This window comes from Pavona decussata, unplaced genomic scaffold (assembly GCF_977016875.1).
Source record: "Pavona decussata unplaced genomic scaffold, jaPavDecu1.1 SCAFFOLD_38, whole genome shotgun sequence".
NCBI lineage: Eukaryota > Metazoa > Cnidaria > Anthozoa > Scleractinia > Agariciidae > Pavona > Pavona decussata.
The window spans coordinates 6,048,789-6,182,500 of NW_028145460.1; the positions used below are offsets into that span (position 1 = coordinate 6,048,789).

Here is a 133,712-nt window from a genome sequence, read left to right on the forward strand (position 1 = left end):
GTATTAGCAGGCACCACCCATAGGAAACCCGAGCATCTCCAGATGCGCAGTAGAAAAAGTGGGAAGTTGGTACGATCAGGTAACTCACGGTAGGTGAGGTGCTCCCGGCAAGTGAATATGTTCTTAGATAGATGAGACAGATTATAGTTTATTCACATTTTTACAAATGAGCCCAGTACCGCGTGTAAAAGGTTTGCAGACGTCGCTCTTGGTACATGCATGTAGATTGCCCACCTCTTATGTCTGATCGTGAAACATTGAATAATATGGTTTGGACTCAAAATTTATCTTCGGAAACCTGTGGACTTCGAACCTGGATATGCACACTGAGTCCTCGAAATAAGGCGTCCTAATCTGAAGCTTTTTCTTACAGTTATCTTAATTAGTAGTGAATATAGACTATCATAAGTCCCCTATTTTTCTTAGGTCGGAATAGCAAAGCGATCAAAATACGCTTAAATTGTCTTCTGCGTGTACGCGTGTGTCGTCTCCTCGCGGAATACGATTCCGGTTCGGGCGCGCTCGTGTGTTTCGCTTGCTTCACTATCACTGTTCCCTGCCGAAATGGAGCTCTGGGGTGCTTACCATTTACATGGAAAACCCGGAAATTCCAGTTGGAAAATCAAATAGTACCATTTGGAGTACTTCTGAAATTATGGGCTTCTGGTCAAAGTGATGCATTTTTCTTAGCATGAACTGCAGAATTATGGAGCGTTTTTCTTTTCTTTTTTCCGATACCGATATTTTTATTACCTTTCTGTGTTTGTTGTTTGTTTTTCTACTAATAAAGTATTTATTATTATTATTATTATTATTATTATTATTATTATTATTATTATTATTATTATTATTATTATTTAAATGGGGTATAGACTCAGCGACCGGACTTGAAGGAATGAAACAAGACGATTAAGGATTTTCTCAGCACCGAAAGGAGAAAATATATTTTTAATATAGTGTTATTTTTTGTACTGTGTGTGTTTAGTATGTATTTGTTCGTTTCTCCAATCCATCATACCAAAGAAACTCAGTATACTGACAGAAACAAATAAATCATGGTACAAATCAGCACATATGTGCATATTGCAAACCAAAGATTAAAAACGTCTAGGAGAAGGGCGTCTAGTATAATTAATCTGCATGTTTTAACTAAATTTAATTAGTTGTTACGACAATATGAGAAAGCATTATTGTTTAATATTTTAATAACAAATTAAGGAGAGTTGTTATTACACAACGCATATAATTACAGTTCAAAAAGAATCCGAGACAAAGAGTTTAGTTGTATGTACTTTTTAGTATTAGGTAAAATTAGCTTGTTGCTTAAATGAGCACCTTTTAAACTGGCTTTTGGTGGGTTGGGTTTTTATGCTCACTGTCAGATTTTCTAATCTGATATACTCTAACCAGGCTCTTATACATATGCAATGTTGATTAATCAACTCAATTTAATTCCTACACGATCCACAATGGTCATTGATGGCGGATGAATTCATGTTGAGGTACCTTTTTTTATATGACTTATGAGGTCGACTTGTAGTAAGTCTAAGCTACATAGAGCCCTCTTTTGGCGGATCCGACGGTTGACCAACATCCTTGAATGGTTGTTGGGGCGACTGGAAAATAAGTCAGGCATTTACACACCACCGGGCTTACATTCGACAGCACCGTAATATGACGAAACCTTCTGCGTAGTTAGCAATGCAAAGTAAATACAGCCGCCTTTTCCTATTCCGTGAGTAGTTAAATGCTCTTTTTTAGTTTGATGCATCTTTCAAGTTATTTTAAATCTGCCATTTTTGGTTTTGTGTGACTTGATCTTAAAGTTAACGTAACTCACACTAAACTCATTATACAATAATAAAACAAAAACGAGATCAATATGAAATGAAACAAAGCAAAATAAAAAAAGATGAAATTACATTAAAAAACATGTTTTTTGTTAAAAAAAATAGTGACAGATCAAAGTGATCTCATCAGATATTCAAACAATGATTAGATACAGATACAAGTGCATGACTTCTGCTCTGTGGCGTAAACAGTCCCACATTAGAACGCTAGTGACACGATATAACACTAACAATGAAGAAAGGACAACACTTTAATGGAATCTCTGAGGAGGACTTGGCTCAGGGTAAGGCAAAGCGACATGGTACAAGTTGCAACCCATTCAAGCTAACGAAAGACAAGAAAGATGCTGATGAGATGCGCCTCGAGACTAAAGTCGAGTTCGAGCCAGAGATAGCCAGGGACCCAAAGCCACGACCATCACTTGGTTTTGAAGAAACCGAGGTTCCAGCCCCTTTATCACCTCATGCTCTGAAGCTTTTTCAAGCTATTCGAGAAGATGAAATGGATCTAGTAGAAGAGGAGCTCGCCTCCCTGACAGATGAACGCAAGATCGATAAACTTGGCGGACATGGCTTCGCCCCGATTCACGTAGCAGCTCGATACAATTTTGGGAGAATCGTAAACTCTCTTTTAGATCACGGAGCGGACATTAACGTAGGAACGAGTGAATACCAATGGACACCCCTTCATCTAGCAGCCAGGTGGGTAAAATCTTCTTCAGCGTGAAATTTTTTTCTCCTTGGACATTTTGGTTAAACCACCATTACACTCCAAATTTACATATCAGTTTCTTTACCAAATTAAAAAAAAATAGAAAGAAAATATATCTTATACATTGTTATATGTTTATCTTATGCATTGTTATATGTTTGGTTTGATTAAGTAGAAAGGATAAGTTTCTAGCAGAGAATTTCTTTTTTGTGTTTTTTTTTTTTTGTTCGTTTTTTTTTTTTTTCTATTTGCTTTTATGTGAGGAGACAGGCATTTTGGAAAGGTATCTTATAATGATATCTTATAATGCGTATATCTTTGTCCCTCTACGCATTTTAAAATATAAATTGATTGAATGTATGCGCATGTCAAATATTTTAATCGAGCTCTTGATCCGTCTATAGCATAGTCTTTTATGCTAAAACGGAGAAAAGTCTTTGAGAAGGAGTATTTCGAATATCTGCAATTCTACAGTGACCCAAAATGATGACAGATAAATTTCAAACAACCTGACCCAACCTCGTTCCCAGCTGCAGGTTCTCTCCTCTTCCCATTCCTTGGAGGGTGTAGGCGGATGGTGTAGTCTCGGATGATTACAACCTTTAACAATGTGCGCTTTCCAGTCCCATCCTGGGTAATTAAAATCCCCCGCGAGGAGGACCTGGTGAATTTCATTTATCTTTGAGAGGGATTTCTTTAGCTATATTAATGCAAATTCATCATCTTCATGAGGTCTATTATATAAATATGCGCCAATGTGCAAATGGTCAGACCTGTTCCTAGAAGAACACCCTCTAGTTCGACTCTTGTAATTAAGCGGACATTCTCCAGCAAAGGATCATTAAATCTTGGCATTTTAGGTGGTCGCTTACGAGAGGTTCGTCTGTACTTTCCTTTAATTTCTATTTGTGATTGTATAGCCGTTTTGCAAAAGTGTTTATTAAAGAAACAAGGAGAAGTAGATAGGGAGGGGGGGACGTAAATCCTTGGGAACGTAGCTGTGAGTCGACGTGACGATAGCCTGCATTTGGAAAATCGTTCTAAATGGCCTCAGTAACTCATCTACTTGTTCCTTCGTTTGCTGTCACATGGCCGTACTCATAGAAATTGGTCTCCATGGGCGTCCACTAAACTATACGGATGCATTATAACCAGATGAATAGAGAAGATTTTCACAAGTTGTAAGCTGAGAAATTAAAAACACTGAACTTATAATTGCAATCATATCTTTCAAGTTCACATTGGTTCCAGCAAGACCTATTAAGTGGCGGCAGATTTGGTGCAACCGAGATACTAGTACTCTAGTATTCATTGGAAAAGCACGATTGCAGTCCCCTCGACACGTCAAACAATGCCCTTCTAGATTGCACTATCAACTCGTCCGTCAGGATGAATCAAGAACCAGCCCAGGCCGCCAGGATGTAGGCCAGAATGCCATTTGCGGTGGCCATTCAATCTGGTTGTACCTCACTGAATATATATGTATTGGCCTATTCAATTTGTGTTAGTTTACATTGCGAGTAATTTTAACCATTCAGTTTGGTCAGTTGGCCCGGCCACTTAATCTGAACATGTTCCATTCGTTACGGTTAAACTTCATTCGAATCTGGGTAAGCCACTCGGTTTGAAAGTGTGCCACCACTCAACTGACGCTGATACCGTCAAACGTGATGCATTCTTCACGATAATTCAGTTCGATATTGTTAATTTTGACCTCATCCATCCGCCATAGAATTCGAAAGTATGCTTTTGCACATTATGCTTTTGATTCCCCAGCAAAAGTGCAACTCCCAGATTCCCAAGTGATGTCCTACGGCTAAAGAAAACAGTCACCGCAAAAGGAGCAGCCTGACTAAATAGACATTAACTGCCCAAAAATCTTGAGTATTCTTGTGAGAGATTTTTCCGATTTACTCTTTGGCATGCTTAGCGGTGTTAAACTTTTTGTAATAAAACCTCGCTGTTTTGTCGTAGGTTTAATGGCCTGTCCACTGTTGTTGATGTTCTTTTACCACGAGGCGCCGATCCAACACTCCGTGCCAAGAACGGAAGTATGCCACTGCATCTTGCAGCCCGTAGAGGGAATGGGGAGATTGTCAACGTTCTATTGGATCATGCCTCGGTTCATGTTGACGCCAAAGATAGCTCTGGAAATACTGCGCTGCATCTGGCCTGCAGTGGAGGACACAGAAACGTGTGCCAAATCCTGCTCAATTTTGGAGCGGACATAACTGAAATTTCAGCGGACAAGATGACTCCTCTCCATTGTGCTATTCAAAATGGGCATTCAGAAGTCGCGAAAATGTTATTGAACCGAGGTAAAAACTTTGGTATAAATAAAGCTTAAAGTGGAAGTGTCACGTGTCTTGTAACATAAACTGTCGTGATTTTCTCTAGCCATAGATCAGATCATTTTTATGTTTGGCCATCCTTATTTATTAGAGCTAAACAAAAATGTCGGCACACTAGTTGTGAATTTCGGACAGTAAGCAAATGTCGCAGCATTCTGGATGATGAGGTTGTACGTGCCAGACAGAAAATTAAACTACTGTAATGAAAATATTAACTGGGTGTAAGTGAAATCATTTACTGTAAATTTTTTTGTTACCAAGCCGGCGACAGGGATGTTGGTACCAACAAGAAGAGACTTGTTGGGGAAGAGGATTTGCAGAGTAACACAGTTTTGCATTTGGCTGCCTGGAATAATGACGTCAAGACGGCCGAACTTCTCCTCGACAATGGCGCTGATGTCAACACTTTGAATTGCAACTCGGCCACAGCGCTTCATTTGGCGGCCATTAAAGGGAACATTGAGATGGCACATTTACTGATATCACGAGGGGCCGATGTCAACACGAAAGACGGAGACTCCAAAACACCCCTTCACAAGTAAGTTTACTATCCTATTTACTCCAGAAATCACCGCGGTGCTGATGAACGTTTTCGACATTTTGAAGCGGTGCTTATTGAAAGGTAGCGTTTTTCGGGGAGAAGCTTATTAAAAAGGGTACCATGGAAGACATCTGATGGTTTTTGCAGTTCTTTGTTATAGCTTAATTCATTTTAATGATACCCGTTTGTAAATGGTAAAAAAAAAAGTGCCTCACGCGTCCTTCTTCCTTCACAAAAGGCACTGATATAATCGATAGTAAGTCACATGCACTAACACTGTCTTGTTTATCTATCTATTTATTTATTTTATTAATGTATCTATTTCCTGTACATAGGGCCGCCCTTTTTAACCAGACAAAACTTGTTGAATTTCTCTTGGAAAAAGAAGCCAGATTGAATGCACGTGACGGCGAAGGTCGTTCTCCATTTTTGAACGCTGTTGCTGCTGGTCACGTGGAATCGGCCCGTATTCTCCTCAAACGTGGAGCTGATATAAGTGCCGCCGACTTGCTCATGAAAACCTGTGTTCACATTGCGGTGGAAAACGAACATTTGAAGATGCTCGCCATGCTTCTGGAGACTCGCCCGGGTGCAAAAAATTTAAACAAAAAAGATTTGTTGGATAGAGTTCCTCTACACTACGCTGCTAAGACTAAAGATAATAAGGTAACAAAATAGTCTTGCTTTTATGCTCAAAATATTCCCAGCTTTAGCCAGTCAATAAACTGAACTGGCGAATCAATGGAGCAAAACAAAACAGATACTTTTATTTATTTAAGTCAGGGTGATCCCTTTAGCACTTAAAAACAAAGTACTGTTATCAATGGGAGCCCTGGCTGTAAATTTAAGGCACAATTACATCTATAGCAATGAAAAATAAAAGTCTAACAAGTTAAAAATCATCAATTTACAAACACTAATGAAATTAAAAAGTATTCTATAAAATAGCTAGTTTAAGGAATTATTAAAAACGACGCTACCATTGTAATAAAATGGCTTCGTAGCCTATTCAGTCCTTACTGAAGGTACGCACAAGAAATTTCTCTGCCGGCAGACGTTAGGAGTCCTCCCAGTTAGATTTAAATTCACTAAAGACTGTGCACTTCATTAACAATATATTCCCTCACTAATTTGAGAATGTGTTTGTTTCGGCGAAATTCTAGCTAGAGTGTCCCATTAGAGGTCTTGTAATGCGGCGTCACTAGCGTCTGTTCTAACAAAAATTCTTGTGTTCTTGTACAAAAATTGTATGCGGTCCATTGCCAGATGTCAAAATGATGACCACTTGGCCTTCGCTCACAGATAAAACTCCGCTTTTGTCAAGCAATCATAGAATGCTCGATTACCAGACTGCATTGTCATTCTTTGTAACCGCCGATGGGATAATTTTCTCACTTTGATTTTAAGACAACTGGCCTCTGGAGCCAGCGTAGATGAACCGCCGAAGAAGAGCCAAACTTCCAACATTTCGAGTTCCACACAGGAGTGAGGAAAAACACTGTGACAAAACTTTTTTCTCAGAAATATTTCAACATAAAGGAGCTTTAAATTAGCGAAAAACAATAAGGGGTTAGGGGGTTAGGGGTTGATATTCGGCTTAGTTTGAATTAGGCCCCATTTGAGGCCAACGTTAAATTGGTATAGACCACCGGGGTTTTTTCGCCTCTTGGTCAAGACTGTACAACCTAGAACCTTCCCTCAAACATGGCAGACATAATTCCCAGTTATTCAACCCAAGGACTTGAACTAGCCAGCAAGCTCGTGAACAACTTCATGGGACGCTAGAACATTGCTTTTCCATAGCAGTTTTTCTATATTATTATTCATTCACTGTGTCACTGTAAACTGTGATGGCAGAGAACTCTTTGCTTTACTATTACACGTCTACTATAATCGCGGTGGCAGGTAAATCCTCTTTACTCCTTGATTCCTTTTTTGTAGTCATTCTCTGCGAGACCTCGCACCATCTTATTTACTTAACATTTTCAGTGGTCCTGAATTGTAAATATTGCTTCGCCTTTTCACTGACAATGAAACTCGTTTAACAATGCTATGGCTAATTTCGTTTTTGTTATAAAATATTTCTTCTGTAGATTTTGCTGTTCGTTTTATCCAAACAGAGGCGTCACGGTAATTGTTTCCAAGACGAGCATCACAAGACACCCCTTCACCTTGCAGCAAAGGAGGCCTCGTCCAAACATGTTGAAGCACTTGCAAAGTGGATGTCCGATGTCAACGCGCGAGATGAGCTGGGACGAACACCTTTGCATAGTGCTGCAAGGAAAGGGCAGAGGTAACAACCAAGCATTTTATATGTTAAGCCTTACATTTTAATCCAGGATTGTCAAGTTTTTGTCTCCTATTTTAAGCTTCAAATTAATCAAATGTTGCCGCTGGTTTTCAGTTTTTGAGTGATTCTTTTTTTTAGTTAAGTTCATGAACGGCAGGCATGTGCCACCCGCTGACGCTTCGGGGCAAAAGAAGCAGCTCTTTTAGACTATTAGTCAACTAAATAAAAACTCGCATAGGTAAACTGGCAGCCATGGAATAAACAGGTGGATTCAAGATCATCAATCATTCTTCAATTGGTAATTAAAGCATAAAACTATGCTTGAAGGGTCGTGTGTGAACACCAACTAAAATTACTTATAAGTACGAGTTACTTATAATAACGTAAAATCAGTACTTCAAGGTGCAATCAACATACATCTGTAAAAGTAGAATTTGTATATACCAAAATAGAAGAACAGATAGACGAACAGAAGGCCGGTCAGAGGAGTGGAATGTCCTTTTAGATATTTAGCATGTCACGAGCGTTAAACACTCAGAGAAAAAATTGTGAATCTTCGAGAGAAGTACAGTTTGGCCGACCGCTTCATGGAACACCGCCATGACGTCAGATATTAACAAGAAAAGACAGTTTCCTGTCGTACAGCATGTTAACAGATCAAGTCACTTGCTCGAGGACCTGGTTTAAGCGGGTTTACCAGTGAAAGAGCCCCGACATCGCGAAGGAATGCGTAACACTTTCCAATAGACCTTTATCACTCGGTGGCCATGTTGAGTCTCGGGGGAGTAAAGAGCTTTGTTTTTTGCACGGTAAGCCTCGCACTGAGTTCGCGTCTGGCCGAGGCGTGCCATGCAAAAACAAAGTTTTATTCCCCCGAGACTCAACATGGTCGCCGAGTGATAAGGGTCCATTTTCCACTCCTACACCTCTCGGGAACATTTGGGTTTCTCTAGTTCAGAGGTCGACCTCCACGCACGCGCACTTTAATTTTAATTAGTATGTCGGCACCCACACGTATTATTATTTGTATACCACTGCAAATAACGAACTCAACTGTGCTAGTTGTTTTGTACCCTGAAGAAGACAGTATTGTCGAAACGTCGGGATTTTTTTCCCCATGTTCCAGCGCTTAATTTATCAACTCCTACTTATCTCAAACTACAGTCGAACCCGAATAATTGACCTCATAGTGATTATAGAACTCAGGGCATCCAAACAATTTTGAAATGATTGCTAATGGTTAAGGGTTGGACTTTTGTCGCATCATATTCCTGCACGTGATATGATAAATACTACATGGCAATAGGTAACAGAGTATTAAAGTCTTTTTTTTCTCGTTTTTTGGACACAGCAAATCTTGTCTGATACTTCTGAATATGGGAGCAGACGTTGACAGTAGAGACAACAACCACCGAACACCTCTCATGTGGGCTGCAAAGAGAAACCAGCTAAAATGTGCTGAGATTCTGTTTGACTTCAAAGCATCTCCTGGCCTGCAAGACATTGGTGGCTACTCTGCCTTACATGTTGCGTGTGTCCAAGGTCACGCAGCTTTTGTCAGTTTACTGTTGGACCGCGGAGCAAGTTTAATGCTTTGTAACAAACAAGAGTTTGCCTGTTTGGAAGTGGCAGCCAAAGCGGGATCTGATGATGTTGCCATAACAATTGTCAAGCACAAAAGGTTAAGTGGCGTTATAAATTGCTTTTTTACGAGTTACTTTGGTTGGACTACAAATCCAAGTAAAACAGAGTTTGTTTTCAATTACAGCCTCCGAATACATAGTTTCACTCTATAGGCTGCCCCGCGTAAACATTGGTACACGAAATTGTCACACAAAAGTATTGAAATTACAAATTTCGATTCAGGAAGTATTCAGTAAAATAAAAATTACCAATGGAGCACATTATACAGCTGAATAGCTTTCATTTAAATAGCCAAATCGTTTAGGATTTCGTTAGAGACTTTTTTGACAGGAGTTGAGTGTACTTGCGATAGTAAATAGTTTCTTGAGCTTGCACCAAACCGGCAAAGCGAAAAATTCGTTTCACGGTTAAAACTTCGGCATACATCACACGTACAACACCTTTATTCAAACCTCAGATTTACAGAGTCGCTGTAAAAGCCAGTATCTCCAAGAAAAGATTGGTTTCATTGGTTTGGCCACAAAGGCTGAACAAGATCGCATCCATCACAAGTTTGTACACAAATAAGTACGGCATTTGGAAGCTTGGGATGACTTGCAACACCGTTTGGCCTGGCCGTGATCTTCAGAATCACACAGACTTACTTATGGTTTTACTTTGTGAGCTGAGTGATCGCGTAAATTAAAGCATTTTTGGTCAGAGCGATTTTAAGTCACCGGTTCATAATTATCTTACCTCCTCGTTTGTATATAAATGACTTTGTACTTAAGACTCGCTTTGAAACAAAGGCAAAGGTAACCAAATGGCCATTTCAGTTCCACCTTTTCAGGGGCAGGAGGTACTGATTATTTGTCTTTGGACGACGTTTTTACGATTGGACGTCAAATATGGATTGCTGCGAATGTTATTTGTATGTTGATTCCCAGTTTTCATATTTAATTTTCTTATTCTTTCTACTGAGAGATAAACATTTTGCGAGATACAGTTGTACCCTCGTGAAACTACTAAGTGATGATGCTTAGTTAATAGTTAATGCCTCAATGCGTTTTTTTCATGAAACGTTCTTCGCTACGAACGATGAATGTAAAATAACAAACTAAACTTTTGACATATACAGACCGTAAAATAGCTCACTCACTCTTATAACATGAATTCCTCCTCCAGTTAATCATTCTGCTTCTATCTTAAGGTGGAAAGAACTTGAAGACTACAAAACATCAAATGGTCAAACTGCGATCTCACTTCTGATAGAAAACATCCCAGAAGCTGCTGAGCTCGTTCTGGATCAATGCGTGCATCATTCTGAACACCTTAACCCGACCGACCCAGAATATAAAGTTACATACAACTTCAAGTATCTGGATCAAGGTGTGGAAATGCCAAGTGGAAGGTTCTCCGCTGTCCAGGCGATGATCAAGCACAGGCGTGAACGACTTCTTCTCCATCCTCTCACGCTGAAATTCAACGAATTCAAGTGGGTCAAGCTGGGGAGAAGTGTTTTCATGTTCGATTTTGTCACATATCTCATACTGATGATACTCTTCACCATATTCATAGTCGATCAGAGGGCAGGCCAAGACTTCAGAAAGGTCGATAACCAGTCGAATAACTCAGCCCAAGGGGTTCCCAAGCGTAAACCTTCAGACTTTTATAGGAAGGATACTCTCACCTTAATAGTACCACCAATGATCGTGCTATTTGCCGTGGTGCACATGTGTAAAGAATTTTTGCAAATTTACGTGCAACGTTGGAACTATTTTAAGGACCTGTCCAATTACCTCGACTGGACTTTGCATATCTGTGCCGCCTTGTTTATGATTCCCTACGTCATGACACAACAAAACCTTGACGATTGGTTAGAGGGTATGAAAGACCCACGTTCCTTGTGGATTATTGGAATTGTAGCCATCTTCGTGTGCTACACGAACATGATACTGTTTCTCAGAAGATATCATTTGTTTGGCACTTACATTGCAATGTATATTGAAGTTACCAAGACCGTTTTTCAAGTGATGGTTGTGTTCACTTTCCTTGTCTTGGGATTTGCGCTCGTGTTTTACATCCTTTTTTAAGAGCAGGTTGGGAATACAGTATATATGAAAGCAATGTTACGTAATGTTTAAAACACTAGCAGGAGTTTCTTGTCGGGATTTAAAACCACGAGGCGCAGTCGAGTGGTTTTAGACCCGATAAAGCACGTGCTGCGAGTTTTTTGAACGACTTCAAAAAAGATACCCTCCATAAGTAATATCAATGCCGACCCACCAAGAGAATGACTCAGTGTGCAAAAAGTCAGTGTGATGTTACCAGGTCTTTTCTTTCAACGCTCCTGAAATGTTCTGAAAATTCGTTATAAGTTGACCTTTTTGGTTATATTACATAAATTAAAACTGCGTTGGGTAAATAGATCAGATAAGTCGTTGCTGGTACATCTCTACTTGAAGACTGGTACATTCTAGTTTGTTCACTATCTTACGTTGGGACAGTCGGATAAGTGTTTTACCGAAAGTTTAAAAGATAATAATAGTTGCAATTGCTGTTATGAGGTACAAACACTATCCAGGTTTTTTGAAGTTGAGTTCGGATGCTTCTTATATTGCAGACTGGATTCCATACGGTGTGCCATTCTCTACTCCGTGTGTTGATGATGATGATTGGGGAGCTGGACTTTGGACCAATCTTTATAAAAAAAATGGACAAAGACAACGAGACAACCGGAAACCCATTGAATCCATTTCCTCATGTGGGTTTTTTGTTCCTCTTTGTTTGTTTGTTTTTGCTGATCATCGCGCTGATGAACCTGTTGGTAAGAAATGGTCTTCATTCCCAATCAGGAGCACCCAGCAACCCAACGAGATCATTAAAGCAAAAATAACTCTAAGGTTTCTCTTGTATATTTAAGTCATATTTGAGTACTCTAAAACAGTATGATCTGTTCGGATGTTTTAGCTGAAAATTCAGGTCGCCGAAAGTTTTAAGAAACGGATCTTTTTTCCCAAATTTACGAACTATTGTTGGCTGTACGAAAATGCCAGCTGACCTCATTTCACTTTTTTTTATCGAGATATTTGCTTTTCCGAAAATGAAAGGAATGAGTTTTCCAGTGTTACCAAAGTTGGAGGTAACATTTTGCCGTAGAAACTTTACATTTTCTTCAAAACATAATACGAATTTCGGAGGCAATTAAGGCCTTCCGGACATATACCCACCTAAGTGAACCGTTGGGTGCCCCCGCCTTATTTAAACAATATTTATACCTTGACCAATCTTATTTCATAAAGCGAATATAATAACGTGTATTTTAACATTTTCCATGGTGCGATAAACGTGCGACAACGGAGTTTGACAGAAATTGCTAAACTTTGAAATATTGGGTATCGTCGAACTTTTAATATCCCATCCCATCTCTTTCTTTTCGAGATTTATTCTGTCCGTAAGCGTTCAAAATGTGAACTGGCGTATTTAAACATTTTGCATCGTGCGATAAGAGTGCAACAACCGTGTTTGACAGAAATCGCTAAACTTTGAAATTGGGCATCGTCGAACTTTTATGGAAACGCAATGGTCTAACATCCTATCTAGTTGTTTAATTCTAGTGTAGAAAACAAATCGAAATTTCTACCCACTTCTTGACTTCTTCAGGTCTTTGGATTGAATATAGCATGAATCTTCAATGAGGTAAAAGGGTTTGTTTTTCTTACAGGTCGGTCTGGCCGTTGGAAACACTGAGAAGATAAAGAAGTATGCTGCTATTAAGAGACTGGGAACGCAGCTAGAGTATCAAATCGAAATAGAAGAAGCGTATCCTATGTTCATAATCCGGAGGGCTTACCAAATGGTATACGTTGAAGAGCCCAACAAGTTGTCCAGGTCGTACAGGTGAGGAGTCAGTTTAAGTGTATCTATTTCCGTATTTCGTATCTGCCAGACTAGAATCGTTTCTTATCTTTCACTGTACCCAATTTTGGACCAGTTTTGTTGAATGATATTACTTTGTCTAGTGCATTGAAACTATGTATACTGAAGTGTCTTTGGACACAGTTGGCGCGGATGAAATTTCATTACAATTTGAAATATCGTTCGTTCTCCCTTTGAGAACATCCGGCTAATGTCTTTCTTTTTGCATCTTGTGAAAGAGGAAAAGCGTCCCTTTCTTGTTGATCAAAGAAGGCAACACTGATAAAAACTCAATACAGTCAACTCTCGCCTTGCGGAAACCTCGCTATTACGGACAGCAGCTAAATCCCTGGCAAATATAAATTACAGACGTTTGACTAAAAAAAAAATTTCCTCTATTACGGACTCTCGCTATTAAGGACACTAACTGCGGTCCCGATGGTGTCCGCAATCAAGGGAGTTGACTGTATAGCATTTTTTTAAAAATACAGAAGAACGACAGACGTGAAATCAAACTACCGTAAACGAACGAATAACATTATACAGTCAACTCCCTTTATTGCGGACACCATCGGGACCGCGAGTTAGTGTCCTTAATAGCGAGAGTCCCTAATAGCGGGAATTTATTTCAGTCAAACGTCTGTAATTTATTTTTGCCGGGGACTTAGATGCTGTCCGTATTATCGGGGTGTCCGTAATAGCGAGGTGTCCGCAAGGCGAGAATTGACTGTATATTGGTTGAGATCACACTCGAGATTTTTTCGTTGTAAAACAGAAGTTAAGGCAGACTTTGCCATGGTCAAAGGCTTTTGTTGACTTTATTCCTTCTTTGGATCTCAAGCTGTCAACTATTTAGACAGAATTTAGACGAACCCGCGCCAAACCATATTGAATCAGGTCGCCTCGCCATCCTCCATGCTTTTATCCTAGCGCCTTTGTCATCTCAACTATGGTAAAATTAACGTTATTATAATAAAAATGCTCAAGTTCCTAGCTAGTGTTATCTCAGCTGTCAGCAACCTTTACATCGCGAAGGTACGAATATAACTTTAAGTACTTAGTGAAAAGTCGACTGGTGCTATGCGTCGTACACAGAGGCGTATTAAAGCCGCAGGAGTTCCTCTGAACGCATTATCATTCGTGCTCTCGTCTTGACGATCGAACTAACCAGAGGAGCTTAACTTTGTATCTTCGAGTTCCTCCAAGATCATGGATGAGGCGTCCATCTTTTAGTGTTAAGACTGATGATTGTCACCTACAACTTGCAATTGCTTTTTTTTTTATTTTGTTTGTTTGTTTGTTTGTTTGTTTGTTTGTTTGACGGCGAGCACTGGATTCGATCATGCTTGTTGTGATGGTGAATCAGAGAATTACAGTATCATAGCACTTAAATTTTCACCAATTGCTGATTCACCATTTGTGTCTTTAGTACTCTGTGCTGCAACAGTTATTGTACTCTTCACATTGTCGTTGTCTCGAATTTCCATCTTTATCATTCGCGACTTGCTCCCGAGGTTCAGTTGGTAGAGTAACCGTTGATCTAACCCGGAACTGGTTCGATTACCACTGAGGACTAAGAATTTTTTTTTTTTTTTTTTTTGCCTCGTGGACTGCCCCGTTAATCACTTTCACTGATTTATCATTTCTGTCATACCAGTGTTTGTTCTGCCCTTACTGCGTCCTCTGACTCTCCGCTATTTTCCTAATCTAAGCTTGCTGCTTAAATTTGGAGGGGATTTTTCAGCCCTCGCCAAGAATGGATTTTCTTTTGAATGATATGCTGAAAAATACTGCAAGAGAACGTGGCCCTGAGCTCTCCTTCGTTTTCCCATCTTTAACTTGGGCTTGGCTGAAATAACTTTAGAGCAAAAGATGTATGTTCGACCTTATTGCCCTTTGTTTGTATGATGAAGTAATCTGTTGGAGCTTCCCGTTCTCTTCAATAGTAAGTTTATTGGATATAATTGTCTCGTCATGTCTTATGTGCTAGATTGACGGAGTGGCTGCATGCAAGATTTGCCGATGTCAGCCCAGAACCAGCTAAAGACAATCCTCCATCTGAACTCGCTGATGTGAAAGCCGAAATAATGAAGAACAAGAAGAAGATCAAGTCAATGATGGCCACGTTAGAGTCGCTGAACAAGCTCCTCAGAACCCTTGCAATAACAATTGACCCTAAGTTTCAGGTACCGGATGATCCTGAGGGCAACAGCACCGGTAGTGAAATAAGAGCGTCATTTGAAACAGAACAGGAAAGTAAAGAACCAACGCCGGGATCCCACGGGAAAGGAGCTGGCCACTCTGCATTCTACAAGTGATGCTCTCTTTGAATCTGGATTGTACGATCGAACAACGATCGAACAACGAGCTTGACGGAAGTGCTGCAAGACCTACAGTGGGATAACAAGCAGAGAAAGGAAGACTCGTGGAAGCCATGATTTAACATTTATTGTACCGAAAGGACATAAAGATATTTTAGATTTTCTTTCTTTCCCAGGACGATAACTGAATGGAACAAACTTCCAGAGGAAACTGTTTCCAGCCAATCTCTCTGTATTTTTGAAAGTAAACTAATTCAATTTAATTCTTATCGGTAGAATAACTTTTATTGTTATTTTGTATATTTTAGTACAGTTTTATTTATTTATTATTATTATTATTCTAGAGTTGACAAGATGTCCAATACGACTTTGCCGACATAATGATATTTAGATTTAGATTTAGTCTTCCTTTGGATCAATAGGCAGTCTATGATGCAGCTTTTTCGGGTATTTCAGCGTCGGGTGATTTCCAGGTGATTTTTTTCGATTGAGATGACTGCTACATGGTCATCTTCTACCCGACCTTTTAACTGCAATAAAATCGCCACTGATGGTAGCCATCAGTAAAGTAATCAAAAGACGATGTAGGTGAATATTTGCACTTATGACGCATGCGCCTTTCTTCAAAAGTACAGTGTACTTCAGTAAAAACTGAAAATCACATTTTGAATTCATTTTCGTAATCTGGCCTGGAAAACTGGTCACTAGATGGGCGTAGTTCACGACATACCCGATTTTTCTTTTTATTACTTTAATGGCTTTGTTAAAGTTAACTTCGTTTATCCGTTTATCTGGTGCAACGAATCTTATTTCAAACTTAAGGAAAATAGTCACGTTTTAGAATGGAAGGGAGCTGCGAAGGAGTTTTAACATTCGCGATTTAAGTATTTATTTTTCCTTTTTTTGATTTAAGGATGGTACCAAGAATGGGAGTAAGCACGCTTTTTCAGTAATCCAGTGCCTAAATAGGACCTTTTAAAAATAGCAAAAATCAATAGTCTTTGAAGATTGCATGTAGCGATGAATTATTTAAAGCAAATAAATGATTAAATTATTGGTAGAGTTCTTTTCAGAAGAAGACGTAAGGTTAATTAAATACGCCCGCAAAAAGCTGAGTACTCTGTTGATGTTGTTGTTGTTGTTGTTTTTTCCCTGTGGTTTGGTAACAGAGCATCATAAAAACAAATTACAGAAAGATGGGAATTTGCCCAAGTTTGTTTACGTAAGTCAAGTCCGTGAGGGGGGTCGGGAAGGTAAATAGAAAATGAGCCTGGAACCGAAAAGCGATGCGCTCACAATATAGAGTACACAGAAACAAGGGTGGAGTGAGTATTGTCCTTTTTTTACCACAGCGTGGGTGCATCCACGGTGTGGTAAAAAAGGACAATACTCACTCCTCCCTTGTTTCTGTGTATTCTGTATTCCTCAGCACACAAAACTTACAACAAAAATACTGTATATTTCGCTTTTCTTGAATACTTGACAAATTTTGTACACAAAAATATATGTTTTTTAACTGAATTGGTAAGGTAATTTAGATACAGTTAAGAGATTCAATCAATTGATTTTGATCATTAGCTCTTTGTCAACACAAATCAAGGAATTGTTAGTTGTGTGTGGTTTCACTATACTGGGCAGTAGGGCTACGCAACCGTTCTTTCGCCAAAACGCTCAAAATGTCAGCTCTTGAATCTCTTTACCATAGCCAATTTACATTATCAACTTATTCTATGAAACCAAATATTCGTCTTCACTACCCCACTGACGCTGTAACGCAGATTCTTAAGAAACTAAACCCTTTTACCCATTTGGAATTAATTAGTTCGGGAAAGCTACTGGGAGGGATAAGACAATGTCATTCTCTAAGTAAAATTCCCTAATATTTAGTACATTCAGTGGCTTCTCACTATCTTGAATCATAAGCCGATTTTTCGAATAGGTTGATTGCATTGCCGCCATGTTTGTGCCAAAACAAACGAAACTTTGCTCACATAGTTTGCATAAAAATGGCAGTTAACTCCCAGAGAAGAAAAAAGTTATTGTTCCTAACTACCAACATGGCCGCTATGACGTAACATGCAATCAGCCTATACTAGTCTGCGGTAATTTACTACAGGTTATACCGAACTTATCCTATCTCAACAGAAACCCGTCTCCCAAGTTTTACAATATTCTACTACCGTGTCAGTATCCCATAGTCTAAATATTAAATAGCGTTCACAAAAAAACTACTCAGTGCCATTTGGCTGTCACTCTATCTGGTTAATTCTCAATATTTTTCAAACATTTTCATGGACCGAGGCAAGCCACCTGTCTGACAAGTGCACCTGCAAGCCTATGATTTGTAGCTAAAAGAGGCGCCCCTTCTCCAGTACGCGCTCCCTCACTACATTAGATAAAACTTCTCACGATGTCGTGATCGCAAGTCAACATTCTACCTTCTTGTCAATCACAAGGAAATCTCTCTTGTCATCGACATCTTGGTATGGAGATCGAAGATGACAGAAAATGGACTGTAACTAAAATTAACGTTTACAGTTGACCTAGTGACCAAACTAGTCCAATTCTACCGGTTAACTGTCATCAAAAATCTGTCACTCGATTTTCTTATGTTTATAGTTTTCTAAATACAACACAGAGGCCCTGACAGAAGCTGTTGGTTTATCCCTCACTCCTATAATCTTTAGGACATTATCCCTAAATCTTTAAATTATTGAGATCACCGAGCTTCTAGTTTTCCCTAAGACCATTGAACTACTGAAACCTGGGTTATCCCCCATCTGTGTGATAATTGTCCCAGAGTTATTTTGTAAGTTGTCTATATTATCCCTAAGATACCTAACAGCGCCTCCATACATAAAAATATATAGCGCGAATTAACCTCATCTAGACCGGAAGGGGAAAGAGTGAAGGGACGGATTATTCCGACGGCGACTTTGAACCAGAAATACTTTTTTTAATATTTTGGGAAACGCCATGAAACTTGGTGACTTTTTCACACATTTATCTGGAAGCAATGTGGTGTGGTTGGTTAGTGGTCATTGACTTTGATGTTACCATGGTAATCAATTTTTGTCAGGCCATTTTTTTTTTGAGAACATGGAAAACCTTTATTTTTTAGCTCATGTTAGTGTTGTTTTAGTGGTTTTAATTATTTTTTGTTCAATTTTGGCGCTTTCCTGAAGTTTTGGAAAAAACTCCAAGATGTCAAAGATGGCGAATCCAAGATGGCTGCCATTTGGCAGTTATGACGTAATTACCAAATAATGTGACGTCATCACTGTTCGCTATATACTCCATGAGTCATCGTCATAGCTTCAATAGTCGCGAAGTATACAGAGGGTGGGGGAAGAGGGGACGGAATCCGTCGAGCCCCAGTAGACGAAAACCCGGTCTAGATGGCTGGGTCAAGATATGGTTAGGGACGGTGGCTTCTTTTGCTGCTGCGCATTCGTTCTGTGCATTTCGGGATGGTCCACGGAACTCCTATTATTTTAAGAAGGTGCCCACTAATTCAAAGCTATTTTGCACGGTTTGTAACTGTATGGGAAACAGAGAGCTTAGTAAGTGTTATTGAAATCCAAAAATTGGTGGTAACCAGGTATTTTTCAGAGATAATTAAGCTTTAATTTGGAAAAAAATATATATATTCCATACATTGTTTTATATTTTAAAGGTTTTTTGAATCATTGCTACTAAATTATCTTTAAAAAATGCGTGGTTACCAATAGTCTTTTTAGACCTGTTTTTTTTTACATAGTCACAAGCTGACAAAAAATACATCTGTGTTAGGAGGTACCGTCCTTAACTGGGACATGAACAGAGCGACAACTGCTGAGTTATCGCTTACTAGGGAGACCGAGCTTGAGCTAACTGCTCAGTGTAAATTGTTAGGATATCGATCACTATCCTATCAGGAATGAAAGCCGGCTAATGGCTCCAAACTCATTATGACAAAAATTCTAATATTCGCAATAAACATTGAAAATTTGAGCCCCCTCAATTATAATTAGATTGGTGGGAAAGTCTTCCAACTAACACGATGTTGTCTGAATACCAGACGTTTTGTCGCCAGTTTCCTGCGGCAACATTCCATCGAGGAAGTCTGGCGCTACAGCAGCTTGCCCCTCTTCCATAGCCGGTCTAATGTCGTCAAGGCTGCACGAGCCAATCTCCGCCTCGGGATCAATCTTTCTGGCCAGTCTTCTCAACAATTTGTTCTGAGCATCGATGACATTTACTAGCGTTTTGATGCGCTTTTTAGTTTTATCGAGTTGCTTTCTAACCTCGGTGAATTCAGATGAATTGGAATCTTGCTCGTCAGACGGAAGACCGAAGTCGTGTTGGGAAGACTTCTTGATTCCAAGCCTGGCCATCACCCTTGACAAAAGAAACAGAAAAATGAGAAAAGTACTTATTCACCACCCACGATCGTTTAAAAAATAATGGCTTTATAAAACCCGTTTCTAGTAGAAGTACTGGCTTCACATGCCTGCAAAACAATAGCTGCTGGCTCTTTTTCAATGACTATACATTCCTATTCCCCTGCTGGTAAATATTTTTTCCCACACATGCTCCAGTTCATAGTTTCATTGTTGACGGATTATTTTCCCAAACGAAAACACCCATCATTAAAAGCCAGGGTAGAGTTTTCTTCTCTTCCTAAATGGCTCCTGCCGCTTAGAACTGCAAAAACAAAGAAATAAGAAAAAAGACGAACGGGGAGAAATCCATACCAAACTGGCAGGAATTAACTGGAGGAAATTCCAAAAGATTATGCGATATTGCCGATTAAAATCCCGTGTGCATGTTTTGCTCAGTTATTTTTAAATATTTTTTTAAAAAAAAGGTGGCTAGAATGTTTTTGTGATAAGGTAATCATATATGCCCGACATAACAGCGATGAATCAACTGGACATCAGCCTATTCTACATTGATTTTTAATTCACTTCTTTCATCAAGCACCAAGCATGTTACCTGTTCCATCTGCTTGGTCGATTGGGCCTGAATACCAGCGTTGGGTGGTAAAGTCTCCTCGTGATGAATCTTGGGTAGCCTTCTTCGATCTCGGCAACAAACTCAACCTGCATTGCTAACCGCTTTAGAGTTGCATTATTCTGAATAGAATCGATGTCTCCCACAGCAAGGCCAACCTATGAATGTTTAGAAGTGGTTTTAGCTTGCGCACTCCTTAAGTTACCCTGAGGAGGCTTAATAAGTTAAACGTTTTAAGAAACAAAATGGAATTTAAGAAACAAAGCATGGGGGAATGACAAGTGAACACAGGCATGAACAAGTTCCAAACTGGACTGCTTGATGTACGAGATCATCGCTAATTATCAGCTTAATTCATATTTTATTTTCAAACCAATTCAAAATATTGCCCATCGGTTTAACAGTCAAAAACACTTGCTTGACATTAATTTATTAGAAAGTGTCCTCACTTAGTGGTACGCTTTTCTTCTGGAAACATACTGATTCGCATAGAGATGGTAAACGAACGTCAGGCAAAACAGAGATGAGACAATGTTTAACTGCTGAATTTATGGCCGAAGCAAACAAAACAAAAGGAAAGTCAAACAAATCAGTGAAATCTAAGAACAGGAGCTTTAATTCTCCCAACACTTTACTATCTTTTTTAGCCCATGAGCATGCGTACTTCATTCGCTACCAGACTTAATCTGTGAGGTGGGATAAGACGAGATGAGATGATATGATCTCCCAAATCTCTTTACGGTAGCCAATCAAAACATTCGTTTTTGTGGGGGACTGGGCACGGACAAGATGGCTGAACAGACGTGTCCGTAAGAGCTCCGCACTTGTTAGCTGATTGTAAACTAAATGTTGCCCGTCTATGGATGATATTGCTGTCACTCTAAAGCTACCAACGAAATCTGTTACTCAAAAACGTACATTAACCCAACAAGGTGATTCTAGCGGGTCGGAATCAAGCTCTCCGTTAGATAAGCGGCTCAAGAACTCGACGCACGCTGAACACGAAGGCGAAGTCCAAGAAGTTTTGGAAGGAGCGCCCGAATCACCGCTTGCCGTAGATATGTCGGAGAAGTGGACAGAGAAGCTCGACGAAATACTAGTTAAGCTGAATAAGCTAGACAGCATTGAAACCACCTTAAACAATCTTTGTGCAAAGATGACTATAGTGGAAAGCGACGTATCGAAGCTGAAAGATGGCGCACGTGTTACTGAGAAGAATCTGAAGGAGATGGATGACGGTTTACAATGGATGAATACAGAATTGGAAGGCTTAAAATTGCAAATAAAGTTTCTCGAAACAGCTAAAGACGACCTGCATACGCAGCAACTCTATGCAGAAGCCTACAGTCGTAGAGAAAATTTGAAATTCTTTGGTCTGGCTGAAAGGGAAACAAAGAGTAATCAAGAAGGCAGCGAAGCGATTAACACACGTAACATTTTATTTGAATTTCTGGAGAATGGCCTTGGACTTGAAAACCCAGAAAAGAAGATAGAATTGCAGAGAGTACATCGTCTGGGGAAACCTACCGCTAAAAAGGCAAGACCGATTATAGCAAGATTTCTCCGCTACCAGGATCGCGAGATGGTATTGAGAGCTTCTTTTCACCTGCAAGATTCCGAGATTAAAGTTCTGGAAGATTATCCTCAGGAGATTATTGAGCGCCGACGTAAACAAATCAAGAAGTTAAAGGAGGCCAAAAAGAACGGTATGAAGGCATCTTTTAGCAAAGCAGAACCGGACAAGCTCTATATAAATGGTAAATTTGTCCCAATGTAAATTTCCGTTTGGCTAGAGAATGCGCTTTTGATTGCGCTCTGTCGGTTGCGATTTCTAATGTTTACATAAAATGATGTTAAGAGAATTCTGATTTGGCGGGCCTAAAGTGTTTCAATTGGAATAAGGGGCTAACAAGTTCGACGGAGTTCTGAATGTTGGATGGAGTTTATATTATTCCATCTTGCATTCTTAGAGAGGAGTAATGTGTGTGTTCCTTTATACGTCATTTGCGGTTGTATTTTAGTCAGTCTTAGTTTAGTGGGATGTTTGTTTGCAAAGTTCACACTGTTGAGTATTAAGCGAAGAATGATTTCTTTTGTATTTACTTCAAAACAATCAGGAATATATTTTTTACGGAAGTTCGTAAGTCCTTCAACCCTCAGCTGTTTATTCGGAATTTCAGTTCTTATATATGGAATTCATTGTTTACGCAGGTAGAACATGTCAGCTACTTTAAAAATAATGTCTCTGAATGTAAGGGGAATAAGCAACTTCAAAAAAAGACGTACAATTTTCACCTGGTGTCGCAGAAAGAGCGCAGATGTGATTTTTTTTACAAGAAACGCACTCAAACAAAACAACAGAAATACAATGGAAAAATGAATGGGGCGGAAAAATGCTTTTTTCACACGGTAGCCCAAATTCATGTGGAACTGCAATACTGATCAACAACAAGGCAAATTGTTCAGTGCTTCACACAATTCCCGATCCCCTCGGGCGTTTTGTTATTTCTAAAATTAAAGTTGACGACAAAGTGTATGTACTCGTCAATATTTATGCACCAAACAAAGATAAAGAATCTGTCCAATTCTTCAGGAAGTTGCATACTTTGCTTCAAATTAAAAACTTAGATTCTGAGGAGAATATAATTTTAGGTGGAGATTTTAACTGCCCTTTAAACCCAAATCTAGATAAACGAGGTGGAATAATGATACCAAGGAAATCGGTTGTGAATAGCATAGAATGTGTGCAAAATGAATTGGATTTGGTTGATATCTGGAGAGTCAAAAATCACCTACTATATTATGTCGTCTGGATTTTTGGCTTATTTCTAATAATCTGTGTGGTTTCGTCAATTCTACGGACATTATCCCTGCGATAAGAACGGACCATGCGGCAATTAGTTTAATCCTCGGTGAAATTGGAGAGGCAAAAGGACCTGGCATGTGGAAAATGAACGTTTCTCTCTTGGATGATGAGGAATATTTAAATTATCTGAGTGTTAATATTTCTAAATGGAAATTGGAGGGGGAAAAAGAGTTATCGGACAAACGCGCAGTTTGGGATTGGATTAAATACAATATCAGAAAGCATGCTATTAAGTACTCTAAAGAAAAAACTAAACAGAGAAATGATGTAGAAAAGATAATTCAAGAGGAATACAAAGAAGCAACCAGACGGTTTGAAAATGACCCAAATGATTTAAACAAATCTCGTTTAAATGAAGTCAAAGAGAAGCTGGAATTATTTTATGAAGAGAAAACGAATGGAATTATTGTACGTGCAAGGGCTCGCTGGCATGAGCATGGAGAAAGAAGCACTAAGTACTTTTTGAATTTGGAAAAGAGAAATCATGTGAAGAAACATATCAGAAAGCTGTTAATAAGTGGCGCTATAACAACTGATCCTTACCGGATACTCTCCGAACAAAAGGATTTTTGTTACAACTTGTACAAATCAAAAGCGACAGATACGGATTCCATCACGTCTTTTTTGAACAATTTAAATGTTCCGCAACTATCTGAAGAACAGAAACAATCGTGTGAAGGCCAAATTACCATCGACGAATGTAAAAGCATTTTAGAAACTTTTCAAAACAATAAGTCTCCCGGAAATGACGGAATCCCAATTGAATTTTACAAAAAATGTTGGAATTTTACTTGTGAGCCGTTCATTAATTGCATAAATGAGTCTTTTGTAAAGGAAGAATTGTCCAATTCCCAAAAGCAAGCTGTCATCACTTTAATAGAAAAACAAGGAAAAGATCGCACGTTAATAGAAAATTGGAGACCTATTTCTCTAGTCAATGTTGATGCCAAAATAATCTCGAAGGTAATTGCTTCTAGACTTAAAAATGTCCTGCCTAATATTATACACTGTAATCAATCCGTTACGTTAAAGATCGCTATATCGGTGAAACGGTAAGGTCAATTCTTGATATTATGGATTTTACAGAAAAAGAAAATATACCTGGTCTGATGATATTTATTGATTTTCGAAAAGCTTTTGATACTTTAGAGTGGAACTTTCTGTTTAACTGTCTGGATGCCTTCAATTTTGGCCCTGAATTTAAGCGTTGGATGAAAACTTTTTATAAGAATATTCAAAGCTGTGTGATAAATAATGGCTTGTCATCAGAATACTTTAACCTTTCAAGAGGAGTCAGGCAGGGTGACCCTTTGTCTCCTTATCTTTTTCTTTTAGCTGTTGAGACTTTGGCAATTTCCGTCAGAGAAAATGTTGAAATAAAGGGAATTGTAATTGAACAACAAGAGACCAAATTATTACAATATGCTGATGATACAACTGCGGTTCTCGCTGACATAGAGTCGGCCCACATACTCTTTCAGTTGCTAGAGAATTTTAAAAATATATCAGGTTTAAAGGTCAATAGCTCAAAGACAGAGGGAATGTGGCTGGGATCGCTGAAAGGAAATGAAATGAAGCCGCTCGGAATCAAATGGCCGAGCGATCCAATAAAAGCCCTTGGAGTTTTCTTTTCATATGATAAAAAACTTCTCTTTCAAAAAAACTTCTCAGAAAGGCTTGACAAGATAAAAAAATTAATTAATATCTGGTCCTCCAGGGGGTTATCCCTTTACGGGAAGGTTACTATTATCAAAACTCTGCTCTTGCCGAAAGTTGTTTACATATCTTCTTTGCTACCTACCCCTGAACATATAGTGAAAGAATTAAACTATTTGATATACAATTTCCTATGGAAAGGTAAAGACAAAGTAACTAGAGTATCTGCAATAAATAATTATGAGGGAGGTGGCCTCAAAATGGTTGATATTGAAAGCATGATCAAATCTCTCCGCCTCTCCTGGCTGAAAAGAATCTTTGGTGATAATTCAGGCGTATGGAAAAGCTATTTAGAATATCTTCTCAAAGAAACAGGTGGTCTGGTTCTTTTTAATTGCAATTATAATATTAAAGACTTAAATATTAATTCTCAATTCTATGCAGAGTTATTGAAATGGTGGTCTGAGTTTCGCAAAGACAATGCAAATGATACTAACTGGCATTACTTTATCTGGAATAATCAAGAAATACGAATAAACAATAAACCAGTTTTCTATAAAAGGTACTTCAATAATGGGATTCGAACTGTGGGCGACTTACGCTTTGATCTTAATAATATCGACTCTTATGAATTACAGGCAAAATACATAGAGAAGACGAATTTTCTGGAATGGACTGGTCTACGCCACTCCATACCGCTCAATTTAAGAAATGCTAATTATAAACCGGATCCCATAGTCCTAAATCCATCCTTCAAAACTGACAGTGGTCTTTTCGATGTAACTAAAAAGAAATCTAAAGATTACTATTCCCTTTTTGTCCGTAAAAAGGCACGCTTCCCTAATCATGCGCAAAAACTAAAGTGTGAATTTAATTTATCTGATGAGGCGTTGAAAAAAGCTTTCTGTCTTCCCCATTCAGTTGCTTTTGAGCCATACGTTCAGGCCTTTCAGTTTAAGGTATTAAACTCTATACTTTACACTAATTCAAAATTACATAAAATCGGCTATATTTCAGATAATCTGTGCTCTTTTTGCAAACGGGAATCAGAAACTATACAGCATCTCTTTTATAATTGTTCTTACTCAATTACTTTTTGGAAAAACTTTGAATTATATTACTTATCCCTGACAAAACAACAAATACATCTTGAGTTGAGAGATATTTTAATCGGTGGTCTAACACCAGAATGCCCCTTACTAAATTACCTGTTACTTATAGGAAAAATTTATTTATGGGGGTGTAGAAGAAATAACGAACTTCCGAATATAGGTGGTTACAAATTTAAAGTATCGTTAAAGTATGACACAGAGAAATTTATTTGTACGAAAAATAATACATTAGACATATTTAAAAAGAAATGGACAATATTTAGACCTATTTAATATATATGACTTGTACGGGTGTGACTTTGAATTTTTTGTGAGTGAGTGCATGAGAGCATGAGATGAGTGAGTGAGTGTTGTGAATGGTGTGTTAGCGGGCCAGCGAGTGAGTAAGCTAATTGTAATATTGTACAAAGTGTAAGTGCGTACTAAGTACTGTCTAGTTTATTATTGTATGTAACTGTGTGTTTTCTTGCAAATAAAAATTAAAAAAAAAAAAAAAACATTCGTTTGTACTCCCTCACCGACACAGCACCAAATAAAGGTCCTTGTCTATTTGAGTTCGAAATTAAGATGACATGAGATGAGACAAGGCAAGACGAAACGAGGCGAGACTAGATTGGATGAAATGGGCAGCATGGGAAAGGTTTCAAGTGGTTGCAGAAATACAGTTTTCACCAAGAGGGTACCAGCTAAATTTAAGCATTATAAGAGGTAGCAAAAACTGAGCAAAAATTCGTTGAAGAAATTAGAATGCTAAAATCTAGCTTTTCCGTCGGAAAAATGGGGTACCACAGTTTTCTCATGTTCCTGTTTCACAGCGATTATTTGTATGAAAGGGCTAACAACTCGTTCGAAATTATTATGTGAAAGGATAGGAGCTTGAGTGTCAAGGCGGAGCTTCACCGTGTGAAAGCTTCCGTAGCTTACGTACTCCCGGGATTATTTAACCTTACCTTACTCTTAAAAAGGCCTAGTCAACGCTACACACGTTTTACACTGACCACATAAAAGAGAAGCAAATCAAAGCAACATACCAGTAAGTTCATTAGAATGATGGCCATGAGAAGCAGGAAGAAGGTGAGAAACACAAACGAGGCTTCTGGGAATGGGTTGAGTGGTTTGCGAGTAGAAGTACTGTTCTTGCCAATGGTATCGACAAAGGTATTTTCAAATTCAAATTCTCCAATCATCATCACCATTACCTTGATAAATGCTCGGCCTGGGTCATTAAATGCATCCTTTGAAAAATGAGCAATTAATTGTTAAAATGTCCTCACTCTGTACTGATGCAAATAATGACAAAGTCCTTATTTTATTTATCTTATTAATTAATTAATTAATTTATTTATTTATTTATCTATTTATTTTTATTCGGTACCTTTTATCAACGTTCTGATGCCTTCTGGTTCAACTTGTCAATCAAATGCAAGAACTGTACTGTGGAAGGCGAAGTCGCGAGCGCCAATATATTGAAAGCGGAAACTTCCCCTCATACTTCTTACATCTCTTTGGACATCCACAGTTTAAACAGAAGCCATCAGAACGTTTTGACAAAGATATGAAAACATTTGAGAATAATACCATTGGCCCATACCACAGGAGATTTATACGCTATTCATAACATGAAGTAGATAGCAGTATTGCTACTCTCCAGCAGTATGTCGCATGAGTACGCATTTATACACCTGGGTAACTATAGAGAGACAATATGGAGGTAAATTTATTGTCTGAGGAAAAGTCACATCAATCTAAAGACCAATCTAGCCTGGAACAACCGAGCGTCCGATTTTCTGCCCCAATGTGCGATCGATGATTCGACACGCAAACCAGTACACTGGCACAGCGCCTCTGCTGAGAACTAATACAATACTTTTCAGTTGATGTAAATGAAAACGGTTCGGGGAGCAGCACTCTTCTACAAATGGTATATTTATCATAAATCCAACGGTTTAACTTTTTTGTTTTTTCCTTTACTTGCATGTATAAAACAAAATGATAAGAAAAATATGTGGGAATTACCTCGGTGATTTTTGAAGAAAACTAAGTGGAAATTTAAAGCCGTGACCATGTAAATCTCTCACAAAACAGAAAACTTTTTCCAAAACGTTCCAAACCGTATTGTTATTTTACAAAAAAAAAAAGACGAAAGTCTAATTGAGCTTCGATGACTCAATTTCCTTTTTCACTCTACAAGACGGATAATAGGCGGACAACTTTCTGAACAGACAGGTTGTAGATCAGAAGGGCAAATTATCTTCTTAGTGAAAACACCTTTCCTGGTATCGTCTTTTTAGCTCGAAAACGGGAGGGACGCAATGTTTGCTTATCATCTCCATATAACGAATCGAAAAATCAATAGACAAAATCAGACGACTTTAACGTCCGAAATAGCGTCTCTATCCTTTTCATACTAAGACGACTTGTTCATCCAATAAGCCGTCCACCTGTTATCCGAATTGTAATGTGAAAATGTCAAAATGTCAAACAGTGAATGATAGTCAATGATAGTTTATACTCGCGCGCTCGTTTAACCACCAACTATCATGGGCTATCATTGATTATCATCAACTGTCATTCACTTTAAGCGTTTTCAAATTCTTCATGATAGTTGAAGATAGTTTTTCATGCATGCGAGTTTTGTTTGCGATTTTCAGCACACTTGGCAGGTACCTACACAAGAAGCTTGCGGCCAATTATCGTCAGCTATCACGAGATACTTTGAGTCGTTTGACCACCTGCTTGATAGTTGATAATAGTTGATGATAGTGTTGATGATCATCAGCTATCATCGACTATCATGCGCCGTTTGACCAGGGCTTAAAAGGGTTAATCTCCATGGAAGGAACCGAAACTAAACCGAAGTACATCTCACCTGCTCTTTGAAGAGAATGAAGAAAACGATGGAAAAGCCAATGATGAAGACGAAGAAAACAATAAGGACCTTGAGTACTGTCTTGGTGACCTCCACGAACATGGTTACATAAATCCCAAACAGACGAAATCGACGAAGAAACAGAACCAAGTTCGCGTAACAAAGGAAAATCGATGTCACACCCACCACCCAAAGAAGGTATGGATCTGTCATTTTCTGGAACAAGTCGTTAGTGACGTCACCTGGCATGACGTATGGAATCATGAAAGCGAACGCAGTCCCATAGAGCAGCCACTCCAGCAAGTTGCTGATTTCCGTAAAGTACCTAAATCGTTGTATTATTAATTGAAGTATCTCCTTTACGAGATGGATAACTGCAAATGTAAACACTATAAACGAAAGTCCGTGGGTGAACTTCGTCTGGCCCTCGTAGATTTGTGACACTGGGTAGCACACGGTTTCAAAACCTTCTACCCAGGTTCCATTTTCATCGTAATAAAAGAAGTCATCATCGTAGCATTCCTGTCCTTGTACCTCGTAGGTTGTCGTGAAGTTCAGTTTTTTCCTTTCAATGATGATGAAAGCCGAATAGAGACCCACAAAAACCAGGTATGACAGAAAATTGAAGTAGTAAATAATGCGTCCAAACGTAGACCACTTTTGACTCAACAGAACTTGTGTTAGTGGATGCAGGAGGAGCTTCTTTCTTTGGTGTTTCACCATAGTACTGGGTCCAAAGAAGCGTCTTCCAAGCACGAAAGCTTGGTCATCAGGTCCTGGGTCTAAGAGGTGGAAGTCATAAGTAATTGAGAAGCTAGGATCATTTGAGCCTATCATCTCCGAGCGTTTAACACATCGGTCCATCAGCAGTTCCGCGCTCTCCGGAAAGAATTCTATTAGTAGTTTCATTGGAGTGTGACCATTTTTGTCTTTGTGGTCCATTACTTCAGGCCATCTACAAGGTTGCAAAACAAATATTAATAATAAATAAATCTGTAGTATAATAACCTACCTTCGAAGCACTTGATAAGTTATAAGTAATTCAGAAAAGTATAAACAGCAACAAAGAGCATGTGATGTAACAATCAAGCGTGTTCAACTAATTTAGCAGGCGGTTTCTTCGCAAGCTTCATTTTCAGAAGTCTGCCATTCACTCTCGGGTAGCTCTGCAACTGAAAGATCCAGAATCTCCTTTGGTGCGACCTGTGTGGGTCATTAAGATCAGTGATGATGTGAGCATATGCCAGTCAGCTGTGTGCTATGGATGAGGTAAAATTTCTTCCACAGCGAGCGAGGTCTTCGTTGGTGCAATATTAATTTGACCAAAGCACGTATCTTAAATCAATTCAGGTAGTTACGTTTGACGTGGTCAACTTCAAACTGGCTAGTACTCTCTGGGATCTTTCCCATCGGGACTTACTCCGTTCGGTGTGACGACACTGAAAACATAAGGACTATCTTTATATCAGGAGCAAGAGACCATGAAAATAATAGTCTAATAATTATCGACCGACCTCAGTTCTTCCTTTAGTATCAAAGATCATGGAGCGTGCCATTTAAGTTCAATTGTTGGCTTTTTTTAACAGAAAATGACTTACTCTCAGACTACTAGTCGGGTTTTTGGTAGAAGCACTGCAGTAGTTTATCTCACTGATTATGGAATACATGTGGATAGGCAAATGATTGGCGCCGTGTTTATTGATTTGAAAAATCTTTCTACCTTGAAGACCATGAATGCTTGCTTCATAAGCTAGAACCGGCTACGGAGTAAGAGGGAGTAGTCTGGATTGGTTTAGGAACTATCTTACAACACGGACTCAAAGAATTCAATTTGGAAATGACCTTTCTTCAGGCCGAGCCATCCGATTTGGTGTTCCGCAGGGCTCAATATTAGGGTTTCTACATTTTGTCTCGTACGTTAATGACCTTCCTCTGTGTTTAGTTAATTGTTCTATTTCAAAATAAGTTTGCTGACGATACTGTACTACACTTTCCGAGTCCTTTGCACTTTGGTAATCTGAACTAAGTCGACACAAATTTTACATTGACCTTCGTTGTACATTTTTGTTTGTTTTTTAATCTTCTATATACCTATTCAGGACTTCTTTTCATTTCTTCTTTTACTCTAAGAAATTTTGCACATATCTTTATGTCTCAGGGCCCCTATGGGTACCAGCCTCGTAGCGGAATGGGCTACCCTGGTTAAATAACGTTATTTACTTACCTTGGATGTTTGATCATAGCCATGGCCACGTCGCTGTTTCCTACCCGGACTGCAACCTCTAAAGACGTCAAACTCTGCGTGTTGCAAACATTCAAGCTTGCCCCGACATCCAACAGCAAGTTTATGATGTTTACGTGTCCCTGCCTGCAGGCGATGTGTAATGCGGTGTCCCCCTCCATGTTGACGTCATCCAGGGAAGTTTGCGTTGCCAGCAGTTCTTGGCAGCACTTTGCATAGCCAAGCTTGGCGGCCCACATCAGCGGAGTCCACTGGTTATTGTCTGTGCTACATGCGTCGGCTCCGAGTTTTAACAAAGTGTAACAAACTTTCCTGAAAGGTAAGAGACACCATATTAGTGAGTGAGTTCCCCATTGACGCCAATAAAGGCACGTAAAAAATGTTGGTTTAAGTGTTTTGTTGTTGTTGTCGTTTGTTTTGTTTTTGTTTTTCTTTTTTTGCTCTTTACTTTGCGAAAATACGTTCTTCGGGAAGGATTCCTTGTAAACAATTTCCATTTCCGAGTATAACAAGCCGTGGTGCTATTTTTCAGTTCTCTACACTTTTGCAAAGTGGTTGAATTCTAAACAAATGTGGCGGCAGGTCATTGCAGAAAAACCTAAATTAAAGGAACATTTGATGCTGGTACTGAAGCGAGAGTTTAGCCACAGTCAACCCGTTCTTTGCATAGGTAGAATAGAGCAAAGTATGCCCTTCATCAAAAATAGATACAATTATTACGGAACTTAGCAGAAAAAACCCCTTCAGTTTTCAGAAGCCGGTCTAATAGTGCCTTGTTTTACTGTTCTTTACAGACACTTTTTAGAGCACGGGGAAAGCAATTACTCGACATCACACCATGCAAAATACAACACACTCGAGTCTGGACTTTTCCAGTTCTAGAGACACAACGTAAAACTCGTGACGTCATTAATCTACAACCTAATAGTTCTCAATTGCAAAAGAACAGTGACAGACCCCACCCATCCCCTGTTCAACTGACAAAACTTCCATTTAACGATGCAAAAACTGTACAGTTAAGGAGTGTCAAGGAGTGTTTACCTATGTCCATTCATGACGGCATTATGGAGTGGGGTTCTTCCTTGATCATCTCGTTCATTCAAGCCAGAGGCAACTCGTCGCGCCAACACTTCAACGTGTGCAAACATTCCATACTGGGCAGCAAGATGCAGGGGAGTTTGCTGTGTCTCATCTTGGAAGGTGAACCGTGTTTGCTTTTCCAAAAGTGCATCCATTATCTAGTTTAATCAAAAGACAATAAAACCGGATACAAGAAATGAGCCAAATGACTTGGATAACCGTATCGAGGAAATTTGCTTTGTTAGAAGACTACTTTGTGCCTTTTTTTTTTTTTTTCAGAAACCATGTTCTGGGCCCTCTAACATCCATAATTTGGTTTAATCTAAATCTAAAATCTAAATCTAAATCTAAAAATGGTAGTCGCTAGTCTTTCTTGAGAAAATTTGAATATTACAATGTAATGAATTATACGAATTATAAAATTTTACTCAAAGGAATCAATGTTCACCTCAGGGGAAAATGCTTCATCATGCGAGGGATCCAAACAGGAGAAAGTAACCACGATATGTGGAGTGCAAGATGTTTAATATACCATTATATTAAGGGTTCAATTATACTAGCAAGTTCAAAGGAACACCAACGACTTTCCAGTTGTCCTTGTTACAGACATATTTGAAATACTGACGTCGGTTGACTCCAAATAATGCATATCAAATGCGAAGTAGCAGTGTCTTTTTACTGGCCGTATTTAATAAACTCCAAGCTTTAGCAATGCAAAAAATGTACAGTACGCACCCTAACATCATTAACCATGGCAGCATAGAACAGTGGAACCCTCTCGTTGACATCAGGGCTGTAGAGGTTCCATAGAACAGATTTCTGTTCCAAGAGCATATGCAATGTCTCTAGGTGATCATTCTGAACCGCCATGTGAACGCAATTTTTCATGTAGATATCACTGGCTTTGAAGTCAGCGCCTCTCTGAAGAAGAAGTCGAGCACATTTAGTTTGGCCAGCGGCTACAGCGTCTAGAAAAGGAGTGATGCTATGGGAGTCACGAGTGTCGATGGGTACACCATGGTCCAGGAAAAACGAGATGATGTCATCGCGATTAAACACGGCTGCTCTGTGAAAGAAAATAGCAGAATTCATTTTATTGAGAATTTTCAGTGTAGTAATTGTTGGCCATTTTATGGCGCATTCGTTAGGAAAGTTGCTTTTGAATATAACTGAATGTATGAGAAAAAATCATCCTTCTCGATGCAGCTTTTATTTGCTCTTTTGTTAATCTGCATAATAGCAATGGAACCGTGAATGGGACGATGACAAAGAGTATAGTCAAGGGGGAGAGGAGGGGAGGAAAAAAGTGTTTTCCACATTCGAGCAAACACCTGCAAAGTTTGCGACATTTCCCATAATTTATCTAGCAACAATTTGGTGCATCATTGCATTGTTCACGTCACTTGATGTTTTCTATGACAACAACATTCTCACCGCCATGACTTTTTTTTATTTTGGATTTTTTTATCTTTGCATTCTGTTTTTTTTTTTTTTTTTTTTTTTTTGCAATTAGATTATTCAATGTCAAGAGGGGATGACAATATGTAAAACTTTAAACAGTTAGATGTAAGTAAGTGTTGCCATCTGTGCCCGACCACTCGATTGGATAAATAGTTTTAGGCGCAATACTTACTTAAAGAGTGCACTTACATTTGAAGCACTACCGGGACATTAGTTTAGATCCTAACGATAAATTTAGCAAATGAGTATTTACCTATGAAGAACCGTTTTAGAGTCAGAATTCCTGAGAAAAACATTAGCTCCTTTCCTGATCAACAACTCTACCATCCTTAGGTTTCCTTTAACTGTTGCCACGTAAAGTGGCGTTTCGTTGTTTGATGTAAGCGCATCGATGTCCGCACCATTCCGAAGACACACCTCTGCGGTGTTAAGGTCGTTTGTTCCGGCAGCGAGGTGAAGGACAGTGTTGTTGTGCAAGTCCCTTTCTCCTACGAGAGCCTTTATGTTCCGGCCTGTTTCATTGACTGCAAAACAGAATGAGAATAATGTGAGTGGCTGTGACTTTCTGTTTTGTTGTTACGCTACTGTTATTGGTAGACAGAGAGTTAGGATTGGTGTGCAACTGCTGAGAGTGTGAATAGATTAAGCAATGCAAGCATTCCTTTGAGGGCAAAAGCAAAGAAACACACAATCAAACTATAAGAAGGGGCAGGGATTTTCTGAGGCTGATAACGGAAAGTAATCAAATGTAACAATCGTAGTCATTTATCTTGAGAAGGTTGTTGGCACATTTGACTTATCTCCTTATACCATCGCTATCCTTCACCACCCCTACCCCCTCCTTCCCTTTTCAGTGTTGGTTTTGAAAGAGATTTGTCATGCATTTTTTGTTCATGGTCAAACCGTCCACGAAAAAAAGGACTTTGGATTATGGGCTTTTCGTAGCCGGGTAAATGAACGGGAGTTAGTCACTGAGATGACAATGCCAGAGTATCATGTCGTCAAACGATTCAAAAGAGCAGCAGTGTTCTCTCTCCAATAATCCTTTTTGCATCAGTAGTCAAACAGTCCCTCGGTCCAGATCGATCAATCGCTCGACGTCAGTGTAACATCTTAGAGACAGCAATAGAAGCATCGACCACTTACCCGTTCCCAAAATCAAAGCAGCGACTTCAGTGTTCCCGTGATACACTGCAGTGTGAAGAGGAGTCATAAGCTCGGTGGACTTTGCTCGTATATCAGCTCCTCTATCCATCAGCATTTTTGAAATCGTTACGTTTCCACTGACGCAAGCCAGATGAAGCGCAGTCATGTGGGAGAGGTCTTGGGCGTTGACGTCAACTTTTGCATGATGCACGAGACATTCCGCTACTTTGTCATTCCCGCGACGGGCGGCAAAGTGTAAAGCTGTGCTGCCATTGGATGACACCAAGGTAGGGTTTGCGCCTCTTTGGATCAGCAACTTGACGGTTTCGACGCAGTTGAATCTAAAAAAGGGACGAAAGCGCTTATTGTATGAAACCACATTTAATTGAGGGACTGGTTATGAAATGTTGCCATCTTTAAAGTTGATAACAATAATGGTAGTGCAATTTATGTTGGAAGGGCCGCGACCCTGCATAAATCCTTTGTTTTAACGTTCACACCACAACTGAATGTCTTCATAGTAGGCACGTTTTTATTGGTAAGCTGCTCCAACACAGCTCAATATCTATCGCGGTTTCTGATTGGTCAAGGCGAAAATGCTGACAAAGTCATGTTTGTTTCGCTTCATAACCATTTCCTTTTATTAACTATGATGAAACAAGCTAGGTTTAGTATAGTTAGTAATTATGTTATTTTCAAGCATTATACACTGACTCTTTGTGAATGTAGCTAAGGCGACAATCAAGAAAATGCGTGAATGGTGTGATTTGTTTAATAAGTGTAGTATTATCAAAGGTCTTAAGTATGGACCCCACAGTGTCAGAGTTGAATGTCAGTGTTGTGTAGGGGCCTGCGCATTTAATAATGAAACACAATTGATTAGTTTCAGTTACATGGTATCTGTGGGAGCACGATCAATTGAACCTCTCAGCGAAACGTACATTTGGGCACGCTGTACAACGGACATATGTGTCCAGCAGTTGTAGACAGATGTCATCTATCCTTAGAACGGCTAGTAGATCCATGTGGGGACGAAGAAAGCTCTAAACTTTTTTTTTTTGAAAGGCAAATGTTTTACAATCGTTTGACCAGTAGCAAGACCCAAGGGTACAAACTACAAAACCACGTTGGCAACACTAAAATGGCAAATTCTTCGAAAGATGTCATCCATCCTTAGAATGGCTGGTAAGGTCCATGTGGGGCCGTTGGAGAAATGATTTAAACCATTTTTTAAAGGAAAATGTATTACAATGGTTCAGAAAAAATGTTTGAAACGCTACATTAGTGAGCAGCACTTTCCGAACTGATTTTGTGGCTTGTTTCAGTAGTGGCGTGCTAAGTACATCGTTGACAAATCTTGAATATGAAGATATGAAACATATATTTGAACTGCAGGTGAACGATTAAGTAGAAGAAAGGCCCTCGCAGCTAGCTATTTAAGCAACCTTAGCAGTTAGGAAAAAAAAAACATTCCGGCTTGAACGGGATTGGAATCCATGACCTCCAAGATCAATCTGGGCCAATGATTAAATTCATATTGCATGCCAATTGTTTAGTTAAATTAATTCCTAGCCGTTATTGTCAAATACTGTTTTTAATGAGATTATATGTATTATTATGATTGTATTATCAGTTATATTAATTATAATACTAAGATTATATTTTGTTATTATAAATTATAATTATGCTATTTTAATAATTAAATATCTTAAGATTATGTTATTAAATGTTATTAATTAATCTTTTTATTTTTACCACTCACAACCTCCCCAGACACACTCCTCTCTCTTTTGTTCAGTAAAAATCTTCTAAGGGTGCGTTCGATTGACCCTATTTCGGAAAAGGAATACATTCAATGATGACAAGAAATCCCCCATGAGAGGTTTTTAGGAGTTACTGGAGTACCAAGTCGCTCTTAAATTATCATCTGTCAGCGAAAGTTTGCAGGAATATCTTCCCAAATTTACTTTAAAAGAGAAATCTAACAACCATTCCCTTTATTCTCATTCCGGAATACGATCAATCGAACGCAACCTAAATTCATGACAACATTCTGAAAGGGTGAATGGAGCATGGACTGTAAACCAGCAATAGCATTGTGAATTGCGTGCAGCTGGGAACAAATTAATAATGCATTGCACGAACATAACAAAGCGTATACATCTATCCTGATCCCTCGATAATCCTGTAACATTCAATTAAAAAGAATGATATTCGCAACATGTCGTCGGGCAAAATCATTTTCTTGGGTATTTTGAAATTCTTCAAAGCGTCTTCGGTCGGAAGTGGCCGGAGAATCTTGGGAAATCCTGGCATTCCCTGGTTGGAAATCGCATGTCTGTGTTTCAGAAAAAGTTGGCAGGCATACTTAATAGATAGATACTTCATTAATGCACTTTGCAGCCAGAGGCTGAAGTACTTTATTTTTATGAAAGAGGTCTTGTTGTGAGAATAATATTTTAGAGTGACTGCATGTGATGAACTCTGAATCTGGCCGTTGGTGAACGCATAATATCCAATCTGTGAATATAATACTCTTTATCCCTACTTATAATAACATTTTTCCATTTTAGAGCCCATCGTTAAGTAATGTTTAGACATCTAGCTTTTGTGTGGCACTGCACGAAATTAACATAAGTAAATTACACAGCATTCATCTATAATCCACTTGATCGAAATAATTCTGTAACATTCACACGGAAACTGATGAGATTTGAATTTTTTCATAGACTTCTTCTTCTCCTTTTATTTTTCTCGTTTGTAACTAAATCTTAATCTTTCGAATTGTTATTATCATTTTTTTCATTTTATAGACTAGAATTTTCGGCAAAACAATCAGCTAGACACTGGTTGACCCGCCGAAAGACGCTGGATTATTTTCTTTAGGATCACTGACTTGTAAAATGCAAATTGCACTAATTCTTACAGACTGATCAGTTCCATTAACGAAAGTAATGCGGGCCTAATTGCTGACTGTCAATGAAAACGAAGCGTCCAAATTTTCAACCATGGTTTTGTTGCTCAGTTTTATTTTCTAGACAGCATCAGTCTGAGATCAATAATTTCCAATGTGTTGACTTCATAATGGTGATATGTACATTTAATAGTTGTATCAGTATTCAGTTCTCGATGTCTCTAAGCCTCTTCCCTGGGGCTAATTTCACTCAACACAATTCAATAACCTGGCAGTAGTAATTTTAGGTTCTGTCGATATGAAGATTATATTAAATATCCTGAAGCTTCTCGAAATATGCCTTAAAAAGTGGGAATCAGTTTCAGTATTGTTAGATTTCTTGAAATATTGCACGGAACTTGCTGCATCAGAGAAGTATTTTTTGATCAGAGCAGGACTTATTGCTTATTGTTTCAACTGGCACATGCATATAAATTTTTTCGTTAGTAATTAACAATAATGACCAATAATAGTGATGCGTCTTGTGCACGCAATCATTACTTTTCAAGATTGCGCACTTTAAGCTTCTCATCAGTCAACTGAGTTTGTAGTATTTCAAAATCATGCAGGTTGCATGTTTTGCTGCCACAAGTTACGCAGTGATACCTATTCCGCCAGGCTTTGGCAAAGTTTAGTGAACTTTGTGAAATAAACAGTAGAGGTGCTCATAGTAGCCGGATTCATAAAGATAAAACGTCACTTTAACAACTACCGGTACTCTAATTAAACTCATCGCGAACAGTACTTGTCAATACTTCATAAAACACGAAGACAACTCCGGAGTTGCGGTATCATATTAGAGTTTTGACATGTGCAATGTAGTCAAGCATGGAATAATATTGCTCCACAAATTCAAGCGCCGGGGAGTTTGATGCATAGCCGTAATCCAAGGCCAGCGTGTCAGTCTGCGTGCACGACAAAGCGGGAGCCTCAAAATAACTAAAATAGCAAGTGTTCTAAATGTAACGTCCCGGAAGACTACGGTTACGTCAGTTATTAAAAGACAGTTTAGACGGTGTTTAACAAAACCACGTTCTAAGCCATTTTCAATTTTGCCAACAGCCAATTATCTAAACATTTCTACTACTGACGCAAGAAGGCTTGCATCCCAGACTAGAAAACTAGTTATCTACTTAAAATAAACCACTTATAAACAGATTTGGAGGCCTGACTGTCTTAAGCCGCGGCCTAAGTTAGACTCTAATAACTGGCCCCTAAATGTTTCCCAAACTAAACGCTGTCTTGCGTGACAAGGCAACTTACCTCGCTGCAATCTGTAGCGGTGTAAGATTGTCTTCTCTAGTCCGGACATCAATCAGTGCGCCATGATCCAACAAAGTTTGAGCTACGCTACTTCGGTTATACCTTGCCGCTTGATGAAGCAGTGCTAGCCCAGACTGGTCTAACTTGTCGATTTCTTTTGTATTTTCTCTTTTCAACAGTCGTTCCTTCACAAGATCGACTATTCCGTCCCGTACAGCTTCGAACAAGCCGCCGGTTGCTCGCGACATGATGGGCTTTGCAAGTTCGCTCATTTCCACAATTAATCTTTCTTTGCTGACAGAAAATTTCTTTTGACCTTCGCCGAGGTTGGCGTTTCCATCGATTTTGTCGTCCATTGGAGAAAGTAAATGATCTCCCCGATTGTTTTTATCCGACATCAGGGCCTCTTTTTCAGCTGCTCTAGAGCGTTTGGTCGCCAGGGTTGCTGGGAGTAGTGGGTGAAAATATTGGCTGGTTCTAACGGGCTCTTGAGATGAGCTTGTCTTGTGGTTTGCAATTCGTCGGTTTGTTTGTGATGAAACGCGAATTACATTGTTATCATGTTTTACATAACAATTAAAATGAATTAAAAATGCCCCCGCAGCGCTAAACTTTGCACAGTCAAGTGCACCATTTAGAAACGAGGTCAGTCTTGGAATTTTGGCAAGAAGCCCTTTGAACAGAGGAAATTTGAATATTTATGATTTAACAAGCGTAGCAAAAATATAGTATATAGTGAGCTCTGTCTTCATCGAAGATAGCTTCTAGAGTAAAAACAATATCATTCACCGTGATCACATAGTCTTTCGGAAAACGGAGGTATATACGTACTGTGATAGTCTATTTTTTTAGTTGTATAGTTATGTGCAGCACCATGGGGTATAGATTTTTACCATTAGGCCTGAAAACCTGAAAATGAGTAGGATTTCACAAAAGAGTTCTCGGAAATGAGTAAGAATTCAGGAGTAGTTTTTAAACAAGCCTGGCATCATTCCGACTTAGAATGAGCACCATGCAATAATTTAATCAGTTTTTTTGACGATTAAAAAATTGTAGATACTAGGCGGCCCAGCACGTGAAGGATGATTGCAGACAAAGCTGAGTTGATCAATGTAGGGCTACTGAAATTCTTTCATCTCGGGTTTTGGCCAGATTGTTAAAAGGAGTGTAAAGCTAGAACCAGGGATCGGTTAATGATCATCCTTGCATGAAATCTGTTCATCAGTTAAAAAACAAATCCAATTCTCTCTGCCCTACATATTTTAAAATCAGTCAGTAGTGACTCCGGCTTCTGTTAGGGAAAGACCGCAGTGTTTCTCAGAGAATTTTCAGCTTTCAGACCTGAATTTACATTTTTTAATGGTTAAAATCTATACCCACTTTCAGACCAAAAAAAGGCTCAAAAACCATACTTCTCGGCTCGGGACGCCACATACCCGTCGTTATTGATACAGTAAATAAACTCCTTCAGGTGACTTGTATATCGGATGATAACGCCCAAGGCTGAAAGATTGTTCGAAAAATGAACAGTTGGCCGAGAAATGAAACTTCGAAGACAACTGTGAAATTTTGAGGACTCATCTTTAAGCAGCCGGAAAGCACTTCCGTCCTTAATACATTAACAAGCTGGAAAGGGGTTACAGTATAGGTTTTCGACGCCATTTTGACGAGTAGGCAAACAGGCTTGAAATAACAGTGTTTGTATGGAAATCCGATGTCAAACAATTTTTATAAAACATCGCTTCTGAAAAATTCATGAATTGAAAACTTTTGGCACTAGGAAAAGGATTTTAAGAAAAAAAGTTGGAGGGATGTAGCTGTGCCAGAAAGCGTCCAGTCGTGTTTTGAACTTACCATCTGGCATTTTCCTGTACTTTTTTCCTGCGAACTATTTTTGGTATCAATTCACGGATGGTTCGCTAAACTTTTTCTAGTGCCAAAAGTTTCCAATTCATGAATTTTTCAGAAGCAATGTTTTATGAACATTATTTGACATCGGATTTCCACACAAACACTGTTATTTCAAGCCTGTTTTCCTACTCGTCAAAATTGGGTCGAAAACCGTGATAAGGCCTATAATTTGTAACCCTTTGATCCATTTCTGAAACGTGCGCGCTTTACTGCAGAAAAGACAAAACATCCATTGATGGCCACGGCGGCGTAATTGCAACTACATAAATGCAAACTTACTAGTCTACTAGATTTGTTTTTTCTCGTTGAACTAAAGTCCACCGACTGTTATCAGATCGTCTGGTCTTTTGCCACGTGATGTGTTTTGTCCAATGAGAACGGGTGGAAATTTATCGCTGAGTTATAAAAAAATTGTACCCACATGCACGGAGTTTAAAACTGGCTTCCTACAACTCGTCGCGCAAGGGAATAACGCACTTTTGTTAGCCGTTGCGACTGACATTTGAACAAAACATTGCATGCCATTGAACACCGTGGCCACCTGAACGCGGGAAAAATACTTGCACGTATCCGAATTGTAACGATCCAGTTCTGCATGCTTTCGTCACAAGCAGAATTGACTATTGCAATGGACTTCTTTATGGACTTCCAGATTGTGAAATAACTAAACTGCAGAGAGTAAAGAACGCAGCAGCTAGGTTACTAACTTTGAGCCGCAAATATGACCATTTTACGCCCGTTTTGCAAGAATTACACTGGTTGCCAGTTAGGTATAGAATACATTTAAAAATTTTACAACAGCATCAGCTTATATTAGCGATTTAATCAATGTAAGAAAGCACGCACGCTATTCACTGCGCTCGAATTCAGGCACTATTCTATAATTACGATCCAGCAGGGAAAAGGAAGAAATCCTTTGGTGACAGATCTTTTAGTGTAGCTGTGCCTACACTGTGGAACGCGCTCCCAACAAGCCTGTGCAGTGTTGATTCTAATATTGTAACGTGCTTTTGATCATTGCATGTTAAAAAGCGCAATATAAATTATTATTATTATTATTATTATTATTATTATTATTATTATTATTATTATTATTATTATTATTATTGATTCAGACAAACTTTCCACTTTTAAGCCATACTTTAACCTCGTTCCCAGGGCTTCATTCCTTAAACATTGGGAGGGCCTGGAATCGAGTTAGACTGACTCCAAAATCCAGCGAGGCCCGTGTTCAAGTCGTTCCAGGACGGATTTCAAGACCGCTAAAAGCTATTTGATAATTAAACAGGTATTTTGGGATTCAACATTGTACCGGCTTCTGGACCATGTCCAATAAGCCGGATAACAGGTGCAATATGATCAATTAAAGCCTATCCGTGACGAGTTTTCTTACGCCGGAATCTAAAATGGATGGATCCAATCTGTACAAAGCTGCAGTGTGAACGTCAGCTAACCTGTGGAGAGAATCTGTTAAAATGCTACGCTGGGGCTTGCACGTAATGCTATCTGGATATAGTTTCGTATGCATGAATTTTACGATTGGAGTATTATCCAGTAAAACACTCGTGTCTAGATCAATAGCAATGTCACGGGAATAAATAAGGTCCCACCCATTTTTCGCAAACGAAAGCACGAAACTACAGAGAGAAAATCAGTTACCCAGCGGATATTCAACTGAGCCTCAAGGTGAGAAAAAACGCGAAGCAATCGAAACTATCCACAATCATAAAAAGCAATTACAGCCGTAAAATTTCCCCATGCTCATCGCTTTGTCCGATACAACGAGCTTCTGTGGGGGGTAAAATAACAAATAAACAACTGAAGAATCGTCATAACAACTAAAATAATTTCTTTACTTGTACAGCATGTGCAAACCTTGTAGATTTAGTTTTGATGATGACAGAAAGGAGTCGTTGAAAAGTCATGTTCTTATATCTCTCATCTTTATCTTAAAATGTTTACCAAAATCTACTCGTTGTTATTACAACATTAGCTGTGTCAGTTTAAAGCCGAGTACGCAAATCTTGAAAGTTTCGTTCTCGTCGATAGAACAGCGTCAATTTATGTCGCCAGGATCTGCGGATTCAAATTTTGCTGAGATCTCTTTTGCAAGCTTAGGTATCGACGCGAAAAAACCCAAGTCTGTTTTCTGAGGATGCCTTGTAGGGAATGAAAAACAAACACAGCAAGGTACAAGAAAAATTTGCATGTCAGTGTTGATATATAAGAATAACCTGCGTTGTTTACGATACCAAATAACCTGTAGTCGTATCCCAATGCATCCTGTTAGCTCTAGAAATTAGTAGTTAAACTGATTCGTCTGTTTTTGACAGGTTTTGATGTGATGCGTTGTGGCCAACGGTCGACTTGGTAGTTTCACGATTGTGCGCACATTGTTGTAACGGATACATAACTGGGAGTGCTCGTTTCGTGTTGCCTTGTTGGTTCAGCTGGCTGATGTTTATTTATTCAGTCACCTCTAAGGTTACTGAACTGTCCACTAAATGTGATTATTTGTCTCCAAATGATTAAGTAAGAACTTACAGTAAGGTTTCGCGCAACAGCAGTCGCGGACGACCAGCTCACTCTAGCATTGGTTGCCCTGTGGCTGCATCATCTTCTTTATGAGCGTATAGTTCGGTGTAACTTCTGTTTTAAAAGCGTTACGTCATTTCCGAAGATTGGCACCGTGTATTATGCACCAGCGTCGAGCATCAACAGCGCTGACGCTTTAGAATGTCTCTAAACACATTGAACTCTGTGAAAACGAACGGATTGCGATCCGTGACTGATTCGCCGTTACTTGGTCGCCAAAGCACAGCTGCCAGCCTTAATAAGATCGACGTTTTTGAACTCTCTCCTCTCAAGTTTGCGGCTCTGTCGGCTCGATCACAGCAAGCCCGCGAAATTGTACAAGATGGAACCGTAAGGGAGTTGAAAGATTTTCTATCAGATGCTAACAACGTTAAGTCGTTAAACCGTCTGGATGAAGAAGGGGTTTCTCTGCTCCACTTGACAGCACGATTGAATCGAGTCGAGGTCACGAGAGTGTTGATAGATCATGGCGCTGATGTTGATATTCGCTTGAGAGATGGAGCGACTCCTTTACATGTGGCAGCAAGGTAAGAAAATACGATTTTAGTGAACCTTCCATTGAACTGGCCGGGGATCGAGTACCATTAATTATAAAATGGTACTCAATCATTACACTCCAGCAGTTCATTCGGCTTAACTTCAAATAAGCCTCTTGACCACTGACATTTGCCGTTTTATACTGCTTGCCTCTCAAGTGCCAAACCTAAAAGTATACGACAAAGCTTTACAACATTTCTGCTCGGTGAAAATGTAAACAGAAAAGTTAAATATGTTAAAATATTCGGTATGTATTGACCTCTTAGTTGCATAACGCGGCTATCTCTCAATTTTATTTTATATGTAAAAATGATTTCTTTCGCACAGGATCATTTAGAACCACGTAAATCAAAGGAAAAGGGTTGGTGCATGTACGAAATAAAACAACGGAGAAATTTTACAAACAAGTCGATTATTAATAGCCGGCAGTGTAACCGCTTCATTGATTATCAGTGTCTAAACTGTTGTTTTAAAAATTTAGAGTATGGAAATAATATATTTCGGACAAATTGGTCGTTACCCTCCGATCAGTTGATTGTTTGCCGTCTTCCTGTCATATTACTCCCTGGCAATGGTTTTCCTTAGAGAAGTAACTTTGGCAAGATTTTAATTTCGTTTTGCTTTTACCTGAACTAGAGTAATTAGTGCCCTGCTCTAAATTAATTAAAATTTAGCTGGGCGCATATCAGAGTTCAGTGCTAATATTGTACTAGCTGAAGTTACCAGTACGACAAGTTCGACTAGTTGGCCGTTACTTGAGTCTCTTGACAAAATCTAGGGTATATCGTATCTTTTTTTTTTCAGTGATGACATATTTTTTAAAAGTATGATAAACGACCATTTACCAGCTGAACGGTGTAGCTGTACTAGTTAATGCTTCATGGTATAACGTTTACTTTCAATGACCAAATTACAGTAATTACAAAAGCTAGCCGTCCGTTGATGACACAGTGTCAGGATAGATTTTTAAGACCCAGTCTATCAGGGCAACTTTACTGTAAGGTAATCTAATATTATGTAATGAAACCATCAAGGACTGAAGCTAAGCCCTAAAATTCAAGATCACATAAAACAAAAATAATCTAGATGTTATATGCAAATACAAGTAAAATTAAAATGCTGAAATATATAAAGAGAAGAAATGTGCTTAAACGTGTGCTATTGTTCGAAATGAATACTAACCGCTTTTTAACTGAGTGCGGTTCTTGATGCCAACTCGACGGTGTGGAAAACCAATTATCCTTATGAACGGCCAGATCAGTCGGAGATAAGAATTCATAAGAATTCCACCTTACATTAACTGGAAAAGAAAATATCAACATCTTGGAAAGGGCGCAAGTTATTGAGGAAACGTATTTTTAAAATGATAATAAGTAATCACTGCGAGGTGTCATGATCTCAACTATCTCATAAATGCGTGAATTTCGCGGCAAACGTCCTTATCCGGGAGCTTATATTTTATGTCGTATACATACTGAGACTTGTCTATCGGCTCCTACCAGAAGGTGAATTGCTGCGAACAGATGTGTGTAACATGTGGCTGTCACACTTTCAACGACCGTGACATGGCGTGACTGTTGTCCATGATTGATGATTATTCATCGTCGTTCTGCACGCCGTTCAAGACTTAAATACTGTGTTCATCCCTTCCAACAATTTGTTTCTGTCATCATCATGATATTAAAGCTATATATTTAATCACGGTATAACCTTTATAAATATTAGTACAGCAGAAACTTTACGACAAGCTGAATACAGCCAGCTACAGATATCAGGCATGAAGTGCAGTGCTTTAAATAATAGACAATAGCAGTTTGAATTTTGTGCCCCTAAACTGAAGCACTCCTTTGCGAAGTTTTCAAAATTAGAGAAGCTCATATCTTGTAATAAAGATGTCTCGTAAAATATATGTTACGGGACAGATTTTAAGAGTCCAAGGATGATTGTCTAACTTGTTTTATTCAACGATAAGAGTTGACGTTCTTACAGCTCAGGAACAAGCGATCAAGGAACTACTATTTCTCTTACTGATATATGGTTTACAAAGTAGCTCTATTTATGTTGAACGTTAAAGTTAATTGGTTTTTTTCCTAAAGATAAACATTGTTATACGAAAAGTAGCTGTCTTCAGATGCCATGAGCCGGAAAGCGAAAAGAATAAGAAATTAGGTAAGGTTTCTTTGTTCGTGCAAAAAATTGAAAAACCTAAGATATCTGGAAGGCTGAATTCCAATACAGCAATTCAAATCACTGGCCTGAAAGTAACCAAGTTTAACTAAGATCCCATGGACACAGATTTTAGTTTAAGGCTAAAAAAAAAAGGAGTAAAAATTCAACTAAAACTAATTGAGTTGGCAGCGCAGAACTTAGAGGTGTTAAAGTGTGCGAGTTAAGTTGGATTTTAATGAGGTTCGCTAAGCTAATTGTTAATTATGCCAAGTTCGGCCTCAAGGTGCGAGCGAATAAGAGCCTAAAACAAACGTTCATTAAAGATCGGCTATATATCATTTTCCAATTTCACAGCTGAAAACACCTTCTAAAGTAAGCAGTAAGGTATTTTTAAAGAAAGGTTTCTAGAGGTGTTGTTTTCCCTTATTAAAAAATAAATTACCGAAAATACTAAGAACTTGGTTTCTATGAAGAAAAAATGTAATACAAGAAAGCGGATAAATGTTTAGGCTTCAGTGAGAAGGGAATATAATATAATAGAGTAAAATAGAGCTAAATATTATCGTACTATTTTAACTGAACATTGAAGTTTTAGAATTTCTAGAAAACAGCCAAAACATACGTTTACATATAACATTAGTAAAATGATGCTTCTTTTAAGAGGTATTTTTGGTATGTAAATAACATTGACACAAGAGTCGTCTCAGGATATACAACAACTATTTTTACTTATAATCTCGTCGTATATGAAAACATCGACAACTTGGTGCTATCCTCTCTGTGGCTATAAGTTCATGCATGTGCGTCCCATCTTCGTGGGATAATTGTTTTTCATCGGTGAAAATGCAATCCCAGAATTTCGATTGGCCATGGTATATCAGTCGGTCTTTCTTGCAAAATGAAATAATCAACATCCAATTATTCCACTGTTGGAAATCGGATGATTATCTAGACAATAGCCAAGAAGGCGCGCGTATCTACCATCTCATATCCAACCGCAAGATCGTGAAACAATTGTTCAATGGTCTGTGTTTTTTTTAAAGGTTTAACTCTGCCGCCGTTGCCCAAGTACTACTTCAATCAAGTGCCAATCCACTGCTTGTCGATGAACTGGAAAACAATGCCCTTCACCACGCTGTGCGCAGGCGCAGCAAGGACGTTGTGGATCTACTAGCACGTGACTCAGACATTGACGTGAATGCCAAGACACAAGTTGGAATGACTGCTCTTCACCTCGTGTGCATGAACGGTGATTTGGAAATATGTCGCATCTTGTTACGCCATGGCGCTGACATCACAGCGAAAACAGCCGACCATAGCACCCCGTTGCACACGGCCATATTCAGTTGCCATACTCAACTTGCTGAGCTGCTTATAAAAGAAGGTTAGTGTAAACGGTGAAGTTATTAGCACTCGAGCCACAAGTAACCCACACTACCAACCCTTCACTTGTATTCATTCAAAAATAACTTAAAGTGACTAGACTAACTCCTACTCCTGCTCGACTGTGAAAGTACACTCTTTTCTTTATAAGAACATCTAATTTTGAAGCTGAGGCTGAACGTTCTTATACATTTTTTTTGCGATTTGAGGCTGAAAACGTTTTTGAGATGTTCTTAAATAACATGGTATACACTACATGTACTTCAGTAAATCTATGCGGTCGTGACCCGGAAACCTATCAAAGTGCATTACCTGCTGAGATATGGTATTAAGAACTGCTGATTATGACGAACCGAGATGTTTGTCTCCATTTTTAATGTTACACAAAACATGCCCTTAAGTATTTTGGTTAATTTACATTTGTTACCAGTTTATTTTATATACAGATTAGCAAAATAAAAACGGTCTTAATCGACTCTTAGCCTGATCTCGACCTCAACGTTTTTATAAAAAAGTTTCTTATAAAAAAAAAACAGAGTGTATAGCTTTGCGTTGGTACTTAATTGACCCTTTAAGGTCGTTAAAGCGCAATGAGGTTCCAGTCTTCTTGATCAAAACTTTCGCTTAGTTGGAACTTGCCTATCCTCAATCGATTAACCCTTTAAGCCGTAACAGTGATCAGCATCAAATTTCCCCTAGTAATATCAATGCTTATTCAACCCCTGAGGTCATGAGAATTAAGGATATGATCACCGAAGGTGAATTTCTTGATATTTTAATAACTTCTCCACAGAATTATGGGGACAGGATACGAGAATTTATTCTTTGATATTAGGGACTAAAAGGTTAAGACATTTTTTCCTGGTATTATCGAAGAACAATTCTCCAAGCATGACCAGAGGCATACTTCTCTTGATTCAATTTGGAGGTACGCCATATATAGCCAGCTTAGACAGCACAGTCTTACAATTTCAAAACTTCTTCTTCTTCTTCGTGTTCTACCTAGCCGCCTCCAAACTTATGAACGTAGAGGAAATTTTGAACGAACCAGACTTGGACCAGGACCGCGCACTTCACTTGGCCGCGGAGACTGGGAAAGTAAAGTCGGTTGAATTGTGCCTCAAACATGGCGCCCAGGTGAACGCGCAGAGGACAACATTGATGACACCACTTCATATAGCAGCCATGAAAGGTGACCTGGAAATAGTTAAAATGCTGTGTAGAAACGGTGCTGATTTGTACATGAAAGACAACGAAAAGCAGACACCATTACACAGGTACAGTTGAGTTCAGTCAACACTAATTTTATGCTACTGTTTCGTAATGCTGGAGATTGAATCACATGCGACGCGACTGGAGAGTGTGATATATAAGGTTATGTAGTAACTCGGGCCCAAGATTGCGGTGTAACATCAAAGTCAAAAGACTGTGATGATCACTTCCCCTCAGATGGTCAAAGCGTCAGCCAAAGTCACCTCAAACAGTCCTTCTCAGGACTTCTCTCACCCGGATGATCATAATTTCCCTACTTGTAACATTTACTCCTGGGTTCAAACCATTTACAGTGAAGCCAAAAGAGTTAGTTGAAACTATTTTTTTATCCAGTAGATGACGAGTTTTCACACACGAAAAGAGACATACGTTTTAAACCGCTTTTGTTCGGTCCCATTTGAAAAAACAACTGGGAGTCCACTAATCTCTGAAAAACAACAAGATTTGAACTGAGCTTTGGGAAGCAGTAATGGTAAGAGTGTCTGTCTCCTACAATTACAGAAAAATAGACCGTCCGATCAATACGCACAGGTATAAGCCGTATGAGGGTTTTACTCCGGGATCTCCACACTTTTCTCAACTTGATAAAGCATTTCAAATTCAAATTTGAGTCTGGAATCCAAGGAACACAGACGGTTCTTTTTTAGTTAGTTTAAGACTATTAAGTACGATTTGTCAAATTTAAACTATAGAGTAGAGAACAAAGTCTAGATGAAAATGGACATCTGCTCATGACATGGAAATTATCGACATACCGTTTCGTAGATCCTCGAATAAGCGCGACCACTACCACCATTGCAATATGAAAATGAAAATACAGGAAAAAAAGGTATATAGCATTTCTCTGGAATGGAGACATAGCATCCAAGATCACCTCATGACGTCATAACTCAGGATTTAGTACCAAAACGTCTTTTCTTTTTCTGACCCTGTCACAGAGCTGCTAATGGCAATCGTCTTGACGTCATCAAGCACCTCCTTAGCCTGGGCGCGCAAATCGATATGAAAGCCGATGACAATCGCACGGCTTTCCTAATGGCAGTGGCTGCTGGTAGGGTGGAAAGTGCGCGGTTTTTCCTGGAATCTGGAGCTGACGTTCGCGCGTGCACGTCAGAAATGAAGAACTGCGTGCATCTGGCGGTGGAAAATGGTCACTTGGAAATGGTTGAACTTCTGTTGAAGAATACTGAAGTTACGGAAAATCTTTATCGGTCTGATGCCTGGGAGAGAGTGCCACTACACAACGCTGCTATTTCGCCTAACATTAAGGTCAGTAACCTCCTTTTGCTACTGCGCATACGATCTGCGCATCTCGGGATGTGCCTCCTAATTCAATCTCGTTCCCAGAGCCCACCTGTCATGTGGGCTCTGGGAACGAGAGTGCTCCTAATTCAAAGGTATTTTTTACACGGCTTTTGACTACGTGAGAAAAGAAGATCTTAATAAGGGCTATTGAAATCCAGAAAGAACAGATAATAAAACTTCAATTTGGAAAAAATTCCATATATTTTAATGTAATTTAAAGCGTTTTAGATTTTTGTTGCTTACACTATCTATCCAATTTTCGATAGCCCTTGATAATATCTTCTTTCCAGCATAGTCGTAAACCATGCAAAAGTACTTCTGTATTAACAGACATTGTCCTTAATTAAAAGGCTCCTTAACTGAAGGTCATTTTCAAAAGGGGAATGTTCTTCTACTATATTGCAGTCTACAAGAAGACCTGGCTAATATGATGTCACTATAATTTAGCCTTTTTAATGATCGAAAGGTTCTTTTTTGTTGTCAGATTCTTGAACTGTTATTAACCAAGTACTCTCGAGCTTCCTTTCAAGACCATAATCAACAGACACCACTCCATCTTGCGGCTCAGGGTGGCCTATTCACACACGTGGAGGCCTTGGCAAAAGAGATGTTCGGTTTACATGAAAGAGATGATCAAGGAATGACGCCTATTCACCTTGCAGCGATGATGGGAAACAGGTAGAAAGAATATATTAATTCTAGCCCAAGGTCACTCTGCTGACTCGGTGTAGCCTGTTCGATGTTCTCAGGTAGCCAGAAGCCGAACGGCTAAAATCAGAGCACGAACGGGAAAATACACCCAATAAAGCTGGTTCCCGTGAGCTTTATTTACGCTTTCGCTTTTTGAATTTAGCCGTTCGGCGAGCCCACAGTCGGCTGAGGCCCAGGAACAGGCTTTACTAGGTGGTGAGGCGTTCAGAGTATCGACAGCATCGAACTTTCGAGCAAAATGGTTGCTGATTAGATTGTATTGCATTGCAATATACTGTGCTGCATTGCATTGTATTGGCATTGTAAATTGTATCTTATTGTATATATGTATTGTGTATCGTATCGAAGCGTATCGTGTCTTGTTGTTGTATCTCTCTATCGTATCCAGGTGCATAAATGTCAGAGAGTACCAGCCAAATGTTAGTGAAGCCTAATAAAATTTTAGGTAACCTGGTAATGGACTACCACTGCACCCGGGGGAGGGGGGGGGGGGGGCTGTAGTATGTGCATTTACTTCCATACTTTATATGATTTCGGGCCACTGAGTGCCCATTTTAGTCACTTTGTTTTTGTCTTAGCAAACTGTTAAAGAGGCCCGATAACATTGCTGGTGTACCCCGCGATCTTGGGATATCATCCTACATACGGCCAGACCCCGGCCGGCTACACAAAATAACATTATATAGTGGAGATTTTGTGCAAGTATCCTCTTTTTTCCAGGGGGGAGGGGGGGGGGGGATTTTCTGGTGTTCTCTCATTGTCTAGGATAATCGTTCTTTAGTCGATGCAGTCGATGGTCCACTTCCATATCTCAACAGTATCTTCTGCAACCAGTATCAAGTGATCACCTAAAAGAAAACACCTACTTACAAAATACGTGCGCGCGCATTTCTATATGAGTTAGTGATGCTCACGATATTTTCAACTGGATAATTCAACAGGAAAGCGGTTCAGGTTCTTATCCGACTGGGTTCAGACGTTAACACAAGAGACAGCGACCGCTGGACACCATTAATGTGGGCGGCCAGAGTAGGTTGTGATAAGACCTGCCAGGAACTGCTAAACAAGCAAGCTGTTTTGGATCACGTGAATAACCGTGGGGATACCGCTTTGCACATTTCCTCCTCGTACGGTAACGTCCATGTTGTTCAATTGCTGTTAAATTCTGGGGCCAACGTGTGTATTCAAAATAATCTGGGACAGACGTGTTTGGATGTCGCGGTGCATTCTGGGGCAGGAGACGTAGCACTAGCCATTGCTCAGCACAAAAGGTTGGTATGAAGATGTTTGATTGTGTGTCGTTTTATAAAAACATGGAATAGACTGAAATCATGCTGGAAACATGGAAATGAATCACTCTCTATGCCGTTGTTTTCTTGATGATACGCTTGTCTAGAAGAGGGCACACGAAATAAACGTCATTGACCCCAAATCGCTGAAATTGTTCCAATAGTACCAGCGTAGTCCCCAACCTTGCCTGCGAACGCAGACGTATTTCCGGCTGCCGCTTCAACCGGAAATACGTCTACGTTCGCAGGCTATCTCCTACCTGACCCACTCCAAATTAGAAAGTATGTAAAATGCATCATTGACACTCTTGTCTATCATTTGTGCTAGATGGCCGGAAATCTTGGAATACCGAAGTTCGAACCATGAAGAACCGCCAATGAAAATCTTGATCGAGCATTTCCCTGAAGCTGCCTCATTGGTGATGGATCACTGCATCAAGCGATCGTCTCACATCAAAAGTGACCCAAGCTACACCGAATATTACGATTTCCATCTTCTAGACCCAGGGCCTGATGATGAGTCTGGCCTCAATGGAAACCCCTTCTTCGGTCCAACAACAATGGTAAAATACAACCGAGAGGGTCTTCTTTTGCATCCTCTGACGCAGAAACTGTTAGACGCGAAATGGGCTTCTTTCGGGAGGTATATCTACTACTTCAATCTCTTGACGTACCTGGTTTTCTTGGTAACATATACGGTGTTCGTGGTCACAGAAAGAAACGCTCAAGATTTTAGTCCTGAGAAGAGAGAACCGAACGGGACACGGCGCTCCGTTTCCCTGTCCGACATATTCACCAGGTCGACGGCGTTTAATGGAATCGTGCTGTTTGTCGCGGTCATCTTTGTCGGGGCTCACATCGCCAAGGAAATTTTTCAACTCCTCGTCCAGAGGTTGAAGTACTTCAAGGACCCGTCCAACATAACCGAATGGGCTCTGTACCTATCTACAGTCCTCTTCATGATGCCTTATCTACTAACACCCGATCAGTTACAGGGCGCCTTTGGCAGCTTGCAAAATCCACGCAACTTGTGGGTGACAGGGATTTTTTCGATTTTCTTGTGCTATATTAACGTTATCCTGTTCTTGAGGCGATTTCAGACGTTTGGAATTTACGTGAACATGTTCTTAGAGGTGTCCAGGACCGTCGTACGAGTTATGCTTGTATTCTTCATATTCATCCTAGCATTCTCCATCGTGTTTCATATTCTCTTCAAGGAACAGGTAGGAATAGTATTTTTAAGCCTGTTAATTAATTAGCAAGTTAAAGATTGATTGGTTGATTGATTGATTGATTGATTGATTGATTGACTGACCGACCGACCGACCGACCGACCGACCGACCGACCGACCGACCGACCGACCGACCGACCGACCGACTGACTGACTGACTGACGCACGCACGCACAAACACACTCACTTACCCACTCACTCACTCACCTACTCACTCACCTACTCACTCACTCACTCAGGTCTCAGGGTTCTCCGATGTTCTTTCCTCCACACACTTCCCAAAAAAGCATTTTTGAATTCCATCTCAATCACGAATTAACAATTGATAAAGATTGCCACTGACTGTACATTGCCATTATAACAGAGCATAGTGTGTACAACACGATCAAAGTTCTCCGTAACGTATGTCCACTAATATCATTTCAGGACTCGTTCAGAAATCTCGGTTGGGCCTTCGTTAAGGTGTCGGTCATGATGGTCGGCGAGTTCGAGTATGAGAACACCTTTGTGGACAGCATCAACAGCACTAGTGAGCGCACAGGAAACCCACTCAATCCTTTTCCGGAAATATCACTCTTCTTCATCTACGTCTTCCTCTTCATGATGTCGATCATCCTCATGAACCTTCTGGTAAGTGCTTCCATAAGAGTGATCATGGGAGCGCCAATAAGAGCTCCACAAAGAACGCTCTAATGCCCTTAAAGGGTAATTTACACACCGATTAATCGGTCCGATTTGGGCTAATTTAATAAATTTTTCATAAACTCACTAATAATTCATTTAACAAATCGACGGCAGTTTTCTATGGTCTATACTCTTATAGACCATAAAATGACGTCAAAAAATGTTCAAAACTCAAGTGGAACCACGAGCCGCAGGCGAGTGGTTTCACTGTCGGCATTTCACAGTCGCAGGTATAGAATTTGTACCCTCCAGTTAATGGGTTCCTACAGTGACTTGCTGTGTTCACACTGCAACTACGTTTCAGGTTGGCCTGGCGGTTGGTGACATCGAATCCGTTCGCAGAAATGCCACACTTCAGCGCATGGCGATGCAAGTCGCGTTTGTGGCCGAGGTTGAAAATAAGTACCCAAGAGTGATCACTCGGAGGATTTACAAGAAATCGCTCGAGATCAAACCAAACGCACACAAAAATAAATTTAGGTGAGTTGGTTTATTTATGTAGCTTCGACCTTGCTTTCGCAGAAAGAATTACATTCATGTTAATAAAAAAAAAAACTTAAAGTAACTGTGGAGATATGTAGGGCTGACCCATTCCCGAGTGTGTAGATATTGGAGAGTGGCGCGAAAAAAATTTGCGAGAAAGAAAAAAGATGGGGAGACTGGCTGGATGGGGGCTTTTTTCTATCACGTATTATTAAAAAACTGGATTATTGTATAATGCAATTCCAGGGATTTGATTGGCTTAGCAGCCATGGTATATGAGCCATTATACCATGCCCGAGAAGTAGCGACCATAAATTATTTTCTGGTTGCTCTTGAAAAAGAAATCAGCAAGGCCTACCAATATTACTTGATTGTTTTTAATGAAACAATTATTCCACTTGCACTTGTTGGATATGAGATGATTATAGCCAACTCTGCGCTACGCGCCTCGTTGGCTATCTATCATCTCATATCCAACGCGGGGCAAGAGGATGCAAACGTTTTGATAAAGAAGGGGCATTCCCAAAGCAGGGAAAGGGCTTGCGTCATCGGAATAAACAGACAATATAATGAACAGAAACCAAGAGGAATAAAACTTATTCGATATTTGTGACCAATCTATTCCTCATGTCTCTCAGTGAAGGGCTACAAGATATCCGTTTGACGCGAGGGACTTGGGCTCCGCACGACCTCGGTTTGAGCTTGTGTTTTAAAGATGACCAATGAAAGTAGTAATAATAATAATAATAATATCAATAATAATAATAATAATAATAATAGTAATAATAATAATAATAATAATATAATAATAATAATAATAATAATAATCTTTATTTGTGCTTTTTTTCAATTTACATGTTGATTCTTACAATCTTTTAGTGGTCGAGTCGTCGGCAGACTTCGACAGTATTTGGGCGTGCTACGAACGAATTTAAAGGAAAAACAGCAAGGATAGGTACAATTAAAAAAAATTAAGACCGATAACCAACGACAAACTTCAGAAATTCTCAAGATGTGGGGTCGCTTCTTATGTTAATAATGTTGTACTGTCGGTGAAAAAAATCCCTTTTCAGTCAATTACGAGTGAATTGACAACAAAATTATTCAAGTTCATTATTCAACGCAACCGCGAAATGATTGATTTGCTTTTGAACTCAACGACATTTTTTTTACCACTTATAGGAGATTTCGCGCATGGCTCTTAGGGCAAGCCAGCTTTTTTGACTCGTCAACTTCGTTAACACCTTGCACAGAAATGGCCCAGTCTACCATCCATGGCATCGAAGTGCAGGTGTGCAAAACTAAGAAGAGAGTGAAGGCTCTGATGAGAACAGTGGAACTTCAGAATAAAATATTGCTGATGATGGCACGAAAAATGGACCTCAGTGTGGAAGCAGAGGATTTGGACGCTAGAGACTGGGTCTCTGATACTGCGCAACTTGAGCCTGCGATATTAGGAGACGACAAACATGTGGAGGAAAAAGACGACATTGAAGTGGCCAGGCTATGACCATGTTCGATTTGTTCTCCACCGAAAGCCATGCCAGTGATGTGAATTACACAATTTTCGGGCTGTTCTGGTTTCCATGGAACAGACAAGTCCTTCGTTTTTCTGCAGTTGTTGTATAAAACAGCACCTAACCATTTTGGTTAATTTTCGGGACAACATAAAGTAACAGTCGTAATGTCAGTCTTTAATAAAATGAGGTGTAGTTCCGCTGTATTTTAAAGTGTTCTAAATACCCCAAAAGCCCCTGTTGCAACAAATAATGGACGATGATATACTACACATTTTACGAAGAAGCAAAATTATATATTAAACAAAAAATAAATGAATAAATAAATAAACATCACCCCTCGTTTCGTTTAAAGAGTGCAACATAAACAACATTGCATCTAGAGAGAAAATCCAAAGGATAAAGTGTATATCAACGAAGACACTTTTCGCTCTCGTCAATCTTTACTCTTGCTTTTTGACCATCAGAATGTCTTGGCCAATCAGGACTTTGAATTTGTTATTTTGTTTTCGGGATGTAGGCGCCATCTGTTCTAGCCTGCAGAACAGGCGTTATTTTTTGTGTTTTTCAGGCGAGCGCGGAGCGCGAGTCACGCCCGCCTGAAAAAAGGGAGAAAATAACGTCTGTTCTGCAGGCTACATCCGTTCTAGCGTGGTTACTATTAATAGAACTGACTGAATGTTCCAACGATACAAATATTTTTTCCGACCATTCAAAGTGAAATTACAAATAGGTGACACTACCCCTTTAAGCAGCATGAAAATGAAGAAATCTTAGAACGATTAGTCGTAGTCTCCTAGGCTGGCGCTCTTTGGACCATCAGCATAGGAGGCTAGATTGGTCGTCGCTTTACAGCAAGTCGTATATAACTGCCGGATGTTTAGGTTTACATTTAGGGACTGTGCAATAATTATTAGGAGGGGGGGCTGAAAATCCAGAGTTATCTAGCAAAAACTTAGACAGTACCCCTCCTCCAAAACTAAAAAATTAGTTCTAAGCCCCCCTCTGTTATGTTAAAAATAAGGTCGCACCCCCCCCCCCCCCCCCACCAACACACACACACGCACCCACTCCTCGCCGCCACCATTACCATAGATGCCTTTAAGTACATACCTTTTATACTGTCATGCTACTGTAAGCGTACGCCCACTTGTTGGATGTTGTCGTCTGGAACAAATAATACCTCATATGAGTGTTGAACAAAGCCATCCGTTTCGGAGTCATCTGAATCCAACTCAGAGTTGTTTTCGGAAGTGCTTGTGTGAGAATCAGAGTCGCATTCGGAATCACTGGGTAGGAGTTCTGTGTCACTGTCATTGGCACTAATTCTTTCGTTGTTTCGTGTTCCAGTTTGCGAGAAATCAAGAGGACGTGCTACCAGCACGGCTTTGCTTCCAGATACAGGAAGATTGTTCTGCTTAAGGTAGATCTTAATTTGTCTTGCTGTGAGGGATTTGACTTCATTTTCTTCTTTCCAGTTAATGTCTGGAAGGGTATTGCACTCAGCTTCCCTTTTTAGAGCTTTCAATGCAATAAACTCACGGTGTTGAAGAAAACGTTTGAGAGTGATTTCATCAACCATCAACTTCTTACACACCTCCTGCAGTTCGTTGGCGTTGGAAGAGGTTAACATACCAGAACCGACTAACTTCTTGACTTGCACACTTGGAAGTTGTCGATCGATTTCCTCACTCAGACTGGTCACATTGGATGGAATATACCCGCGTGGTAAGGCTGCTGTGTCACTAAGATCAGGAACAGGGAACCAATTTGCAGGGACACCAGCTACCCAGCCTTCCTTTTCACACGAATTACATGTGGGCTCACAAGCAAACTTCAGGTATTCTAAGAAGTATTGCCCTTGTCGTACATGACCGTCCTTAAGCTTCTGAAGCTTCAAGCACATAGCATTTCCGCATATCTTTTTACGTTTATCAGCAGATGCCTTTTCTCCACTGAACGAGATATTTGGCAAGAAACTGTATGATCTGCTTCTCCCTAGGGTAACTGGGGACAGAAATAAGAAAATCGTGTTTCCCAGGCCCTGGCTCGTCGTGGATTCGATCTGACACCTCTCTAGTTAGATTCCACGTATTTTCTACTTTCCATGATGCACAATGCTCTTCAATCTCTTTTAAAGTCATGTTATCCATTTGTTCAGCTGTAAGACCGTGAAATGGATCTATTGGTGGTTCAACTGGCTTACCAGTTGCCAGAGCTTCACCAATGGCGGCATTAGTCCTCTCAGCCTCGTTCTGTGCTGAGTCATGTGGTGCTCTGTGTAAACGAATAAAACTTAAGGCCCCCCTCTGTCAAATGAGTGATTTTACTTTGAGACCCCCTATCTTGGCAGCAATTTTAGGTAATGCCCCCCCCCCCTCTCGTTTTTCAGCCCCCCACCCCCCCCCCCCCCCCTCCTCCTGACAATTATTGCACAGTCCCTTATTCAGTCTTTCATCCTCAGTTCACATTGATACTACTTCAGATATTTCACATTCACTTGTTCATCTTCCACGGGTATATTATGAAATTACAGAATGACCAGCTGGCTTGATAGCTCAGTTGGTAGAGCACTGCATCAGTGTCGCCGCGGTCAGGGGTTCGAATCCCGTTCAAGCTTTTTTTTTTCAGGCTTGTTGGTCTCTTTCGTGCGCAGTTTATAATAATGACATTTCCTATTTTTAACTTTCACTGCATTTTACTTTGCTATCGCTAGCTTGCAGCTGAATTATAATTGAATTGTACTAATTAGTCCAAAATGTACCCTTTTCCAAGATGGACACTGTAGTAGGGTGATTTCTGCCGTCCTTCGGGCCTGTATATCTTCTATCTCTCAAGTCTGAGCTCAGTGCAATCGTCCATCATAATCAGGTTATCTAAGATTGTAAATCAACTCCGCTCGTTGGCCTGATGGAGGACTGCAAACAAGCCAAGTTATCTATCGGTATCATCTCTCAATCGACATGTCTAAAGCGTTTGACTGCTTGCACCCACCACTCATGCTAAGCAAGCTTAAAGCCTATGGCGTTCAAGACAGGACCATTGATATATTACGCAGCGACTTAGGCGATCGCCAGTGTCGAGTACGGATCGAAAGGGCGACAAGCTCCAGGAGGCTATTAAACCATGCCCATAGGTTTCAGTACCATGGGACCACTACTCTGGAACATTATTATTTTTTTTTTTTTCGGAATGACCTTTTATATTGTGTACACTCAGGAATATCTATGTAAGCAGACGATCACCAGATTTACGAGATAGGTAAAGATACATGCACTGCAGTATCTAAACCCCAGCGGAATGCAAGCCTTGCAAATAACTGATATGATTCGAACCTCTTTCAATGCAACCTTAAAAAGTATCAAGCGATGAACATTCAGAAAAAACGCGCAAGTAATTGCAACTGTCACGGATAAGGCTATAATTGAGTCTGAAAGTCTGAAACTTCTAGACGCAACAATCGATAACAGACTGAACTTTAACGAGCACATCAACAACATATAAGAAAGCTACTCAGAGGATCGCCGCTTTGATGTGGTTAAGGAACTTTTAAAATACCTACCATGGCCAAGTTAAAACTGTACAAATCGGCCATTCTTCCTCACCAGACATATTGCCACTTAGTATGGCACTTTTGCAGGGCCTCAGACACTAGAAGGTTAGAGAGATTACAAGAAAGGGGGATTGCGAGCTGTCTTTAGATACAAGCAGTCTTATACTTGCAGCTACTAGATAAAGCAAATTTACCAACTTTGCATAACAAAAGGCTGAAAGGTATACAGCTATTTCAATTAACGTTGTCGGATCAAAGTACAAAGGTATATATAAGACAAGACCTCAAGATTCCGCGGATTTTTTTTTAATAAGTTCATCAAAATCAGCTATGCCTTGTCCGTCCAGTGAAGATACACGATGGCGAGCATTTGGATGAAAGAAATGTCAGGATATCAAATGAATGATGTGGCAGCCTCTTTGAAGATTAAGCTTTAAGCTTTGATCCGACAACGTTAATTGAAATAGCTGTATTTATTCTAATGTATGAGGTTAGACACAATTTGTGTTCCAGGATAATCCGTGATTTATTTCAATCTAGCAACCACACTTATAAATTAAGACAAACCGACTTTGTGCTAGATTTAATACAGTCACTCACGACAAACATTGGTTAAGATACCTTGGTCCTAAACTGTGGAGTAACCTCTCCAGTGAGAAGAGAGTTGCGAGCCATCTCTCTCTCTTAGTCCTTTGAGCCCCCAGTGGGGCATAGGGCCGCTGCGAGCTATCTAAAGACTTTTAAATCGCAAATAAGAAGACGTGATCTATCAAGCTTTCTTCGATGGATGGACGGACGGACGGACGGACGGACGAATGGACGGATGGATGGATGCTTTGTAACAGACATTGTCAGTGATATTTATTTGATTTTTCACGTAGTTTTTACATAGTTATGTCATAGTCGTTTAATTGTTAGTTAGGTGTACCGTATTAGCGGAGGGATCATCCCTCTACAAGATACTTTTAGACAGGTTAATAAAAATTCATTCATTCATTCATTCATTCATTCATTCATTCATTCATTCATTCATTCATTCATTCATTCATTCATTCATTCATTCATTCATTCTTTCTTTCCTTTATTCATTCATTCATTCATTCATTCATTCATTCATTCATTCATTCATTCATTCATTCATTCATTCATTCATTCATTCATTCATTCATTCTCTCATTCATTCTCATTCTTTCGTTCGTTCGTTCGTTCGTTCGTTCGCTCATTCATTCATTCATTCATTCTCATTCTTTCGTTCGTTCGTTCGCTCATTCATTTATTCATTCAAATTATTTCTGCAGTATTTGCATACCTTCCAGATGACTTACTGTACATGTAATTATTTATTCTTGGAACTTGATAATATATTAGCGATTGTTCAAAAACGGATGAATTCAATTTGGAGATAATAAAAATTAACAATTCTCACACGATCCATTTAGGAAGAACACCCAGGCGAGAATAAGTAGTATTGGGGTAGCCAATCTTGGCAGTATGCCCTTTATCAATCATGTCTTAATTATTTCCATAACAACTACCAAAGGTTAGATAGGACTACCTATAATGTTTATAAGTCTCGTATGCATTCGGATTTTTACGCACATCATCGGTCATGACCAGAATCGCTTCGCATAACTTGTTGTAATCACTCATCTCATTGTACACGTGAGCTGAGATCCTAGTATGTAATTTATCCTGTATTAGCTTCACAGGTGCCTCAATGCTAAACTCGTAATGTAACTTAGCTTGCACCATTTCTGCGTGGGCCTTGACAGCTTCCTCCTTTCCTCCTCGAGTGACGCAGTCTAACAGTTCCTCGGGAAGACGTATCAACACCATTGGTCCAAACATGTCAGCGTGTGATAACAGGCAGGTTCCCCAGTTTTCTGCTAGCTTCAGCGCGGCAGTTTTGGCCAGAGTGTTGTTGTGTTTGCGAATTCGCTGAGGGTCCATGGCCTCCCAGAAATCCAACACTAGATTACAGGGACAAAACAATCAGCTTAGAATGAAGGTTGCTTCTCTAAATAGTTAACCCAATAAAATAGACAGAAACTGACAATGCATGTACAGTCAATTTGTAGTACGAGTATTTAAAAGTCACCAAAGCTTTTTGAAATATTAAAAATAAAATAAATAATAAATGGGTATTTCGGTGTCTTCCAAAGAGTGGTTCTTTCACCCACTGTTTCCAAGTCCAATTAGAATTTGGAAATGTTGGTTTCTGTAGAGGGCGGAAAACCGGATATTTACGGAGAAAAACGCTCGGAGCAGGGACGAAAAATATTCCTAATCACTTTGTGTAAATTCCAAAGATTACTAAGGAAGATCCAAGTATGTTTTTAAATACATGTAGAGCAGGCACATTACAGTTATGAATGCAAGTTGATGGAGTGGTTGCCAAAAAAAAAACAAAGCCTGAAAAAAAAAAAAAAAAACTTCACACTGGAACAACATTCAGACCCATGACCCAACTGGTCATTTTGTGAACTCCCAAAATGACCAGCTCCCAGTTGGCTTGATAGCTCAGTTGGTAGAATGCTGCACTGGTATCACAGTGGTCATGGGTTAAAATACTATCCCAGCCTGAATTTTTTGGGTTCATATGTATCATGGTCCTTCATGATCATCTACTTAATCTTTCATGTATAGTTCTTTTATACGACTTTTGACATTTTTCACATCATTTTTCTTTCTCCATGGGTGCATTATGAATTCACAATATGACCAGCTCCCAGTTGGCTTGATAGCTCAGTTGGTAGAGCACTGCACCGGGAGAAGGAGGTCAAAATTGGAGTTACACTCAAGGATGAATGTTTTTCAGGCATCTTTTCACAACTGCTTATTTACATGTGTAATAAGTTGCAGTTACAGTGTGACACGCTTTACCGTGGCCACCCAACAAACTTTTTTTACAAGTTATATAATTAGCCATAAAATACAAAACGACATGTTTTCAATAATTCATTGTTGTGTCACTTGCCTGTTGGACTTTGCAAGGAGGCATGACCATTAACCAAATTTGCGTATCCTGATTGGCTAACTTGTAAAAAAAGAAGTTTGTTGGGCGTTCACGGTAAGGCACGTCACACTGCAAAACTGTGATAGTGCTTCAACTGATAAATCTTTCATCTGCAGTTCTTTTTAACATATATTGAATCTTCGTACATTTTAGCATCAAAAGCTTTTTAATAGCATACTTACCAGTATTTAAAGCCAAGTAAGGACTGTAATCCCTCAGACCTGAAGAATGGAAATGAAGCACATGAAAGATCAAAATGTAACTTGAAGATAAACTGTCTCCAAAAAGGACCAAAAATCTTTATATCTATAATAGAACAAATAGCCTTTTATCACTTTTTGGCCCTCAGAATTTACCAGCATGAAATAAGACTGCATCTGTGCTTCGAGCCAACAGTCAAACCTTCCAGAAACGGACAGTACTGGGAAAGTATTCAAATGCATATCATATGTACAGTTTTGAAGAAATTAACACTAGGAACATCACTTTTTTGAACACCATGTTTACCAAAACAGAATTATCCCATTCTGTTTTGGTAAACATGGTGTTCAAAAAAGGGATGTTTCTAGTGTTAATTTCTTTAAAACTGTACATATGATACAAAATGATTGATGTAAACATTCATTGACAATGGCATTGAAAACAGCATATAAAAAAAAAACAACAGGAAAACAAAGCTTGTTTATGGACAATTCTCTTACCTGTCCATATAAATTGTGAGTTAAATCCAGCACCAAAACCACTTGAAACAACAAGGGGCTTAATCATGGACTGGTGCTCTTTAGAAACATACAAGAAACCACAACCCTGTGGAGATTAAAATACACAGCATCCACTTAATATAACTGTTTTTTTCACAAGCAGCTAAGATTCCTTATGTATAATTTTTAGCAGTGTTATAATCACAACAAAATATATGAGGATGCACTCAAAAGATTCTAAACAAAAGTGACTTAATTTGTGTCTGGTGTTGTATTTACATGTAACAATTCAACAGCAGTTTTCTATGCTCTACACTCTAACTTACATGTATAGACCATAAAATGATGCCATAAAATGTTCCCAATTCAAGTGGAACCACGAGAGCCTGACGAGAAAGTTTTATGGCATCATTATTTTTTATGGTCTATAAGAAGACAGACCAAAGAAAGCTACCGTCAATTTGTTTTTTTTTTTTTTACAATAACAGTCATGAAAAAAGTATGAATGGAATTGGCTATAATGTCTGTCGAGAAAGTGTGCATATTACATCTAACATCATTTTTATTGCCTGTACTCTGATAGACAATAGCTACAAGCCAATCAGTGCATGGCAAATCTGACAGGTATTGTAAAATGATCGTTGTCTCTATGTGCCTAGAGCCATTTTGAGGCTGTTTAACTGAGATTTTTGTCGTGAATTTGCCTTCAAAATAGCACGCAAACAACTATGACAAGATATCATATGTATAGCTTGGAGCCACCAGATAACACTTTTTTAGCACATAGTTTATTCTTCATTATCTCATGAAATCAGCACTATGCTAATGATTGTAACTGGTTTAGAGTTAAAAGAATGAACTTGTATGAGTTTGCACAAAATATGTTCTAAATGCTATATTTTCAGACAATCTGTGTCTGATGTACGTTGTGCAATGTTTGATTTAACCTAGTAGATTTTTAAAAGAACCTGTTACTGTGTTTGTTGCCTTAAGCAGGCAAGCAATAGTAACATGAAAAAAGTCTGCATGTCACTAAAAATCAGCCTCTGCTTTTGCAACGTGCAAAGAAAGCAGTGTCTGATGGCCCAAGGCTAGTGGATTTTGCTATCGGGCTAGTGAATTTTGTCCTCAATTTGCCTGACAGGCAAGTGAAGGTTTTTGATTAATTCAAATGACAGAAGAACTGTGTAATCAATCCTGTACATCAAAACGTTTTTGGGGCTGGTTGAAATGACTTTTGGGCTTGTACATGCTAGCTACAGCTTGCCCGAATGGCAAGCTGTAAAACTGACTTTCTTTTCATCCTGTTATACAGTACCTAAAACCATACCTTGGGACATGCCAGCCACTTATGAGCATTTGCCACATAATAATCTGCCTTGAGAGCTGCCAAATTTAGTGGCAAGCTCCCTAAAGCATGTGCTCCATCAATCAAAACAGGAACACCTTTACTGTGGCACAATTTCACCATATCCTCCACTGGCATCACTACAGGATAGTTACTGGGAATATGACCAAACAATGCCAGTTTTGTACCTTCTTCCAAGGTATCCTTTATCCTCTCAAGAATTTCCTGGTTGTTTGCAGGAAAAGTGATGGTGATTTCCTTTAAAATTACACCTGAGAATAAACAAGAAGAGCATTGAAATATGAAGTAAAAAACTATGTTATTAAGTTTGGGTGTATTCCAACTCTCCTCTCTTCAGCTAGTGGTCTGCAGAACCGACAAAATAAGTTTGAGACCTTGTGAAATGGTGAGATTAGAATTTTTTCTGATCTGTGTGCGAATAAAATATGCGTCAGTACTGTACATGTACTCAGTACCATACTCAGCAGACTGGCTGATGTGGACATTATGAAGACCAGAAATTACAGTTTGATGGGAAAAGTAATATAAAAATGGTCTAAAAATAAACTGATCTGTTGCACGCTCGACTTATGGCTTGAGTGTATACAATATGCGAGCCAGCAAGGCAGACGTGCGAGGCATGAACAAAACATGCGAGGCATAAACAACCCCCAACATAAATGCTAACCGTTAAGCTAACTGGGGAGCTATTTAAGCTAACCAGAGTGCTTTTTAGGCTAACCTGAGTGCCTCACACATCTGCCTCGCATGCCAGGCATGCCTCGCTGGCTTGCAGATTATGCATCCCCTATGGCGTCCTCCCCTAGGACGTTGTAATGTGTTTATTTACGTATGCTTACCATATTCACTTCTAAGGTGACGAAACAATTTCTTCACAGTATAATAGCATGTATTCAAAAAGTACACCGTATCTCCAGGACGCCAGTCTATCGACTTAATCACAGTGTTGATCGCAGCAGTAGCGTTAGGTAAAAGAACAATGTCACTGGGATCACAACCGACAAACTTTGCCAGTCTCCGGTTGACATGAGCTAAGAGTGGCAGCATTTCTCTGTCTACAAATCGTACTGGCTGCATTTCTATGTAACACTGCCACTTGTACGCTGTTTCCAGCGCATCTTTAAGGACGCAACCGAAAGCTCCGTGGTTCAGAAAAGCCCAGTTGTCCAGATCGAGAAGGAAGTGTCTTCGCATTTCCACGCCAAACGTCAATGCTCTATCAAATGTGGGAAGTTCGATAGGAAACTTTGGCGGTACATAGTCCTCGTCAGATGAGCTCACGAAATTTTCAACCGTTTTAAAAGCCATAATACCCTGGTATTTAGGCTTTTCAATCGTCGCTTTAGCGAGATTCTCGCACAAATTGCCCAACACTTCTTCGTCCGCCATGTTGAAAATAATGCGCCGTCTGGACCGCCGTCTGTAGTCAGCAATTAATCAATCTCGTTCCCAGAGGCTGCGTTCCTGGCATAAAACGTGCGCGGGCTCTGGGGACGAGATTGGCAATTAATATAAAGATTCGTGCGCACTCATTATTTCTTTGGATCGCCGCTGTTTAATGACAAGCGTAGGCTCTGAGTAGGATTTGACAAGGATTCGATTCAAGGGCAAGCGAAGGAGCTTTCATTTATAGGGTTGTGTTTTTTGTTGGAATTCAGTGAAATCAAAGCAAACATGAACAAGACTGATACATTTAGCTTTGGCCCTTGGAAAATAACAACCACAAAAGGAGCTATTCTTAAGGCTGAAGACGTGGACAGGTAAGGGGTAAGCTCAGCTGAGTCCATTTCCATGCCTATAGGGGATCGGACACTCTTCAGATCGAATAGGAATTTGAAAATATTGGTTTTTGAGGAGAGAAGAAATATATATATTAATAAAGAAAACCTGGCATGGGTGCCCAGTAGTGTGACAGCTGCCCTGATTTAATACACAACTGTTTTTCATTAATACTACCGATATGAAATGTGATCACCGTAATTGGTCACCGGTTACACTAAATGCTACTTATGTGTCAATCAGAGATATACTTAAAGGGGTTTTCTTTTTGTTGTTCATCACAGTATTATCAGTTTTGAAACAATGGTGTGAACAATAGCAATATTTACTGTTAACAAACATTGCTTTTGTTACCCAAATGTGCCTACAAAAGAACTCTGTTTCAACAGCTAATAGGCCTCTGGTTGGCACATTAATACCAATAAATATATAGGTGATGTAATGTCACTTTGCTGTGAAAATGTTATTCAGTTTACGTAACTAGGCTAATAATATTGTACGTCATGTTGTCCCCTTCACAGCCAGGCAATTTTGAGGTTGTCAGGCGTATTTTTCAGTCAGTGACACAGGCATACTCAGAAAAAGAAAATCTAAATGCTCCCTACAGGAGTCAAATCTTTGACCTTCCAATTACTAGTTTGAACACTCTACCACTGAGCTACAGACGACTCGTTGCATGGGAGCTAGGTTCATGTGACAAACATGACCTGCATACTGCATCCTGCTTTCAGTAATATTCACCAGGCTTAAAACAGCATCATATTCCTTTCACAAATTTTGGAATTATTCACCTCTTTATTTATTTATTTATTTATTTATTTATTTATTTATTTATATTTATTTATTTACCCACTTAACCTAATAAAGTTGGCATCACAACGTGTGAGCTTATCTGTTTAAAACATGATGAAAGTAGTTCTGTAACATGTGCATTGAAGAATGCAGAGTAGTTCTCGCCCTTGTAATGACTCACCAAGCTACAAAGCTGTTCTTTGTTGTTACCATGGGAATCAAGACACGTTGTTTGTCCCTTTATAATGAACAACACACAGTGATCAGTCATATAGCCTTATATTGGATTAGCATGTTTTACAAATAGTTTTATAAGAATTGTACTGAACATTTTTTTTTTAACCAAAACAGGATCTCTGCTGAGCTGGAGCTTCCCTCTCTTCCTGAAATGCTGTTCGGTGACAACATTCTAAAGATTGATCATGCAGGAGGCTTTGGAATTCAATTTAATGCACTGGATGCACTTAAACTTGTGGACAACAAGCATGACCTGATGAAAGTTGCTGTGGCAGAAGAGTGGCAGAACAAAAGGTAAATCCCAGTAATCGAACCTTACCCACCCCCCCCCCCCCCCCGCCTGCCTTCCCCCGAAGATCTTATTTCAGGAAATTGCATGTTGCTGTACACCATTTACAAACAGAATTGAATGGGAAATGTGTTACCCAACAGACGAGTACAGAAGGATTCACTACCAAGGGTTCACTTTGGAAAGCCAGCATTTGCCAACAACTACCAGCACCTTACAGACAACTTATTGATGCAGAGAGACAAACAAATAGACAAACCAAATAATTTGACTAACAATAGACCAACTGATATTAGACTAACAAAAGACAGATCAAAATGCTAACATGCAGTCTTAACTAGCTTAAGTAACTGACAGATGACCAATTTACCAGCACTTCACTGAATAGTACTAATAGGGTCAATTACCAGAAATTGAAATACCATCTACGGACTTAATCCACAATCACCCCCTTATTATGATTACCACACAGGTTGTTGAAATGTCAGTCAATTGTCCGTTCCCAGGACTACATTTACCCAGATGATCACAATATACATATACTTATAATTTGCCTTTGTTGTAACAAGATCAATGTAATTCCTCTTTGTACGGCTTTTTCTCATTGTTCTTTGAAACTATTTTGCAGACAAGATTCAGAGTATATTAAAGAAGTGATTAAGCCCTTTGACTGGACTTTCGCCACAGATTACAGAGGTACATTGACTGGAAAGAAGGAAATCATGATGAAGGTACTATCACTAAATTGGTCACTCTCAATAATGAAGTGATCACAGCATATGTAACTTACCAGACAGTCAGTATAGTACAGTCGAACCGCGATTATCTGGACCTCGATTATCCGGACTATTCGATTATCCAGACTTTTTTTGCTGGTCAAAATTTTTTCATGAATATTAATTAGTTGTGATCTTGAAAACTCAAAGTTACAAAAAGCCCAATAATCCTTTCAAAAGACTGTTGAAACTGCGTATTATCCTTTGCGCTTTTCAAAATTCGCAAGTACGACGAGACAAAGAAATATCCTGATGTGTTCAGCTGATATCCGATTGGCTCATTTGTTACAGGCTGTGTAGATTTCACAATGAAAATGATGTTTTCTTTGCTGTAACCTTCTGTTTACATTTCTATCTCATTAATATTTATATTTTTGATTATCCAGACTCTCGATTATCCGGACTATTTACGGAGGTCTGGACGAGTCTGGATAATCGAGGTTCGACTGTATTCGCCAGATTTTTTGCACTGGCCTTCAATTCCTTCATTGAGGAAACATTGCTTCAATGTTTTGTCCATTGCTTTGCACTTTGTTTTGTTATAAAAGTGGAAATCTTGCCAATAATCATGGATTTTTCCTCCCAAAGAGCCACAAAAAGCAATAAGCTCCCAGGCAATGTTTCCTAAAGGAATTCAGGGCCACACGCAAAATGCATCTGAGCCAAAACAACAAAAAGAAATTGAAAAAGCACAAAGGTCAGTTCTGCCCCAAGCCTAAATTATTCATCTGTGAATGTCTAACAGTCAGAAAGTCTATGACATATAACAGCAAACCATGCTCGTATATATAAAGAAAATGGATTCAGCAAATTTTAACTTGGCAAAAGCATGGACAGACTTTTGAAATTATGTATGTGTAACTATGTGAACTGCAGATAATTTAGATTCAATACATGAAGTCTCATTGAAAAATAAACAAATCTATTTGGACCTACTGTGCTGGCAATTCTGGTCCATTTAAAGGCTAATATCACTTTACCTCAGTCTAATTTTTTTTTATCTTCCTTCAGATTGAGCCTGCCAATGAGAGAATAGACATGGAACAACTAAAAGTCAAAGAAAAAATCTACTTCTATGAGGATGTTATATTGTACGAGGATGAACTAGCAGATAATGGAATAGCAAAATTAAACGTCAAAATGGTATTAATAACGCAATTTTTCCTGTTAACCATTAGCCATTAAGTTTAGAAACATAATTGTTATTTTACAATAACTGTCAAAATTCCCACTCGTTGATTGGCTCGTGGCTATTGTCTATTGTCTATAAATTAAAGTACAGACAATAAAAATGATGTCAGATGTAACACACGTGCTTTCTCACCGGAAAATAAAGCCTTTTCCATGTCGTTGTGGAAGATCCCAGAGGGTCGTATTGGATGGTGTACATTGCTTCAGGGTGGGCCCCAGTTACCTGAAGTGTTCCTCAGGGGAGTCTACTCAGTCCCATTCTCTTCAAGCCGCATTACAAGTACAATATCTGCCCTTCAGAGGGAGGATGCTGCATCAGTGGACTCAGAACGTCGTCTCTAAAGGAGGGGTACACAGGCTAAATGATAAAGGAAGGGGGGAAGGGAGGGTGGAAGGATTGTTATGCTTTGGACCCTCTTCTTTCTTTTTCAAACAAATATGTTGTGCTGAGGTACAACTTAACAATTTCTAGCGAAGCCAGGAATTTTGTAAAACTACATTAAATCTTTTTTTTTTCTTTTTCTTTCTTTTCAGCGAGTCATGCAAGGTGGTTTCTTTTTACTTTTGAGATTTTTCCTGAGAGTTGATGGAGTCCTTGTTAGGATTAACGACACAAGAATATATCACAAGGTAATTAAACGGAATGCACGCAGAAACAAAGTGTTGAGAGTTTTGAACGATTACCGTAATATAGCTGGACAGACTTTTCTTTTGTTTCGCTTGTTTGTTCGTTTCTACCACTCCCAATCCTTTTCTCCCTATATTTGTATTTGCTAGATTTGTTCGTCTTTCTGCGGCTGAGTTCGCAGCGCGGTAAATTTTTTCAGCGGCAAAACGTCGATGGAAGAAGTTTTTAAAAGAGTGCAGATGGTGGGAAGGCCAGATTTTCCTTGTATTTTTATTTTTATTATTATCTATCATATAGGCACATTGGGCCGTTATAGGTGTGAAAGAGTTTTTACGATACTGTAATGGAGGGATGCTACTCAGTATTTAAAAATACTGAGTAACATGCCTCCATTACCGTATCGTAAATCTTAAGGTGCATCTCCGTTATTCTTGAAACATGTGTACTTTGCTTATTCAATATCACCTTTTTTTTTTCTTTTTTTGGCTTCTCTTTGTTGGTCAATTCTACAAAAGATAATGCACACATTGCATAGCAATCAGATTAAATGATTCATGGTGATGACTTTGTATAATCAACAACTGTCTTTTTCACGATATTTTAGGCTGGTTCTTCTTACATGTTACGGGAATATTCCTCAAAAGAAAGAAAAATAGAAGACATCTTAGCGTTAAAGGTTCGTGTAGTTTATTTTTGGGGAATTGTTGGACCAGGGAATAGAAGGCTCGGGACATAGCCGACCTATGGTGCATTTCATATCGCTTGTTATTGTTTTAGCTCAGATTCACTACAGTGTTTGTATGTGGCCTTGAATTTCTTCAGGAAACGTTGCTTCAATGTTTTACCTATTTTTTTTCCAAATATCTATTGATCGTTTTCCGACTATTCATTTTATGATTGTTTCAATAGCTTACTGTAACTGGATCAACCGTCTCGCAGTCTCTATAAACCTTTTTTTATGTAAAAGCACTGCAATGAGGAAGTGTTATTCTATAAGCCCTACTCCTAAGGCTTTCTCACCACTTTCTCTGTAGTCTTTATTCTCCCGCTCGTATTTTGTTTTTGTAACGTGTGTGGTAAAATAAATAAATTGAAAATGAATGAACGGGTAGCGGGGAATTTCCATGTCACTAAAATTGGTTTGGAGAGAATCTCCTCAGCTCTTGGCTATGTAAAGTTCTAATGGATTTTCCTTTTTGTTTTTCTTTTTCTTTTTTCAGCTTCCTGTCACAGATCCCACGCAATTTGCAGAGCATTTGTTTCTAAAGCACGAAAAGGTTGAGAAACTTTTATTTCCCGATGGAGTCGATGAAACGTTTGGCGTCGAGCCAAAGGGTGTCGAACAATCCCTTAGTCAATCTTGAGTAAACTATGCTGCGTCGCCCCACGAGGTCAGATCAACATGGCGAGACCAAAACCGTCTGCGGTAGAACGTCGAATGAATAACAAGCTGGAAGGAGTTCTTGTTCAGCCTCGAAGATGAAGAAGAAAGCAAACGCCATTGTGGCTGCAACTGCCACTCACAAGTTACAGTGAAACCTTGATTAAGTGGACCCCATATAAGCGAACAACCTCTGTTAGGCGGACACCATCTTGGGTCTCTTAATATTCTTCCCATGAACGCCTATTCAGGCGTCTGTTCAGGGGACCCTCTATTAAGCGGACGCAGACACCAAAATTTAGCCATTCTGTCACACGAAACCTGTATTAAGCGGACACTCGGAAGTGTTTCTTGAATGCATTTCTTTAGATTATTGGGGTACTGTCTCCTTCTTAAAGCCTGTTTTTTCTGTGGACCGTGTTTTGTAGACTGTTACTAACAGTTCGCGAATAATGATTCCAAATTACGAATAATGATTTAAAATTAACGTAATAATTAGAAAAAGCTACTCTTAATAGTTAGCTTGCGCCACAGACCCCCGCTGGGTATTAGACCCTTCTCCAAAATGGCGACAACAGATTTGAATGAGTTAAAATTGGACTGAATGAAAAACCGATACCAGCACTGGAAAGACTTTACTTTAGTAACCTTGCAGAGTTTCAGCATATTAGGTGTTATATTAGCTTAGGAAATGTAAGATTAAATTTGACAAATTTACAGACGTTTGTATGACTGGGGGTATACGTCATACCCCCCGTCGTACAAACGTCTCTAATGTTTTTATTTTTCAACTTACATTTTCTCAGCTGATATTAAACCTGATATGCTGAAACTTTGCAGGGTTACTAATTTAAAAATGCTCTTTCTAGTGCTGGTATACGTTTTTAATTTTAACTTCATTGAATTGTCGCCGCCATTTTGGGGAAGGGTCTATTACTGAGGGTTATAGTCCGTCTGCGGCTCAGGGTACTAATAGTTTGCTCCTAAAAATACAAATGCAAACAGAAAAAAAAATCAATATCAACAAAATAACAAGAAGAAAAATGACCTAAAAGAAAAAAGGTCACATCTGATACTTTACGCCCCATTTTACTCTCGACCCAATCGGTCTTGAGAAGCATACGTCGTTTTCTTTGTGTTCTTGTACGCAGACACATTCCTCATTCCGAGCTATATGAATAAAAAATGTGACCCCTTATCCAGCATTCGCTTTGTTGATATATTGTTTTGTTCAGGGCTTGCCAACACCTGTCCAAGGCATGATGTACAGCTCTCGACATGATTGGTTATTCGCTTACATAGTGTTGGTCCAGATAAGCCTTGGGGACGGACCACTTTATTTTAACGGTTGGGCCAGGCAATACTTTTTTTGCAATGGTGTTTGCACTTCACACTCCTTGGGACGTGAAGAGGAGAGACCCTGGGAAGGAGGTTCTATTTGCGTGAATAGAAATGCAATTGTTGAAAGCCACTCCCATCGAGACATCTTTTCCCGGCACTATTGTCAGGCCTTCTATTGTCTGGAAAAGCTATTTACTGCAGATTATGAGCTAGCTATAAATTATTTGTCTTTTTGAGGCGCGTGCACGTGTAATTCTGAAGATAAGTTTAATTTGAACACGTGAAGCCCAGCTAATAACACAGAAAACTACAGAAGACAGGAAAGTCAGAGAGAGAATACGCGTCAACTCAGTTCAGTGAAAGCAAACCCCGGGGAGGTCCTCCCCTATGTAAGGTATATAGGTATGTGCCGCCCCAAAGGGTATGGCTTTTGAGCCGTTTTGGTCTGAAAACGGGTATAGATTTTGACAATTACGGTCTGAAATCGGGTCGGGTTTTTGGGGCCGGGAACATTTACGAAAGCTTACAAACATATTTTTCTTCTCAGTACGTAACTGGAACGACTAACTGATAGCGAGAAAAAGAAATAGATAAAATATGTCATTCCAGCTTACTTTTACTTCTTGCGTCAACTTCCGTTCGGGTCTGAAAACGGGTATGAATTTTAGAGGTCAGGTCTGAAAACGGGTGTGGAAAATGGCATGTTTAGGTCTGAAATAGGGTCGGGATTTGAAGATGCGGGCGGCACACCCCCACCAAGAATTCCGAGGAGTACCCCCCCCCCCCCCCCGGGAAGCAAACCCCGGAGTCTGCATGCATGCGTTCCAGGAATGTTCGAATTCATTAACACAATCTTGGATCAACGTTTGTCTTGTTTGCTCTACACTGAAACGCTGTTTACAGAGTCTATGATATATGATGCATGTCCGCCGTCTGAATTTCAAATCTTGTCGCAATTTCGGACAATTGGAGCAGGCGGTCTATACCAGACAAAACGAATACGACTCTATTCTGAGTGGTATTGTCTATTCATAGACTTTGTATGGGCCTGCCACTATCAAAAAAGCCGCAAACTTGCTGACCAGAACTGAACTAGCTCTCATCCAGATGGGTCTAAAATATCGTGGATCTATGGTAAAGTAGGATATACCTTGTCCACTGTTTCGAAAATACACTCCTTTTATAAGAACATCTCAGTTTTGGGGCTGATGTTGGACGTTCTTATTTTTTTTATTTATTTATTTATTTATTTTGGCAACTTGAGCCTTCTTAACATACCTGTTGATGTATTTGAATAAATCTATGTGGATGTGACCAAGACACCAGAGCAGTACGTATCTGCCGTAATTTGGTTTATCTGTATTTATACTGTTCACTAGTAAAAACATTTGGTCACAATAAATATGTTCTTGACTGCCTCACCCTGGGTAATGTTCTTCATACTAATCTCAGCCTCAACATTCTTATAAAATACGGATTTTTGATGGTTTGGACAAAAAAAATGGGCGGAGGGTTATTTAATGCTTGGCGTTTGAAATTGGCCGTAAGAAAAATCCTTATTTTGGTTTGATATTAGATCAGCTGTGCTCGGGGGGGGGGGGGGAGGGGGGGTACTCCCTATAATGGCCTATACCAAGAGAGGCTAAACAGGGAGACTCCGCCCGAAAGGGGTACGTACCTCTTTCAACGCTTCAGATCACTGTATGAAAGGGTAGGAAAATCTGTCATTTAGGTATTTAAAAGGACCTTTCATTATTTTCCAATGGAAGCTATACGAAAGGGGTACCTTTTCTGCCAAAAATGTCCCCCCACCCCCCTGGGAGCTGTGCACATTGTTTCTCTTCCTGGGGATTACGTCCCAACCGGAGACCGGGACCCAAAGCGGATTTTTTTTTGTCCTAGCTGGCGGTAACAACTCTGGTACAATAACTGATACTATTTTAGGTACTGACTAGTTATTAATCCGTCTAGACATCTTTTGAGTATTAACGTATTTTCTTCCTACACAGACTGTTCCGTTGCACGGAAGGTTCTAGAAGCACTGTTTCTGTTTTGTCTCACTTCCTTTTCCTAATTTGTCAATTACTTTTGCCAATTCACTTGCAAGGGCTAGGAAAAATAAAGTAATGTTCGCGGTCTCCCGATCTTTTGCAGTCAAAAGCAACTGAGACCTTATTACGTAATATATTACCCATTGTGTGTATTGTGACATTTTTGATAGGTCCGATCAGTATAAAAGGAGTGTTCGGAATTGCTTCAGTCTCACCAACCCGGACACTGGTCACTACACACCGATTCCTGTACAGGCCTAGTTACCTTCTTTGACCAACTGATTAACTATGGACAGCAAGAGCGTACTGAAAACCCTCTCCCAGGTGAGATTTGAAAAAAAAAAAAACTGTTATTTCAGTCTTTCGCCCCGGACATCGTTCTCAAAATCTTCAAATCCTCGACAGCGGTGCTGTTGAATGTTTGCTAATTTACGTAGCAGAAGGGGGCGGGTGGGAGGTGTGAGTAGGGTGTTTCGCCTCAAGCTCGAAATTGTCGAAATTCAGAACTACCAATTTTCAACTGAAATACGTTGTTTTTTAAGCCTGTCTTAAATATTCCCTTCGTTGCTATCTCTATCCTTTTGTGGAGCAAGAAAAATCTGAGAGTATAGTTTTAGGTTCTAATTCTGTACCTACAAAGTTCCCTCTTCCCCCCCCCCCCTCCCCTCCCCCTTTTTTGATTGGGACTGTGCAATATACGATCTCGACGTCGCATAGCTCGAGCTCTAGGACATCAGTTAAAGCATACCGTGGAGATAGAATGACATGCAAGATGCCCAAAACATGTTATGTTTGCTGCTATGCCTTTTCAATGTTTAACGGCGAACAACAATATCTGGGTAACTTCAAGATCTCAAAGAATAAACGGGACCAGGGGCAAATCGGGTACTAACGGGGCATCGGTCACGGAACTTTGCGTACGCCTAAAAATAACACACCCCAAAAAGTTAATGCACGTGACATCTACCAATGAAAGTGCTGTGCGGCTTTGTAAGGACAACTTATACCGAACTGAATATACCTCCATTCCGCAGTTTGCGGGAGATACGGTAATTCTAAAAGAATGTCGACCTGCAAAATGGTTGGAACCATCGTTTATATCCCCCAAAAAAGTTACGTTCGCTAATCACGATTAACCCTGTTAACGCGTCATGCCTGACAATAAATTGAACCTCTGGGTATTTTCACAATCTTCCGTATTTTCACGATCTGGAAGAATGCATGACTATACAGGGCTTCAGTCACGGAACTTTCAGTGCATGAATTCGGAAAATTACTGCACGTGAATCTACCAACAAACGTGTGATTTATTGCATGCTGTTGCGTGGAATTAACTGTGATGATCTTCAATATGTTAAGTCCAGTCAAAAACCATAAAGGAATAATATTTGATATATTCCACTTCCAAAGTGAACATTTATCTTATAAAAAGCATACAAAACCACTTTTAATATATCCTTTTCTATCCCAATGCTGTAAAACGGGAATGAAAGGGAAGCTTGGAAAACTGACCGAGTCAAGTTTGAAGGAAACTCGGCGGACAGTGTGCTGGTCATTTTTCTTAGTTCGAATTTATTTACACTCTTTACTGTTCTCGTTAAATTTTCAGTTTGTATGTGCTGTAGAAGAGATGGAACAAGCCATCTTAGTTCCTCAGAGCTTGCAAGACATGTCGCTTTCTAACAACAACAACGGTTTAGTCTTGGACAAAAGCCTTTATGAGGCTTTTACGGGCTTAAAGAATATCAAGAATGTTATTTTGACAGGTATGTAACACTCATAACCACAGTTTCCTTACAATCAAAGTTTTCTGAAAAAAAAAAAAACTTCTTAGTTGTATTGAGAATGATTGTTAAGTTTAGAGAGTAATTTTAGCACGGGAATTCAGTTTCCCTTAATTTTTTCTCCAATCTTGTAAGTCACTTCCAAGAAAACCTTCCACGAAAATGGATTAAAACCGAATATACCGGTAGATACCCACCGGGAGGGAACTCCCCTATTAAACCTGTATAGGTATGTGGGGCGCAAGAAGGTATGATTACGAAGTAGACGCGAGCACTCTGTCTTTTCCTCGAGAATCCGCGGGGAAGAATGTAAGATATTCCAAGCGCGAGTTGCGCGCGTGAGCGGCAAAGCCCCATCTCGCGCGCGACTATCATGCGTTCTTCCCGCACGGATTCTCGAGCAAAAAAAAGACTACTCGCACTCTAGTTTCTGAGCCGTTTTGGTCTGAAAGTCTTGAGACAGCATGGATTCAAAAGATCAAAGTCTGCAAAAGGGTATAGGAAAATAACATTTTTTGGTCTTAAATAGGGTCAGGAGAAACACACCCCTACCAAATATTCCAAGGAGTTTACTCTCCACCACCCTCCCCCCCAACTCCCCCTCTCCCTCCCGGGAGTATATATAACCTTTGGAGGAAAATCAGGGTCTAATGGTGGGGGGTAAGAAGGGGGAAATGGTGTTAGGTGTTTCTTGAAGCCCTTTAGGACTTTTTAGACTGCCGATTTTGGTCTTGCAAAACCTTCCCTCTGATCATGAAACCGTAACACCCTTCAGCTGGGACGCCCAAGTACCCGAAGGGGCTTTCAGATTAGAGTCGATCCCGGCTGCTTCCGCGAGAGCTATTGGGTTTGAACTATGGACCCAGTTTTCTTTACTCTTTTAAATTATTAAACCTTTGATTTTCTTTCTTTACAATGTAATACAGGACATGCGTTGGAAGAAAAAAGTGAAGGAAATCCGATTGGAGATGAGCTTCTTTCTCTGACAAAATCTTTGAAAAAGATGACTGGTCTGGCAAACAACCTGACGGCTGAATACAAGGAAAAATTCGATCTACTTTTTTAAACGTTACCGGGAAAAAACATAAAGGAACATTAGCTTATAGTCAAATCACTGTGGAACTCGTCGTGAGCAAACAGACACAATTTTAAAAGCGGACTGGACGGAGTCTTGAGCTTGTTTAATAGAAAAAAAAGAAAAACATGAACTTGAGACAGAAAAATGTGAAAACGAAGAGCTATGGATGCAAATAAAGTATCTGGTTTATAACTCGATAACACAGACTTGAATATATTTTAATTATTTAAATGTATTTGAAAGTCGAAACTAAACGTTCTCTGTGGTGAAGAGATGAAGCTTAAAGCCCCTCGACGGATTGATTCGTGCCAAGACAGGATGAACTCAGTGCTTATATTAAATTTCCCCTTTTGTTTAATTGTCCACGCAAGATCCTTGCTCAGTACTGACAAATTTTAAAGCAAATAAGCCTTAGGCCTTTTCCATAAAAGATGGCCAAATTATTATTATTTTCTACCAAACATCATTATAGAGAACAAATTCTATTGAATTTTGTACATGCTAACGATGATAGTAAGGCTAAAATGAAAGAATGTAATTTATCAGCCGCCATTTATTATACCATCTGATTGAAAAATTAAATTCGCCTTTCGTCTTCCCATCCAAGTGTGAAGACTAGAGGGTTGAGTGTACCAAAGTGTGAAGACTAGTCCCCGACGTCGGGGGCAGGGCGGGGTACCCCCGCCCAGCCCCCTCTGCACTGGGTGTGTACCCCAAAATGCATGTTCCCCTTGCACATGGGAGGCATTTTCTGCGCTTCCCCAGTAAAAATAAAGGCGTGATCACGCCGTGATCACGGGTGTGATCACAGGGTGTGATCACGCCGTGATCACGCGTAAAAACTTTTTACGCGTGATCACGGCGTGATCACGGCCGTGATCACAGAAAAACCAGAATCACGCCTGAATGGCTGCTGACCGTGATCACTCCCTTAAAATCACGGTGGCGTGATCACGCACTTTTTCAATAGGGGAATGAATTTCGAATTGAATCGCTTTGATAATAAGCAAATTATCTAGTATAGTTGACAAGCGTAACAATTTATATTAGTACAGTGCACGTGCCTTAACACCGGGCTTAACATTATAAACACAGCAGTCTGCAGTAAAAAGTTGTTTTGCAGCACTTAAGTTTATTTATTTTTGTGTACAGAATAAAAATGAACACCACACGGGGCAGTCTGTTGCGCAGTGGAACAAGCTAAATTAGTATACATTTTGACAAGTTGAGAACTACAAACAGGTTTATTAAACGTGAACTAATATTTTTCATCTTGGTTTAGAAGAATACTAACCGGGAATCACTTAAATTCTAAAATCATCGTTATTATATTTATATGTGATCGTGTTGCTCACCTCGATAATCGGAACGTTCTTCGATATTGACTTTCCCGTCTATAAACGTGGACTAAAATTGACAACTTGCAAGAATCATTTCGTTTTACAGCAGACCAAAGAAGTCCTCAGAATTCTCGATCAGAGTACATTTATCGCGACGAACTCCAAACATCCAAGCGGCAATACACAGTCGGAGACAATCCGAAGGAACAGTCTGTTGTTTACAAAACGGCCGGGTGCAGATCTTCGCTTCAGTAAAGCAAACATTAAACTGTTTCCCAAAGTGATAAGAGAAGATACTTCGCATTGAAAACGTTCCCGCTCTTCTAAGTCAAATTACCAACGGTCAAGTTTATTTTCAGGACAATTTTTGTAACGCGATCAGGAAGAGGTAATTCGAAACAGGTTAATGACATTTGGCCAATAAGATTAAACACGCATATGTCTCAAGACACCTTGTAGATAAAATTCCGACACGCACGTGTCACGGAATTCGGAGAAAAGGCGCTATTTTTCTCGAAACTGAAGTTAGAATCGTATTTAATGGAAATATTTTTCAGTGCTTCGTCGGGAACATGCAAAAAAGCAGCCTTGAGTTTTCGCCTTGGATCAAGTAAGTGAAATGAATCAAGCATAGAAGGCAACATATCCTACAACAACTATCAGGATTGCATTTGCATTTGATCGTCCAAATGTAAATATTCATTCTTAGTCGTTTAAAAAGCTGCTATAAAATGTTGTACAGGACTGATGAACGGAGAAAAAAACGCGTGAAACCATGAAACCTGTGAGTTAAAGATTGAACGACACGCAGTAAAGAAAGATTCAATTGTCCCAAGTTTTAAGCGCGGTAAGTCACGGTGCCCGGCTATAACTGATTATTGAACCACATCTTTAATTTACTAGAATAAAAGATTTTTTACTCCATTAGTGTTACAGATATTTTGGACCATTTGAATGAGATTTATATGCGGTTTGGTTGTTTTTGTTGTTCAATTTTACTCTAATGAATAATGTTTGGACAGTTAAGCCATCACCGATCATACGTGATCACGCCATCACTGTAGAAAATCACGGTCACTGGAGTGATCACACCGTGATCACTCCAATCACGCCTTGTGAAGGCGTGATCACGGTGAAAGGAGTGATCACGGGCGTGATCTGTGATCACGCTGTGATCACAAAATATTTTTACTGGGGTTACTCAGCGGCTAGATTCAGTCCCTAGGCTGAAGGAAGGAATGTCTTGAGCGTCTGGAAACAGGGCTACAAATGTCACTCGTTTGTCATGAAGCCGTGACGAGTGGAAGTTGGACATTTTAAGTATCAGGCTAATAAACACCAAATTTGAAATAAAATAACAAAACATCAAACACAGGGAAAATCTCAATAATTACTTTTTAGCGCGTTGACAAATCTAAATCAGTGAATTTACCAAAGTTGCGAAAACGGTTTTCATTTCGCTGGACAAATTCATTCGCTACATCTAGAAGCCGAATTTTATCTGTCCTTGCCTTGTGGGTATGCAATAAGGCTACATTATTAAAACGTTGCTGTTTTATGTTAGCACGCAACCACGTTTTCACTCTTCTTGCCATGGAAAACGACCGCTCACATGTAGCACTTGTGACAGGATTTACCAACAGGAGTTTACAAATAACAATAACCTCAGTTATCATGTGTCTCTCGTGATCAGTAAGACTCTTAACCGCTTTCAAACATCGGCAAAGCAATTAATCTGCGCATCCTTGATCAACACTTTCAAAATTTCGAGTTGGGAAAAAAGATATCCAGTTCTTACTTTCTTACTAATCGTCAGCATAATTTTCTTTCTTGTAGTCCATTTGTTAGTATACGTCTTGCGAGCTCAAAACGCCTGTCAGAATAGACTCCATATTGGAGTATGCTTTGAAACTAGGCTGATCAAAACGTTCTTCAATGGACGAGACTATTACTGAAATCTAGTGCTTCAAAGTAGACTGATTCTTCGATATACTTGCTCAGGAGTCACAGGGAAGAAAGGCGTTCCAGTTCCAATCTCAAATCTTCCAGGAGCTCTTTTGTTTCTTGGTACCTCAGGCTCCGTAATAGAAACATGAAGCTGTTTATTGCGAAGCACTGTTTGATAAAAAGTTGCAAAACAGTCATCATTTCTGATCTTCTTGAGTGCATCCTTCGTCAGCTTGGCATTGTGTTGTCCACTGGTGGCTGACATGCCTTTTGAAAGAAATTGGAAATCTTGGAGGGCCTTTTCCGTTTGCATCCTTTCCGACTCTCTTCGCGATCCATATTGCCCTTGCATGTGAGCCTCCTGATTGCTGGTAGTAGTTGGATTGCATGTGCGACCCAGGGTGACTGCAGCTGTGCATCAGTCTTCGTTTGAGGTACTTCTCGCGATATTTCACGGAAGTAGCAGAAACATGCCATTGCTCCTACATTAAGTGTGCCGTACTGATTACTATACCGTCTCCGTCAAGAGTTGTGGGTTTCTGATGAAACTCATGGAAGTAATTAAACAACGACTTCTATAATAGAGCTTAAGAGAAAACATAGAAACCATGCCCTAGGAAGGGCCGCCATATTGCATGTCATAAATGAAGAAATCAATTTACGTTACCGCGTACCACAACGCTCACTGGCGAAAGTCTTCATTAATTATCGTGTATCTATGAAAGCAGTAAAACAGTAATTTTACATTTGAAAAATATTTTTTTCCAAAATTATTGGGGGGCTGGAGCCCCCCCATTCCCCCCCCCCCGGCTCCGCGGTTCCTGAATAGGCGAGAGAGGTTGCACTGAAAGAAGAAAACGAAAATTTTGAGATTCACATTTTTTCACTGACACTCAGTGCGCTGATTTCGATACAACTGGAACTCTGGTTTTACCTTTAGATAACTGATCTACTTATAATGTCTGTCTAAATTGTAAAGTGAAGAGTCCGAAAAGCTTGCAGTATGAGAGAGAAAGTAAAATTGAAATTTGTGCATTTTCGTTCATACTGCAAGCCAATTTCCGGTAGACACTAAAGGGCTGACTGAGAAACAGAGACTCAGATACGAGAAGTAAACATTTAACTTAAACATGTTCAGTTCTTTGCCCGAGTTGCCAATGTAAAAACAAAAAGTCTTCCGTCTTTTCATTTTCCCTCTCCTCTCTCTTCTTTCTCCTTTCTTATCTATTTTGTATCATTATTACCCTTCTCCGAGCCAAAACAACCAGATTCGGCGCATGCATGTCGCTTTACGAAACTTAAAGTACCCAAGTTTTTCAAACAATTCGGCTAGGATATATATCTACCCTTAGTTTAGAAAAAGGTGGCCGATGAAAACTTGACAGTGCTTTTCGCGAAATCAGTGACACTGAATCACGGGTTTTATGGCCCCGAGGTTCAGATGGGAGGAAGAAGAGAGCTAGAGCTTGAGAGGGAACTTTTCGCAACTTTGGAGAACTAAATGCGAGGAAACCGAGACCACTTGAAGTATGAAGAGGAAACGACATTTTGAAATTTATAAACTTCCCGCTTTATACTGCAAGCTATTTCGATAGAAGGAGCAGTGTCCCTTTTGTTGCAACTCTATATGGAAACAATATCCGAGTATGAAAGCGAATGGCTAAGAGAGCTTACAACACGAGAAGGAATGAAAAAATGTAACATTTGCGTATTTCCCCTTTTGAAAAACCTTCCTTTGGGTTCCTGGAGTACGCTAGTTCGCGGATCACTGAATGAGAACATGCTGTAGTGTCGACTGATAAAACTGCACGCATGAATGTGTTTCATCGGGCCGAAGACTTAAAGGGCATGAGGAAAGGCTCCACGTTCCTCTCATAAGTTAGTTAATATCGTAGCCGGAATAAACGCATACCTCAGTGACTGACTATCGCGTAACGCGCAATCTGATTGGCTACACGGGTGCCGTCTATCGATCGATAGACGGCAGTTTGTCAGAGCGCGCGATTTAGCATGTATCATTGCACAAATATATCAAAATTTTTGAAATAAAAATATTTATTTTGCTTCCTAGATTGATCACTGAGGTATGCTAAAACAGTTAGACGGCTCGCTCTCGGTTTCTATCGCCTTTGATAGTTCAGCCGATAGAAACCTCGAGCTCGCCGTCTAATTGTTAATTAGAAAGTTATCGTACGGTTATCGTAAACTCCCCCCCCCCCCCCCAACTCAACCAACATCGTGAACCTCAATTTCCTATCAAACTTCTTTAATTAATCCTGTCGCTTAGAAATTGAAAACAAATCTACCCACATAACTGATTTATACACGTCGGAAAAGCTACGGACTGGCATTGAAATCAAGCTAATGATACACCTACATAAGAGTACACAAGTAAAAGTGTTCTATGTTGTCGTGCAATTTTTTTGAAAAAAGAAGTTAACTTTCTATTTGATGCAGTTTTAGACAGGGACAAGATTATACGAGCCCAAATGGCTGATAATTTTATCGGAATATTCTATCTGAAAAGTTCGCAGTCAGTTCTAGAGGGTATGGTAATTCAAGCCAGTCTTTCTGGAATTGGATTTGTTGGTTTAAAAACTTCGCCGTGTATCGCAGAGTTGGCATACACTCCAGACTCGTCATGCCACGTGTTCAATCCGTGACGCCTGTAATCATCAACATCTGTGAACTGTGAGTGACACTTCCGCCAAGCAGCAGATCGGTCAGGCTCTGGTGGAGCGGTCTGTGGATGAAAAACAACCATTTTACATGTTATACATAAAAGTAACTGAAATAACTGCAAGGCTGCTGTGACTGCGTAGAGAACTTAACACGACAGCGACATGATAGAGACCAAACCGAGAGTCAAAAATGCAACCGTGGACCGGCTGTTTCGAGCAGGTTGGCGCAGTGGTAGAGCACTCGCCTTTCACCAATGTGGCCCGGGTTCGATTCCCGGACTCATAATCGTCATAAGTGGGCTGAGCCCGGGGGGGGAGGGGGGGTACTCCCTTATATGGGCTATATAGGTATGTGCGGCGCCAAAGGGTATGGTTTTTCGGATGTTTTGGTCATAAATAGGGTATCGCTTTTAGCCATTTTGGTAATAAATAGGGTAAAGATTTTTGCACTCTAGTCCTGGGTTCGATTTTTTTTACAAGAAGCTACTTCAGGTCATAAATAGGGTAGGGAAAATCGCAGATTTTAGTCATAAATAGGGTAAGGGTTTTGGGAAGCGGGCTGCACACCCCTACCCAATTTTTTTTGGAGTACCCCCCCGGGGGGCTGAGTTTGTTGGTTCTCTATTCTGCTCCGAGAGGTTTTTCTCCGGGTACTCCGGTTTTCCCCTCTCCTCAAAAACTAACATTTGATTTGATTTGATTTGTGTTTAATTGAGTTGATTTGAGTTGCTTTGATTTAAAAGGGGATACCCTCGATAGGGATAACCTATGGTATCTCCTGTTCATGGTATCGACGCGATCAGATTGAATAAAGCCTCATTTTTATTTATTAACATGGTGTAGCAGCAAAAAATAGAAGTAGAATGTTCAACCATCAGTTTTCTTCTAAGACTCCGGATGAGCCCAAATTCAGATGTTTGCCAACGTCATAGCACGTGCGTTACAATTCTGGGTTGGTTACCGATAAGGAACGCAGACGTTCGTGAGCCACGGACGTAACCGGAAGTATAATTTTTCCTTTTTTGGCGTAGTTTTGCTCCTTACAACGCGGGGCAGGAAAAGCTCTTGTTGATGACTGTGGTTTGAAGATACAAACCCGATGGCATGAAATTCAAAACGCTCCAAAGAGGGAAAAATTGAATTTCCGATTGCCGTCCGTGGCTCAAAAACGTCTGTGCTTTAAGGCTTTAATTTAAGGGGAGGGGGGATCTTTATCCAGAAACATATTTAGGCGATATGATATTCTTGTAATTAGCGAGCGCCAGGACTCCTGGCGAGCGTGTTACAATTCTGGGTGGGTTACAATGACTTCTTTTGGCCGGTCATTATCCACAAACATGAAGGCTATCGTTACTGCCAGACTGAGAGACAAGGTTTTTGGCTTTTGATTCTGTTTAGTTTGTTTTGCTCGCTTGAATTGTCAGGCCATTTCTGAAGTAAATGAGGTACACTTTTATAAGGACTACTCGGCTTGGCTTTTTTCACACGCGCAGAAGTGGGAAACACAAAAAGGTACGAGATTTTATTTTCACAATTGATAGGGTCCACTGCATATTTATAATACTTTTCAATCGATTCATCAAAACAGCTTTCCTCTTGCCTCTGCGCACCCAGTTTCCCGCGTAAAAATCCAAGTTAATTACCCAACGTTCTCTTCGGGGAACGATCAAGTGTTCGAAACGGTCTGAGCCAGTACCGTCCAGTACCAGAGGAACCATTAAACTGGAGGAACTGGCCTTTACAACTCGAATAAGCCGTAAGCTTACCTTTTGCTGTTCATATGGATACGGGGGATTGTAGTCCACTCCGTACGTTGTGTCAAGGTACCTGCAGATAATTAATATCAAGCGATTAATTTCAGTATAATTATGTTCAGTGAAACACTGGGGGAGGGATTCTGTATGTATATATTGATCCAGCTTTGTATATTAAAGCTTACATGTTCTTTTTTAAGCTTAATTAAGCTACATTGTAATACTTTGCATTACATACGATGCAGAACGTCTAGAAAACTGTAAAACAAAATGACAGTGATTTTTCAACCAAGACCTAACTAACAGAAACCAAAATATTTTTCCTTTTGAACTTTTATAGAGCTCGGATAACTTACAACTGTCTTACGTCTCGTTTAATTTTTCCGATTACAGCCCTACCCAAAAGGATTATATGGCACTTGCCAATCAGTGACTGCAACAAAGCAGATGAACTATGTACATGTACAAATTATCACCTTTTCCCATGATCTGATGGATGCCTTGGAAGGACACTACCAAAACCTCTGTCAGGTGCTCCAGTGTCTCTGTTTATATATAAATAAATAAAAATAAATTAATTAATTAAAAGAAACAAATTAAAATTTAGTGATTTGTCAAACAACATTAGGGAGTGAGTGATTGTTCAAAAAATACATGTAATATACAGACGAGCCTTCCGTAAACGGACACCCTTGGGGCCAGAAAAACTGTCCGCTTAAGAGAGGTGTCCGCCTACAGGAGGTGTCCATTAGTGGATTTTCGACTGTTTATGTCTCACGTAATTTTAGTCAAATTTCCAGGATCTTGCTGTCTCAGTTTATTTTATTTTATTTTTTTGATGATTAGCTATCTTGGATTCATGATGATCATTTCTTAGCCTGCAGGTCTATGCCTGGATCCAGGCATTTAGGTAGTGGGGAGTGGTGGAAAGTACATTGTAAATAGATCAATAAACCAATATTAAAATTCTACTTTGGTTTTATGATGTCAGGCTAATAGTAGCCAGTGCGAGCAAGCTCTCTTTCGGTCAACTGCGAGAGGATTGGGGCCGATCGAGGCGGGAGCTTGTAACGTTTTGCTCACCCAACGCAAAATCCTCCCTCGGCTGACCTAAAGAGAGCTTGCTTGCAGGCTAGGCTAAAAAAAGTAGCCTGGGAATAAAACAAAATAAATTCATCCCTTAGCCTCAAATATGTAGTTTCTGTTGTATTAGTCGGCCCATTTAAGTCTCATAGCCTAGCCTATTGTGATGTAAGCAATTAAATAACTGTCCCTTCTCATCTTTTTCGCACTTGCAATATTATTTTGTTCATATGCTGATTTTTGCTGCTCCCCGCTATCTCAATGCCTGGAACAGGCTACAATTTCTCAGTTGCAAGGACAAAAACTTTAGCTGGTTTGCAGAACATACAGTATAATTCAACCTTCTTGGAGTCGCAATCTAATAAGGGCAAAATGGCTAAGTCTCAACTGATTTTCAGAAAATTGTTAGTCTCACTGTCTCCCAAAGTCTTGATTATTTATGTTTGTGTTTGTGTCTGTAATACAACAAAGCTTTTAAAGTGGTCATGTTAAAGGGGACATCAACATATTAAAATGTGCCGATTATTAAGATATTAAACTTGGACATCGTCATAGACCAGTTTTGATATCTTAAAATTTTTGCTTGACTTCAAGACTAATAGGGGATAAAAACAAAAGAAATTGATAATTCATCTCTGAACTTCAGTGTGATTTATTTTGTTTTATTCCTCTAAGCCTTGCAGCCAAGTAAGAATTTTAATATATCGAGACATAATTATTGGTCTATTGCAAATAGGATTGCATTCAGGTAAACTCAGCCTGAAACATACCCTCGGCCTTCAGATTAGGGTCATTTAGTGCTTAGCTGGAATTTATTTTACTACCCTCAACACCACCTAGGTTTGCTTGATATTTTTCTGTTCCCTATTTAACCCCTAGGTAAGAAATTATTTGACATGACTAGCAAAGATTCAGTCTAATGAAACATGCCAATGGCATGTAAAAACCAGTACACCTTCATGGGGTCAAAAGAAAAGCAAATTAATGCATGTATATGCCTTCAAACGGTAAATTCAGACCTTTCCAACACCTTCAGCTGTAAGTCAGGAGAATGAACTTATTTCTCTTCAATCACAGAAAAACTATTTTTTTTTTGTAAAGTAAATAAAAAATACCTTTGGAAATTAATGCTATTAAATGTAGTCATGTCAACCATTGGCCGCCTTGTTTCTCTTGTTTCAAAGTCACTTTTGAATTTCACAGCTTGCTCCATTTGGTCATGGCTCGTTGTATCTGGTAAAGACTGGAAAAAAAATTGGTGTTACAGATACAGACATTGTCAATGGCTCGTATGAGAAAAGATCAACTCAAGAGAAGATTTTTTTGGCAAAAAAGTGCTAAACACTTGTCAGAACTTAAATTGACAGGGATGTTTCTTCATGATACTGGCTCAAATATTCATAAATTTAAAGACTATGATGCATTTTCTCAAAATTAAAAAAATAATAAATTATAAATTAGGAGAGCCAGAGTACATGTACATGTAAATAATAATTATAATTATTTATTTTCTTTGTTCTTATATACCTCAAAACAGAGAGGAAAGGTGTTTTTTCAAGGGATTTTGGTTTATTTAGGGTAACTTTAAAAGGGCCATGTTTGTTTTGTTATTTTGATAGGGAAGGAGTGATGGAATTGTGGGGGATTCTGATTTACTTCAATACATATAGAAGGTTGCCATTCAACTGAAATAATTCTTCAGGAAAGCAACATTGTTTTAGGAAGGGGGCTTTTAGATAGCCGGTTATCAAAACAGTAAGCAGGGGAAACTTTTGTCAGTCCAAGATACATGTACAGTGTAGGAAGAAATTCAATACAGTTCAAATGTTAATTTCTTTTTTGATCGAGGGCCGAGGGCTACCTGATCGAATTTAATGCCACAGCAATGGTTAATTACACCTGACTGGCCTCAATTTAGCATGAAATTGTAAGGTCGCCTCACCCCATCTGTAACATTTCCTATGCGATGATATGTAGAATTGTGAAGATTTCTCTTCTGTGGTTGATAATCTTTGATGTCGTAGTCTTTGGGTTCAGCTTCCCTGGCTTGATGCCTAGATGAAATTATAAGCAATGTTTCAGCCTTACTTTTAATCTGTGATTGTTAAAAGCACGATACAGTAATGATTGTGAGAAAAACAGAGTGTACATGTTAACCATCCCACCCACTCCGAACCTCCACACACACTTCCTTCATCAACCATCCGCAGTGGAGTTAAGTGTACAACCAGGCGTTCGTTGTTTCCTCAAGTTTGATGATACAAATCACGGCCTGAAGGTGAACTCGATGCAAATTATTAATTTTGCTAATAAGTATTGTTTTCTCCCTTATTCCACAAACTCATCTATCAAATCTCTTCCGTAAAATGTGGACAGTAAATTTGTTGTAGGTCAGCAGACCGATCACAGAACTCATAGTGACGAATCAATGGTGAACAGCTTTAGGCTGTGTTAGCAACATTTTCGTTCACCAAATTTAAACAACGTTATATTTTTAGTGCCGGAATTTACTAAATCATACGATTTCATAAAACTCTACCCACTGAAGTCAAAACTTTTCGCTGGGAGATGAATGTGAAAACAGTGGAACACCGATGCAATCGAAGACAAATTTTCTGACAGGTCTCCATGATAGTATAGACTGTGACAATACTCACCAATTCGACACAAGAGTCGGTCTGGAATAATCCATGTGATCGGATCGTAAGAAAAGAGAACCCTTTCTTTCCACATAATCAGGAATAAAAGCCACGGGGTTAGGATGCGAAGCGGCCATAGTTGTAAGGATGATCTGTTTACACGAGTTGAAACAATAGTCGATCAATTTCACAGTTTACATAAAATCCATGGCAACGCTTAGCCTCACTTTCATTGGGGGAGTCCGCACGCAATTGATCAGCAGTTTTTGAAAATGGTGTCTTTTTGCGTCTCTCCAGGCGATCATCGCCTGTTTTACGAAAATTTTTGCCGTTTGCCACAGATAATTTTTCGAGAAAAGTATCTTTGAGGTGTAACGTAGCATCTTAGGGGTGAGATGCAAGCGAATTCGAGGTATTCGCAGCATTTCCAAGCTGCTAAGAACGCCCTTACGCGAGAACAATACGGAGATGCCTTGGCTCACATGGTGTTCCTAGCCAATGTGGAACCCTCAGCGAAAGAATTGCTAGAAGAAGACTTTATTGTCGCGTTACGCCACTGGAGCGAGGTTCTTGAACGCCACGGAGAGCTAGAAAAACTAATGGTTTGCCTCCAGGAAGCTTTGAAGCTTTATCCGCGGAGCGAGGTCGTTTTGATCAACACAGGAGCAAACTTGCTCAAGTTAGGATTCACTGATGAGGCCGCTTCGTGTTTTCGACGAGCATTGCACGTCAACCCAACGAGTATTAGAGCAAAGGAAAATCTTGAAAATATCTCAAATTTGTTAGTGGAGAGATGGCACTTCAGGATGCTTAATGACAAGAAGCGAAATGCAGCTTACAAACAGGCAATCTCCAATGCAATATCCCGGGGGCATGATGTAGTTCTGGACATTGGAAGTGGTACCGGTATTCTGAGTATGTTTGCAATTCAAGGAGGAGCAAAAGAGGTCTATGCTTGTGAAATGTCTAAGACCATGTATGAGATGGGCCGCGACGTATTGAAAGCTAACAACATGGAAACATTAGTTCACACTGTCCATAAGAAGTCAACTGATATAAAGGTGGGTGAAGATATCCCAAAGAAGGTTTCTCTTGTCGTTACAGAGACATTGGACTGTGGGCTTCTTGGTGAAGGGATTCTAACCACCATCAAACATGCCTGGTCTAACTTGCTTTTGCCTTCAGCTGAGGACTCGGCCCTGCAACCCTTGGACGTGAAGCCTGTTTCAAAAGTCATCCCAGGCGGAGCCATTGTTTATGGCATGGTGATTATGTGTGATGATATTAAGAATCAAACTAGAAGTAAACCAGTAATAAGTGGAATGAACATGTTTCCAGAATGTTGCATTGGGGGTGAAGTAATGGAGCAAAACTCAGAAGTGATGCCATCTGGAAATGTTGGCGATCAGTTGGAGCCGTACAACACAGAATGCTTGAACGGTCTCAAGGGTGGGTTCACACCTCTCTGTTGTCCATTCAAAGTTAGTGAATATGACTTCAATGATCCAAGTACCTTGTGTGAAGACAGAAATGTATATTTCAAGATCCCAGCAACAAAGGATGGCAGAGTTGATGCAATTGCAGTTTGGTTTGATTTGCTTTTAGATGAAGAAACAACTCTTTCCACTGGACCTAAGGATAACTCTCTCTGCTGGGAACAAGCGGTTTTTCCAGTCCGTTTGGACAGCGATGGTAATTTTTCTGACAATAATAAAGCTTCAGAGGGAGATTTGCTATCTGTTCATGGACATCTTTCTCAAGAATGTCTGAGATTGAGTTTTTGTGGCATTAAAACAAACGACAGTAACTGTGCATCTTTTGACAATGTCAAATTACCACAAGAGAAAGGAGTTGTTTCTACAAGAGGTAGCGATTCCTTAGATGAGGAAATTGAGTCTTGTTGTAATGTGACCATCATGCCACCTTCATACATGAGAAGACTGAATGATGAAATCTTCAACGAGCTTTATGATGATGTGATTTGTGGTGCTATTAAATCTCTGAAACCTGAACTGCATGCCATTGACTGTTCTAATGTTGGTCTGGAATCACAAGGAACCTTTAATGCTGACAGTAGCTTTGCATGCAATGTTCTTGATATTGCATATGGCCCCTCTTTGTTTTCCCTGTTTGCTTCTGGAGGCAAGGCTGATTGTGTTCTGTTGTCATCTCCTCACAGCACGGCATGGACAAACCGTATTTTGAAAGGAAACAATCTGCCATCTGTTATTGAATATGGTCCAAAGAAACTTGAAGAAATTGCCAAAGATGGAACAGGAAGAAAATGGAACGTTCTAGTCAGTGACATTGTTGAACCATCAGGAGTTATTCGCCAACAAGTCGTTGAAGATATAGTTTTTGCTCGAGGATGCTTATTGGGATCAGACAAGTTTCGAATCATTCCAATGGGGTTCACTCTGTATTGCATGTGTATTGAATCTCCCTTCTTATTTGCCAATTGTTGTATCCTCAACAAAGACAACACACTTGAACTCAACATTGGTCAGTTTGTCAATGAATTTCAAGTTACCACTCAGATTGATCTTGATCTTACAACTCTTCCTTTTACGGCACTCACTGACCATGTTAATCTGTTCAGTTTAAATTTCATGGAGGACTTTGTTGATGATTACAAACTCCTTTCAATGTTGGAAACTCATTGCCAGAAGAAGATCAAAGTTGTGAAGACTGGGAAGATACAAGCCATTCCTTACTGGTTCATAATACACATGGACAATGCTCGCTCACTGTCCACATACAGTGGTGCCTATGAGGAATCACACTGGAGACAAGCTGCCATTGTTTTGAAAGAAGAAATACATGTTGTGGCTGGGCAAGAACTTCTGATTTCAGCCTCATGTGTAAATAGTAGCATTTCTATAAAAGCGAAAATTGCTGAGGATTGATTTGTAAGTTGATGTTCTGAACTGTGTCATGTTTGTTACAGAGACTCTTCTATCAAATACAGTGAAGTAAACAGTATTGAAATAAATAGTTAAGTGTAATGTTTTTTTCTTGATTAATAGTCTAAAAAAATATGCAAAAAAACCAAACAACCTTTCGGTGTCATCTTGGCACCATTATCAAGTAAAGAATGTAACAGAAAAGATAATTTATACAGAAAGTAAAGTTGTGAAATAGAATAAATTAAATTAAGACTAAAAGTAACTGTCTGGTGTTAATTCAGTGAGGTGTTATAAAGTGAGAGTTATGTCCGTTCACTGGATTAGACAAATAGTCTCACACGAATGGAGTCTAACTGGATGTTTAGACTCGGTTTCTTCTTGCGGATCCACAAGCTTTCCCTGACATTTATTCTATTTCACAACTTTTATTTTCTGTATAAATTATCTTTTCTGTTGCATTCTTTACTTGGTAATGGTGCCAAGATGACACCGAAAATGTCCTTAAGTTTTTTTGCTTTTTTTTTTATAGTCAACTGTATTTCTAGATTTAATCTTATTAGAATAATCTAAAAACCCATTTTTTACAATAAATATTGGGTTGGTTATCAACAGAATATTTTGATTCATTCCTAAAGAGTCTGCCTCCTCTTGGTCTTTGTGCATGGTAGTTAACTGATGGGCTCCTAATTCAGGCCAATGATCCTATCAACTATCATACGATAGAAATGTCAAGCTTATAGTACAGTAGAACCCCGGTAACTCGAATCTGTAGGGAAACGAAAAACTGTTCGAGTTAGCGGGGTTTCGAGTTATCGGGGTCGATTAAAATATTCAATTTTCCAGGTTAACAATTAATAGTTTTTATTGATTTTCAGCACTCGGTATACAATACAGTGCAAATTCAACTTATTTTACGAGAAACTAATACATTTTGTATCTGTTTGGTGCACTAATATTCATTAAAATCAGATTGCTTCAGTCATTGATCTGGTGTTAGAATTCGATCACACGATAAGAAAAGCTAATGGGATATCTCAATGGGCATCCATGGCGAGTTATAAGAACCAGAAATTTGAGTTATCGCGGTAAATTTTAATGAGGGGAAATGAAATTTAGTTCGAGTTAGCGGGGTTTTCAAGTTATCCGAGTTCGAGTTAACAGAGTAAAAATGACTGAAAAGTTCTACTGTATAATCATGTTAAATAGCAATGAGTCATGAAACCAATCACTGGACACCTCAAGCTATAAACTGTCAGACCTTACTTGGGGGCTGCTTTCCTCCCTCCATTCCCCCCCCCCCCCTCCCCCTCCCCTTTCCTGTACAAAAGCCTGTACTGGGCAAGAGCTTCTTGAAATAACATGTCCTTCTCTGGTTCTCTGTTGGAATTTATGATTTCAAAGTTGTCAGTTGATGGCCAAGGGTAGCAAAGTGGTCCGATCAAAACAAATCAGTGACCTATTTGGAGAATACAGATGTACAATCTGTTAACAAAATCTAAAACAACTTGCAAGTGATCAGCCTGATACCCCTAGACAATAGTTCTTTGTTTATATCTCATCATAATTCCTGTGGTTCTATAACTTTTGAATTCATCCAATGGCAGAAGAGTGACCATCCAAACGAACCAGGCTTAACAAATGACACTTTCCACTTTCCTTGTAAGGTTTCTTATGCGTTGAATTTATGTACATACGTATTTCTTTCCAGGAACTCAGAAAGATTACTTGAACTGATTTTCATGCCTAACCCAAGGGTGATCCTCGGGTATATTAGCGATTTAGTGATGAGGAGGTGTAAAGCTTTGCGATGCTTAAAACGCAGCTTGATGTGAATACAAGGGCGCATGTTCCTGGCTCACGTAACATGGCTCTAATGCACCTATCAATGTTAAGCCCGAGGGGGGGGGGGGACCCTGGGCATATGTGGGGCATTTGACCTCTTTTGCCTTCCCCACCCTCGGGAGTTTGACTTAGAATCAGGGCCCCAGGTTGGGGACGTTTGCTTTTTTTTTTGCGAGGAGGACTGGTAGCTAGTCACGTCTGTGCCGGTCATCTTGGAATTCACTGGAGCGCTGGCTGGAAAGCACGGCTGTTTTTGAGGTAAGCACTCGTTTCTGTAAACAAAAACACTGCTTCTCACTACTGGCTTGGCAATTTATATCAATTATTTGTAAAATATACACAACGACTACTATGAACTTTAGGGATATTACTTCCCTAAGGTGGGGATATTTGATCTTATTTGACCCAGTTTTGGGGCCCCACGGTGGGGACTTTGACCAAAAAATCTTCTGAAAAGTCAAATGCCCCTCATATGCCCGGGGTTCCCCCCCCCCTCGGGCTTAACATTGATAGGTGCATAACTTTTGAATACAGTCGAACCTCCCGTAAGCGACCACCCATTATGTCAAGGATATGTGGTCGCTTACGGGAGGTGGTCGCTTACCAGAGGTGAAACCACAAGGGGAGGGGGGGAGAGGTCTAAATTCCGGGTAATTTACATGATGGTAATTGCAGACACCTAACGGCTTTTGCCATTGCTTATCGAAACCCTAAGTAAAAACTTTTGTTTAGACTGCCTGATTTAGGACCAAACAGTAAACGGCATTTTTGCAATGTTACATTTCAAGCGTAACACATCAACAACTTTTGCGTTTGTTTGTTTGTTATATAATCCAATTGACGTTCTTTATCGCCACAATTTTTCTGTTGAATAATACAAGGTTGAGAGAGTCATCACCGGTCTTGCATGTTCATGCATGCTATTTACCAGATAAGAGAGTTTTTTTTTTTCCTATAAGGGATTCAACCTGATTAAAGTTTATTTCAGTGTAACATAGTGCATGTATATGTTGACCTATGTTATCATTTGTTTCAATGTCTGGAGACACTTCCGGTAGCTCCGGCTGTGCGATTTTTTAGTAATACGGCATCCGCTGTAATGATGGGGGCCAATATGTTACAGTCAATTTCCGCCCGTGAGAGAAACAGCAGATTGTGCCGTGTCAAGTGGTCGCCTACGGGAGGTTAAAAACAATAGAAAATTTTAAACAATCATCTCTAAGAGTGGTCGCTTACGGGAGGTGGTCGCTTACGAGAGATGGTCGCCTACGAGAGGTTCCATCTATAGTGATTTGACTTGAAAACTTTTGGTATTTTGGAAAAGTGGTCGCTTATGAGAGGTGGTCGCTTACGAGAGGTGGTCGCAAAGGGAGGTTCGACTGTAGGTGAATCGATAGACCATAAGCAGCGAGTGCGCGCGAAAATTACCTCCCGATTCCGCGCGCGGGAGGCATTTTTCGCGCGCGCTCGAGTGATTCGCCCGAATAAGAAAAATAAGGGCTACTCGGTAGTCTAGTGAATCGGCGAAGGAAATCGCAGTGAATGACCATTTAGAAGAAAGCCACTGAGCAGTACTTTCGTTTGGTGCTGTTTATATCTCGGCCCTTTACATGTTTCAGATGTTTGTTTTTAATATTTAATAATTTTAAATTTATATATTAGTTTTATCGATCCGGCCGTGAGCGCTTTCTGGATTTCCGATAGCAATTAAAATACGTGCTCTCTGACCCGTGGCATATATTGGAAAGAAATTGTTGGCACGAAATCATGATGACGCGAGGAGATGCGCACATTCAACTTCCTTGATGCCTTCTTTAGCATGTGAGATCGTGTTGTTTCAGCTCATCGCGCGTCTTCTCATGTCGCAGAGCGCCTTGGCCCATTTCAATGTTTATTTCTCGACGCTGTGCCTTCTAATATTGGGCTTCATGCTTAACAAATACGGTTGCTCTTCTCTAAAAAACTTTTTTGATGGACTTTATCGTTGAAAATCAGCGAAAGAGATTACAAGATTGAGAGAATTAAAACGAAAGTAAATATTTTCACGTCGAAACTATGGACTTTGTGCCCTCAATGACATCACAATACAACGGGGGCGTGTTTGGAGGTGTGTACACGTGTATGTTTACACGTTTTTTGCCGTCTCTAGGTCGGGAACAAAATATATGCCTTTAAATTTAGCCGCCACAATATGAATTTCACTTGAGTGGCTACGAAAATACGCAGAAATTTTCTAAAAATGATTCGTGGTGTGTGCGAATCATTTTTAGAAGGCAGGTGTAGATGTTTCGTCACCACATAATTTTTTCCCGCTTTACAAAACTAGCTATTCTGGTTTGTAATGTTATGATGTAAAATGGCCTTTGATGGCCTTTTGATCACGTGTTTCTCTGTTTATAAACACCGGTACAACTGGTTGCTTGTCAGTGAATGCAATTTGTACACGTAGCGCGACGATGAGCTCCCTGGCGAAATTTGCGCGTATTCTCTCTGTAGCCGCCCGTGGTCCCCTTCGCTTCGAAGCGAGGGCGATTGCGGCTGGTGCAATCAAGATGGCGGACGCAGACTGGCAGACAAAGGTTCCTGTTCCCCCTCAATTACTAACTCCTCTCACGGTTCCCACTAAAGTTCTCTTCGGCCCTGGCCCGTCGAATCCAAACATGAGGATTTATAACGCCTCGGCGATGTCTCTTTTGGGCCACATGCAAGCAGATTTCTACAAAGTTATGGACGATGTAAAAGCCGGCCTCCAGTACGTGTTTCAGACCAACAACCGGTACACGCTTGCTATCACTGGAGCAGGACATGCCGCAATGGAAGCTTCAATCATGAACCTTGTCGAACGAGGAGAATCTATATTAGTGTGTGTTAATGGGATGTGGGGAAAAAGAGCCCGCGAAATTGCCGAACGACAAGGTAAGAATAAAAAAATTACGCTTTAATTTTAGAATTGAACTAGCTGAGTGACGCGGCAATATTTCAGTCATGGATGACTCGCCCTTTTAATCTGCGAAAGGGAAAATGCCTTCCTGTCAAACTATAGAAATGTCTGCAATGCTCGGCCAAGTACCCTTTTTGTTCATGAATTCGAAGGGATATTCAGATCTACACACGATGTAAGATGAACGATGTTTTTTCAGCTGTAATCACTAAAGTATTAGGGTTTGCAAGTTTTTAGTCGGTAAAATTTGTGACTTTTTGCTGAATCTGTTATTCGTTGCTGACACATATCGTAGACTAAACATTTTTTGTTATTAAAACTAGCGGAATCAGTTTTCAAACAAAGTATTCGATAATAAGCTTAAATGTTTAATAGCAGATGAAATAATTTGCGTATTTTAATCGACTTTAGGATTTTTGTTAGAGTTCATAATGAACCGGAAGTGTTTTCAGCAAATCTGGCTTCTTATCTTCAAGCTGAAACGTTTGGAATGTTTTTATATTGAGGAGGGGAGATTACTATAGACCACTCTGTACTACTAAACATCATGTCAAGCACTCTTAAGTACTTTTAAAATAATATTTTTGCAACTCATGTTGCATGTATGAATTGAGTAAAATATTAAATTGTGATACGAGAAAGACTTGACGTTTATCTTGAACGCAGGAAAAGAAACTATTCTGAGTCTCCTGTTTGTTTGGGAATTAAGCTACTAGATAAATTGGGGGGAAAAAAGGCAGAACAAGAACGTTAATAAAGAGAGCAAAATATTAAAAAATTTTGTTGTTTCCTGCATTCCCACATGTATCATTTTATTGCGTTTCAAAAGGCAAATATCTGTAAGCTGATACAGTTTGATCTGTTTGGTTTCTTTAAAGCTGAAAATTTAGAGAACAGAATGTTATTCCCCAAGTGTACATTGTCAGCTGCCGTTGGCTTTCTGAATATATTAGCTGGCCTAACTTCACTATTTTAACAACAAATTTATCCCTCTGAAAAAAAAGGCATTCACATTTTTCAGTGTTGTAAAAAGTTTGAGGAGACTTTTATCAAAGAAAACACTGATGTAATCCTAATCACTGTCAAAAATGACAGTGATTTCAAAGAACGCTCGAAACGGTGAAATAGGCTACAAAATTCACAAGGATACACCAGGGGTGTCAGTCAGTTTTATTCATTTTATTGAATGAAAGTTAAATTTAGCGTTTTTTTAAGCGTCAGAATCGTCGGTATTTTATTTCCCATACAAAGTCTTATAATGCGTTCAAATTCTCAACGGTTGCCTGTAACCCAATACTGCTAATGTACTCAAAGGTCATCGTCTCACTAGTTATTAATTATCACACGCTCTCTAGTGACGCCGCGAACTTGGCAGTTTTATTCGTTTTATTGAATGAAAGTTAAATTTAGCGTTTTTAAAACTTCATAATCGACAGTATTTTATTTCCCATGCAAAGTCTTATAATGTGTTTAAATTCTCAAAGGCTGCTTGTACTGAAAGGTCATCATGCCCACTAGTAATTAATTATTACATGCTCTCCAGTGACGCGAACTTGGGCTGCCTGTGCCCCTACATGTTCCACTGAAACAAATCATTGGATGCCCCTAAAAAAGGAAGTCCATCATTGTATACAGGTCAATTTTCCCAGCATGCTCTGGGTTTCTACAATGATGGCCAATCATTGTCATTGCTGATGTACATGCTTTAAGGACGGTGCCTACTAATACCGAAATATTTTTGTGCGGTTTATGACTATGCGGGAAAAGCAGATCTTAGCAAGGCCTATTGGAATCCAAAAAGAAAATTGGGGGTAACCATGCATTTTTCAGAGATAATTAAGCAGTAATATCTCTAATAAACGCTAAAATATAAAGCAATGTATGGGATTTTTTCCTAAATTGAAGCTTAATTATCTCTCAAAAATGCATGGTTACCTCCAATTTTCTTTTGAGATACCAAAAGCATTTGGTAAGTTCTGCTTTCTCCGCATAGTTTTAAACCGCGCAAAAATATTCCTGTATTAGTAGCCACCACCCATAGGAAACCCGAGTATCTCGCGATGCGCAGAACGTATGCGCAGTAACAATAGTAGGCACCGTCCTTAAAGGCTCACGCAAGGGTGTCATACTAACCCTTGAAACTTTGTTCAGTTCCTTCACCCTTACAGTATCTATCGCCATCAATATACCAGTAGTCACTGATGATTGATATTTTGGGAACACCTAGTGGCCTGACATATCAGATAAAAATAGGGAAATAACCTAAATACCCTGGGATAGGTTCCATTACCGTGACAACTTTCTGATCAATGCTTTGAGTACTGTGCTGTGATATTATCCTCATTAATTAACTTACAATATTATTTTGAAGGGCTTGGTTGAAAACTAATTGCCAAGTGGATATTTGCTAATGAAATCCAATTTCTCCAACTAAAATATAGTTTGACATACAGATTGATTAAAATCGTCAGAAATGTCATACTAGCCTAATTCTTGAGTTAAAGCCTCAAATAAGAAAATAGTCAGGGAAGCATACAATGTAACTATGTATCTTATCTGATAATCAGCCTCTTTCCCAAATTAGAGGAGATTTACAGTAATTTGGATTTCATGGCAAAATTTCCACTTCTAAAGCATGGTTTTCTGCCGAACCCTTTAATTATACAGTGTGGCAAACAAAGTGTTAAATGCAATTTTAATAACTTCTCAGTGTTTAATCATTTGAACAGGATGTGATGTGAAAGTTCTTGAAAAGCCTCCTGGTGGACATTTTACATATGAGGAAATTCAGCAGGTGAGATTTATTCATCAAAACCCGCAGGCTCTCAAAACGTGAATTACCACTGAATTCAGTGCTATGCGAACTTGGAAATTATAATATACTTACCAAAGGTCTTCCATCAATCAAAAGTTTTGAAAAACCAAGTAGAGCAAAGACTTCAAGAATAGTTAGCTTGATCATACATGTAAACTCCAAGAAGAATTCATTCTACTTCAGACTGTTGAATTGAATGTTCATTGGCACAGTGTCCTCCTTTAAGCACCCTTTTATTTTATTCTCTCTTTTTACGTAGGGATTGAAGGAACACAAGCCTGCAGCACTTTTTGTTGTCCACAGTGAGTCTTCTTCTGGTGTTTGTCAACCCCTGGAAGGCCTAGGACCTTTATGCCATGAGTGAGTTTGGGGACATATGAATTTATAGATACATAATTATATTAAAAATAATTATTATTGTCTGACATTGTCTGATGAGTCTCAGCAAAGGACCTTCCTGTCCACTCTTGTTGGTTTAGGTTGTCAGGCCACAGTTTTCTTATTCTGCCTCTTCTAGATCTTCTCCCTTCCTTCCACGGTCACTGGATCTTGTTATATGGCCATACCATCTCAATTTCTTCGCTGTTATTAGGATATCTTCTTATGAGCCTATTAGTGGTCTTGTACATGTAGATATGTTCGTTAGCGATGTGGTCTGACTCAGTGTGGAAAATGCCTAGTAACTTTTGATAGCACTTTGTCTCCAGATCTTGTAGTCTTCCTTGGGAGATCAGCTGTAAGGGTCCATGCCTTGCATGTGCACAGAAAGAGAAAACCATTACCGGAAGAGACTGATCTTATGCTTCGTAAAGATGTTTGGTTCTTCCAGATTGCATTGAGCTTGACTACATTATAATATTTACAGATATAAATTATAGAGCTATTGCTTGTGCTTTTTCAAAGACAAATTAAAGTTAAGACTGTGGTTGCAGATATTGCGCAGGGTTTACAAGCCTTTCAATATTATTGTTGACCATCTATTGTTTACCATGTGGGAAATACTGCATTTAAGGTCTTAAGAACAGCTAAAATATGTTTGTTTCATGACATGTGTTACCCGGCTCATGATACCGATAATTATGGTGGGGTTGAACCTCCAACTTCTCTTATTATAAATTACTTTTCATGCCCATTAAGCACCTCCCCTGATGATATGCCCCTCCCCCTACCCCCCTCAAATATCGGCACACAAAAGTTTAAAGCAAAAATAATAATAAGCACCACCCACAAGTAACAACTGTACTCCTCAGTAACAAGGCAGCTTTACTCTTATTCATAATTACAGTACTGGGCCCGGTTGTTCAAAAGCCGATTAACGCTAATCCACGTTAAAAGTTAACCGAGGTTTCTATCTCGCTCCTTTAAAATGGTTTAAAAGGTTAATTTCAAGCTAACAGTTAAGAAAAGTTTAAGGCAAAACTGAGGGACAAAAATCTTTTGGGAGAATCTTTTAATTTAAATTGATTTCAATTAAACTCGCATCAAAGTTCACGTTAATCCAGGATTAGCTTAATCCGGTTTTGAACAAATGGGCCCTGTAATCCAGAGTTCAAACACTAGTGTTTGAACTCTGGACTGGACCTATAGATTCAAAGAAGATAGGCTTAATATAGTTTAAGCGTTGGAGTCAACATTATTGCAGCTGTTGTTGGTGATGACATTGTTTTACTCGTCTATAGGCATGACTGTCTGCTGATAGTAGATACTGTTGCATCTCTTGGTGGAACACCTTTCTTTACCGATGATTGGGAGCTGGATGTGGTCTATACAGGTTCTCAGAAGTGCCTTGGTGCACCACCTGGTGTTGCGCCTATCACCTTCAGTCCCAGAGCAATGTAAGTGTTGTCTTGATCAATGTCATACGTGTGTAAACCATCTCATCTGATTCCCTGAATCAAACCAGTTTATTATTGTTGATCTAACTGTTGAGTGTGATAGACTGTGAGTAAAATCCTCAGGTGTGACATTTTTTAACTGAGAGCTATACCTGAAGCAGTATTAAAATAACATTCATCGTAAGCAAAAAGTACTAATGGTTTTAAAAAAAGAATATTGTAAAAAGTAAACAAGTTTTGTGATGATCCTTAAAAAATCTTGGACACCCCATACGACAAAGTTCAATTTGACCAAAAATACTACATGTACACTTTGAATGAATGGGTGTTTAGTATTTTCCTGCTGACGGTACCTGTCGGAAGGAAGAGTACCCATTTCATTCATAAAACAAACTGCTCTCTCACTGCCGCTCTTGTTTGGAAAAATTGTACAAAGAAATGAATGGTCCACTTCTAAGGCAGAAGAGGGCAACCCAATTTTTTTGAAAATTTCTTTTGTGAAGTACATTGTGCCATCATGTACAAGTATGAGATTTTAAATTTATCCCCCAGAACTTTTTTCACTGAATGGAACTGAAGTGACAGCTAGTTGTTTGTTGTGCAGTGTTTGACCCCTGAGAACTTTATACTAAGTTAGCAAGAACTAAAGCAGAATTGTGTATAGGTACTGTACAAAACTTGTAATTTATAATAAATTAATAGTATTTTTTCAATATATTTAAGTTCAGCCGTTTTGCTGTTAATTTCAGAGCCAAGGTTAACAGCCGAAAGACCAAAGTGCCTTCTTTTTACCTGGACATCAATGAACTGGGCAATTACTGGGGTTGCGATGAAGGTCCCAGAAGGTAATTAAAGCCCAATGTGTTATTGTATATTAACAAATCTGATTCCTTTGAATCTTGAGGCTGCTTAAAAAGGCTCTAATTGCAAAAAAAAAATGTTTTCTCACTGTTGTTTTTGTTTAAGGTACCACCATACTGCAGCAATAAATCTAGTGTATGCACTGAGAGAAAGCCTGGCCATTCTTGCTGAAGAGGTAATGATGATTATTTATATCTTTAAATACAAAATTAACTTTTAACTATTGAAGTGCCAATGTTATTGGTATTAGTTGTAATTATTTATATGCACTAATTATTAAATAAATTATTAATAATTCTTAAAGTCAAGAGAGGTACTTAAGGTTTTCAGTTGAGTTGATTATAGAAAACTATTTAGTAATTGACTGCTTTTGCCAGTCACTAAAGACTATAGGTAAACAACACAATGGCATTTGGAACTTTTAGCGCATACGTGCATCACTCATTTCTACGAGGGAAACCTTGTCAATATATAAAGGGTAATTTCATGATTGATGAACTATGAAGCACATGTAATTTCCATGTGAAATTCTTTTTTCCTCTTTGTGATGTGAAAATGAAAAAAATATAATGTTATCTTGATGGTAACCTTGAGCCCTCTTTTTCACAAATTATACCCACAAAGTTTACACTGAGTTTTTACTTTTTGAGTTTATTTCTTTTTTCGGCAATGCCGTTTTATGGTAACATTACCAAATAATATTTCATAAACCAATCATGAAACGTTGATGATTTCAGGTTTACAACTGATCGACTTTTTCTTGTCAAGCAATGGTAATAATTAATAGTAACAACCATTACTAAAATCAGCACTATCATAAAGCTTCAAGGAACAATCATAACCTGGGGAAAGTCTCACATTCTTGCTGTCTTTAGCTTTTGCATGTTTTTAAATATTTGTGAGTAGCCAGTCAACCTTATCATAGTTGCAATCCATAATTGCCATTTACTAATGACGGCCCTGACAGTACACTATGTACTATATAATGTTATTATCATTTTGTTTAATGTCCTAATGCCCCCCACCCCCCACCCTCAAACCAACTAAAAGAAAACTTAGCAAGCCATATCAACTCAGAACCTACAGTAACGTTACATTTACTTGTACTCTTTCATTACTTTCCTGTAGGGACTTGAGAATTCCTGGAAGCGCCATCATGATACAATTGAACATTTCTGGGCTGGACTTGAGAGGATGGGTTTGGAGATGTTTGTGACAGATAAGGTGAGATATTTTAATGGACTCAGGCTTCTAGCTAGCAGTCTAGCTATTGCCCACCCTGTCCATGTTCTGTTTAATGTCACTAGGAGGTTAAGCTGATGTTTTTGAAAAATTTCAAACGTTTCAAGCATTGCCTGGATTTTTTTGAAATTTAAACCATTGTCATACTAGACAGTATTCATCTTAGACAGTATTCATTCATCTTAAAGGGGAAGTATCCTGGGGTTTTTGACCTCTTGTGTTAAAAATGGTGAAATAAGACCTTCACTTTGCTACGAAATAATTCTAGAACAACGAGAGGAGAGAAATCAACTTAATTCTTGACAGGAACAACTCGTACTCTGCTCTAGCGCATGTTAGAAACAAAAATACAAAAACTTGAAAAACTTTAGCCTAACATTTTTCAAGTTTCAATCCGTTGCGACTTACTCATTCCCTGGCCAGAGGCACTAATCGACAGTGTTATTGCACTTGGGTGATGATTTATGACAAAACTAGACAATTGTTTTTTGTTTCTGATGTCAGACAAACATTTTTGGGTTTTGAAATGACATCAAACTTTCGTGATACTTCCCTTTTAAGGATACTAGGAGTAAAGCACACAAGTGCACATGAAAATTACCCCCCACGATGAGGCAAGAAATCCCCTCCTCCCCCCACCCAAGTATCTTGTTTCTTTGTAAGAGGCAACTTTTTTATGTGCACTTGCATGTTTCACGTTTTACTATCCTTAAGTAAAATAAGGGTACATGTACTTGTAGTCTATTGTCGGCATAGATGAAGTATTGAGTTTGAGAGGCTATTAATATCTGTCAATGACTTTGCCAATCTTAAGCAAATTGATGGATATAAAACATCACTCATGAATTCATGGCATCAAACCAAAGCTTAGAATCAGTGCATTGGATTCAAAGTTTTGCTGCAAATTCTTTCAATGAGTGAAATTTAATTAAAGACTGAAATCATTTTTTTAACTGGTTTTTTTTTTTTTCTGAAATAGACTGAAATGATGGTTTGCAACCAGTTCCTAAATTATTATAATGGAACAAGCGAAAATATTCTTGTCAATGTACAGTATTTAGTGGTAATGATATGGCAGGGAAATGTACATGGCCTTAACATGTTGATTCTGCAGATGAGTGACAAGGGTTTAATAAACTTAAACATTCTTTGTTGTTTTCATTTAGGCTCTCCGTCTTCCAACAGTAACAAGCATCAAAATCCCTGATGGATTTCCAGACTGGAAAGCTGTGCCAGATTACCTTATGAAAAAGTAAGTAAGAAAGCAAAATATACACATGTGCGTATATCTCGTTAATTTTGCACAAAATACTGAACAACCCTGGCCCCCTCACACAGCTATCCGCCACGCAACAGTTAACCAACATTTGACGACCCATGATTGGCCAAAAGATAAATGTGCTAGCCTGTGAATTGGCTTCCGAAGTGGGGCGCAGGGCGAAAAAGATCAGAGAGCAGAGGGCAAAGCGAACCGAGCACAGTATAACCCACTTGGGAGCCTGTTCACAGGCTATAAATATGCTTGTAAATTGCATTAACAGAAGTCGGCCAGCATTTGGTTGATGTGGACTGTTCTTCTCAATCACCCAAACTTGTCAATTTCACCATTCCATGTCTCATTATTTCTCTCAGTTAGTAAATGTACGCGCGGTGTGATTGGTCAATTTTGTTGGCCGTATTTCATTGTACAGCCCACTAACTCTGAAAGTTTTCTTTCCCGTTGGCCTGATTAATCTCAGAGATATACTATAAAATATATTTACTTACCAAGCTTGTTTTCTCAGTTTGTACTGTAAGTTACAGATTCTTGTTTTTTCTCATTGATGGATGGCCTGTGCGCCTCGCGCTCGGGCCATAAATCAATGGGAAAAAACTCGGTTCGTAACTTACAGTAAAGCAAGTTTAGTAAAACATATGTATATTGACTTGGTGGCGAGTGTTTTTTTTTCTTAGGAGAGTACTGTGCCATAACTTTAATCTCTGTGTTCACACTGATAGTTTTCTGATTACAGCCTACCTGCATGCCTGCTTGTGTTAATATTTATTTATTTATTTATTTATTTTAATTTTCTTATTAGGTACAAGCTTGAAATTGTTGGTGGTATGGGACCGACTGTTGGAATGGTAAGTTGTTATATAATATATTTACATCCTCCAATTTCAGTAATTCCTGTCCCAGACGCTACCCTCCTCAACTTAAGAAATACTGGGCAAGGTTTTCAAAGGTCATCACGTGACGAAAGTTCCCAGGAACCCAAAAAAGTATCAAAACTAGTTGCATTGTTCTTTAGGATCACAGAGTCAAAAGCTAAGCACTTTGTCAGTTCGTTTGGCCTTTTCCCATTGCTCGCAAAAGTCCTGATAACTTTCTCCCCGTAACACATAGTGCACGAATAGCTGATGTTTTCTATGACGCTAGTTACAAAGATCTTAAAATAATTAAAAATTGAATCTCAGGTTCATTCGTTCGAGAAAGTGATCTGTTTGTTCAGCTGTTTTAAATATTCGACAGAATTTTTTTTATTTGTTTGATCAAATCTTCATAATGTTCTTGAATAAAATCGAAAGCAATTTTCCCCATTAATTTTCTTCCTCGGGATTGAGGGGCATAAAAACGTGAAATTTCACCTCCCTTTGGGATACAATACGGCGCAAGACCGGAGACTGAAGATAGCAGGCCCCAGTTGTTCAAAGGCCGGATAACTTTATCCGCTGGATAAGGCACTCTTCAGCGTCTAAAATATGCTTCACGTTAAATGTTGTCCAAGGTTTTCGTACACTCCCCAACTAAGCAGTGGTTAGAGTGTGCCTATTCGCTTGTGCACGAGGAAATACTGAAATCTTTGCACAGATTGAAACTGTCGGATAGTGACTTATCCACTGGATAAAGTTATCCGGCCTTTGAACAACTGGGGCTAGGGCTATTTTTTTTTCGATTTTCATACGAGAATTACATGAAGATTTGATCAAACAAATAAAAAAAATATATATCATAAACACTTTAACTTAAGAAAATTCTTATAAACCAGGCCTCAGTTGTTCAAAGAGCGGATAATTTTATCCACTGGATAGGTCGCCATCCGGCAGACAAAATGTGTGCAAGATTTTCCCGATAGCCCTATAATTTATGAATAGAGTAGAAGCATATGTCAAATTTTAGCATGGGATTGTGTGGAAAACTTGGCAAAAGCGTTAGTTGGAGTATATGTGCTCCGCTGGGTAGCGACTTATCCAGTGGTTAAAGTTATCCGCTCTTTGAACAACTGGGGCCAGACAAGCAAATATCCTACTTCATCCCTTTCTAGTTTATCTCCTTCCTTACAATAATAATGTTCTTTTTTGTTTTTCAGGTGTGGCGTGTAGGATTTATGGGACATAACTCTTACCGCGAAAACGTGGATCTTTTCTTGCGGCTCTTTAAAGAGGCGATCGAATCTGTACACGCCGGACGTCCTAAGTCTCAGCTTTAAAATTAACTGAATGTTGACTGCTGTTAAAAAAAAAAAAAGAAAGAAAGAAACACACACGCATGCTTCGTGGACTGATAAAATGGAAGATTTTCGGTAGTTAAAATGCAGGAATTTTAATAGATACCTTTCAATTGAATGATTCTTGTAATATAGGTCTTTTGGAAATTTCGAGTAGAGTTCTAAACAGTTTCTTTGCTGAAGTTGGGTGGGTAGTCTGACTTTAAAGATCCAAGCGAGCAAACAGACGTGTAGCAAAAGAAAAAGATTCGCGCTCTAGAATATGATATTCTCGAACTTTCTAACGTCACCCCGGCGCCACGTTACGAAGCCAATCGAGGGCTTGGTCGAGTTTTCGACAGAAAGCCTAGTAAAACTGAACGATAATTGTTCCTTGAACTGCGTTTGCTTTGCCCTTCAACCACGGGTATGTTCTTTCAGCTTTTATCCCAACTCTTTCAAAAAGATCGCGTTAGGCACGGTAAAAGAACGATGGCGAAAAGGTGGGTCGCTATTTTAAAGAACTATAACTTTCCGGAAACATTAATTATTTCGTTGATGTAAGTAATATGCAAATCATTCTCTGTCATTATACGAGCTTTTTATTTATTATCATTTCAGACTTGTATTTAAAAAAGCAACACAAGGCTTATGTTCTTTAGTTTATTGTCTCTATGAAATTAAGCGGCGTAAAGGTTTTGCTGTAAATCGTAATTATTATAATTTATTTTTTAACAACACATGCTCACTGGTGAAAATTTTCGTAGTATTTTGAGTTGCAAATAAATTTGGAGCGGCTGATTTCTGTTTTGTTTTTGATTTTCTAGTCTTTTTCTTAATTCTAGTCGTTTGTAAAGAGGAACAGCAATAGCCCCTTTTTGTTTCCAGGCACTGCCCCGATACTAATTTGGAGTCGTTGCCCACAACAGTTTCTACTATCACAGACGATATTTCAAAATGGCTACCATTTCAATATTCTTTTGCTCGTATTGAAATTAGCCCTTCTTCCCTCGTTCCTTACCTCAAAATTCAAAAGAATTTTTACCTTGAACGAGGCGAGAAGAACTAATTTGAATGCAAACAAAAGAAGCCATTTTGGATTAAGGTTATGAGCACGCGTGAAGGTTTTTAGAAATTGGTCGTAGAGCTGTTCTCTTTGTCCGTCATGCATTTATTGATTCCCTGAGGAGACAATACTGTTTTTAATATTCCTCTTATGGCACTTGTTTTCCTGTGGCGTTGCTGGGAGCATCTTTTAAAGTCGGTGGCTTCTTGTTTTTCTTTGCTTTTAAGGACGGTGCCTACTAATACCAAAGTATTTTTGCGCGGTTTATGACTGCGGAAAAAGTAGATCTTAGCAAAGGCTCCTGAAATCCGTAAAGAAAATTGGGAACAACCACGCATTTTTTTGGAGATGATTAAGCAACAGTTGTTCCAAAAAGCAGTAAAATACAAAGCAATGTATGGTGTTTTTTTTTTCCCCCGAATTGAAGCTTTATTTATCTCTGAAAAATCCATGGTTACCCGTAATTTTCTTTTTGGATACCAAAGCTCTTGCTAAGTTCTATTTTCTCCGCATAGTTTTAAACTGCGCAAAAATATCCCTGTATTACTAGGCACCACCCATAGGAAACCCGAGTATCTCGAGATGCGCAGTAACACAAGTGCCGTAAAGTTCCGATAGTAGCGACCCTCGTTACTTTCGGAATTAGCAGCGTTTGGGGCTCGTTACTTTCGGGGGGGTCGTTATTTTCGGGGAACAAAAACCATGAAACAAGCTAGCGCTAGCTCTTTTCTCCGAAATGAAAAATTAAATGATTCGCGCAGAGCTCAAACAACAGACAATTAAGACCATTTGCACTAACCATTTCTGGTAGCAGGGACAGTGAAATAAACATCGATGGTCTACCGGACTACCGCATGAATGAATCAGCCGATGTAGAATCGAATTCTTCTCTTACTTAGAGGAGTAAAGCTAAACGCAGTGCCTTTAGTCCATGACACACCAATGCGTTTCATACTGCAGTATATAGAGAGTTTTCAATTTTAGTTTGAAGAAACGTTCCTGTTGTTAATTAATACGAAATTCTACCTGTTTAGTTTTCACATTACGCTATCAGTGAACTGATGTCAAGGACCAATGATGGCTTAAGGCTTTCCGTTGTTGTAAAGTGCCTTATCGTGACATTTAGGAAACTGCGATAAAAATGAGAATGATATAGGCTAATTCTACATTGTGGTACCCATTTTTTCTTTTTAGTCATCTTACCACTTGCTGCCAATCCAACGAAGTCTTAAGTGAAAAAAGATACAGAAATAGAAATAAATTCCTTGCATCACAAACAAGTAATAATTATAATGACAAGATAAACTTCAAGCAAAACTATAGAGGTATAGATAGGGATACGGTGATTGTCTCAGGTGAGTAGTTAGACTGAGGTGCTACAACTACCACACCCCTTTACAAGATTTCTTAATAAGGAAAGAGACTCTGCTTTGCGCCTTGGGTGGAATCCGTCTGTAAGTCGCAGATACTCTTTAGTATGGCTAAGCTGAGTGTTTTCGTGCTGCCTTTTTTTTTATTTAATGCTCCCATGATTGATAATATCTGACGCCTTGTTTCCCAGCTAGACGCGTTTTGGTAGGACTCGGCCAGTGCCTTAAGATATTTTCGGTCTTCTTGTTGTTCGCCGATACCTAGTTCCTTCTCAACTAAGCCAGACTATCTAACGGCCTCCCAAAGATAGCCCGTGTCTCCTGCGGCGATAACACTAAAACCAGCCACAATAATAGTGTTAGCCTTTAAAACATGGCTTGCCCTAGTACGTTCACCGACCTCCTCCTATCGCTTGAAGTATGGTCCGACCTTGTTAGCAAGAATTTGCTAGCAAATTATTTTCGCAATTGTCGCAAAAGAAATAATTGATGAAATAATTATGTTACAGAGTCATTTACAAATATCGCAAAAATCGCAAGAATAACAAATGTAACAAGATTCAAGACTTAGAAGAAGATGGAGGCAAGAAGGGCCCCGAAATGTGCGCAAACATCGCAAATGTCGCAAAAGTAACAAGGATTTTTCTTGCTAGCTAAAGACGCCCGTGACAAATATCGCAAAAATCGCAAGAATAACAAATGTAACAAGATTCAAGACTTAGAAAAAGGTGAAGGCAAGAAGGGCCCCGAAATGTTCGCAAATATCGCAAATGTCGCAAAAGTGACAAGGATTTTTCTTGCTAACTAAAGACGCCCGTGACAAATATCGCAAAAATCGCAAGAATAGCAAATGTAACAAGATTATTTTGTAACGATTGTTATGTGGGTTCATGGGTAATAGAACGAAGCACACATAAATAACCAATTGTATCAGTTGTTATTTAAAATAAATGAGCTGTCATACACATCTTAATAATATTCACTTGGTGGTTGTTGTTCAACTATAAGCCTTAATTTAGAAGAGAAAGATTGCCAGATCACTGGCAATCCCTGTTTAAAAACTATGGGTGTTGGACAGAAACATTCATGTGCAATGCGCGGATCTGATGACCCATTTTCATTTCCCCCAATTTGCTATTATTGATATTTTGTAACGATTGTTCTGATGGGTTCCTGGCTATAAAAAGTTCTGCTTACGTTTCCGTTTGTTGCTAACATTTGCCCGCTTCTGTGAGCGAAACTCCTTTTAATGCATTGTAGCTGTATGTTGATGGAATTAAGAACGAAGCATACACTGATTGATATTACGGACAGTATTTTGCTACTGACAGTAATTATAAGTAGCTTCACGTTTGTAACTGATATTGTTATCTAAAATAAATCAACTGGCATGGACATCTTTTAAATAATATTCACTTGGTGGTTGTTGTTCAACTAGTGTAGAATTCATCATATTTGTTACTCAATCGTTTGACATAGCAAGAAAAAGTCCTGTTACTTTTGCCGTTTTTTTGCGAAATTTGCGGACTTTTCGAGGCCCTACTTGACCATTTCCCTTTCTAAGTTTAGATTTTCGTCAAATTTATCATTCCTGCTATTTTCTCCATATTTGTTACTCTGTCTTTTCACATAGCAAGAAAAAGTCTTGTTACTTTTAAGATTTTTGCGAAATTTGTGGACTTCTCGAAGCCCTACTTCACCATTTCCCTTTCTAAGTTTTAATTTTCGTTAAATTTGTCATTCTTGCTATTTTCACCATATTTGTTACTCTGTCTTTTCACATAGTAAGAAAAAGTCTTGTTACTTTTGCGATTTTTGCGAAATTTGCGGACTTCTCGAAGCCCTACTTAACCATTTCCCTTTCTAAGCTTAGATTTTCGTTAAATTTGCCGTCATTCTTACATTTGGAGGTTAATTTTCTTGTGTTTTGGGGGCTAGTGCTTCTAACGTTTGGGGGTTAGATTTCTTACATTTAAGGGTTAGTAATTATTACGTTTAGGGGTTAGTTTTCTTACGTTTGGGGGTTAGTAATTCTTACGTTTAAGGATTAGTAATTCTTACGTTTGGGTGTTAGATTTCTTACGTTTGGGGTTAGTAATTATTACGTTTGGGGGTTAGTTTTCTTACGTTTGCGGGGTTAGTAATTCTTACATTTGGGGGTTAGATTTTTTACGTTTGGGGGTTAGTAATTCTTACGTTTGGGTGTTAGATTTACGTTTTGGGGTTAGTTTTCTTGCGTTTAAGGGTTAGTAATTCTTACGTTTGGGGGTTAGTAATTCTTACGTTAAAGGGTTAATTTTCTTGCGTTTTTGGGGCTGGTAGTTCTTACGTTTGGGGGTTAAATTACTTACATTTGGGGGTTAGTAATTATTACGTTTGGGGGTTGGTTTTCTTACGTTTGGGGGTTAGATTTCTTACCTTTCAGTGTTAAACATTTTTACGTTTGGGGGTTAGTTTTCTTACGTTTGGGAGTTAGTAATTCTTACGTTTGGGGGTTAGATTTCTCACGTGTGGCGGTTAGTACTCGTTAAATATGGAGATTAGATTTCTTACGTTTGGAGGTTAGTAATTCTTACGTTTGAGGGTTAGTAAATCTTACGTTTGGGCGTTAGATTTCTTACGTTTGGCGGTAAGTAATTCTTACATATGGTAGTTAGATTTCTTACGTTTGGGGGTTAGTAATTTTTATGATTGGGGGTTGGTTTTCTTATGTTTGGGGGTCAGTAATTCTTACGTTTGGGAGTTATATTTCTTACGTTTGGGGATTATTTTTCTTGCGTTTGTGGATTAGTAATTCTTACGTTTGGGGATTAGTTTTCCTACGATTTCTTACGTTTGGGGGTTAGTTTTCTTGCGTTTGGGGGCTAGTAATTGTTACGTTTGAGGGTTATTTTTCGTGCGTTTGAAGGTTAGTAACTTTTACGTTTGAGGGTTCGTTTTCTTACGTTTAGGGGTTAGATTTCTTACGTTTGGAAGTTAGTAGTTCTTACGTTGAGTGGTTAGATTCCTTAGGTTTAAGGGTTAGTTTTCTTACATTTGTGGGTTACATTTCTTACGTTTGGGGGTTAGTAATTCTTACATTTGGAGGTTAGTAATTTTTACGTTTGAGGGTTAGTTTTCTTGCGTTATGGGGTTAGTTTTCTTACGTTTGGGGGTTAGATTTCTTACTTTTGGGGTTAGTAATTATTATGTTTGGGGGTTAGTTTTCTTACGTTAGTGGGTTAGATTTCTTACCTTTGGGGATTAAAATCCCTTACGTTTGGGGGTTACAAATATTTACGTTTAGGGGATTGATTTCTTACGTTTTGTGGTTACAAATCCTTACGTTTGGGGATTAGATTTGTTGCGTTTAGAGGTTACAAATCCTTACGTTTTGGGGTTAAATTTCTTACGTTTGGAGGTTACAAATCCTTACGTTCGGAGGGTAGATTTCTTTATTTTGGGGGTTACAAATCCTTACGTTCGGGGGTTAGATTTCTTAAGGTTGCGGGTTACAAATCCTTACGTTTGGGTTTTTTTTTTTTTTTTACGTTCGGGGATTAAAAATCCTTACGTTTGGGCGTTAGATGTCTTACGTTTGGGGGTATCGTTACATTTAAGGTTAGATTTCTTACGTTTAGGGGTTAGTTTTCTTACGTTTGGGGATTACAAATCCTTACCTTTGGATGTTTGATTTCTTACGTTTGGGGGTTAAAAATCTTTTTACGTTTGGGGGTTAGATCTCTTAAGTTTGGGGCAGGCGGTGTGCGTCACGAAATCCGACCAATCAAAATGCGTTTTTTGATCAGTAGTCTTCGCGCCCAAGAACATCAGTCTGGAGAGTTCAGCCTGTTGAAATTTCGTCATTTACGAAGTCTGTGATATTTTTCCCGGTTGAAAGTCGTTTCAAAGTTAGAGGAACAAATTGGCTTAATGCTGGTTAGGTTACTTTTTAAGCTGAAGCATTTGTTCGCGTTTGCAGCCATTTCAAAGGTGACGACCTCGCGCCTGCCGCCATGTTGTTTTGGTCGTTGATTTACTGCATTTCTTGAGGCTAAAGCTTCTTACTCTTGCTGGGTATGGCCAATACTTTTTCATGTTAAGCTAGCTTTACCTTTATACTTTAGAATTTTCGGGGTCTTCCCGGGTCTACCCCTTATGGTTTTCCCGTTGGAAGCCGTTGAACTAATAAAAAATCTATGGAGAGATCGTGTAAACAAAGTAGCTCAACTCCCGGGAAACCGACCGGGAAAAGCCAACGAGCGAATTCTTTTTCTCGTCAACAAATCCAGGAAGGAAATATAGATCTCTTTCACCCTGAGATAAAAAAAGCAAACTAAAAATGATTGAAAGCAATGAAAAATACACTGCGAGCAGTCGTACTTTTTCCTTAAATCACGCTCTCAAAATGACAGTAAAATTATGCAAATTACAAAATTGTGACTCGCGACTCGCGGCTCGTGGCCTCACCGCTCGCTAAATCCATCGCGTGCCGCAGAATCGAACTTAGGAGAAAGAGACCGCTCGACCGCTCGCGGCCTAAATATATATATAAAAAAGCGTCTATAAGCAGACGTGACGGCACAAAATACTAGTATAAGAATAAACCTGAATAAACATAAAAAGTTCTCGCCTTGATTGTCTCCGAACCGGGAATACTAACGGAATCGCCTTGTGTGTCCAACAAGAAGCATCTACGGCTGCCACTAGACCGTTAAAATTTGTCAAATTGCTGTCTTTAGTGATAGTTTTTGGAAAAGGAAGCAAAGTTTGAATGCCCAGTTTCAGTGCCACTGTAAGTCGACCTAAGTCTTACGTTCGGGAGATGTTTACTCGATCGTGACCAGAGGCAAATAAGCCATTTCCATATTTTTACCCAGAACCCTTTGTGGGTCGTGACGCACACCACCTGAGTTTGGGGGTTACAAATCATTACGTTTTAGGGTTAAATTTCTTACGTTTGGGGGTTACAAATCCTTACGTTTGGGGATTACAAATATTTACGTTTAGGGGATGTGATTTCCTACGTTTTGGGGTTACAAATCCTTACGTTTGGGGATTAGATTTGTTGCGTTTAGAGGTTACAAATCCTTACGTTTTGGGGTTAGATTTCGTACGTTTGGAGGTTACAAATCCTTACGTTCGAAGGGTAGATTTCTTTTGTTTGGGGATTACAAATTCTTACATTCGGGGGTTAGATTTCTTAAGTTTGCGGGTTACAAATCGTTACGTTTCGGGGTTTGATTTCCTACGTTCGGGAATTAAAAATCCTTACGTTTGGGCGTTATATGTCTTACGTTTGGGGGTTACACATCCTTACATTTAAGGTTAGATTTCTTACGTTTAGGGGTTAGAAATCCGTACATTTAGGGGGTTCGTTTTCTTAGGTTTGCGATTACAAAGCCTTACCTTTGGATGTTTGATTTCTTACGTTTGGCGGTTAAAAATCTTTACGTTTGGGGGTTAGATCTCTTAAGTTTGGGAGTTGCAAATCATTACGTTTTAGGGTTAAATTTCTTACGTTTGGGGGTTTCAAAACCTTACAATCGGGGGTTAGATTTCTTACGTTTGGGGGTTACAAATCAATAGGTTTTGGGGTTAGATTTCTTACGTTTGGGGGTTAAAGAAACCTAACGTTGGGGGCTTAGATTTCTTACGTTTGGGGGTTAAAAATCCTTACGTTTGGGGGTTGAAGTTCTTAACAAATACAAACCACCAAACGTAAGATAACTAACCCCTAAGCGTAAGAATTACTAGCCCCCAAACGTAAGGAAACTAACCCCCAAACGTAAGAATTAATAAACCTCAAAGATAGAATTACTAACCCCCAAACAAAAGAAAACTAACCCCCAAACGTAACAATTACTAACCCCTAAACGTAAAAAATCTAACCTCAAAACGTAAAAATTATTAACCCCCAAAAGTAAGAAAACCAACCCCCAAATGACCCAATTACTATCCTCAAAATGTAAGAAACGTAACCCCCAAACTTAAAAATTACTAACCCCCAAACATAACAAAACTAACCCCCAAACCTAAGAAATACTAACTTCAAAACGCAAGAAAGATAAGCCACAAACCTAAAAATTGCTAACCCCAAAACGTAAAGAATCTAACTCCCAAACGATAGATTTACTAACCTCCAAACGTAAGAAAACTACCCCCAAAGCAAAAGAATAACTAACCCCCAAACGTTAGAAAACTAACCCCAAAACGTAAGAATTACCAACCCCCAAACGTATGAAAACTAACCCCCAAACCTAAGAATTACTAACCCCCAAACGTAACAAATCTTGCCCGAAAAGGTGAGAATTACTAACCCCGAAAAGTAAGAACTCTAACCCCCAAACGTAAGATTTACTAGCCCCAAAACGTAGTAAAACTAACCCCCAAACGTAAGAAATATAACCCCTAAATGTATAAATTTACTAACCTCCAAACGTAAGAAAACTAACCCCCAAACGTAAGAATTACTAACCTCCAAACGTAAGAAATGTAAACCCTAAACGTAAAAATTATTAACCCCCAAACATAAGATTTACTAACCCCAACTAACCCCCAAACGTAAGAAATCTGATCCCTAAACGTATGAATTTACTAAATCCCACACGTAAGAAAACTAACCCCCAAACGTAGGAATTACTAACCCCCAAACGTAAAAAATGTAAACCCTAAACGTAAAAATTACTAACCCCAAAACGTAAGAAAACTAACCCCCAAACGTAAGAATTACTTATCCTTAAACGTAAGAAAGCCAACCCCGAAAAGTGAGAATTACTATAGTCCTTAAAAGATAGAATTACTAACCCCCAAAGATAACAATTACTAACCCCCAAACGTAAGAAATGTAACCCCTAAATGTAAAAAGTACTAACCCTGAAAAGTAAGAACTCTAACCCCTAAAGGTAAGTATTACTAACCCCAAAACGAAAGAAAACTCACCCCCAAACGTAAGAAATCTAAACCCCATTGTACAAATTACTAAAACTCAAACGTGAAAAAACCGTAACCTCCAAACGTAAGAATTACTAACCCCCAAACGTAAAAAATGTAACCCCTAAACGTAAGAATTACTAACCCCTAAACGTAAGAAAACAAACCCCCAAACGTAAGAAAGCTAACCCCCGAACATAAGAATTGCTAACCCTCGAACGTAAAAAATCTAACCCCGAAAGGTAAGAATTACTAACTCCGAAAACTAAGAACTCCAACCCCCAAACGTAAGAATTACTAACCTCTAAACGTTAGCAAACTAACCCCAAAACGTAAGAATTACAAACCCCCAAACGTAAGAAGTACTAATCCCCAAAAATAAGAATTACTAACCCCCAACCGTAAGAAATCTAACCTTCAAACGTATGAATTACTAACCCCAAAACGTAAAAAATCTAACCAACAAACGACAGAATTACTTACCTCTAAACGTAAGAAAACTAACCCTAAAACGTAAGAATTACTATCCCCCAAAGGTAAGAATTACTAACCCCCAAACCTAAGAATGACTAACCCCCAAACGTAAGAAATCTAACCTTTAAACCTATGAATTACCAATCCCCAAACATAAAAAATCTAACCAACAAACGACAGAATTACTACCCTCTAAAAGTAAGAAAACTAACCCCAAAACGTAAGAATTACTAACCCCAAAACGTAAGAAAACTAACCTCCAAAAGTAAAAATTACTAACCCTTAAAAGTAAGACAAATAAACCCCAAACGTAAGAATTCATAACCCGCAAACGTAAGAAATCTCACCCCCAAAGGTAAGAACTACTAACCCCCCAAACGTAAGAAGTCTAACCCCCAAACATAAGAATTACTAACCCTAACAGGTAAGGAAACTAACCTCCAAACGTAAAGAATAACTATCCTCAAAATGTAAGAAACGTAACGCCCAAACGTAAGAATTACTAATCTCAAAACGTAAGAAAACTAACCCCCAAACGTAAGAAAACTAACCCCTCAACCTTAGAATTACTAACTCCCAAGCGCAAGAAATATAACCCATAAACGTAAGAATTACTAACCCCAAAAACATAAGAAAACTAACCCCCAAACGTAAGAATTACTTATCTCCAAACGTAAGAAAGCTAACCCCCAAACGTAAGAATAACTAACCCTCAAAAGATAGAAATACTAACTCCCAAAAGCAAGAAATATAGCCCATAAAAGTAAGAATTACTAACCCCCAAACGTAAAAAATCTAACCCCCAAACGTAACAATTACTAACCCCCAAACGTAAAAAGTCTAACCCCCAAACAATAGAATTACTAACCTCCAAACGTAAGAAATCTACTTCCAAAACGAAAGAATAACTAACCCCTAAACGTAAAAAAACTAACCCCCGAACGTAAAAAATTCCAACCTCCAAACGTATGAAAAGTAACCCCCAAACCTAAGAATTACTAACCCCCAAACGTGAGAAATATTAACCCCGAAAAATAATATTTACTAACCCCGAAATGTAAGGAATATAACCACCAAACTTAAGAATTACTAACCCCCAAAAGTAAGAAAACTAACCCTCAAACGTAAGAATTACTAACCCCTAAACGTAAAAAATCTAACCCCAAAAGTAAGAATTACTAACCCAGAACGTAAGAAATCTAAACCCCAAACGATAGAATTACTAACCTTCAAACGTTAAAAAACTAACTTTCAAACGTAAGATTTACCAACCCCCAAACGTATGAAAACTAACCCCCAAACCTAAAAATTATTAACCCCCAATTGTAAGAACTCTAACCCCGAAAGGTAAGAAATACTAACCCCGAAACGTAAGAAATCTAACCCCTAAACGTAAAAATTACTAACCCCCAAACGTTAGAAAACTCACCACCAAACGTAACAATCATTATCCACAAACGTAAGAAAGCTAACCCCCAAACGTAAATATTACTAACCTTCGACAGATAAAATTACTAACCCCCACACGTAACAATTACTAACCCTTAAACGTGACAACTCTAACCTCGGAACGTAAGAATTACTAGCCCCCATAGGTAAGAAAACCAACCCCCAAACGTAAGAAAACTAACCCCCAAACCAAAGAATTACTAACTCACAAACGCAAGAAATATAAGCCACAAAGGTAAGAATTATCAACCCCCAAACGTAAGAAATGTAACCCCCAAACTTAAGAATTACTAACCCCCAAACGTAAAAAATCTAACCCCCAAACGTAAGAATTACTAACCTTAAAACGAAAGAAAACTAAACCCCAAACGATAGAATTACTAATCTCCAAACGAACGAAAGCTACTTCCAAAACCAAAGAATTACTAACCCCGAAACGTAAAAATAACTAACCCCCAAACTTAAGAATTGTAACCCCTAAACGTAAGAATTACTAACCCCCAAACGTAAAAAAACAAACCCCCAAACCTTAGAATTGCTAACTCCCAAACGCAAGAAATGTAGCTCAAAAAAAAAAAAAACGTAAAAAATCTAACCCCCAAACGTAAGAATTACTACCCCAAAACGTAAGAAATCTAACCCCCAAACGATAGAATTACTAACCTCCAAACAGTAAAAAACTACTTCTGAAACAAAAGAATAACTAACCCCTATACGTAAAAAAACTAACTCCGAGACGTAAGAATTACCAACCTCCAAACGTATGAAAACTAACCCCCAAACCTAAGAATTACTAACCCCAAAACGTAAGAAGTCTAACCCCGAAAGATAATATTTACTAACCCCAAAACGTAAGAAATCTAACCCCCAAACGTAAGAATTAATTACCCCCAAACGTAAGAAAACTAACCCTTAAACGTAAGAATTACTAACTCCTAAACGTAACAAATCTAACCTCCGAACGTAAGTATTACTAGCCCGGAACAGTAAAATAACTAACCCCCAAACATAAGAATTACTAACCCCTAAACGTAAGAAAACTAACCCCCAAACGTAACATTTACTATCCTCAAAATGTAAGAAACTTAACCCCCAAACGTAAGAACTACTAACCCCCAAACGTATGAAAACTGACCCTCAAACGTAAAAAAACTAACCCCCAAACCTTAGAATTAATAACTCCCAAACACAAGAAATATAAGCCACAAACATAAGAATTACTAACCCCCACAAAAAAAACAATCTAACCCCCAAACGTAAGAATTACTAACCCCAAAACGTAAAGAAATCTAACCCCAAAAGGTAAGAATTACTAACCCCCAAACATATAAAAACTATCCCCCAAACGAAAGAAATCTAACTCCCAAATGTGAGAAAACTAACCGACAAACGTAAGAAAACTAACCCCCAAAACAAAGACTTACTAACTAACAAAGGCAAAAAAAATAAGCAGCAAACGCAATAATTATTAACCCCCAAACGTAAGAAATGTAACCCGCAAACGTAAGAATTACTAACCCCCAAACGTAAAAAATCTAAACCCCAAACGTAAGAATTACTAACGTTAAAACGAAAGAAATCTAAACCTAAAACGATATAATTACTAACCTCCAAACGTAAGAAAGCTACTTCCAAAACGAAAGAATTACTAACCCCTAAATGTAAGAAAACTAACCTCCAAACGTAAGAATTACCAGCCCCCAAATGTATAAAAATTAACCCCTAAACCTAAGAATTACCAACCACCAAACGTAAAAAATCTAACCCCGAAAGGTAATATTTACTAACCTCGAAACGTAAGGAATCTCACCACCAAACGTAAGAATTACTAACCCCCAAACGTAAAAAAAATAACCCCCAAACGTAACAATTACTAACCCCTAAACATAACAAATCTAACCTCCGAACGTACGTATTACTAGCCTCTAAAAGTAAGAAAACTAACCCCCAAACGTAAGAATTAATATCCTTAAAATGTAAGAAACCTAACCCCCAAACGTAAAAATTACTAACTCCCAAACGTAAGAAAACTAACCACCAAACGTAAGAAAACTAACCCCCAAACCTAAGAATTACTAACTCACAAACGCAAGAAATATCAGCCACATACGTACGAATTACTAACTTTCAAAAGAAAGAAATTTAACCCCCAAACGTAAGAATTACTAACCCCCAAACGTAACAAATCTAACCCCCAAACGAATGAATTACTAACACCCAAACGTAAGAGAAGTAACCCCCAAACGTAAGAATTACTAACCTCTAAACGTAACAAAAGTAACCCCAAAACGTAAAAATTACTAACCCCCCAAATGTAAGAAATCTAACCCCCAAATGAAGAATTACCAACCCCCAAACGTATGGAAACTAACCCCTAAACCTAAGAATTACTAACACCCAAAAGTAAGAAATCTAACCTCGAAAGGTAGGAATTACTAGCCCCGAAACGTAAGATATCTAAGCCCTAAACGTAAGAAAACTAACCCCAAAACGTAAGAATTACAAACCCCCAAACGTTAGAATTACTAACCCCCAAACCTAAGATCTACTAACCCCAAAACATTAAAAATCTAACCTTTAAAAGTATGAATTACTAACCCCCAAAGTATGAATTACTAACACCCAAATGTAAGAAAAGCAACCCCCAAACGTAAGAATTACTAACCTCTAAACGTAAGAAAACTAACCCCAAAACGTAAGAATTACTAACCCCCAAACGTAAGTAAACTAACCCCCAAATGAACAAATTACTCACCCCCAAACCTAACTCCCAAACGCAAGAAATTTAAGCCACAAACGTACGAATAACTAACCCCAAAACTTAAGAAATCTAATCCCCAAACGATAGATTTACTTACCTCCAAACAAAAGAAAACTACCCCTTAAACGAAAGAAATACTAACCCCTAAATGTAAGGAATCTAACCCCCAAACGTAAGAAAACTAATCACCAAGCGTAAGAAAACTAACTCCCAAACCTAAGAATTACTAATTCCCAAACGTAAGAAAACTAACCTCCAAACGTAAGAATTACTAACCCGCAAACGTAAGAAATCTCACCCCCAAACGTAAGAATTACTAACCCCCAAACCTAAAAATTACTAACCCCTAAACGTAAGAAATCTAACCTTCAAACGTATGAATTACTAACCCTTAAATGTAAGAAATCTAACCCCCAGACGACAAAATTCCTAACCTCTAAACATAAGACAACTGACCACAAAACGTAAGACTTACTAACCCCCAAACGTAAGAAAACTAACCTGTAGATGTAAGAATTACTAACCCCCAAACGTATGAAAACTAACCCCCAAACCTAAGAATTACTAACACCCAAATGTAAGAAATCTAACCTCGAAAAGTAAGAATTACTAGCCCCGAAACGTAAGATTTCTAACCCCTAAACGTAAGAATTATTAACCTTCAAACGTAAGAAAACTAACCCCCAAACGTAAGAATTGTTAGTCCCTACACGTAAGAAATCTAACCCCCAAACGAAAAAATTACCAACTCCCAAACGTAAGTAAACTAACACCAAAACGTAGAATTAATAACCCCCAAACGTAAGAAATCTAACCCCTAAACGTAAGAAAACTAACCCCCTAACCTAAAAATTACTCACCCCCAAACGTAAGAATTACTAACCCCCAAACGTAAGAAATATAATCCCCAAACGTAGGAATAACTAAACCCCACAGGTAAGAAAACTAACCCCAAAACCTAAGAATTACTAGCCCCCAAAAGTAAAAAATCTTTAATCGAACGTAAGAATTACTAACCCCCAAACGTAAGAAAACTAAACCCCAAACGTATATATTACTAACCTCCAAACGTAAGAAATCTAACCCCCAAACGTAAGAATTGTTAACCCCCAAACGTAAGAAATCTAACCCCCAAACAAAAAAATTACTAACCCCCAAACGTAAGAATTACGAAACCCCTAACGTAAAAAATGTAATCCTAAAACGTAAGAATTACAAACCTCGAAACGTAAGAAATCTAACCCTTAAAGGTAAGAAAACTGACCCTTAAACGTAAGAATTATTAACCTTCAAACGTAAGAAAGCTAACCCTCAAACGTAAGAACTGTTAACCCCCAAACGTAAGAAATCTAACCCCCCAAACGAAAACATTACCAACTTCCAAACGTAAGTAAACTAACCCCAAAACGTAAGAATTACTAACCCCCAAACGTTAGAAATATAACCCCCGAACGTACTAAAACTAACCCCCAAACGTAAAAAAAAACTAACCCCGAAACATAAAAATTACTAAACCCCAAACGTAAAAATTCTTACCTTTGAACGTAAGAATTACTAACCCCCAAACGTAAGAAAACTAACCCCCAAACGTAAGAATTATTAACCCTCAAAAGTATAAAAACTAACCACCAAACGTAAGAATTGTTAACCCCCAAACGTAAGAAATCTAACCCCCAAACGAAAAAATTACCAACTTCCAAACGTAAGAAAACTAACCCCCAAACCTAAGAATTACTAGCCCCCAGACATAGGAAATATAACCCATAAACGTAAGAATTACTTAACCCCAAACGTAAGAAAACTAACCCCCAAACGTGTATATTAACAACCGCCAAACGTAAGAATTACTAACCCCCAAACGTAAGAAAACCAACCCTTAAACGTAAGAATTATTAACCACTAAAGGTAAGAAAACTAGCCCCAAAACGTAAGAATTACTAACCCCCAAACGTAAGAAATCTAACCCCCAAACGTAAGAAAAGTAACCCCCTAACCTAAGAATTACTAACCCCCGAACGTAAGAATTTTTAACCTAAAAGATAAGAAATCTAACCCCCAAAGGTAAGAATTACGAACCCCCAAATGAAAGAAATCTAACCCCTTAACGTAAGAAAACTAACCCCCAAGCGTAAGAATTACTAACCCCCAAACGTAAGAAATCTAATCCTAAAACGTAAGAATTACTAACCCCCAAACGTAAGAGAACTAAGCCCCCAAACGTAAGAAATACTAACCCCCAAACGTATAAAAAATTAACCTTTAAAAGTGAGAATTTCTAACCCCCAAACGTAAGAATTACTAATCGGCAAACGTATGAAAACTAAATTCCAAACATAAAAAATACTAACCCCCATAAGTTAGAAACCTAACCCCTAAAGGTAACTAGACTAACCCCCAATAGTAAGAATTACTAACCCAAAACGTAAAAAAATCAATCTCCAAACGTAAGAAATCTAACCCCCAAACGTAAGAAAAGTAACCCCCTAACCTAAGAATTACTAACCCCCGAACGTAAGAATTTTTAACCTAAAAGATAAGAAATCTAACCCCCAAAGGTAAGAATTACGAACCCCCAAATGAAAGAAATCTAACCCCTTAACGTAAGAAAACTAACCCCCAAGCGTAAGAATTACTAACCCCCAAACGTAAGAAATCTAATCCTAAAACGTAAGAATTACTAACCCCCAAACGTAAGAGAACTAAGCCCCCAAACGTAAGAAATACTAACCCCCAAACGTATAAAAAATTAACCTTTAAAAGTGAGAATTTCTAACCCCCAAACGTAAGAATTACTAATCGGCAAACGTATGAAAACTAAATTCCAAACATAAAAAATACTAACCCCCATAAGTTAGAAACCTAACCCCTAAAGGTAACTAGACTAACCCCCAATAGTAAGAATTACTAACCCAAAACGTAAAAAAATCAATCTCCAAACGTAAGAAATCTAACCCCCAAACTTAGGAAAAACTAACCCCCAAACGTTAGAAATCTAACCCCCAAACGTAAGAATTAGTAACCGTTAAAGGTAAGAAAACAAAACCCAAACGTAACAATTACTAACCCAAAAAGGTAAAAAATATTAACCCCTAAACGAAAGAAACTAACCCCTAAACGTAAAAATTACTAGCCCCAAAGGTAAGAAATCTAACCCAAAAAGGTAAGAATTACTAACCCTCAAACGAAAAAAAAAATCTTACCCACCAAACGTAAGAATTACTAACCCCCAAAGGTAAGAAAATTAACCCCCAAACGTAAGAAATCTAACCCCCTAACGTAAGATTTTCTAACCCCCAAAAGTAAGAAAAATAAACTTCACACGTAACAATTGGAAACCTTGAAACGAAAGAAAACTAACCTCCAAAACATTATAATTGATAACCCCCAAACGTAAGTAAACTAAACCCCAAACATAAGAATTACTAACCCCTAGAAGTAAGAATTACTAATCCCAAACGTAAGAAAACTAGCCACCAAACGTAAGAAAACCAACGCAAACACGTACGAATAACTAACCCCCAAACGTAAGAAATCTAAACCCCAAAGGAAAGAATTACCAACCCCCAAAAGTAAGAAAACTAACACCATAAGGTAAAAATTACTAACCTCTAAACGTAAGAAATCTAACCCTCAAAGGTAAGAATTACTAACCCCCAAACGCAAGAAAACTAACCCCCAAACATAAGGATTACTAAAGTAAGAAATCTAACCTCCAAACTTTTAAAAGAGTTTTTTAACCCCCAAAACGTAAAAAATCTAACCCCAAAACGTGAGAATTACTAACCCCCATACGTACGAAAACTAACACCCAAACTTAAGAATTATTGACCCCGAAACGTAAGAAAACTAAACCCAAACGTAACAATTACTAATCCCCAAATGTAAGAAAACTAACCCACAAACCTAAGAATTAATAACCCCTTACGGTAAAAAAAACTAACCCTTAAAGCTAAGAATTATTAACCGCCAAACGTAAGAAAACTAACCCTTAAACGTAAGAAATCTAACCCCCTGACGTTAGAATTACAAACCCCCAAACGTAAGAAATCTAACCCACTTAACGCAAGAATTACAAACTCCCAAAGGTAAGAAAACTAACCCCCAAAGGTAAGAATTACTAACCCCCAAACGTAAGAAATCTAACCCCCAGACGTAAAAATAACTAAAACCCAAACGTAAGAATTACTAACCCCCAAAGGTGAGAAAACTAACAACCAAAGGTAAGAATTACTAACCCCCAAACGTAAAAAATTCAACCCCTAAAGGTAAGAAGTTCTAACCCCCAAACGTAAGAAAACTAACCCCCAAATATAACGATTTCTAACCCACAAAAGTACGAAATCTAACCTCCAAACTTAAGATTTATTAACCTCTAAAACGTAAAAAAACTAACCCCAAAACGTAACATATACTTACCCCCAGACGTACGAAAGCTAACCCTAAAACGTAAGAATAACTAACCCCAAAACGTAAGAAAACTAACCCCTAAACGTACAGAAACTAACCCCCAAACATAAGAAATTACTAACCCCCAAACGTAACAATTACAAACCTCAAACGTGAGAAATCTAGCCCTTAAAGTTAAGAATTACTAACCCCCAAACGTAAGAAAACTAACCCCCAAATGTAAGAATAACTAGCCTCCAAATATATGAAAGCTAACCCACCAACCTAAGAACTACTAACCCCTCAAGGTAAGAAAACTAACCCTTAAAGGTAATAACTACTAACCCCCAAACGTAAGAAATATACCCCCTGAAGTTAAAAATTACTAACCCTTAAACGTAAGAATAACTAACCCCTAAACTTAAAATAACTAACCCCCAAACGTAGGAATTACTAACCCTCAAACGTAAGAAATCTAACCCCCAAATGTTATAATTACTAACCCCTAAACGTAAGAAATCTAACCCGTTAACGTAAGAATTAGTAACTTTCAAAGGTAAGAAAACTAACCCCTAAAGGTAAGAGTTACTAACCCCCAAACGTAAGAATTACTTACCTCAAAACGTAAAAAAACTAACCCCCAAACGTAAGAATTACTAACCCCAAAATGTAAAAAAACTAACCCCTAAACGTAAGAATTACTAACCCTCAAACTTAAGGCAGTTAACCCCTCAACGTAAGAAATACTAACCCCCAGAATGTAAAAAAACTAACCCCCAAACATAAGAAATACTAACCCCCAAACGTAAGAAATCTAACCCCAAAACGAAACAATTACTAACCCTCAAAGGTAAGTAAACTAACCCCCAAACGTAAGAAAGCAAACCAACAAACGTCAGAATAACTAACCCCTAAACATAAGAAATCTAACTCCCAAAACGTAATAATTTTTAACCCCGAAACGTAACAATAACTAACTCCCAAATGTAAGAAATCTAACATCCAAACTTAAGATTTTTTAACCCCCAAACGTAAGAAATCTAACCCCAAAACGTAAGAAAAATAACCCCCAAACGTAAGACCTACTATCCCCGAAACTTAAGAAATGTATCCCTAAAACGTAACAATTACTAACCACCCCCAAAACGTAAGAATTACTTATCAAAAAACATAAGAAATTAAACCCCCAAAGGTACAAATAACTAACAGCCTAACGTTACAAATCTAACCCTCAAACGTAAGAATTACTAACCCTAGAACGAAATAAATCTTTCCCCCAAACGTAAGAATTACTAACCTCAAAACTTAGGAAAACTAAGCTCCAAACGTAAGGATTACTAACCCCCAAACGTAAAAATTTCTAACCCCTAAAAGTAAGAAATCTAATCTCAAAACGTAAGAATTACTAACCCCCTAGGATAAGCAAACTAAAACCAAACGTAAGAATTACTAACATCCAAAACTAAGAAATCAAACCCACAAACATAAGAATTACTACCCCCAAACGTAAGAACTACTAAGCCCCAAACATAATTATAACAATATTAAACTCCAAAAGGTAAGAATTACTAACCCAAAAACATAAGAAAACTAACCCCTAAACGTAAAATATTAACCGCCAACAGTAAGAAATCTAACACCCAAACATAAAAAATATTAATCCTTAAAGGTAAGAAAACTAACCCCCCAACGTAAGAATTATTAACCCCCAAACGTATAAAATGTAACCCCAAAAGTAAAAAAAAAAACCAACAAACGTAAGAAGAACTAACCCCCAAACGTAAGAAATCTAAACCCGAAACGTAAGATTTACCAACCCCAAAACGTAAGAAAAATAACCACCAAACGTAACAATTACTAACCCCCTAACGTAAGAGTTACCAACCTCGAAACGTAAGAAAACTAACCCCAAAACTTAAGAATTACTAACTCCCATACGTAAGAAATCTAACCCACAAAAGTAAGAATTACTAACCCCCAAATGTAAAAATTACTATTCGCCAAAAATAAGAAAACTAACCCCTAAACGTAAGAATTACTAACCCCAAAACGTAAAAAACTCGCCCCCAAACCTAAGAAATCTAACATCCAAACTTAAAATTTAATAACCCCCAAACGTAAGAAATCTAACCCCAAAACGTAAAAATTACTAACCTTCGAACGTAAGAAAACTAACCCACAAACGTAAGAATTACTAACCCCCCAAAATAAGAAAATTAACCTCAAACGTAAGATTTACTAACCGTTAAACGTAAGAAAACTAACCCTTACTCCTAAGAATTACTAACCCTAAAATTTAAGAATACTAACCTCCAAACGTAAGAGTAACTAACCTGTAAGGGTACGAAAACTAACCCTCAAACGTAAGAATTACTAACCCCAAATGTAAGAAAACTAACCCCTAAACGTAAGAATTACTAATTCCTAAACGTAAGAAATCTACCCCTCAAAAGTAAGAATAACTAACCCCCAAACGTTAGAAATCTAAGCCCCAAACGTAAGAACACCAACCCCCAAACGTAAGAATTACTAACCCTCAAACGTAAGAATTACTAACCCCAAACGTAAGAATTACTAACCCACAAACGTAAGAAAAGTAACCCCTAAACTTAAGAATTACTAACTCCCAAACGTAAGAAAACTAACCCCAAAACGTAAGAATTACTAACCCTCAACGAAAGAAATCTAACCCCCAAACGTAAGAATTACTAACCCTCAAACGTAAAAAAAAAACTACCCCTTAAACGTAAGAATTACTAAAACCGAAACGTAAGAAATTTAACCCCCAAACGTAAGAATTACTAACCCTCAAACGTAAGAAAACTCTCCCTCAAACGTAAGAATTCCTAACCCCCAAACGTAAGAAATCTAACCTCCAACTGTAAGAATTCTTAACCCCCAGACATAAGAAAACTAACCCCCAAAGTAAGAATTACTAACCCTCAACCGTAAGAATTACTTACCAACAAAAGTAAAAAAATGTAACCCCCAAACGTAAGAGTTACTTACCCCCAAAAATAAGAAAACTAACCTCAAACGTAAGATTTACTAACCGTTAAACGTAAGAAAACTAACCCCTAATTCTAAGAATTACTAACCTTAAAATTTAAGAAAACTAACCTCCAAACGTAAGAATTACTAACCTGTAAGGGTACGAAAACTAACCCCCAAACGTAAGAATTACTAACCCCAAACGTAAGAAAACTAACCCCTAAACGTAAGAATTATCAATTTCTAAACGTAAGAAATCTACCCCTCAAAAGTAAGAATTACCAACCCCCAAACGTTAGAAATCTAAGCCCCAAACGTGAGAACACCAACCCCCAAACGTAACAATTACTAGCCCACAAACGTAAGAATTACTAACCCCAAACGTAAGAATTACTAACCCACAAACGTAAGAAAAGTAACCCCTTAAACTTAAGAATTACTAACTCCCAAAGGTAAGAAAACTAACCCCAAAACGTAAGAATTACTAACCCTCAACGAAAGAAATCTAACCCCCAAACGTAAGAATTACTAACCCTTAAACGTAAAAAAAACTAACCCCTTAAACGTGAGAATTACTAAAACCGAAACGTAGGAAATCTAACCCCCAAACGTAAGAATTACTAGCCCTCAAACGTAAGAAAACTCTCCCTCAAACGTAAGAATTCCTAACCCCCAAACGTAAGAAATCTAACCTCCAACTGTAAGAATTCTTAACCCCCAGACGTAAGAAAACTAACCCCAAAACGTAAGAATTACTAACCCTCAACCGTGAGAATTACTTACCAACAAAAGTAAAAAAATGTAACCCCCAAACGTAAGAGTTACCTACCCCCAAACGTAAGAAATGTATTCCCCAAATGTAAGAAAATCTAACGCCCAAACGTTAGAAAACTAACCCCCAAACGTAAGAAAACCAACCTCAAAACTTAGGAATTACTAACCCCCAAACGCGAGAAATCTAACACCCAAACGTATAGAATTACTAACCCAAAAATCTAAGAAAATTAACCCCGAAACGTGAGAATTACTAACCCTTAAACGTAAGAATATATAACCACTAAACGTAAAAATTACTAACCCCAAAAGAAAATAATTCTAACCCCCAAACATAAGAATTACTAACACTTCAACGTAAGAAATCTAACCCCCAAACATAAGAATTCTTAAACGGCAAACGTAAGAAAACTAACCCCTAAACGTAAGAATTACTAACCCCAGAACTTAAGGAAACTAACCTCCAAACGTAAGAATTACTAACCTCTGAAGGTAGGAAAACTAACCCTCAAACGTAAGAATTACTAACGCTCAAAACTAAGAAATTTAACCTCCAAACTTAAAAAGTACTAACCCCCAAACATAAGAACTACTAACCCCAAAACGTAAGAATATATAACCCCAAACGTAAAAATTGCTAACCCAAAAATAAAAGAAATCTAACCCCAAACGTAAGAATTACTAACCCCCAAACGTATGAAAACTAACCCCTCAAGGTAAGAATTACTAACTCCCAAAAATAAGAAAACTAACCGTCAAACGTAAGAATTCCTAACCCCCAAACGTAAGAAATCTAACCTCCAACTGTAAGAATTCTTAACCCCCAGACATAAGAAAACTAACCCCCAAAGTAAGAATTACTAACCCTCAACCGTAAGAATTACTTACCAACAAAAGTAAAAAAATGTAACCCCCAAACGTAAGAGTTACTTACCCCCAAAAATAAGAAAACTAACCTCAAACGTAAGATTTACTAACCGTTAAACGTAAGAAAACTAACCCCTAATTCTAAGAATTACTAACCTTAAAATTTAAGAAAACTAACCTCCAAACGTAAGAATTACTAACCTGTAAGGGTACGAAAACTAACCCCCAAACGTAAGAATTACTAACCCCAAACGTAAGAAAACTAACCCCTAAACGTAAGAATTATCAATTTCTAAACGTAAGAAATCTACCCCTCAAAAGTAAGAATTACCAACCCCCAAACGTTAGAAATCTAAGCCCCAAACGTGAGAACACCAACCCCCAAACGTAACAATTACTAGCCCACAAACGTAAGAATTACTAACCCCAAACGTAAGAATTACTAACCCACAAACGTAAGAAAAGTAACCCCTTAAACTTAAGAATTACTAACTCCCAAAGGTAAGAAAACTAACCCCAAAACGTAAGAATTACTAACCCTCAACGAAAGAAATCTAACCCCCAAACGTAAGAATTACTAACCCTTAAACGTAAAAAAAACTAACCCCTTAAACGTGAGAATTACTAAAACCGAAACGTAGGAAATCTAACCCCCAAACGTAAGAATTACTAGCCCTCAAACGTAAGAAAACTCTCCCTCAAACGTAAGAATTCCTAACCCCCAAACGTAAGAAATCTAACCTCCAACTGTAAGAATTCTTAACCCCCAGACGTAAGAAAACTAACCCCAAAACGTAAGAATTACTAACCCTCAACCGTGAGAATTACTTACCAACAAAAGTAAAAAAATGTAACCCCCAAACGTAAGAGTTACTTACCCCCAAACGTAAGAAATGTATTCCCCAAATGTAAGAAAATCTAACGCCCAAACGTTAGAAAACTAACCCCCAAACGTAAGAAAACCAACCTCAAAACTTAGGAATTACTAACCCCCAAACGCGAGAAATCTAACACCCAAACGTATAGAATTACTAACCCAAAAATCTAAGAAAATTAACCCCGAAACGTGAGAATTACTAACCCTTAAACGTAAGAATATATAACCACTAAACGTAAAAATTACTAACCCCAAAAGAAAATAATTCTAACCCCCAAACATAAGAATTACTAACACTTCAACGTAAGAAATCTAACCCCCAAACATAAGAATTCTTAAACGGCAAACGTAAGAAAACTAACCCCTAAACGTAAGAATTACTAACCCCAGAACTTAAGGAAACTAACCTCCAAACGTAAGAATTACTAACCTCTGAAGGTAGGAAAACTAACCCTCAAACGTAAGAATTACTAACGCTCAAAACTAAGAAATTTAACCTCCAAACTTAAAAAGTACTAACCCCCAAACATAAGAACTACTAACCCCAAAACGTAAGAATATATAACCCCAAACGTAAAAATTGCTAACCCAAAAATAAAAGAAATCTAACCCCAAACGTAAGAATTACTAACCCCCAAACGTATGAAAACTAACCCCTCAAGGTAAGAATTACTAACTCCCAAAAATAAGAAAACTAACCGTCAAACGTAGGAATTACTAACCGCCAAACTTAAGAAAACTAACCAATAAACGTAAGAATTACTAACCCCAAAACTTGAGAAAACTAACCTCCAAACGTAAGAATTACTAACCTCTAAAGCTAGGAAAACTAACCCCCAAACGTGAGAATTACTAACTTCAAACGTAAGAAAACTAACCCCTAAACGTAAGAATTACTAACCGCTAAAAGTAAGAAATCTCGCCCACAAACGTAAGAATTACTAACCCCCAAAGGTAAGAAAACTAACCCTCAAACGTAACAATTACTAACCTTTAAAGGTAGAAAAACTAACCCCCAAACGTAAGAATTACTAACCCCGAACGTAAGAAAACTAACCCCTAAACGTAAGAATTATAAACCTCCAAACGTAAGAAATGTACCCCCCAAACGTAAGAATTGCTAACCCCTAAACGTTAGAAAACTAACCCCCAAACGTAAGAATTACTAACCCCCAAACGTAAGAAATCTAACCCCAAAACGTAAAAATTACTAACCCCCAAAAGTAAGAACACTTACCTCCAAACCTAAGTATTATTAATTCCCAAAAGTAAGAAAACTAAGCTTTAATCGTAAGAATAACCAACCCCCAAAGATAAGAATTACTAACTTCAAACGTAAGAAAAATAACCCCTAAACGTAAGAATTACTAACCCCCAAACGTAATAAAACTAACCTCTAAACGTAAGAATTGCTAACCGCCAAACGTAAGAAATCTAACCCCCAAACGTAAGAATTACGAACCCCCAAACGAAAGAAAACTAACCCCCAAACATAAGAGTTATTAACTCCTAAACGTATAAAAACTAACCCCTAAATGTAAGTGTTGCAATACTAGATGCGTGCAGTAGGTGTGAACCACTCGAAATAATTAAGCTATGAATAATGCGTGCAGAATGTGTGAACCGCTTGGGATATTTAAGCTATTCATTATTATTCAAGTTCACTTGAGTTTAACCGTCGTTCGGCTATAATAAAAATTCTTTGTGTCAGTCGCTTCGTGTTCGATAAGTAAAAGCTAGAGAGTCAAATAGCATGAGGAAACATGGTGTCAGGACCTAAAAAATCCAGCGTTCATATTAATTCGGAGCTTTAGCGACGTGAGCGAAATTCAATGGCTATGGAAGTGCTAACAAAAGGACGGATTCTCGATTGGACAAGCGATGGAAAACTACACGAGCGTTTCCTAGAATGGAAGAAAAAGGTTTCTGTCTTATGCAAAGGTTTAAAGATGACTAAAGCAGATCCAGAATTCACATGCTTGTGTATCTACCAGTGGTCAGGAGAGCGCGGTCAAAATATTGTCGACAAGGCGACGTTTGTCGAAGCTGATCTCAAAAAATGGGTAAAGCATCTCGAGAAATTGGAGGAGCACTGCAAACCGAGGGGAAGCAAACTCGTCGCGGCTACT

At 38.8% G+C, this 133,712-nt stretch overlaps 10 protein-coding genes and 1 pseudogene across 12 annotated transcripts; 8 read left to right on the plus strand and 3 right to left on the minus strand.

Annotated features, from left to right (window-relative positions):
* Positions 1 to 2,082: 2,082 nt before the first annotated feature.
* LOC146483829 (uncharacterized) lies at positions 2,083 to 11,460 on the plus strand. Its single transcript, XM_085105609.1, has 7 exons — positions 2,083 to 2,552; positions 4,537 to 4,880; positions 5,175 to 5,451; positions 5,790 to 6,120; positions 7,548 to 7,747; positions 9,096 to 9,425; positions 10,578 to 11,460. The coding sequence occupies exons 1-7, from the start codon at positions 2,083 to 2,085 to the stop codon at positions 11,458 to 11,460; spliced, it is 2,835 nt and encodes a 944-aa protein (XP_084961735.1).
* Positions 11,461 to 12,080: 620 nt separating this feature from the next.
* LOC146483830 (transient receptor potential cation channel subfamily A member 1-like) lies at positions 12,081 to 15,621 on the plus strand. Its single transcript, XM_085105610.1, has 3 exons — positions 12,081 to 12,194; positions 13,092 to 13,267; positions 15,276 to 15,621. Exons 1-3 carry the CDS (start codon positions 12,081 to 12,083, stop codon positions 15,601 to 15,603), a joined length of 618 nt encoding a protein of 205 aa, XP_084961736.1. The 3' UTR covers positions 15,604 to 15,621.
* Positions 15,622 to 17,045: 1,424 nt separating this feature from the next.
* On the minus strand, positions 17,046 to 39,796 carry LOC146483831 (transient receptor potential cation channel subfamily A member 1-like). Its single transcript, XM_085105972.1, has 10 exons — positions 39,250 to 39,796; positions 35,034 to 35,374; positions 34,141 to 34,411; positions 33,162 to 33,492; positions 32,388 to 32,584; positions 31,329 to 31,658; positions 29,105 to 30,059; positions 27,267 to 27,470; positions 20,584 to 20,759; positions 17,046 to 19,986 (listed from the first exon to the last, which is right to left on the minus strand). The coding sequence occupies exons 1-10, from the start codon at positions 39,645 to 39,647 to the stop codon at positions 19,641 to 19,643; spliced, it is 3,549 nt and encodes a 1,182-aa protein (XP_084962098.1). The 5' UTR covers positions 39,648 to 39,796; the 3' UTR covers positions 17,046 to 19,640.
* A 3,228-nt stretch (positions 39,797 to 43,024) lies between these two features.
* Positions 43,025 to 57,139, plus strand: LOC146483832 (uncharacterized). Its single transcript, XM_085105973.1, has 10 exons — positions 43,025 to 44,282; positions 47,505 to 47,845; positions 48,851 to 49,121; positions 50,055 to 50,385; positions 50,906 to 51,099; positions 52,074 to 52,403; positions 52,750 to 53,644; positions 54,080 to 54,283; positions 54,642 to 54,817; positions 56,003 to 57,139. The coding sequence occupies exons 1-10, from the start codon at positions 43,897 to 43,899 to the stop codon at positions 56,328 to 56,330; spliced, it is 3,456 nt and encodes a 1,151-aa protein (XP_084962099.1). The 5' UTR covers positions 43,025 to 43,896; the 3' UTR covers positions 56,331 to 57,139.
* A 3,986-nt stretch (positions 57,140 to 61,125) lies between these two features.
* On the minus strand, positions 61,126 to 66,377 carry LOC146483833 (uncharacterized). The gene is made up of 5 exons (XM_085105574.1): positions 65,816 to 66,377; positions 64,938 to 65,227; positions 63,608 to 63,713; positions 63,089 to 63,127; positions 61,126 to 61,860 (listed from the first exon to the last, which is right to left on the minus strand). The coding sequence occupies exons 1-5, from the start codon at positions 66,363 to 66,365 to the stop codon at positions 61,442 to 61,444; spliced, it is 1,404 nt and encodes a 467-aa protein (XP_084961700.1). The 5' UTR covers positions 66,366 to 66,377; the 3' UTR covers positions 61,126 to 61,441.
* A 177-nt stretch (positions 66,378 to 66,554) lies between these two features.
* Positions 66,555 to 73,254, plus strand: LOC146483834 (TIP41-like protein). 2 transcript variants are annotated; one of them, XM_085105575.1, is made up of 7 exons: positions 66,555 to 66,736; positions 67,899 to 68,078; positions 68,702 to 68,804; positions 69,861 to 69,992; positions 70,575 to 70,670; positions 71,273 to 71,344; positions 71,889 to 73,254. In XM_085105575.1, the coding sequence occupies exons 1-7, from the start codon at positions 66,651 to 66,653 to the stop codon at positions 72,030 to 72,032; spliced, it is 813 nt and encodes a 270-aa protein (XP_084961701.1). In that variant the 5' UTR covers positions 66,555 to 66,650; the 3' UTR covers positions 72,033 to 73,254. The 2 variants fall into 2 exon arrangements, with proteins under 2 accessions (XP_084961701.1, XP_084961702.1); XM_085105576.1 differs by having other exon boundaries at positions 66,606 to 66,743; positions 71,889 to 72,181.
* A 2,405-nt stretch (positions 73,255 to 75,659) lies between these two features.
* LOC146483835 (uncharacterized) lies at positions 75,660 to 78,497 on the plus strand. The gene is made up of 3 exons (XM_085105577.1): positions 75,660 to 75,765; positions 77,051 to 77,207; positions 78,152 to 78,497. The coding sequence occupies exons 1-3, from the start codon at positions 75,730 to 75,732 to the stop codon at positions 78,289 to 78,291; spliced, it is 333 nt and encodes a 110-aa protein (XP_084961703.1). The 5' UTR covers positions 75,660 to 75,729; the 3' UTR covers positions 78,292 to 78,497.
* A 5,346-nt stretch (positions 78,498 to 83,843) lies between these two features.
* Positions 83,844 to 89,950, minus strand: LOC146483836 (cilia- and flagella-associated protein 95-like). 2 transcript variants are annotated; one of them, XM_085105977.1, is made up of 6 exons: positions 89,766 to 89,937; positions 89,051 to 89,162; positions 88,224 to 88,351; positions 86,502 to 86,570; positions 86,038 to 86,098; positions 83,844 to 84,333 (listed from the first exon to the last, which is right to left on the minus strand). In XM_085105977.1, exons 1-6 carry the CDS (start codon positions 89,882 to 89,884, stop codon positions 84,148 to 84,150), a joined length of 675 nt encoding a protein of 224 aa, XP_084962103.1. In that variant the 5' UTR covers positions 89,885 to 89,937; the 3' UTR covers positions 83,844 to 84,147. The 2 variants fall into 2 exon arrangements, with proteins under 2 accessions (XP_084962103.1, XP_084962102.1); XM_085105976.1 differs by lacking the exon at positions 83,844 to 84,333 and adding an exon at positions 85,738 to 85,955 and having other exon boundaries at positions 85,995 to 86,098; positions 89,766 to 89,950.
* A 55-nt stretch (positions 89,951 to 90,005) lies between these two features.
* LOC146483837 (protein arginine N-methyltransferase 9-like) lies at positions 90,006 to 92,801 on the plus strand. Its single transcript, XM_085105974.1, has one exon. It carries the CDS (start codon positions 90,143 to 90,145, stop codon positions 92,651 to 92,653), a length of 2,511 nt encoding a protein of 836 aa, XP_084962100.1. The 5' UTR covers positions 90,006 to 90,142; the 3' UTR covers positions 92,654 to 92,801.
* Positions 92,802 to 96,695: 3,894 nt separating this feature from the next.
* On the plus strand, positions 96,696 to 108,457 carry LOC146483838 (alanine--glyoxylate aminotransferase-like). The gene is made up of 10 exons (XM_085105975.1): positions 96,696 to 97,411; positions 100,166 to 100,230; positions 100,511 to 100,611; positions 101,931 to 102,086; positions 102,836 to 102,931; positions 103,053 to 103,122; positions 104,076 to 104,171; positions 105,356 to 105,441; positions 106,268 to 106,313; positions 107,540 to 108,457. The coding sequence occupies exons 1-10, from the start codon at positions 96,952 to 96,954 to the stop codon at positions 107,657 to 107,659; spliced, it is 1,296 nt and encodes a 431-aa protein (XP_084962101.1). The 5' UTR covers positions 96,696 to 96,951; the 3' UTR covers positions 107,660 to 108,457.
* Positions 108,458 to 133,348: 24,891 nt separating this feature from the next.
* LOC146483839 (uncharacterized) overlaps positions 133,349 to 133,712 on the plus strand; it is a 1,754-nt pseudogene continuing 1,390 nt past the window's right edge.

What these genes read in the sequence shown, in the direction of transcription:
- LOC146483833 (XM_085105574.1), bottom strand. Translation starts at nt 66,365, where the DNA reads ATGGCGGACGAAGAAGTGTTGGGCAATTTGTGCGAGAATCTCGCTAAA. An exon ending in TCACCTTAGAAGTGAATATG is followed by an intron (nt 65,228 to 65,815) that starts GTAAGCATACGT and finishes GTTTATTCTCAG; the next exon opens with GTGTAATTTTAAAGGAAATC. An exon ending in AGTGGCTGGCATGTCCCAAG is followed by an intron (nt 63,714 to 64,937) that starts GTATGGTTTTAG and finishes TAATCTCCACAG; the next exon opens with GGTTGTGGTTTCTTGTATGT.
- LOC146483836 (XM_085105976.1), bottom strand. Translation starts at nt 89,884, where the DNA reads ATGGCCGCTTCGCATCCTAACCCCGTGGCTTTTATTCCTGATTATGTG. An exon ending in CCGACTCTTGTGTCGAATTG is followed by an intron (nt 89,163 to 89,765) that starts GTGAGTATTGTC and finishes AATTTCATCTAG; the next exon opens with GCATCAAGCCAGGGAAGCTG. An exon ending in CCATCAGATCATGGGAAAAG is followed by an intron (nt 86,099 to 86,501) that starts GTGATAATTTGT and finishes AATTATCTGCAG; the next exon opens with GTACCTTGACACAACGTACG.
- LOC146483835 (XM_085105577.1), top strand. Translation starts at nt 75,730, where the DNA reads ATGGACAGCAAGAGCGTACTGAAAACCCTCTCCCAG. An exon ending in TACTGAAAACCCTCTCCCAG is followed by an intron (nt 75,766 to 77,050) that starts GTGAGATTTGAA and finishes TTAAATTTTCAG; the next exon opens with TTTGTATGTGCTGTAGAAGA. An exon ending in CAAGAATGTTATTTTGACAG is followed by an intron (nt 77,208 to 78,151) that starts GTATGTAACACT and finishes AATGTAATACAG; the next exon opens with GACATGCGTTGGAAGAAAAA.
- LOC146483834 (XM_085105575.1), top strand. Translation starts at nt 66,651, where the DNA reads ATGAACAAGACTGATACATTTAGCTTTGGCCCTTGGAAAATAACAACC. An exon ending in AGAAGGAAATCATGATGAAG is followed by an intron (nt 68,805 to 69,860) that starts GTACTATCACTA and finishes ATCTTCCTTCAG; the next exon opens with ATTGAGCCTGCCAATGAGAG. An exon ending in ACACAAGAATATATCACAAG is followed by an intron (nt 70,671 to 71,272) that starts GTAATTAAACGG and finishes ACGATATTTTAG; the next exon opens with GCTGGTTCTTCTTACATGTT.
- LOC146483829 (XM_085105609.1), top strand. Translation starts at nt 2,083, where the DNA reads ATGAAGAAAGGACAACACTTTAATGGAATCTCTGAGGAGGACTTGGCT. An exon ending in CTAAGACTAAAGATAATAAG is followed by an intron (nt 6,121 to 7,547) that starts GTAACAAAATAG and finishes TTTCTTCTGTAG; the next exon opens with ATTTTGCTGTTCGTTTTATC. An exon ending in ACAATTGTCAAGCACAAAAG is followed by an intron (nt 9,426 to 10,577) that starts GTTAAGTGGCGT and finishes TTCTATCTTAAG; the next exon opens with GTGGAAAGAACTTGAAGACT.
- LOC146483830 (XM_085105610.1), top strand. Translation starts at nt 12,081, where the DNA reads ATGGACAAAGACAACGAGACAACCGGAAACCCATTGAATCCATTTCCT. An exon ending in TCGCGCTGATGAACCTGTTG is followed by an intron (nt 12,195 to 13,091) that starts GTAAGAAATGGT and finishes TTTTTCTTACAG; the next exon opens with GTCGGTCTGGCCGTTGGAAA. An exon ending in AAGTTGTCCAGGTCGTACAG is followed by an intron (nt 13,268 to 15,275) that starts GTGAGGAGTCAG and finishes CTTATGTGCTAG; the next exon opens with ATTGACGGAGTGGCTGCATG.
- LOC146483831 (XM_085105972.1), bottom strand. Translation starts at nt 39,647, where the DNA reads ATGTCGGATAAAAACAATCGGGGAGATCATTTACTTTCTCCAATGGAC. An exon ending in TCTAAAACGGTTCTTCATAG is followed by an intron (nt 33,493 to 34,140) that starts GTAAATACTCAT and finishes TTTCTTTCACAG; the next exon opens with AGCAGCCGTGTTTAATCGCG. An exon ending in CGACCAAGCAGATGGAACAG is followed by an intron (nt 19,987 to 20,583) that starts GTAACATGCTTG and finishes TCTTTTGTCAAG; the next exon opens with GGTGATGGCCAGGCTTGGAA.
- LOC146483838 (XM_085105975.1), top strand. Translation starts at nt 96,952, where the DNA reads ATGAGCTCCCTGGCGAAATTTGCGCGTATTCTCTCTGTAGCCGCCCGT. An exon ending in CGAAATTGCCGAACGACAAG is followed by an intron (nt 97,412 to 100,165) that starts GTAAGAATAAAA and finishes TCATTTGAACAG; the next exon opens with GATGTGATGTGAAAGTTCTT. An exon ending in TGGGACCGACTGTTGGAATG is followed by an intron (nt 106,314 to 107,539) that starts GTAAGTTGTTAT and finishes TTTGTTTTTCAG; the next exon opens with GTGTGGCGTGTAGGATTTAT.
- LOC146483837 (XM_085105974.1), top strand. Translation starts at nt 90,143, where the DNA reads ATGCAAGCGAATTCGAGGTATTCGCAGCATTTCCAAGCTGCTAAGAAC.
- LOC146483832 (XM_085105973.1), top strand. Translation starts at nt 43,897, where the DNA reads ATGTCTCTAAACACATTGAACTCTGTGAAAACGAACGGATTGCGATCC. An exon ending in CCTTTACATGTGGCAGCAAG is followed by an intron (nt 44,283 to 47,504) that starts GTAAGAAAATAC and finishes TTTTTTTTAAAG; the next exon opens with GTTTAACTCTGCCGCCGTTG. An exon ending in GCAGCGATGATGGGAAACAG is followed by an intron (nt 51,100 to 52,073) that starts GTAGAAAGAATA and finishes ATAATTCAACAG; the next exon opens with GAAAGCGGTTCAGGTTCTTA.